This window comes from Schistocerca serialis, unplaced genomic scaffold (genome assembly GCF_023864345.2).
Source record: "Schistocerca serialis cubense isolate TAMUIC-IGC-003099 unplaced genomic scaffold, iqSchSeri2.2 HiC_scaffold_1400, whole genome shotgun sequence".
Lineage (NCBI taxonomy): Eukaryota > Metazoa > Arthropoda > Insecta > Orthoptera > Acrididae > Schistocerca > Schistocerca serialis.
The window spans coordinates 1,799,483-1,943,661 of NW_026047626.1; the positions used below are offsets into that span (position 1 = coordinate 1,799,483).

Consider the following 144,179-nt stretch of genomic DNA (forward strand, 5'->3'; position numbering starts at 1 on the left):
GACAGACGTCATTGGTACTGAAATGAGCCACCACCTGCAGCTGGCTGCACCCTGTACTCTCCATGGCATCCAGAAGCACCCTTTCCATATCTGGAATGACTCCCCTGGACTGCTCACTGGCTTTCTTCCCCTCCTTGGCAGCCATGTTCCTAGGGGGCCCTACTACACACCTAACATTGGAGCTCCCAACTACAAGCAAACCCACCCTCTGTGAATGCCCAGTCCATGTGGGCCAAGAAGCTTCATTTGGAACAGGGTGGATGACTGCATCCAGGTCAGAGACATCATCAGCCACTGAAGACACCTGAAACCTGTTCATCAAACAAACTGGGGAGGCACTACGATCGGGTCCCTTGGAAAGTTTTACGCTGCATGCAAGACGTTAGAATGATCTCCCACTCGACGACAGGTGAGGGGTCAATCTCAGTGCAAGCAGTACACGGGGCAGCCACAGCTGTGGACCGATCGGAGGACATGTGGGACGTGCTCGATGACCCTCGTGTCCCTGCATTTGATCCCCCATAGTAACGCACCTGGGCAGCAGCCTCAAGTTGTGTGATGTAAGCCAAAGCAAACTGGAGCTGTGAGTGAAGGGTCGCCAACTCAGCTCACATCTGTACACAACAATCACAGTTTCTATCCATTACTGCAGTCACTGCTGTTTGAAGCTGGTAAAAATATGTAAGACGCAATTGGTTTACTTGCATTATTAGTAGCAGGAACTAGTGGTGCTGCTCTCACTGACTAACTGAACCTATGACCCGCCACTTGACCATGAAATGCAAGTATTCTCACCTCCCACCTAACTGACATGGTACATGAAGCGGATCCTCATGCAATTTGGAATTCCTGTGTGATGGTCTAGATAGGTGTATGCGTATTACACATTATGACCCTCCTTAACTGTCGGCAGTCTGTGTCAGTCAACAGATGAGGTCGGCCTGTATGCTTTTGTGCTGTACACGTCCATTCACCTTTCCAGTTCATTATCACATCAGGAAGAGTGGACCTAGGGATGTATAGGAGTGTGGAAATCTCGTGTAAAGACGTATGACAAGTGACACCCCATCATCTGACTAAGTTCAAAGTCCATGACTTCCGTAGAGCACACCATTCTGATCTCTCACGATGTCTGATGACTACTGAGGTCACTGTTATGGACTACCTGGCAGCACAATGCACTTAATATGTAAAACGTATGTTCTGGGGGTGTAGGGATACTTTTGATCACATAGTGTACGTGTGGGATAGTCCAATGTTTAACCAGTATCTCAAAATATAAAGTTGTGAAATAAAATTTTGGTTGTTCACAGGCACATCTGCTGGTATTTTGTGTCAGGGTGTAAAAACATCTAGGATTATACACACCCATGTAAAAACTGTGAAACATGGAGAAAAAGAGGAGATAACAATTGCCACACATTAATCCCTATCGACTGAAGAGAAGACTGCTAAACACAGGGACATTGAGAAATGTCTATAAAATACATTAAAGAGAAACAGAGGTCCATAACTAAAAATTAAATGGGGTTTGCCATATCGCTATGATGGATAAAAAGTATAATGCAGTCGACAGCCTGCACCTCATTCACTAAGAAAAAAACGGCCAAAAACTGAGACAGCAAATCCAAGCAGGTACATGAACAGTTAAAAAAGGGCATTCCTCGGGAAATGGCAGACAGTAACAAGTTGGGCGCAAAGTGCACAAATTGGTGGGGAGCGCCACTTACGAAATGCTGATGGCTAAAAAGGCAGCACCCAATACACATCGAAATTAAAATTACCTGTGTGCAGCAGGGGGAAGGTCGAGAGGAGATTGTCCAAGCCGATGCTGAAAAACCTGGAGCTTATTCCCATGAAATGAGGACATGTGGCAATGCTGAAGTGACACCATCTCCTGCCAGACAGCAACACACAGATCACCAGAGGGAATGTAAGAACTAGTGGGCTGAGGTACAAGGACTGCAGCCTTGGCAGCAGCATCAGCAGCCACATTTCCTGTCAGACCAACACGACTAGGAACCCACAAACATCACAGTGGCTCCATCAGGAGTGAGCAAGTGACAGTTTTCCTGGACCCACTGCATTAAGGGATGGGCGGTGTACAGTGCACAGATGCTTTGAAGGTCACTGATAGTGAGCAGATGACAATTGAAAAGGCTGTGTCACCAGAAGTACTCCAGCATTGATACAGGGCGCGGAGCTTTGCTGTAGCTACTGAGCAGTGTGCTGGAAGCTGATACTGAAAAAAATCGCCAATGATGAAGGTATACCGACACCATTGTCAGTCTGAGAAACGTCAGTGTACGCAAAGGTACTATCATGATGTTCCATACGCATGTCATGCAACAATGGAATAGAGAAAGGCTGGAGTAGTGTCCCAAGGAAGCAAATAAAGGCCAAGGTGAACGTGGGCCACCACATGAATCCGAGATTGCCAAGGGTTCACGCCTACAAGGAAAGTTGCAGGTAGTGTGAAGTTAAGCTGCTGGAGCAAGAGCCGTAAGTGTAGATGCATGAACAAAGCACTGGTAGTGTAATTTCAAACATACAAGGGATCAGTACAAACAGAGGATGGTGGCGTACCATTGAGGATGTGTAGAACATTGAGGGATCGCATACAGTGGGCTGCAGGTGAGACATGGGAGGACCAAGGAACTTTCCTCCCGAGCAAGAGACCTAGGTATTTCAGTTTCCATGAAGAGAAGAGCAACAGGGCCAAGATCTAAAGACAGTGAAAGGAATCAACTGCATGCTAGAAATTCATACCAACTGTTCTGTCAGTGGAAGAGCGAAAGCCGTTGTCGATGCTCCAAGCGATAAGACGTCGAGACATTGCTGAAGATGATGTTACTCAATGAGAAAGGTCCTTGGATAACTGCAATGAATGGAAAAAACAACAAAAAGAGAGCTGGATGTACCAGCAGGGAGACAGGGCATTATAGGGTTAATGGCAATAGCAAAGAGGACGATGCTCAGGACAGAACCCTGAGGCACACCATTTTCCTAGATAAAGGTGTCCGACAAGGCAGAACCCACACATACCTTGAAAAGTCTCTTTTAAAAATTCCTCACGGAAATTGGGCATGTAACCATGGAAGCCCCACATGTAGAGACTGCAGACAAGTCCTCCAGCACACGATGTAGGCTTTCTCCAAATCGAGAGAGACAGCCACACCCTGGGGTTTGTGCAGAAAATCATTCATGACATTGGTGGGCAAAATGACAAGATGGTTAACTGCTGAATGGCACACTCGAAATCCATAGTGTGCAGTCATAAGCAAACTGCGAGAGACTAGCCACCATACCAGCTGGCCATGAATCGTATGTTCCATTACCTTGCAAACACAGCTCGTGAGGGAGGTGGGGTGGTAGCTAGAAGGAAGGTGATTGTCCTTAGCAGGCTTAGATATGGGTATGACTGGCTTCACATCAGTGCCTGGGAAACGTGCCCTCTGCCCAGGTGAGGTTGTACATACTAAGCAGAAAGTGCTTGCCTGCAAGACAAAGGAGCTAAAACATCTGAATGTGAACAGATCTGGCCCTGAGGTGGAGGATCGGGATGAAGTGAGAGCATGAACTAGCTCCTTCAAAGTATCAGCGTCATTGTAGAACACTCGATTTTGAGAAGGGTATTGTCCGAGCCTCCTCTGCTCGTTTCCGGTGGAGGAAAGGAGAGGGATAGTGGGAAAAGATCGAAATTTCCGCAAAATGGCTGCCCAAGGCATTAAGAGATCACAGTGGAGTCCACAACAGCATCATCTGCTACCGTCAGACTGGAAACCGGAGAATGGATCTAGGCACCAGAGAGCTGTCAGAGGTTGGCCCACATTACAGTGGGAGTGCAACTGTTAAAAGAACTTGTAAATGAAATCCAGCAAGCTTTTTTGCTGTCCTGAAAAACGACACTGTGCATGCATTGCTGTACAATGAATGCAATTTGCCTTCGTAGGATGATGGTTGAAAACGCAGATAGCACATCTACATGCTCCAGGACATGGCATGGTAAAGAGGAAGCGTGAGGAATGGAATGTTCTGCAGCAGTAAGGATAATGTTTGTGAGATATTCCACCTGGTCATCACAACTGGTGAAATCATCTTCATCAAAGGCCACCAGGGAGGAGTAAAGCCCCCAGTCAGCCTTAGTAATCTGTTATGTGGGTGTGCATGCAGGTGTGGTAGGAGTCAGCATATGGATAGCACACAGGAAATGGTCGCTCAAGTAGGTGTCGGAAGTAATGGACTGCTTGAGACCATGGGCAACCTGGGTGATGGAGAAGTATATGTCCAAATAGGACTAGGTGTGTATGGAGTGGGAAAGGAGTGTGGGTGCTCCTGTATTAAGATAGAAGTGGTTAAGTTGGTCAAGGTCAGCTAAGTGGGCACCTGTCTGACAGTTTGTGGGAGAAGCCCAAAAGGGATGGTTTGTGGTATAAAAGAGGGGGAGGGGGAAGGGACCAAACTGTGAGGTCATCAGTAAAGGATTTAGGCAAAGGAAAGAAGGAAAAGGAGGCATACACCAAAATGACTGGAGAAAGGCAGAACCAAAATAACAAGTCGGACAATCAACACTACTATGGAGGAAACAGGAAAATAAAACCACAGAGAGAAGCAAGAAACAGGTACAAGGGGTAAAAACGAGAGAAACAAGATGAGAAACATAGAAGTAGATATCCTCAGAGTAACAAAGCAGTTTAAATCACTTACTAAAGGCAAGGCCTCCGGTCAGATTCCTCTCAGATAATCCTTATGAAATAGCTCCATATTTAGCAATTGTATACAACCACTCACAAAGATGCGTACCTAAAGACTGGAAAACTGCTGAAGTCACTCGAACACCCAAAAAGGGAAGTAGGAGTAATCCGCTGAATTACAGGCCTATATCACTAACATCGATTTGCAGTAGGGTGTTGGAACATATTCTGTGTTCGGACATAATGAAGCACCTTGAAGAAAACTTTATTGACACACAGTCAGCACGGTTTCAGAAAATATCGTTCTTGTGAAACACAACTAGCTCTTGATACTCGTGAAGTAGTAAGTGCTATCGACAGGGGATGTCAAATAGATGCCATATTGTTAGATTTACAGAAGGCTTTCGACACTGTTCCTCACAAGCGTTTTCTAACCAAACTGTGTGCCTACAGAGTATCGCCTCAGTTGTGCGACTGGATTCATGATTTCCTATCAGGATGGTCACAGTTCGTAGTAATAGATGGAAAGTCATCGAGAAAACAGAACTAATATCCGGCGTTCCCCAAGGAAGTGTTACAGGCACTCCATTGTTCCTGATCCATGTTAATGACAGGAGACAATCTGAGTAGTTGGCTTAGATTGTTGGCAGATGATGCTGTCATTTACCGTCCTGTAAAGTCATCAGATGATCAAAACGACTTGCAAAATGATTTAGATAAGATATCTGTATGGTGCGAAAATTGGCAATTCACCCTGAATAAGGAAAAGTGTGAAGTTATTCACTTGAGTACTAAAAAAAACTAGCTAAATTTCGATTACGTGATAAGTCACACAGATCTGAAGGCTGTAAATTCAACTAAATACTTAGCGATTACAATTACAAATAACCTAAATTGGAACGATCACATAGATAATATTGTGGATAGAACAATCCAAAGACTGTGATTCATTGGCAAAACACTTAGAAGGTGCAACAGGTCTACTAAAGAGACGGCCTACACCACACTTGCCCGCTCCATTCTGGAGTACTGCTGTGTGGTGTGGGATCCGCGTCAGGTCGGACTGACGAATGACATCGAAAAAGTACAAAGAAGGCAGCTTGTTTTGTATTATTGCGAAATAGGGGAGATCGTGCCATAGACATGGTAGGTGAATTGGAGTGGCAATCATTAAAACAAAAGCGTTTTTCGTTGCGATGGGATCTTCTCATGAAGTTTCAATCACAAGTTTTCTCTTCCGATTTCGAAAACATTCTGTTGGCACCCACCTACATAGGGGGAAATGATCATGACGATAAAATAAAGCAAATCAGGGCCCGCACAGAAAAATTTAAGTTGTTCGTTTTTCCCGTATGCCGTTCTGGAGTGGAACGGTAGAGAGACAGCTTGAAGGTGGTTCATTGAACCCTCTTCCACGCACATAATTGTGAATAGCAGTTTAATCACGTAGACGTAGATAAGCCACAAATCAAGCCAGTGAATGCCAAAAGACGCCTTGCTTGGTGTAAGGAGCTTAAACATGGGACGATTGAACAGTGGAAAAACGTGTGGAGTGATTAATCATGGTTCCGGGCACACAATGTGGCTATCCGATGGCGGGGTGTGGGTACAGCAGATGCCCAGTGAAAGTCATCTGCCTGCATGTATAGTGCCAACAGTAAGATTCGGAGGTGGTGGTGTTACGTTGTGGTCATGTTTTTCATGGAGGGGGCTTGCACCCATTGTTTTGCGTGGCTCTATCACAGCACAGGTCTACATTTATATTCTAAGCACCTTCTTGCTTACCACTGTTGAAGAGCAATTCAGTAATGGCGATTTCATCTTTCTACATGATCGAGCACCTGTTCATGATGCATGGCCTGTGGCGGAGTGGTTACGCGACAATGACTTCCCTGTAACGGTCTGGCCTGCACAGAGTCCTGACCAGAATTCTACAGAAAACAATCGGGTTGAAACTTCCTGGCAGATTAAAACTGTGTGCTGGACCGGTAGGTAGGAGACGAGGTACTGGCAGAAGTAAAGCTGTGAGGACAGGACGTGAGTCGTGCTTGGGTAGCTCAGCTGGTAGAGCACTTGCCCGCGAAAGGCAAAGGTCCCGAGAACGAGTCTCGGTCCGGCACACAGTTTTAATCTGCCAGGAAGTTTCATTTCAGCTCACAATCCGGTGCAGAGTGGAAATCTCATTCTGGATACATTTGGGATGTTTTGGAACACAGACTTCGAACCAGGCGTCACCAACCGACATGGATACCTCTCCTCAGTCCAGCACTCCATGAAGAATGAGCTGCCATTCCCCAAGAACTCTCCCAACATCTGACTGAACATATGCCTGCGAGAGTGGAAGCTGTTACCATGGCTAAGGGTAGGTGAACACCATATTGAATTGCAGCATTACTGATGGAGGGCGCCATGAACTGGTAAGACATTTTCAGTCAGGTCTCTGGATACTTATGATCACATAGTGTATCTTTACTACTGTTCTGATGTCATGTAGCTGGAGTCACTGTAAAAGTCTTCATGTCTTAGGTAGTTCCTCACAAGCATGAGGTCATGTTAATATTGCAGCCCGCATTTTGTCACTACATGCGAAATGTGGGACCCAGCTACTGGAACAAATGGTGAGTTCCTACATTATGAAATACCTTAAAGAAAATGATCTACTGGCACATAATCAGCGGAGATTCAGAATATGTGTTTGTGAAACATGACTGGTATCGTATTCACATGTGATAAATGCTAGTGATAGCGTATCTCAAGTTGATACCATAATTAGAGATTTTCAGAAGGCTGTTAACCTCATTTGTCATAAGTGGCTTCCAGTCAAATTATGTGCCTTCAGAATGTCATACTCACGGCACTAGATTCCTGATTTTCTATCAGTAAGGTCGCAGTTCATAGGAACTGACAGGAAGTCTTCTAATGGGACTGAAGTAATTAGTTGGTTCCCCAAGGAAATGTTTTACGGCATCTTTCGTTCCTAATTTATGTAAATGATATAAGAGACAATCTGAGCAGCTGTCTTTGTTTACAGATCTTTATTTTCTAGTAAACTCATCAGATGAAGACAAATCCAAAATGATTTAGAGAAGATAACTATATGGTGGAAAAATAGCAACTTACGAAAACTATAAACTGTGGTCCCCAACATGAGAGTAAGGAGCTTGCACAGAAAGACAGTGTTCATATTTCCCCCACATCGTTTTTGAGAGTAGAAGAGGAGAGAGATATTCTGGAAGTGGTTCTGTGAGCTTTTGTCAAACACTTGTGCGAATTGCAGAGCTTTGTAGATGCAGTTTTAGATGTAGAAGCACTTATACTACTTGCTGCTGCACCATTGGTCAAGGAGTAGTTGTTAGCATGTCCATAATGCTGTCTCACGGTTCAAATTAACCAGTGTCCATTTGAGCTGCTCTTCATGGTATATGTTCAGTATCTCATGTCAGTCCTCTTTCATACAAGTGCTGAATGCTTCAGGTTTGTACTAGAATGGGTCGTAAGAGTTAGTAAGCCATCTCCTTTGAGGCGCATAGTGTTTTTCCTGTAGTCTACCACTGAACTGATGTCTGCCATTGGCTTTACCTATAGCTAAGCCTGTGTGATTGTTGGCTTCCAAATTCCTAAAAATTGCTACATTCAGATATTTGTATGAGTGGACCATTTCCAGCAGTGACTCAATGATACTGTAGTAGTGGGATCCTACATTTTTCGAGAAGTGTAAAATTTTACATTCTGAACACTTACTGCAAGTTACCCATCTTAGCACTACGCAATCCGATGAAGATGTGACTACTTCTGCAGAACTTTCCTTGTATAGATTGGCAAAATATAGACAATGTTCGGCTTGTAGTAGATGAGAACCCGCAAGCAACAAAGAAATTAGAAATTCCTACACTCGAGGTATGAATTAAAAAACGCCTTTAGTCATAATTTGTCATGTTTTATTCAGTGCACACCGCGTTTCGGATCCTGTGGTCCGTCTTCAGGTGTAATTCGTATTAATTCCATGTTTTATTTGTTCTCTTGAATGTGATGAAGTGCATATTCCTATGAAGAAAAGGTATGATGTTAGGTTACGAATTTCATAAGTCACACGCGGAAAATATATGCGAAATAGTGCTAAAGATGGTGTACACTTGCAAATAATCCAAGAAAATGGTTTTTAACGATTTTGTAACGGCATAAGTTGTTTCCTCCATCGTTTTCAAGCACATCATTTCATTTAAGAGAGACCTTCACAAACAGATGTTCGTAAACACTTCAGACTTTTTGTGCAAGGTGTGGTTAAAGATGCATTTTTCATAGTGCTAAAGATTTAATAATTAAACAATTGATACATGTAGGAACAACTTTTCAACAGATCTTTAAAATTACAGAAAAAGCTGTGGCTTGTGAAATCTCTTTGTTCATTTAATATTGATTATGGTTTTTTGATTTTGTGGAGGTGTATCTCCAGTTGTTCTAACAGATCCAGGGTCTTCCATTGGCTTCCTTATGTAATACTACCAAACGATTTTCTAGATTGTTGATGACATGGTTCGTTTCCAACTTACGTTGTGCAATGACTGATTTTTCAAAATGGTTGAGCCTGAAAGCATTTACATGTTCTAGAAAACCGGTTTTGTAGTTCCTGCTTGTTTTCCATACATAGTAGGCAGGACAACTAGGGCATAATACTTCATGCACTCCACTGTTGTATGTTTCAGTATCTGATTTTGTGTTATGGATGAGTAAGTTTCCTAATTTATTATTAGTTGAGAATGAAACTGTTACATTTCTGTCTTTTTAAAGGTCAGCTATTTTTGTGAGATGGGGTCCAGGTACATGAGACTGGCGAATATGTTCTCTTCTTTAATAGTGTTGTCATTTGTTGTCTTGCTTTTGTGTATTTGTCTGTTTAAATTGTCAATTGATTTGGTTGTGTAGCCATTGCTTAAGGCAATGCTCTTCATTGTATCCATCTCATTCTTGAGGGTGTTTCCTTCTAGAGCGAGGTAGTGTACTCTGTGTAGCATGGAACTAAATGCGGCTTGTTTGTGTGGTGGATGACATGATGAGCTGTCCAGTGTAATATCTGTGTATGTGTGTTTTCTGTGTATGCTAAAGTTATGTTTTTGTTGATGGTTGGTAATTTTAAGGTCTAGGAAATTTATGCTCTTGTTGTCCTCATGTTCTACTGTGAATTTTATGTGTTCGTGGAAAGAATTGAATACTGCTAGTAGTTCTTTGGACTCATTTTTTGTTCCATCAAATAGAAGCAAGGTATCATCAAAATATCTCCAGTAATACCTTACTTTACTTTTGAATTTATTGTTTTCATTAAAGAACTTACTTTCCAGATGATTGAGAAATATGTCTGCAAGAACAATTGACAGGGTACTGCCCATGGCAATACCTTCATTCTGTTGGTGAACTTTCCCATTGAATGTAAAGTAATTTTGAGACAATATTAGCTGCAACTTGTCCTTGAATTCTGATTTTTCTGCAGTTAACATTTCAAAAATTACGTCTATTGTTTCTTCAGTTGGTACATTTGTAAATAGGTTAGTTACATTAAAAGAGGCAAACCTGACACCTGCAGGAATATTTATCTCTTTAAGGAATTAGAAACTAAAATTAATGTTCTTAACTGAGTGTGATTTATCAAATGTATAGTACTGCTTAAGAATTTTGTTTAGTAATTGGGAGACTTTGAAAGCAGGTGCATTCCCAGAATTAACAGTAGACCTCAATGGAACTTGAGATTCAGGTTGAGGAGGAGGAAAGTAGTGTTTAATGTCATGTCAACAATGAGGTCTTTAGAGAAGGAACTCGAGCTCGGATTTGGGAAGGATTTGGAAGGAAATCGGCCATGCCGTTTCTAAGGAACCATCCCAGCAATATCCTGAAATTCATTAGGGAAATCACAGAAATCTAAATCAGGATGGCTGGAGATGTGTTAGAACTGTTGTCCTCCTGAATGTAAGTCGAGTGTGCTAACCACTGCACAACCCTGCTCGGTCTCTCAGGTTGACCTCTGTCTTTGGGTTGTGGGATTCATTAAAATTCATGTTTTTGCTTCTTTTTCTCTGAAGAAGAAATTACATTTATTAACCATTTTTCTGATTTTGTTTTGGAAATTTATAATTTGTTCTTGCTTGAGCTCTGTTACGTTATTTTGAGAAAAGAAAGTGCTTTAGAGATGTATTCATCGTTTTTTCGTAATTACTACAGAATTGCTTTCGTCAACTTTCAGAATCATGCCATTGTTGTTGAGTTTCATGATTATGCTGTTTAATAGCTTTCTCCCTTGATGCACTGCTTCATGGGTTTCATAAAGGTTACTTAAGCTTTCTGAATAATTGTATTTATGTTGTGTGCTAGGACAGTCTGTTCAGTGTTATTAAGATCAGCTAAATCAGCTGCTTTTTTAATGTCTGTGATGAGGTTTTATGGCTGTTAGTACTTAATCTTGGTTCTATGTGTTACTTTAGCGCTTTCCTGAGTAAATGTTGTTCTTTTTCACTAAATATGATAAGAGTTTGGTTAATGACACTTTTGTAAAATGTTTTGTTGGTTGGTTGGTTGGTTGGTTGTCCTGCTGCTGATGCAGCATCAGATCACCATTCGAGTGTGGATTCGATCCAAAAAGATCAGCATGAATACAGTTCTCCTTTCGATTCTTCCTAATCGCAGTAATTTTTCTAATCTTTGATGTAGAAATGTCATTAATTGTCCAATTGTAATTATTTTCAAAACCTCAGACATTATAATCTGAACAGTATCAACAGTATTTTTTATTCTAGTCCTATTACGCGGACTATACCACGAATGAAATAAACGAGCCTTTCAATGAGCAGAATAAAGGGTTGGTGTTAACTATAACATTTGGATTGCATTCAAAAAGTATTGATATAATCAATCAACCTTAAATAGAATAAGAAGCGAAATATTGCAGTCATTTTCGACCTCAAACATTGGTAAATAAAATACCCTTATTCTTATTAATTGAAGCCAAAAACAGGTGTATTACTGTTAATAGTATAATTGAACTCTAAAGTTTCAATTAAGGAGATGTAAAGCCAATATGAAAGCTGCTAACTTTTTATATTAGCAGTTAAACTCCGTTAACACTCCTAAAATTTATATAGTTTAAATTAAACATTACATTTTCACTGTAAAAATAATATTCATATTTGTAAATACCTAAAAGTAAAAATACTTCCTTAACATCTTTAGTGTCACTCTAATTGTAAGCTATTTAAGTATAAGAAAAATATCATTCTTAAAATTAACATTCAAAAAATAAAAGTTAAAAGATAAATCTTAAAGTTAGAATCGTATCAACCTTGGATATAACCAATCAACTAAATAAATAATCTATATAAACCTTGGCCAACAAATAACTTATCCCAGTCATATCAAATGATTTTGATGAATAACAACCCAACTTTAAAGGAACATATCTAACAAACTTAGTTGAAAGAAAAGGTATAAATCATATAGAACCAGCAAATCTAACAAAATAAAGCATACTTGCAGAAAATAAATTATGAGAACAATCAAACTTAGGAACAAGATAACCCAAATAAGCACCTAAAACAACTATAATCGTCAAAAACTTTAAATAATAAGGCAAAGCAGTCACATGAGGAATAGGGAAAATCAATCAAGATAAGACTACCACCAAAAACAGCAACAAATAATAAACGAATCATACCAAATGAAATATAATAACCCTCATCATCAAAAGAAAATCCAGAATAAAAATTATCCCCAGATATTGAATAATAAACGAAAGAATAAGCAGCTGTTAAACCAGTAGAAAAAATAAAAAACTTAAACAATTAATTCAACTTAAACAAACCATTTCAAGAATAAAGTCCTTTGAATAAAATCCTGCCAAAAGAGGTATACCGCACAGATACAAAGTAGAAACCTTAAAACAAACAGAAGTTAAAGGTATAAAATTAACAATTGAACCCATAAAATGACTATTTTGAGAATCCTTTAAATTATAAATTATTGAACTTGTACATATAAATAATAATGCCTTAAAAAAGCATGACCCAATAACTGAAAGAAATCTAACTCTGGATAACATATAGCCAAAATTCTTATTATTAAACTAAGTTGTCTTAAAGTAGAAAGAGCAATAATCTTCTTTAAATCAAATTCAAAATTAGCACCCAATCCAGCCATAAATATAGTTATACAAGCAATTAAAAGTAAAAACCAACAACAATTATAAGTATCTAATATTGGTCTAAAACGAATCAATAAACAAACTCCAGCAGTAACAAGAGTAGAACTAAAGCAGAAACAGAAGTAGGAGCAAACATAGCAGCAGGAAGTCAAGAAGAAAAAGGAATTCCAGCTCATTTGGTTATAGCTGCCAAAACAATAAATATAGTAATAACTTTTATTTCAAAACAATTAGAAATAAAATCATAATATAATTTCAACCACCAACATTTAATATTCAAGCAATAGAATTAAAATAGCAACATCACCAATACTATTAAAGAGAGCAGTTAATATACCAGCACTATAATATTTTACATTTTGATAATAAATAACTAAACAATTACAAACCAAACCTAAACCATCCCATCCTAAAAAACTAATTCTAATCAAATTAGGACTAATAATTAAAAACAGTATAGAAATAATAAATATTAAAACAATAATAATAATACGATTTATGTTTGCTTCTCCTGATATATAATCCTCCCTATAATAAATCACGTAAGTAGAAATACACATAACAAGACACAAATATAAGATATTCAATCCAAAATTAGAGTTATAACAACTGTAGAACCATTCAAATTAAAAAGCACTCATTCAACAAAAACTCTATAATCAATTATTAAATAATAAATACTTATAATAAAAATTATAGTTGCAGAAAAGAACAAAGAAAAAACTCAAAGAACAATTATAACATAAATTCAAGGCCCAAGATGAAAAACTTCATATCATTGATTCCACAAAACAATACTTTAAAATGATATACTTAAGCAATGTATACAAAGATATACTCACCCTTTAAAGAAAGAATATTCAAAGGCAATCAAAACAAAAGTAAAAGATATTCACGAAAATAACCAAGAGAACAAGTACAGAATAATTATTTCCATGCTGAGAATAAGAATATATATACAAAGTATAAACAGCTCCAAAAACGATAAAAAGATTAAAGCAAAAAATCTAAAAGAAGATAAAGACATAATTCCATTTAATAAAATAAGTTCACCTACCAAATTCAGTGATGGAGGATCAGCCATATTTGATCATCTTAAAAGGAATCACCATAATACCATTGTAGGTATTAAATTAATTAAACCCTTTTTAATTAATAATGTTCGTTTACCTAAATGTTCATAAATATTAGATAAACAAAATAATCCAGAAGAATATAAACCATGACCAACCATTACAGAAAGTGAGCCCATACAACCACATCAATTTATAGTTACCAATCCACCAACAACCATTCTTATGAGCAACAGACGAATATTCAGTTAAAGACCCCAAATCAACTTGACGAAAACAAATAAATCTAATAACTCCACCAGATAAACCGAAAGATAATAAAAAATAATTAAACCTTAAACCCAAAAAAGAAATAACCTTAATGAACCAAAAATATTGGCGTCTTAACTAAAGAAGCCAAAATTACAAATACATAAAATATAAAATCAACCCATAAAGGGAAATACAAAGTGTTAGAAAAATCATAAACCTTAAATAAAACCAACAACAAAGGTAATCTAGCAACCAAAGTATAAAAAATTAAACACCAGCCTGCAAACGCTCAGGCTGATAACCTCAACCTAAAATCAAAAGCAAAGTAGGAACTAATATAGCCTCAAAAAATATATAAAAACAAAGAAGATCCAACCTAGCAAATGAACAATAAAGCATAATTATTAAAATTAAAACCATAAAAGCGAAAAATTAGAATGAAGATAACTCAAATAAAGTGAATCTCTAGCAGTAATTATTAAAGAACAAATTCAAAAACTCAACAAAATTAAACTAAAAGAAAAATAATCGTACCAAAATAATATGTAATTATATTTAAATCAGGATATGAATACACTCACATAATAAAAACAAAACTTGACTGAAACATTAAAGAATTATTTAATAAACAAAGAGAGATCAAAAATAGTTACAAATAAATACTTTAACATGAAGATAACCCAAAAGAATTAAAAACATCATTATCATGAGACCGAATCATTGAAACCAAAATAGAAAGACCCAAAGCACATTCACAAACAGAAAAAACTAAAACAATAACAGGAAAGAAATAATCGTAATCAAATTCAATAATTAATATAAAGAAAGAAAGAACAATATACTCCAATCTCAAAAGAACCATTAATAAATGCTTACATTTAGAAGAAAAAACATAAACACCAGCAAAATATACCGACAAAGATGTAAAAACAGAGAATGTAAACATCAGTTTTAATAGTTTAAAAAAAAACACACCGGTCTTGTAAACCGGATACAAGTCTAGCCCCCACTTTTAAAACTTCAGCGGTAGAAAGCTTCCATTGTCGGTCCCCAAAACCGATATTTTAAATAAACCAACCCCTGAAGTGGTTAAAATAATAATTATAACACTATCAAACGTAGTAAATATTAATTTTATTAAATTAAGACATCCAATATCAATAATACTTTTCATTATCATTCAAACTTCCTTAATTGGATTAGTAACAGGAACAATAATGGAAAGCTATTGACTATCATATATTTTATTCTTAACATTTCTTGGTGATATATTAGGTCTATTTATTTATATTACAAAAATTGCATCAAACGAAATACTTCAACCTAAATCAGTTACCGTAATTATCACCCTAACAATATGTGTATTTATTATATCAATATTAATTATTCTACACATAACAATATTTATAGACTTCTTCAAAAATACTGAAACAATAAACATTGGTAATTCAAGCAATTATCAACAAATAACAATATCCTTAGAAAAATTATATAACAGACCAACATTCATTTTTGGTGCCTGTGTGTGATTTCAGTCAGCATATTATTTACAATTCTTTCTACATACTACTTAGCAGCTTTTAGTTCTAATGGTGTAGAGTATTAGGTAATTGTAAATACGTGTTACAAAAGCACTTAACAATATCTTCTTTCTTCTTATACTACGATTTTACTTCTGACTTCTTCCACATTATCTCACATTTCATTTTGGCAACCTGGGCTGCAACATACTTGTCTTTGATCTTCACTTTGACATAATTAGGACGAAATCCACATGGTAGACATTCTTTGGTGAACTTAATACTACCACTTGCTTTCATGAACTTTATTTTGTAATTAGTGTGTGAGTATACTGCTTTCAGTGCCTGGCTGGTCAAATTCAATTTCATCTTATTCATATTTTGCAGCTTCAAACGTGACTGTAGTCAACACACTCGAGGTATGAATTAAAAAAGCGCCCTCTGTCACAATGTTTCGTGTTTTTTCGGTACATTATGCATATCTGACAGTGTGGGGCCATCTTCAGGTGTAATTCGTCTTAATACCTGCTTTATTTATCCTCTTGCATGAGATCAAATGCATATTACTGTCATGAAAATGTTTCATGTTAAGATCCGAATTTTCGTAAGCAACACGCAAAAAATGTGCGAAATAGTGGAAAAGTTGAATAGTGTAAACCTATCCAAGTAATCCAAGAAAAGCGTTTTTAACACTTTAGCATTAGCGTAAGTTTTCTGCTCCATCGTTTCCAAGCATACCATTTGATTTATGAGGCACCTTTCCGAACACATGTTTGGGGACACTTCACAGATGTTTTGTGCATGGAGTGGTCAAAGGTGCGTTTTTCGTTGTGCTAAAGATATAATTATTAAACAATTGACGTATGCAGGAAATAACTTCAGAATTACAAAAGTGACTGTGGCTTGCGAAATCTGTTTGTTCATTTAACATCAACTCAGGTATTTGTTTTTCTGGAGGTGTATCTCCAGTTGTTGAAACAGATTTCGGGTCTTACCATTGGCTACATTATGCAGTACTACCAGATTGTTTTTCTGGATTGTTGATGACATGCTTCGTTTCCAACATATGTTGTGAAATGACTGATTTTTAGAGTGATTGAGCCTGAAAGCATTTACATGTTCCTGAGAAATGGTTTTGAAGTTTCTGCTTGTTTCCTAATTTATTATTAGTTGAGAATTAAACTGTTACATTTTTCTTTTTCACTTTTTGCACGTATTTTCTGCATCTGGCTTTGCAAATTCATATACTAATATCAAACCTTTTCATGACAAGAGTATGCACTTCATCCCTCTCAAGAGAACAAATAAAGCAAGTATTAAGACGAATTACACCTGAAGATGGACCCACACGGTCAGATATGCATAATGTACTGAATAAAACACGAAAAATTGTGACGGAAGTCGTTTTCTAATTCGTACCTCGTGCATGTTCAGTACAGTCACGTTTGAAGCTCCAAAATATGGATAAAATTAAATTGAATTTGCGCAGCTGGGCACTGCAAGCAGCGTACTCACACAGGAATTACAAGCTAGTGTTAAATTCACCAATGAATGTCCAGAGCTCAAGCAAGATCCAACTATAAAATTCCTAAACAAAGCAGAAAAATGGTTAATAAATGCAATTTCTCCTTCACATAAAAAGAAGCAAAAACTTGGATTTTAATGAATCCCACAGACCAAAGACTGAGCTCAACCTAAGACCCATAAATACCAAGTTACATTGAGGTCTACTGTTAATTCTGGGAATACACCTGCTTTCAAAGTCTCCCAGTTACTAAACAAAATTCTGAAGCAGTACTATACATTTGATAAATCACACTCAGTTAAGAACATTAATTTTAGTTTCTAATTCCTTAAAGAGGTAAATATTCCTGCAGGTGTCAGGTTTGCGTCTTTTGATGTAACTCACCTATTTACAAATGTACCAACTGTAAAAACAATAGACATAATTTTTGAAAACTTAATCACATTAAATAATTGTCCACTGCAGAAATATCAGAAGTCAAGGACATGTTGCAGCTAATATTGTCTCTCAATTACTTTACATTCAATGGGAAAGTTCACCAACTGAATGAAGGTCTTGCCATGGGCAGTACCCTATCAATTGTTCTTGCAGACATATTTCACAATCATCTGGAAAGTAAGTTCTTTAATGAAAACAAGAATGAGATGGATACAATAAAGAGCATTACCTCAAGCAATGGCTACACAACCAAATCAATTGACAATTTATACAGACAAATACACAAAAGCAAGACAACAAATGACAACACTATTAAAGAAGAGAATATATTCGCCAGTCCCCTGTACTTGGACCCCATCTCACAAAAATAGCTAACCTTTTTAAAAAAACGACAAATATAGCAGTTCAATTCTCAACTAATAATAAATTAGGAAACTTACTCATCCATAACATAAAATGAAATATGCATACAAACAACAAAAACAGTTGGGTGTACAAAGTATCGCGCCCCAGTTGCCCTGCCCACTACGTAAGGAAAACAAGCAGGAACTTGAAAACCCATTTTCAAGAACATGTATTTACATGCTTTAAAGTTCAACCACTTTGAACAAATCACTCATTGCACAACACATGTTGGAAACGAAACATGTCATTAACAATCTACTAAACAATTTGGTAGTATTACATAATGAAGCCATTGGTAAGACCCTAAATCTGTTAGAACAATTGGAGATACATCTCCACTGACTCAAAAAACCAGAGTCAGTATTAAATGAAAAAACAAATTTCGCAAGCTACAGTTACCCTTGTAATTTTAAATACCTGTTCTCAAGTTTTTTCCTGCGTATGTCAGTTTTTTCCTTCGTATGTCAATTGTTTAATACTTGTATCTTCAGCACTATGAAAAATGCACCTCGGACCACACCATGTGGAAAAACATCTGCAAAGTGTTTACAGACGTTGTTCGCAGAGGTGCCTCTTGAATAAAATAACATGCATGAAAACGATGGAGCAGAAAACTTACGGTGTTACTAAAGCGTTAAAAACGCTTTTCTTACATTATTTGGTAAGTTTAACTATCCATCTTTTCTAATATTTCGCACATATTTCTGCGTGTGGCTTTCGAAATTCTTAACCTAACATCACACCTTTCTATGACAGGAATATGCATTTAATTGCATTCTAGAAGACGAATAAAGCATGTATTAAGACGAAATACTCCTGGAGATGGACCCACAGGGACCGATATGCATCTTGTATGGAATAAAACACGACAAATTGTGACTAAAGGCGTTTTTTAAGTCATAACTCGAGTGTATTGAGTATGTGTTTGAAGCTGCAAAATATCGATAAAATTAAATTCCTAGCTTTTTGGTTGAAATATTAAATTATGGCACACTGATTTTTCTCTGGTGTGGTTCTTTCTTTCTTAACACAGCATAATATAAACATGAGAACGAAATGGGAACAGCTTCGTGTTGCTCTGGGATAAGAAAATGTTTGATACCCACAGCAAGTGTAGATTTAATATTAGAACAAACTGAATTTGTGAGTACTACCATTTTTCCTTCCACGTGGGGTAGAGTATGAGTTTGCTCCTAGAGTGACAGACAGAAAAATCAGTGAATTAAATCTTAAACAGCTTGTATGCTTATGCTTAGTTCAAGATTTAAAGCAATCAACCACACGATAATGAAGGCACACTATTCTGGATCAATAATTAGGAGGTTTCTTATTCAGCAGTTGAGTACTGGGTGAAAACGTCCTGTCTCATCAAGATTAATGTAAAATATTTATTATGTAACAAAAGAAACCTTTAATATGCTTATAAATTAGACCATTCATAAAAAAGTGGCTAAATCTATGCTAAAAGAACTTTTATCCACATGTTAAGCAGAGGAAGAACCGTATGTGGATGTGCATTTAAAATGTAATCAAAAAAATTGAGTATTGAAAATTTGTTCATTTGTCTTTACAAAAAACCCACATGTTTCCTGGAAGTCCTGCAGTCACTGGCAACTGGCATGGCAAGTCATGTGGAAATGCCAGCAGGTGGACTAGTTACACTTCATAATTGCCACCATGTGTCCGGAAAGAATTACCTCCATTGGTATAATGTATGGGAAACACCACGTGGATCCCCCCCAGGGGATCCACAACTCTTTTGTGGATATGTACGTGGCGAGCACGAGACCCCGAGCTAATGTGGCCCTGTTTCCTTCCTGGACTGTATACCTTCCTTTTCCACATCCCTCCCCATCCCCCATGTCCCTCACCACGCCTCTGCCTCTGCCTCTTCCCTTCCCCTTCTCCCCCTCTGGGAGTATGGATTGTTCCCATGTCTGAAGACGGACGCTCGTAACTGTAAGACAGTCTCTTTTCTTCACTTTCTATGCTGGAAAGTCTGTCTGTCCTTTGTCCTTCTTTTCTCCTTGCCTCTTCTCTTTACCCTCTTATCCGCTGTGGCGTTTGAGACTTCCTTTCCTTTCCTTTCCTTTCCTTTCCTTTCCTTTCCTTTCCTTTCCTTTCCTTTCCTTTCCTTTCCTTTCCTTTCCTTTCCTTTCCTTTCCTTTCCTTTCCTTTCCTTTCCTTTCCTTTCCTTTCCTTTCCGTTGTTCCTCCCTTCTCTTTTTCCTCTTTGTGCATATCTGAAGGCCGACCTAGGCATTCCCACGTGTAGCCGGTGACGGGGTAACGCGTAATTCCCCACCCCGGGTAGACAGGTAGGACACGTACGTACCCCTAGGTAACGGCCAGGCCCTGGGAGGGGTGATTACCCGAGCTCGTACCTTCCGAATTTGCCGATTGGTCCCTCCGTCCGTTTCTCGGGAGGTGTGACCTGAGGTGTGGACAATCACCTAAGGCGGGAAAGCCCACAGAGAGGGCCCCCACAAGGAAGGAGCGCGCCAACGGAGACGTTGGTAATCATGGGGGATACTTCCGCAATGGTTTCCGCTACGACTACAATTTTTGCTCACAAGCGAAAGTTAAATGAATCTCGGTCACAGACAATTCTTCCATCAGTGCCACAGTTCCTTGTTGTTTCTCGGTTGGACGGAGGTCACGACTTCTCCACAGTAAAGCTTTTCATCATTCAGAAAGGTGTCGACGCAGTTGCAGGTCCTGAAAGTCTTGTTCCTGATTACGAAATAGCACCTTGTAGTTAGAAGCAGTCAGTGCCCTCCTGGCACAAAAATTGCTGCGAACTTCTCTGTCCAGGTGGAAGCGCACTGCACACTAAATTCAGCTCCCTCCACGGATTGTCTGACAAGGAAATTCAAAACTACCTGTCTGACGAGGGTGTAACGGCTGTTCATGGAGTCTTGAAAAGGGTTGACGAGGACTAGGTTCCAACCCTTACTATCTTCTTGACATTTGACAGAGGTCAACTCCCATCGAACATTAAAGCGGTCTATGAGATAATTTCAGTTTTCCCTTACATCCCCAACCCTATGTATTGCTATCGGTGTCAGCGGTTCAATCATAGGAGCCAGTCGTGTTCCAATCTGACCAAATGCATTACATGTGGCAAGGCTGCCCATGAGGGTGCTTGTCCACCTCCATCCCCTCGTTGCATCAACTGTTTGGGTGACCACGCTGCTGCCTCTAGATTGCCCCATTTTCAAAGGTTAACGGTTTATTCAGGAAATCAGAGTGAAGGAAAAGGTGTCGACATCTGCTGTTCGTAAGTTATTCGCCAGTAAAAAGCCCACTGTGCCTCTCACAGATACATATAGCGTTGTCCTTGCATCTCCTCAGCCCAGTAAGGTGGCCTGAGCTCGCAGTTGGTGCACATCGACAGCGCAGGAACATACGTATATAGCTTCTTTTCTGTGTTTACTTCGTAGATTCTTACTTATATTTCGTGTGAGTTTCGTATAGGAGGCGTAATTTCGAGTTTTAGTTTCTGTAATCGTAAATTAAGGCAGATTGTAGCGCAGTTGTTAGGCATTTGTTTTGTAATGGGGCCCCTTAGGGATATGGCGGCTAAGGAGGGGAAGAAATCCAGTGTGCACTCCGTGTGCATTCCGGGTGGAGTCATTCCTGATGTGGAAAGGGTCCTTCCGGATGCCATGAAGAGCACAGGGTGCAGGCAGCTGCAGGTGGTGGCACATGTCGGCACTAATGACGTGTGGCGCATTGGATCTGAGGAAATTCTCTCTGGATTCCAGCGGCTATCTGATTTGGTGAAGGCTGCCAGTCTTGCTTAAGAGATGAAGGCAGAGCTCACCATCTGCAGCATCGTTGACAGAACCGACTGCGGACCTTTGGTGCAGAGCCGGGTGGAGGGTCTGAAACAGAGGCTCAGACGGTTTTGCGACCGTGTTGGCTGCAGACTCGTTGACTTGCGCCAGAGTGTGTTGGGGTTTCGGGTTCTGCTGAATAGGTCAGGAGTTCACTACACTCAGCTGGCAGCTACACGGGTAGCGGGGGCTGTGTGGCGTGGACTAGGTGGTTTTTTAGGTTAGAAGGCCTCGGGAAAGTACAGGGTGGGCTCCAATCTCAAAGGGTGCATGGCAAATACAGGACGTGCTTGGATCGAGGAACAGTCGGAATTGTAGTTGTAAATTGATGTAGTTGTAAATTGATGTAGTTGTAAATTGATGTAGTTGTAAATTGATGTAGTTGTAAATTGTTGTAGTTGTAAATTGTTGTAGTTGTAAATTGTTGTAGTTGTAAATTGTTGTAGTTGTAAATTGTTGTAGTTGTAAATTGTTGTAGTTGTAAATTGTTGTAGTTGTAAATTGTTGTAGTTGTAAATTGTTGTAGTTGTAAATTGTTGTAGTTGTAAATTGTTGTAGTTGTAAATTGTTGTAGTTGTGCTGGGAAAGTCCCTGAGCTTCAAGTGCTAATAGAAAGCACAGAAGCTGAAATCGTTGTAGGTACAGAAAGCTGGGTAAAGCCTGAAGTAAGTTCTGCAGAAATTTTTACAAAGTCTCAGATAGTGTTCAGGAAAGATAGATTAGGCAGAATTAGTGGTGGAGTGTTTGTGTCTGTCAGTAGTGGTTTATCTTGTAGTGATGTCAAAGTAGATACTCCGTGCGAATGGGTAGGGGTGGAGGTTATACTTAACAGCCGAACTACGTTAATAATTGGCTCCTTCTACCGACCCCCAGACTCCGATGATATAGTTGCTGAACAGTTCAGAGAAAATTTGAGTCTCGTAACAAATAAATACCCCACTCATACGGTTGTAGTTGGTGGGAACTTCAACCTTCCCTCTATATGTTGGCAAAAATACTTGTGCAAAACCGATGGTAGGCAGAAAACATCTTCCGAGATTGTCCTAAACGCTTTCTCCGAAAATTATTTCGAGCAGTTAGTCCACGAACCCACGCGAATTGTAAATGGTTGCGAAAACACACTTGACCTCTTCGCCACAAACAATCCAGAGCTAATAGAGAGCATCATGACTGATACAGGGATTAGTGATTACAAGGTCGTTGTAGGTAGGCTCAATACCGTTTCTTCCAAGTCCACCAGAAACAAACGCAAAATAATTTTATTTAAAAAAGCGGATAAAGTGTCACTGGAAGCGTTCCTAAGAGGCAATCTCCATTCCTTCCGAACTGACAATGCCAATGTAGACGAGATGTGGCTCAAATTCAAAGATACAGTAGCAACAGCAATTGAGAGATTGATACCTCATAAATTGATAAGAGATGGAACTGATCCCCAATGGTACACAAAACAGGTCAGAACGCTGTTGCAGAGGCAATGGAAAAAGCAATGGAAGTTCAGAAGAACGCGAAATCCTGAAGATTGGCTAAAATTTACAGACGAGCGAAATTTGGCACGGACTTCAATGCGAGATGCCTTTAATAGGTTCCACAGCGAAACATTGTCTCGAAATTAGGTTAAAAATCCGAAGAAATTCTGGTCGTATGTAAAGTACACAAGCGGCAAGACGCAGTCAATACCTTCGCTGTGCAGTGCCGATGGTACTGTTACCGACGACTGTGCCGCTAAAGCGGAGTTACTAAACGCAGTTTTCCGAAATTCCTTCACCAGGGAAGACGAATGTAATACTCCAGAATTTGAAACACGAACAGCTGCTAGCACGAGTTTCTTAGAAGTAGATACCTTAGTGGTTGTGAAGCAACTCAAATCGCTTGATACGGGCAAGTCTTCAGGTCTAGATTGTACACCGATTAGGTTCCTTTCAGATCACGCTGATAGAATAGCTCCCTACTTAGCAATCATATACAACCGCTTGCTCACTGATAAATCTGTACCTACAGATCGGAAAATTGCGCAGGTCGCACCAGTGTTTATGAAGGGTAGTATGAGTAATCCATCGAACTACAGACCTATATCATTGCGGTCGGTTTGCAGTAGGGTTTTGGAGCATATACTGTATTCAGACGTCATGAATCACCTCCAGGGGAACGATCTATTGATACGTAATCAGCATGGTTTCAGAAATCATCGTTTTTGTGCAACACAACTAGCTCTTTATTCGCACAAAGTAAAGGCCGATATCGACAGGGGATCTCAGGTTCATTCTGTACTTCTAGATTTCCGGAAAGCTTTTGACACCGTTCCTCACAAGCGACTTCTAATTAAGCTGCGGGCCTATGGGGTATCGTCTCAGTTGTGCGACTGGATTCGTGATTTCCTGTCAGGAAGGTCACAGTTCGTAGTAATAGACGGTATATCATTGAGTGAAACTGAAGTGATATCGGGTGTTCCCCAGGGAAGCGTCCTGGGACCTCTGCTGTTCCTGATCTATATAAATGACCTAGGTGACAAACTGATGAGTTTTCTTAGGTTGTTCGCAGCTGATGCTGTAGTCTACCGTCTAGTAAGGTCATCCGAAGACCAGTGTCAGATGCAAAGCGAGTTAGAAAAGATTGCTGTATGGTGTGGAAGTGGCAGTTGACGCTAAATAACAAGTGTGAGGTGATCCACACGAGTTCCAAAAGAAATCAATTATAATTCGATTACTCGATAAATAGTACAGTTCTCAAGGCTGTCAATTCAACTAAGTACCTGGGTGTTAAAATTACGAACAACTTCAGTTGGAAAGACCACATAGATAATGTTGTGGGGAAGGCGAGCCAAAGGTTGCGTTTGATTGGCAGGACACTTAGAAGACGCAACAAGTCCACTAAAGAGACAGCTTACACTAAACTCGTTCGTCCTCTGTTAGAATATTGCTGCACAGTGTGGGATCCTTACCAGGTGGGATTGACAGAGGACATCGAAAGGGTGCAAAAAAGGGCAGCTCGTTTTGTGTTATCACGTAATAAGGGAGAGAGTTTGGCAGATATGATAATCGAGTTGGGATGGAAGTCATTAAAGCAAAGACGTTTTTCGTCGCGGCGAGATCTATTTACGAAATTTCAGTCACCAACTTTCTCTTCCGAATGCGAAAATATTTTGTTGAGCCCAGCCTACATAGGTAGGAATGATCATCAAAATAAAAGAAGAGAAATCAGTGTTCGATCAGAGAGGTTTAGGTGTTCATTTTTCCCGCGCGCTGTTCGGGAGTGGAATGGTAGAGATATAGTATGATTGTGGTTCGATGAACCCTCTGCCAAGCACTTAAATGTGAATTTCAGAGTAATCATGTAGATGTAGATGCAGGCTTGTGATCTTACCTTTAGTACCACGATCGTCGGATCGGCCAGCGCCCTTCATCCTCTGCTGAATCGTGAGTCCCAAAATCAGATATCCGGCATTCAAAAAGGAGCCTACTCGTGAAGATTTTTTATGTACCCTGACTTCCCAACCATCGATTCCTCCCTCATCTCAACGTCCCGTTTCCAAGAAGGCTCATAAGAAACGTAGTTCCTCTCCTCCTCCGCCACAGCGTGTCTCATCTACAGCGCCACCTGGCGGTAACCGCCCTCGGCCATTTTCCGTGTCGCCAGAGCCGATCAACCGGCCGATCGCTGGTGGCAGGAGCTGCTCCCAAACAACCTATGGATCAGGATCTTCTGCCTTTGGCTGAATGCCGTTCCACGCCGTTGGCCACCGGCCCTAAGCAGTCGTTGAGTTGAGAGCCACCATGATAAGATGCTTCCCTTTTCTGTTCCCCCTATGTCCATTATCCATTGGCATATCCACGGCATTAGAGCCAATCTGGATGAATTGTCGATCCTCTTACGATCCTACTCGCCGGTCATCTTCTGTCTTCAGGAAACGAAGCTGCATCCCCATGATCACTTTTTTCCCCTCATTTCCAGTAAATCCGGTTCGGTCTCTCCTCTGTTGATGGCACTCCAGCACATGGAGGAATCAAGATTCTTCTCCATTATACTGTCCATTATCACCCAATCCCCTTAAACAGTTCCTTCCAAGCTGTTGCTGTCCGTCTTTCCCTTTCTGGATACTTCTTCTCTCTTTGTACCGATACATTCCATCGTCCACACCGATGGCAAGAGGTGATCGCCTTCATATCCTTGGTCAGCTCCCGCCCCCCACCCCCCTATTTGCTGGCTGGGGACTTCAATACCCACCGCCCGATTCGGAGATCTCCGCGTCCTTGTCCACAAGGCTCCCAATTGATTGATGTCTTCCACCAAGCGGATCTAGTTTGCCTCAACACTGGGGACCCTACGTTTTTGTCTGCCTCCACGACAAATGTCTCTCATTTGGACCTTTTGGGCGGTACTGTTCAGCTAGCTCAGCGCTTGGAATGGTTCACTCTTGCTTATACACACTCGAGTGACCATTTTCCATGTGTCCTTAAACTGCAGCCACAACTGCCATCTATGTGCCCGAGACGCTGGAAGTTTGCCCAAGCCGATTGGACACTTTTTTCGTCTCAGCAACATTCGATGACCGTCACTTTCCCAGCGTCAACGAACAGGTCACTCATATTACAGAAGTTATTCTTACAGCCACGTATCATTCAATACCTTGCACCTCCAATTTGCCCTCGGGCCTCCTAGTTCCTTGGTGGAACGAGTCATGCAGTGACGCTATACGTGAGCGGCGACGCGCTCTTAGCGTTTCCCGCCACCGTCCTACTTTGGCCAAGTGTATCCACTATAAGCAGTTACGTGCGCGATACCGTCCGCGATAGCAAGAAGGCAAGCTGGGACTTTTTTTACTCGCTCTTTTAACACCTTCACTACCTCCTCTGAAGTTTGGAGTTGAATTCGACGGTTGTCTGGCGCACCTAGTCTCTCCCTGATCTCTGAGCTCATTGTCGTGCATGATACCTTGGTGGACCTCGTCGCAATTTCTAACTCATTGGGTCAACACTTTCGAGCTCTTCAAATTACCCACGAGCCTTTCTCCAGAAGAAACGTGCAGCGGAAGTGCGACCTCTTGCTCTCTCCTCTCAAAATAGCGAAAGCTATAATACTGTTCTCTCTGTGCGGGAACTCCAACACACACACTCTTCTTCTCGCACCTCCGCCCAAGGACTGGATGGAATCCACATCCAAATGTTGCTATATTTATCATACCTTAGTCTGCGCTACCTCCTTCACCTTTATTATGGAATTTGGACCGACAGTACTTTTCCCAGAAGATGGCGGGAAGCTATCGTCGTTCCTGTTCCGAAACCTGGAAAGGATAAACATCTCCCATCTAACTATAGCCCCATTTCTTTAACAAGTAGTCTACGTGAGGTTTTGGAGCGTATGGTGAATTGCTGTTTAGTGTGTTGGCTCGAGTCCTGAAGCCTTTTAACACCTGCCCAATGCGGTTTCCGAAAGCATCGATCTGCAGTCGACCATCTTGTTGCTCTCTCCATTTACATCATGAACAATTTTCTCAGGAAACGCGGAACAGTAGCAATATGTTACGACCTGGAGAGCGTATATGATACCTCTTGGAGGATAGTCATACTCCGCACACTGTTCTGTTGGGGCTTTCGAGGTCGGCTGCCCCTTTTTATTCGTGAATTTATGGGAGAGCGCACATTTAAAATGCAGGTTAACACCTCTCCCTTACTTTCTCTCAAGAAAACGAGGTACCCCAGGGCTCTGTGCTAAATGTTGTGCTGTTTGCCATTGCCATAAATTCAATTATGGATTGTCTGCTTCCCGATGTCTCGGGCTCCCTCTTTGTGGACGATTTTGCGATTTACTACAGCTCTCAACGGACTAGCCTTCTTGAACGATGTCTTCAAGGATGTCTCGATGGTCTCCACTCTTGGAGCATCGAAACCGGCTTCCGCTTTTCTCCCAGTAAGACCGTTTGTGTCAATTTTTGGACTTGTGCAGAGTTCCTTCCACCTTCCCTACATCTAGGCCCTGTCAACCTTCTGCTCGCAGACGTCACTTAATTATTGGATCTTATGTTTGACAGAAAACTGTGCTGGTCCTCCCACGTTTACTATCTTTCAGCTCACTGTCTGCGATCCCTCAACACCATTCGTGTCCTGAACGGTACCTCCTGGGGAGTGGACTGAGTGGTCCTTCTCCGCTACTATCGCGCCTTAGTGCGCTCGAAATTGGTCTATGGAAGCATAGTTTACTACTCTGCACGGCAGTCTATTGTTCGGCATCTAGACTCTGTCCACCACCGTGGATTGCGTTTAGCATCTGGAGCTTTTTACAACAACCCTGTGGAAAGCCTTTATGCTGAGACTGCTGAACCTCCACTGTCCAATCGGCGCGCTGTCCTTCTGAGTCGCTATTCTAGCCATCTGTCTTGCATGCCTGCTAATCTGGCCTATGACCTTTTTTCGACGCCGCCCTGGATTTAGGATACGCAGGCCGCCCTTCCTCTCTACTACCACCAGGAGTCTGCTTCTGTCAACTACTACGTTCTCTTTCCTTCCACTTTCCTAAAACTTTCTTGACAACTTGGTGTACAGCAGTGCCTTGTTCCGCCCACAGACCTGCCTGCTCTGAGACCTTTGTCAGTTTCCCAAGGATGGTACACCTTCTCTCGTTTATCGTCGGGCATTTGCCGCTCTGTGTGCGCAAATGAAGGATGCCACATCTATTTACACTGATGGATCGAAAACATCATTTGGTGCTGGGATTGCCTATACTGTTGGCGACATGCCTAATCGATTTCGGCATCCCGACCAGTGTTCGGTTTTTACTGCGGAGGTTCACGCTGTTCTCCAGGCTGTCTAATACATCCATCGCCATCACCGTGTACAGTACATTATATGCTCAGATTCGCTCAGCTCTCTCCTCAGCTCTCTCCTCAGTCTTCAAGCTCTCTTCCCTGTCCACCCTCTGATCCACCAGATTTAGGACTGCCTCCACTTGGTGGGGGGGGGGGCATTTCTGTGGCGTTCCTCTGGATCTCAGGACATGTTCATATCCGTGGAAATGAGGCGGCCAATATAGCGACCAAGGCTGCAGTCTCTCTTCTTCAGCCTGCTGTTCGCATGGTTCCCTTCGCCGATCTACAGAGTGTTTTATGTCGTCGTGTTGCTCTTTTATGGCAAGCACATTGGTGTACACTTCCCAATAATAAATTGAGGGACGTGACAGCTCTTCCTTGTGCTTGAACCTCTTCCTCCCGAACTTGTCGTCAGGAGGAGATAATTTTAACTACACTCCGGACAGGGCACTGTCTTTTGACATAGACATCTTGTAAGTGGCGATCCTCCCCCGCTTTACCCACATTGCTCTCAGCTGTGGACAGTGAGACACCTTTTACTTGAGTGCCTCTATTTTACTCTGTTACGCGCCCGTCTACAGCTGTCGCCTGATACATCTTCCATTTTAGCAGATGACATGCCCTCAGCCGATCGCGTTCTCAAGTTCATTACCTGTAAAGAGAAATTATGTTGATTTAATACATTAGATTGTGTACAATGCACTACATGATTCTTCCTTTTGTTCTTCTCCCATCATGTGTTAGGTGATTTCACCTCTGCTGGTCAACATGTTCTTGCAATCCCTTCTGTTATCTTCACCTCTTTCTTGTCCCTTGTGGTTTGTAATCATGAATTAGTTTAGGAAGTTGCTTTCAGGCATTCTATCTACATGTTCCCACCATCTATTTCCATTTCGTGTGCATTGAATCAACTTGCAATTTATTCCTAATGTCTTCATGTCTGCAACTATGTTCCCTGCTCATATCCATATGATTCATAAAAATAGAAGAAAATGAAGAGAATCTTCAGAGGGCTGTCTATCATCTTGATTTGTTGGCTTCTGAATGTCACATGAAAATCTCCACTAAGAAAACAAGTGTTAAGGTAGTCAAGGGAAAAATCAAATATCAGATCAAAAATTGTTATAAATAATGTAATACTGGAACAGCTAACTCACTTTCAGTGTCATGGTTGTGGCATAAGATGAAATTCTTGCAATGATATTGAAAAGATCCTGAAATTTGAAACAATGTGTCTCCCAAGATAAAAGTGAAACCACACATGTGAGAAACAATCTGACTGTAAAGTGTATGTTTCTGTGTATGTTTATATATTTTGTGAGATAGGAATCGTACTTTTAAAACACACATCAGATCTGTATTGTTCTGATGCTTCATTTCTTAAAACACAATTGGCAGAACTTATCCTTTTTAGAATAAAGGATTATTACTGGAAAATCTGATTTAAGTAGGAAACAGAATCTGGTTATAAAAACATCTGTGTTTTAGAAAATAATTACAGTACATATTGATACAGTTGCAAGATAATAGTGAGGGGAAACAGAATGGCCACAGAGGTGTACTACATGCCACAGCAGTTTGTGTGAGAAATCGCACCTGTGTGTTTATGCAGGTCACAGTCTGCACCAACCACCACCTTTCCATGGCTGGCAGACATGAAAAAAATCCACGTTGATGGGAGTAGTGAGCCACTGGAGATAGTATGTTTACTGGAGAACATTGTCATAAATATAAATAAGTGGTGTAGGAAAATATGTTTTGTTCATTAATACTCTTTTCTTTTGGAAGTATAAATTTGCTGCTCTTCAAGCAATCGAGATACCCCTCTTTCCAGCTACGTAAAATCATCTTGTTGTTATTGTCAGTACTTCTGATTTTATGGTTGTTGACAAATGTGTATCTTGTGCAGTTTTATTTTGTGTAACACTGCTTTATGTTACATTTTTAGCACCAGTGACAAACTACACCTGGCTGAAACAAGAACAAATAATTTCATGTTTTAATGCCATTTGCAGTATAATTGTAAGAGTCAGCGTTATAGTGGTACTCAAATAATTTTTTGTATTGTTGCACGTCATTCTTCCATACACCAACCTAGATCTGGAGTTGACCTGCCATTTAATCCAAAACTGGCCGTTTTTAATGAAAATGTAGTAAACGAGATAATGTTTTTCATTGATTAAAACAGCAGTCGAGATTGCCATAACATTAGTTTATTGTTACCAGTTTCAGATTATGTTAAAGCCATCCTCAAATTTTTTGAACCGCTATGGCTGGTGCTGTGCATGGTCGTGGTATTGTGAAGAACTGATCAGTTACCAGCACCAGCCATAGGGGGCGTTAAGTCTGAAGATGGTTTTAACAAAAGCCGAAACAGATAACAATAAACAAATGTTAATGTGATATTGATAGTTGTTTGGATCAAAGTTAGCATCAGGTTGCTGCACTGCATAAGCAACGCTGTCTAAATTTATCATGTTTTTCATTCATTAGGCAAGTTATTCACAGAAACCTAACTGGTTGCACCATGTGTGGTGACTCCTGAGTGGGTCAATGCTAACTCATGTCAAAAGTGATTTCCTTTTGAATAATCCAAGGTGCAGACCCCTTGAGTAAGTTTGTGAGTTTTGAGAGGGTTATAAGCCAACCTAGCTTCAATCCGGCTAGCCAATATATGATGCTTTTAGTCACTATTTGGTAGAGCCCCCGAATCTTCACATTTATCTACAACTAGATATATATTTCTTCAGCCGACATACAGTGCATGATGGATGATACCTTAGGCCACCAATGATCATTAACATTGTGTCTCACTTGCAACTGGAATGATGGAGAATTGACTGGCTATATGCTTCCATAGGAGCCCTCATTTTTTTATACTGTCTTCTTAAGCCTTCTGAGATGTATGTTGGTGGCAATGTATCGTTGTACAGTCTGTTGCATAAGCAGGTTATCTGAATTTTCTCACTAGCAGTTTGTAAGAACACGTTCCTTCCACAGGAACCTAAAAATACTGCCCAGTTCCCTTCACACAGGTGCCACTTCCTGTGTATAGTGGACTCCTGACTTATTAAGCAGAACCCAGAAACCCACCACCCTATGGAGCAAGTCAAGGAATCTTCTGCGTACTTGGTTGCAGAACCATCTGGACCCTTGATTCGAGCCATCCACTGGCCTCTTTACCCAAGGACCACAGTTGGTTATGCATACGATGCTACAGATGGCGAGCTCTGCCTTCATCTCACAACCAAGACTTGGTCTTCACTACTTCAACTAGCCACTCAAAACCATAGAGAATCTCTTCCAATCCAATGCAAGACATCTTTTTAGTTCAAACATGAGCCACTACCAGCACTTGGCAGCACACTTTGTTTTTCGTGGTATCTCGAAGCATCAATTCCCCATCTACGATAATGCCTTCCAAAATTCTTCCTTATACGTGCACAGTGCACAATGGATTCCTTCCCCTCCACAGCAGCCATATCCCCTAATGTTGGAACTCCCAACTACCAGTAACCCCCCCCCCCCCCCCCCCCTGTGAATGCCCAGATGTTGTGGACCTAGAAGCTTGTTCTGGAAAAGAGGAATGTCTTCACCTGGCTCAGGAATTTCGTCAGCTACAAATAGCTCCCAGAACTTGTTTGTCATACTATCTGGGGTGGAACTCTGATCAGCCCCTCAGAAATTCTTTTGCTGGAGCTACTTATGATTCGATTGCAGGTGAGGGGTCAGCTCCAGTGCAGGCAGTTCCGAGGAGGGCCACAGTAGTTGACCAATCGGGAGATGTGTGGGACATAGTAGATGTCTAGCCTTCTATAGTGATGCCCATTGGCAACAGCCTGAAGCTGTGTGGCCGAAGCCAACACCACCTGGAGCTGTTTGCTAAGTCACCAACTAGGCTCAAATCTGAACAGAGCAGTCAGTCCCTATTCATACCAAAGATGGAAAAACTGTACACTGCCCAGTTATTAGGATGCTAGACTATGCCTGGTAAGTATTCAGACATGCAAGAAATTAGAAAGTAAACTGTATCCACAAAGATAACTGAAAATAAGTCGCTGCTGTTTGATGCTTGTAAATACAATTTGCAAACAAACGGTGTACTCACCTTATCTGCAGCAGCACATATGATAGGCACTCTGGTGGTCCAGCCAAACTGACCCAACCAAAACAAAGCATAAAACAAAAAAATGACATTATGATACAGGGATCAATAAAAGTGTCAGTCAGATACTCCACGCCACACTGTGGAATGAACAGTTCTCATGACACAATACGAACATTAGCCCTATCTGGGACATGGCCACATGGTCAGTTACAGCAGTCAACAACTCCATCCAGATAGGGTGCCTCCCTCTTCCAGATGCTGCATCAAGCTCACTTATGTTTTATAATTTCATTATCATATCCTTTAAACCGTTTAATGACATTGGTCCCCTCCGCAGACCTTACTGTGTCAGTGCAGCACTGTAATTCCTGCTCTTAACAGAAAACTGTTTCACTAACAGCCCATGGTCTCACTTGATAGCCACACTGTTCACTCATGTTATGGATTGTCAAATGGCAGCATGTATGTCATAGTGTCAGACAAACAGTGTACAGTGTCAAATTTTGCACTGGGGTGTCCAAAGTCGGAACTGGCTTTTTCCAGTGTCATCCAGTTCCCCCATTAATGCAGCTACCAAGTTTTGCTTTGGGGTACGATGATTGAATTCCATACTGAACCTGTGCAAGTAGCTGCTCTTTAATTACAAGCACCTGGTGCTGAGGTCCCATGTGTATAGCTCCCATATGCGTCGTGTCAAAATTAGTCTCCTAACTGTTGTGTCTCCTAACTGTTGTGTCTCCTGGACTGTTGTGTCTCCTGGACTGTTGTGTCTCCTGGACTGTTGTGTCTCCTGGGCTGTTGTGTCGGCGCCCCCGGGGCTGTTGTGTCGGCGCCCCCGGGGCTGTTGTGTCGGCGCCCCCGGGGCTGTTGTGTCGGTGCCCCCGGGGCTGTTGTGTCGGCGCCCCCGGGGCTGTTGTGTCGGCGCCCCCGGGGCTGTCATGTAGTTCTTCACATGCCACTGCTCTGAAGGGACTGGAACTGTGTGTGTGTGTGTGTGTGTGTGTGTGTGTGTGTGTGTGTGTGTGTGTGTGTGTGTGTGTGTGTGTTGAAGTGAGAGCAAGGAACGGGATATGGGTAGAGGATATGGACTAGCATAGGTTGAATCTAGAGGGTTTAGGGGGTGGGTAGTCTACTGATTGCAAGTACAACAAACATCCTTTCAGTGCACTTGGAGTGTAGTGTAACTCAGTGGAGATGTTGTGTTGTATTATTATAGGTGAATGGAAGGAAAAATGGAAAAAGAGTGAAGAGCATTTACATCCATGTCCTCATAAAAATCTATACTCAGGAATCTGCTGAATTTTATACGGCAGATAGTACTTCCTACTGTACCAGTAAGTAGGGCTTCTTCTATTCCATTCACAAACTGAGTGCAGGAAAATGGCCTTGAAATTGACTCTGTGCAGCCGGCCTGGGTGGCCGAGCGGTTCTAGGCGCCACAGTCCGGAACCGCGCGACCGCTACGGTCGCAGGTTCGAATCCTCCTTGGGCATGGATGTGTGTGATGCCCTTAGGTTAGTTAGGTTTAAGTAGTTCTAAGTTCTAGGGGAGTGATGACCTCAGAAGTTAAGTCCCATAGTGTTCAGAGCCATTTGACTTTGTGCATGCTGTAATTAGTCAAATCTTGTATTTACGTTCGCTGGGGAAGTGATACGTAATAGGATGTAGTACATTTCTAGGTTCATCACTTACAGCTGGTACTTATATCTCTGTAACTAGGCTTTCATAGGATAGTTGGCATCTATCTTAAAAACATCGATATGTCTCGTTTCTTAGCATCTGCATGACACTGTCACGTGGGTCAAACAAACTTGTGAACATTTGTGGTGCTCAGATGTGATAGTCATATGTGGTGCAGGTGCCACACACCTGAGTAGGCTTGCAGTATGAATTGTACAACTGTTTTATAAGCAATCTCCTTTGTGGACTAGTTGCATTTTACCAGTGAACCAAAGTGTGCTATATAAGTGCAGTTTTACATTTCTGAACAGACTGATGACCTCAGCAGTTTGGTCACTTTTCTGATCATTTACAGGAAGTTGACAATCTCTGCACCACTTTGAACTCTTATCCAGATGTGACTGACCATTCATGCAGCTTTTCCCGGTATAGGGTGACAAAATATAAACAGCATTACAAATGACCTGCAAGCAACAAATTCGTATTCCTTGCTTTTATACAATAATTAAATTGTGCCATCACTATCCAGTACAGGTGACTCTTCTTATGCCTTAACACTGCATAATATGAGCATGAGAGAACTACAGAGGAATGTATCTGATACCTTATGAGATAGGAAAATGCTGATTTTTTTTATATGCACAGGAATCTTGTGTGGATTTTTAACACAGTGAGACCATTAAATAATGTGAGAGGAAGAAACACTTGGTTATTTGAAAAAAATTAACACCACACTAATGAGGGGAAGAACAATGGGATGTGTTAGGAATGGCATAGGAAATATTTAATATTGGAAAACTTTTTCAGTTCTTACAAAAATCTCAAGTCATCTCCTGGAAGTGAGAAACTTCAGTCACTGGGCACTGGTTGCAGATTAACCAGATACTTTCTTCATAATTGTTTGCACCTCATGTATGCATTATCACCATTGGTATAATGAATGGAAACCACCATCTGCATCACTATTATCTGTAATAAAGATGGTCAGTTTTCATAGGAATAGCAGATAAGTCCCATATAAAAGTTGGAAAAGGAAAAATGAGAGAATACTATATAAATATTACGTGTGTGTAACACCATAAAAATAGTGATAATGTTACAAGAAATAACATCAAATCATGGTCTCATTCATATCCACTGTTGTAAGCAGTAGATTGCCAGTAATGACAATATTTCACAGAAAACTTTAAAAGGTATAGAGGATGCAATACGTGGACTGAACAGGTGTGGTGACAGAGCGAGAAATTGTGAGAACAGTATGGAAACCTGTAAATTATGGTGATAAGTTAAGGAATGCTGTGTTCATTTGTCTAATGACCACAGGTCTGCAAACTGAAGATAAAGGTGGTGATTCCCCATTCGATCTACCCCACTATGTCACAAGAAGCAACCAAACGGTGTCTCACAAAGTTATTACAACTTTCCACAATGTGTCTATGAAGAGCTCACTACCACAGTCTGCAGACATGCCTGGAGGCCATTTATTTTCCACAGAATGCGTCAAGACTTAATGGAAAGCTGATATTAGTTACTAATGACATTAACACAAGAAACACATACAGAGTCTCTGAAAATCTTTCCAGACTGTTCTACGCTGTTAGAGGGGAAATTGATTGTGTCATCCTTTATGGAAGTTGTAGCCTTCTTGTGGGAGGTGAAAATTCTTTCACCATGAGTGCTGCTTGCTTTTCAATTTAGGCAGACTATACGTCCCCAGCATTTATTGCCCAGTTCGCCTGTGTGAGTAGACAAAATAACTTCACTGTCATGTTTGTACAGTGGAGATATTTTCAGTTTGTTAAGGAAGTACTTTGTTGTGGTTGTTTGGTGAGGTATTTCGTAAAACGTATCTCAACAGAGGAGCTGTGAGTGTCCCCCACACTGAAGAGCCTGTCGGAATTGTAACACTCCATCAATATATATGTGATAATGTCAATTTCTTTGTCTTTTCTATACCTTTCTGGGATATTTTTCGTGGCATCAGGGATTTCAAAATGCACCTCTTCAGCTTTTGCTTACCAACATCTGAAGAGACCCAGAGTCTTAAACTGCATTTCTCTGCAACAGAGATTTGTAACCTGTTCTAGAACGTAAGTTATTTCAGCATAAGACAAGCAATGCATTACAACAGACTACTGTTCTAGATGGAATATGGTCAGTCCCATTCCATCAGACATACTCACGCCCATCTTGGAAGATATACTATGGATGTATGGTACATAGGTCCACTCAGTGCAGCCCATTTCACAACTGCAATAAGTTCTACTTACCCCTAAACGTAAAAGATTTACGCATCCTATCACTAACTCAATTAATAGTGAGAGACCTGCAGTACCTTTCTGATGACTTGTTAATTCACCAAGTGACAGCAACATAATTACACAGCTTTACAACATGCTTTCAATGGTAGACAGCAACAAGGTGACACATTTACCAATCCAGTCCCTTTGCCACCAACACTATCACATCTACAAACTAAGTACTTCTCGGCCCTAATTTCAGGCTTGTATTTTACACATTACCTCACATAATACATGCAGTGAGTATTGATTTAATAATCTGAAAATAACACCACCATATAGAGGGTTTTTTCCACCATTTACGAACTACAGGGATTGATGGATGAGGGGATACAATACAGAAGAGGTCCTATGTCCAGAAAGGCATGATTTCCCTGCTAGAGACCATTTATTAAATCACACATTGTTACATGTCAACTTGAGTCTCAAGTGATAGTGCTACTCGTAGTTCTTGGGTATATGAAGATCGTACTTCTTGTTTCGGACATTTACAAAAGAACAGATACCATCTTCAAGGCTCACTGGCCATTTGACCGTCTTCTTCTATGCGGATGCACCAAGAGTGCCTGAACTCTTACGGGGAATCGGCAAAAGCTGCGAGTAATGAGTATAATGGGCAGGGGCACTATGAGTATAGTGCGGGACAATAAGTTGGGAATGTGGGTCTCACAGTAGGCATGCCAGAGATAAGTAGATAAGTCCCTGCAGTTGCACTATCCTCCGTGTTCTCAGTGGCTCAAATGGATACAGCATCTGCCATGTATGCAGGAGATCCCAGGTTCGAGTCCCAGTTGGGGCACTTATTTTCAACTGTCCCCATTCATTTATATCAATGCCTGTATGCAGCTAGGGGTATTCATTTCATTGTAGTTCTCAGGCTCGCCACCTCTCCTGTCCAACTACATTAATGCACACAGAGTAAGCACACTCTCTCTTTTTCTTGCTATGGGCAAAGTGTGAGCTTCCCAAATTAAGGATAAGGGTCAGTAAGCACGATGAAGTACGCTATGTACTGACTTATTATGTGTAAAATTAGTGCAGTATAGCACAGTGTGAAATTATGGTGATATATGTTGGCAGAATAACTGCTATATTCATAAAAAAAGAAATATTGGGAGCCATGTCATAAGTACAGAAGGGTACAAGTAGTTTTAACTGAGATTTTCTCTCTTTCAGTGTCTTGAAGATAATTTGGTAAACTCTCGGCCAAATGATTTTATCAAGGAGGATCCTGAACTAAATTTGGAGGTGGGTGGAACTGAGAACACTGTAAGCACTCCCATCTCTGATTTATTGCATGTAGAGTGATAAAAATGTATTTGTGTAATTGATGTAAGAAATGCATTACTGTGGAACAGGCACAGATTGTGAGTTTTCTTGACCTAAGTGCAATGAATAACTTTACAGTACTCTTGTGATATTCCACTTGATGTGGATTAGCAACTGTTATTTGCTTATTGTTCTGAATAGAATCCAAACGGAATGTGTAACAATATGTTTAACCATACTATCTGTGACCCTTCTGGATGTTAAACAGTTCGTATGAGTTTAAACCATGAGAGTGTAGATCATTTGAAAAATATTCCTCTCTCCAGTAACGTATGATTAACGGATTGCAGAATACATTGGACATGGTTCATCTTTTCAGTGAATCATTGATATTTGTCAGTTTGAACTAGAAATTTTCAAAGTTGCCAAAGGTACGAAGTGTGATACTATTTTTATGTGACAGATCACCGTTGATAGATTGATCTCAGAATAGTTACAGTATGGCTACCTCAATGGTATATGTTGAATTACTCACAGATTTGTCAGTCACAGAAAAACTCTTGGACGTATGCAGATATATCCATGTATTACCTCACCATAGAAGTCATAGCAGATCCAAATAAATTATCTTCTTGGCACAACTTACAGCTTTGATAAGGTCTCCTTGTATGAAGCATAAAACTTAATCCAGTAAAATAAAATGTTGTATTAATTTTGTCCACCTTGCATAAGAGAAAGTGGATGGTTAGATTCATAAACTTCTCACAGGAATAAAACCTAACAAACATTTGGGAATGTAAGGTAGAGGACTGAAAAACGTACGCATAGTGCTTAGAGCCATTTGAACCATTTAAACTGAAAAACGTAAATCCGAAGACATACTATGCAAGACACTGTATGGTACATGGCGGTGGGTATGTTCCACCACTATTAGTCATTTCCTTTTCTTTTTGCTTGCAAGCAGTGTGAGGGAAAAGCAACTGTCTGTTGCCTCCATAAAAGCCCCAATTTCTCGTCTTCTTTTGTTGTCTGTAAATGACCCTCATGCACATTGATGCCTGTTGATTGTGCAAGCATACCACTCAAGGAAAAATGCTAGGGACAGCGGATAAGGTACACAGGGTGTTACAAAAAGGTACAGCCAAACTTTCAGGAAACATTCCTCACGCACAAATAACGAATAGATGTTATGTGAACATGTGTCCGGAAATGCTTAATTTCCATGTTTGAGCTCATTTTAGTTTCGTCAGTTATGGAGAGTGCTACGGGAGAACCAGTTGTTTCCATACCATGTACAGTGTGTGCATGCACTATCAGCAGCTAATTGGCCTCCACGGGTACAGTTCTCCGAATGGTTCATCCAACAATGTGTCAATCCTTATTTCAGTGCAAATGTTCTCTTTACGGATGAGGCTTCATTGCAACGTGATCAAATTGTAAATTTTCACAATCAACATGTGTGGGCTGGCGAGAATCCGCACGCAATTGTGCAATCACGTCATCAACACAGATTTTCTGTGAACGTTTGGGCAGGCATTGTTCATGATGTCTTGATTGGGCCCCATGTTCTTCTTCCTACGCTCAATGGAGCACATTATCATGATTTCATACGGGATACTCTACCTGTGCTGCTAGAACATGTGCCTTTACAAGTACGACACAACATGTGGTTCATGCACGATGGAGCTCCTGCACATTTCAGTCGAAGTGTTAGTACGCTTCTCAACAACAGATTTGGTGACTGATGGATTGGTAGAGGCGGACCAATTCCATGGCCTCCAGGCTCTCCTGACCTCAACCCTCTTGACTTTCATTTATGGGGGCATTTGAAGGGGGGTTAGTGTTGTTTAACATCCCGTCGACAACGAGGTCATTAGAGATGAAGCGCAAGCTCGGGTTAGGGAAGGATGGGGAAGGAAATCGGCCGTGCCCTTTCAAAGGAACCATCCTGGCATTTGCCTGAAACGATTTAGGAAAATCACGGAAAACCTAAATCAGGATGGCTGGAGATGGGATTGAACCGTCATCCTCCCGGATGCGAGTGGGGCATTTTAAAGCTCTTGTCTACGCAACCCCAGTACCAAATGTAGAGACTCTTCGTGCTCGTATTGTGGACGGCTGTGATACAATACGCCGTTCTCCAGGGCTACATCAACGTATCAGGAAGGGTGGGTGCATGTATCCTCGCTAACGGAGGACATTTTGAACATTTCCTGTAACAGAGTGTTAGAAGTCATGCTGGTACGTTCTGTTGCTGTGTGTTTCCATTCCATGATTAATGTGATTTGAAGAGAAGTAATAAAATGAGCTGTAACATGGAAAGTAAGCGTTTCCAGACACATGTCCACATAACATATTTTCTTTCTTTGTGTGTGTGAGGAATGTTTCCTGAAAGTTTGGCCGTACCTTTTTGTAACACCCTGTATAAAAAAGAGTGAACCTGGCATAACTGGTTCCTGCATCACTTTTTCTCTTCCCAAATTAAGCATTTGTTTGTTTGGCTTCATTCCATTGTATATGCATGGTGTAATAACAATTTTCTATGGGGCACAGGCATAGTAGTTTTTGCATATGGTATTCACTTTGGAGAATGTGTTCAATATTGAAATCAGTTCATTTAGCAGAAGTTTTCCTGTACTGTCACTGCTCTGATATTTTCCCACATTACATCAGTTCACAATAAGAGGTAGATCGACACCTTGGACTATTAACTTAGTTGTTGGCATTGTGCTTCACAAAATTTTCCATTAGTAAATGTGCCTCTGCATCATTTCCAAGTTGCTGCCTTCATGCTATTCTGTGGAAAATCAATCTGGAATGCATAAATTTTAGTTCCATTTTGTCCACTATCTTTAAAATCCACAGCACACCTGAAAAAAGTATTTGCCTATGTTTACAAGTTCACGATCCATGACTGTATACTGCCCAACAGCAACCTTACATAATTGATCTCCTCCCATTGTTATGACAAAACTCACTATTTATTGGTACACACCTAAACTCTGTCTTCTGGAATATTACCATCACTAAATCCTATTAAACGTTTTCTATTTCAGTATACACAAACAGGTGATTTCAAAATTAACAAAAGACATTAAATGAAAAAACAGTAAACATAGAAAAATAAAACTCAGTATGTGTCTGACAGTTATGGAGGATACACAAAGTGTGATGCATTATATTATAGGCAAATATTAGTATACAAATTAGACCAACAATGTTTTATTATGTTTCCTTACAATACACGCTGATCAACAGTTACATCAGCAGTGAGCCTCAAATGCCAGTTCCTTAAATTTTCTCAACATTGACTCTCGAAAAGATCATCATCGTCCCTCCAAGGATTCCTGTCTGAGTTGCTGAACCATACCCATAACATTTGTGTGCTAATCAAAGCTAATGGTAGCAAATCTAAAAGCATGCCACAGAATTGCTTCAGTGTCTGACTGGTGGGATGTCACATTGTCAAGCATGCGTATGTTCCAACAAAAAAAATTTGGAAAACAGGAGTTCAAAAGAGAATATATAAAAATCGTGAGATAAAGCTGGGAAAATGAGATCAAAATCACTACCACATAATTTAAACCTGCGAAGAAGCTACAAAAATGGAATTTTCTGAACTCCGCTTTGTGTGTGTGTTTCAGATAGACTCTGTTGTTATAGCCAATAAGGATATAAAAATACGCAGTGTAAGAACAAGAAAGGAATTTTTTAGACATTTCAACGTCTCCCGCATATAAAGATTAGATTTCAACCTGTCGGAAAATAAACACATATGAATAAATCAGTCATCATTAATCCATTAACACTCGTATTATGAGTAACAAATTTTTCAACAAATTATTGATACACCATAAATTGTAAGAAACTTGCAGACATACTGAAAACCATTATGAGATTATGCTAACCACAAAAGAGGAGAAAACACAGGTAGTGGAACATTGTCTATGATCACGGTCTAGTAGATGTGAGGGAACTAGCATTGAAAATTTTAAATAGTAACAAACCCTAGAAAATGGCAGGAATTCTTGAAAGTATAGAAAATAATGTTCAAGGCTATAAAAAAGAATGTAAACTGGTCACTCGAAACCTATATAAAAATAACAATTTTAGTCTATGACTTTCACTCAGTTCTTGACTGTGTGCCTCTGAAAGAACTAGATTTTGGAGGCGAAACAATTCAGATTAAAAATCATCAGTTGAGGAACTGAAGGAAATCAGTACTTTGGAAAATGACAAGTCATCAGCGGAAACAGAAACATATAGCAGAAGTATGCAGATACGGATACTGAACAACAGTAATCTGACACAAGCAACTGACAGAATTATGTTAAACATTTGTAAAATTGAAAAAAAATTACTGAAGAGTGGAAATGTGCATTAATTGTTCCTCTTCATAAAAATGACATAAAACCAATCTGAATAATTGCAGGGAATTTCACTGCATCCTGTTATGTCCAAAATTCTTCAAAAAGCCCTGTGAAGTCAACTGGATGAACTTGTAGGCCCATTAATAGTTGAGTATAAGGCACGATTTTGCAAAGGGTAATCGTGTAGAGAACAGATATGGGAACCAAAGTCAATTTTGCAAAGATGATGATGTGTAAATGCTGTGACAACTTATGACAAGTGTCAGAAAGGCTTATGATTTAATAGAAAAAAATCTTGATTCAGTACTTCAAAGGAATTCAAATTTGACAGGAAAACAGTGGCAGTTATCCAACAGACATTAATGGGTACAACTTCAAATGGTAAATTGATTGGAGAAATTTCAGAAGCATTTGAAATGCACAACAGTGTGCAGCCAGAGATCCACAATCCCCTCCAATTTAAAATAATTCTGAAAAAAGTTATGAAGACATAGGGAAGGAGATGAGGGAATCCAAATTGAAATTAAAAAAGAGCAGAGAACCAACATGAGGTGTATGGCTCTTATAGACACTAACAGTTCTAAGAAACTGTAGAGAAGCCAAACTTGTCCTGGAGAAGCTTCATAAAATGTCACAGAAAACTGGTCTACAAATCATCTGTGAGGAAACTCAGTAATTGACGGGAAGCCTGCAGATAATCTCTCCACTATAACTTGGTATGAGGAAGTGTCACAAGATATATACATTAAATATGCAGGAGAGATAATCCAATCAGCATTTATTTATTATGCTAGTCCGACGAGGGCCATCAGGTTCTGTTCTGCATTGGACCAGGGTTTCACACATACATCATAGTTACATAAGAAGCAACAGCTATAATATGACAAATAGTATTAAAATGATTTGAGTGTCCTAAGTGGCAATGTGAGTAAGTAATACTGACTACGAACTAATAAAGTTAATGATGACAGTACTAGTAGAATTACAGCTGCTGCCACTAATGGTGGTGGTGGTAACAGTAGTAATGACAACAATAATAGTGGCAGGTATAAAAAGGATTTATAAATGTACAAGATAGTTTTCAGATATAGTGAGTCCCGTGGAAAGGAAATTTAGGAAGCCTTCACCAGCTAAGAATTCTGGGAAAAGAGGAAGATGTGGGTGGAGCATCATTATATGCTCACATGTCAGTTCAAAGAGCAATTTAAAAGCAGCCAAACGTGGCTACTTCAGGACGTTTGTAGAGTACTCACATAGGTGACTTTCTGTTACAAAATCTTTAGTCTTTCAAAAGTGAGATCCTTCCCTATTGTCAAACGTAACTTCAGGAGTTTCTTGCTCAATAGCTTATCAACTGATGTGGAGTTGTCATAACAAAAAATCTATTTTAGTCAATGCAAAACTACTGCTGGAATAACTCTTTACTGTAGAAAATACTGTGATTCATGGTCAAACAAAAATGACTGACTGAGAAGCAGGAAAGAAAAATTCTCAGGAAAATATTTGGACCAGTTTTCTGTGAACGAATTTGGATAAAGAGGCCCTTTAGAGAGGTCTATAGATAGACAGAAACAATAATGGACACCTATAGATAAAAAGGGATAAAATTCTGTGGATGCATCACAGGATGACCGTCGACAGCCCCCCAAGGCAGATCTTTGAGGTAGCAAGCACTAGCAAAAGCAATTCAAAATGGATCATAGGTACAGAAGAAGTTGGACTCTCACAAGATAACATAATAAATAGAAAAAGAGTCTAGAAAGACCATGAAACATACTTAAATAGCAACACATGGAAAACAGAAATGGATATAAATATTTGGAAGACCACAAGAGGGACCACGGAGGACATACACTATGCGATCAAAAGTATCCAGACAGCTGCCTGAAAAATGGCATAAAAATTCGTGGCGCCCTCAATCAGTAATGCTGGTATTGAATATGGTGTTGGCCCATCCTTATTCATGGTGACAGGTTTCATTATCGCAAGCATATGTTCAATCAGGTTCTGGAATGTTTCTTGGGGAATGGCAACCCATTCTCAATAGGTGTTTGCATTGAGGAGAGTAATCGATGTCGGTCGGTGATGCCTGGCATGAAGTCAGCATTCCAAAACATCCCAAAGGTATTCTAAAGGATTCACATCATGTCTCTATGCAGGCCAGTCCATTACAGGTTTGTTATGGTCGTGTAGCCACTCCGCCACAGGCCATGCATTATGAACAGGTGTGTCCGATCGTGTTGAAAGCTGCAATTGCCATCCCCAAATTGCTCTTAAACAGTGGGAAGCAATGTAGGCCTGTGCTGTGATTACGCCATGCAAAACAAGGGATGCAAGCCCCCTCCATGAAAAACATTATGACACCATAACACCAGTACCACCTCCGAATTTTACTGTTGGCACTACACACACTGGCAGATGATGTTCACCAGGTATTTGCCATACACACACACACACCCATCAGGTTACCACATTGTATACCTTGATTCTTCACTCCACACAACGATTTTACACTGTTCAATCGTCCAATGTTTTCGCTCCTTACATCAGCTGTATGTGTCCCTTCACGTTTCCACTTCACTATCACATCAGAAACAGTGGACCCAGGTATGTTTAGGAGTGTGGAAATCTGGCATAGAGACATACAACACAAGTGATACCCAATCACCTGACCAAGTTCGAAGCGCATGGGTTCTGCGGAGTGCCCCATTCTGATCTCTCGATGTCTAATGACTACTGAGTTCGCTGATATGGAGTACCTGCCAGTAGGTAGCAGCACAATGCACCTAACATGAAAAACCTATGTTTTTGGGGGTGTTTGGATACTTTTGATCACATTGTGTATGTAAAGAAATTGGGAAGGATATAGGAGTAAGAAGAAAATTTTAAATTTAGACACTATATCTTATAAGTTAATGTGTGGGACGATGACAATGACGATGCAATCTGGAAACATCTCCCGTAATTATCAGTGTGAGGAGATTAGAGGTATCTGACTGTCAGTACCCTTATCTTTGTTATTACTCATTTTCAGTGCAGTTGCTATTTTTGAAAAAAATTAACTGATTTAGTTACCTTAATTCAACTTGCTGTTAGAGATGACTCAGTCTTTACTGTTAATGTGAAATAGTTTGTTTAATCTGACATGTTTCTCATTAGGTGATCATCTCTGGGTTTGATGACTGAATCTTTAGATTATCGTTGATCTTAATGTCTTCTGCTAGACTCGAGTAACACTTATTTTACTGCTATTGTAGTTGTCCACATGCTCATTGATTCTTCATATGTATTCATTGTATGTATGAAAGCACATTCAATCATTTGAAGAGGACACTGTCCTCATGTTAACCATGTTGTTTATTTCCTATTTATGATAATACACGAATCTTTGTCATTTATATGCCTATAAAATAACAGCACTTCATGTAATAATTTGTATAACTTTCATGTCATGCTGTACTCCATAATTTCCTCTGTGGATGAAACTGATGTGACATTTAACAACTTTGATGATGTTCCATGCAGTGAGCTATCTCAAGAGTATGGCATAATATTTAATGCTACAGTTGTGAAAAAAATACGTTCAATAGCAGTTCAGATAGAACTTTTTTCAGTTCTTTTCTTTACCTGTTTCATCAATAAAAATTGGCCGATTTTTTACATTTTTCTCTGGTACTTCACCTTACTGTATGTGCATGGCAGGTGAATGATGTTCCACGCTTTTATGTTTGAAGTATCAAGCAGGAAATTTGTTTTCAAATAAATCAGTGTCTCTATAATTATTTACAAAGCTAAAAGCAAAGTGCTGAAATGAAGTGTTAATTTTTACTTATAATTTTCTTCAATAACTGATACAGTTATGTTGTGTCTCTTTGATAATAATATTTCCAACTATTGTTTGGAACAATGAGATGTTAGTGGGTATTAATACAATTTTATATATTTACTGTTTCATCAGTTTTAAATCACCAGTAATTCTTTGTATTGTTTCAGGTGGCAGCCTCAATAAGAAATGCATCTGATAGTTTAAGGTACATTCCTTATTATTCACTGCAGAATTTTTTGAGCAGTATAAATTTTTAATTACTCCATGTGAAAGAAAAATAATAACCCCTAGCGACCAAAATACCAGAAGTTATTTTTAAAAAGTTCTTTTTTTTGGAGTTCTATTTTTTCTATATATTAACCATTTGCAGTATATACATAGAGTATATACAGACTACAGCAATATTATGCATATTATCAGAGAAAACACTACTATATCCACTATTCTATTATTGCAGAAGATTAAAAAGGAGCTTTACGATATTACGATGTACATCAGTACCATTTATAACATTGGTTTGCAATAACAACATAAACAGCAAAAATGAAAACTAAAGCCCTTACATTAAATACTGTGCTGTAACCTGAAAAATTATACACTCAAATGATGTTCCAAATCTAGTATATTGTGCTGTCACAGAGAGGAACAAAAATGCCTGAAAAGTTGCACTAGCAGATAATTTTCTAATGGCAAACATTCAACACATTGTGCTGCCACAGAAAGAAACAAAAACGCTTCCTAACTAGATGGCCAGCTGTAAGAACATCTGTATAACTAATGATGTGTTCAGATGTTGCAGCATAACTTTCTAAAGTGTCCAAGGCATTTAACACTTCATGGTGGGTAGGCAAAATGGTCTTGTCCTCCTGACATTCTTCTGATGTATTTTGCATTTCAGACAGGAATGTTTGTACACCAGGTTCAGGATTTTAAATGTCTTGCAAAATTTTCCATTGTCAGGTGACATGACATTGTCGTCACCATCTAAGTTGCCAACATAATGTCTCCAGGCATTGCTAAAACAGTTCTGTAAGTGTTATGAGGGAACTGATGGAACTGATCCCCAGCTTGTATTGCATCCAATGCTTCCATCTCGTTTTCAGCAATAAGGATAGCACAAATGGCTTGTGATACAATTTCTTCATAGCAGCAGTAATCCCTTGATTCAAAGGCAGAAGGCAACTTAACATATTTGGTAGTAAAAAGTGAACATTTACATTAGTTAATATTAAAACAAAAAAGCCATTTATCATTCACTGTCAATCCAAGCTTTCCAATAATGAGAGTAGATGCAAGGTAAAGCATTAATTTCATGTTCTTAAAACATATCAGTTTCTCAGATTTACTGATCACCCAAGATTGTTGTTCATCTATGTTGTATGAATTACAGTTAAGTACAAAAGTTAAAAACATTGTTTACTGCTGGCCCCACCATGCCACATGTCATCTTTTATTTTGTGGGTTTGACTTGGCAGAAGTTGTAAAGAAATTCTAATTTTGCCTGCATTGCTGGCGTAATATATAGCAAACTTTTTCTCTCACTTGGTCAGATTCATGCAACCAATGCTTGCCCTTTCTTCATCAACTTTATTCATTTCATTTTCAATCACTGATCATGAAATTAGGCTTTTATTTTGGAACTTACACAGTCAACAAGCAAAACACCTGATGTCTGTTTTGAATGTCAAAATTTTTTTCTGCAGTCTCATTTGTTGTTGATTGAACTATAGTTCCACTTAAAGATACATTATAAGTGCACATATAGCTTGAACCATTGCAAAAGTAAATGTTCAGCATCTTGATGCATAACACTGTGAAATCACTTTGACTTGCACCTGGAACCCAGTGCAGCAGAATTAAGAACTTTTCATTTAAATAGTGTGGATAATCTAAATTTTCTTAGTCTAAGCTTTCTGCCAGTTGTGCTGTTTTTCAATACACCATGTTCTGCTTCCTGCAGAATATTTAGTTTCGCTTGCTGACCTATGCTTTGTATTTCCTATTGCATGACAACCCTTTCACTACTTGGAACTCAATGTTACTACTACTGGCTCTATTTAAAGACTATAATAGCACATCTCACCATGGAATTGCACTTGTTGATGGAATCTAGTTTTCCACACTGTTGGTGTCACAATTGTTTTCCTTGTTGATGGCGATTGTTGAGCAATGATATGCGTATAAGTCAGCTGGAGAAACATTAGGAAAAGAGGAAAAACGTTGACAATTCAGGTTTGATGAAAAATGTAATGATGCAACAGACTAAAAAACAGTTTGGAATTCATGCTGACTGGAATTTGTTAACCATTAAAACATTGTATAATATCATGTAAATCACTGCCAGTACAGATATTTTGCTCGATTTAACAAAGTGTTCACCTTAAGTGAGTTCATGTTCAGCATGATTGATTGTTCATTATTATTGATAAGTAAAAATATTACAAAGAAGTAGGGTTAGTAACACATTCTATAAAACAGCTGGTTTGTGTATTGGTTCCCTAATAAAAACAGTGTACTTATTTTATTAAAAAGAAGCAAACTAATGTGCAGGTGAAGGGTCAGCAGCTGTATAGTGCTAACTATTCTAATTGAATATGGCATGGAAGTCATAGAAATTCAGTGTGATGAGTACAAGCTAATGTCCTACCATGTAGAATGAGTAAGAGGATAGGGTGAGTGGTTATATACCCAAAAACTGGAGTCAAGTTTAAGCCCCTTCAGATTAATGAATGTTGGGGTGAACAGCTCTTAGAATACTGTGTCAGCAAAGTGGATTGGGAAACATAAGCTTGTTGTATTGACAGTTTACAGGCCACCATCATGATCTTAAATTTCATAAAGCAGTTGTAGTCAGCTTTAGTAAGGCCATGAAGACTCAACTGGCGTGTCATCTTTTGTGACTTGAGAAGCTACTAACCAAGGATGCCTAGAATTACCAATGTCTGAATTTGGAGAAAAGTTACATAGTACAATTCCCCAAAAGGACTTAATGCACACATTGCAAACTTGGCTGATTTGGGAGCAAAACTGACGGTGATTTATCTGGCAATGACAGTAAAATGAATACTGATCAGTTGTGCTTAGATCATAGAAGGAAAGTACTGTCACCACAGAATTAGAGTGAAATTACAGGACAAATGTTATCAATTGTGTTAATAATTTTCCTAATATTCTTATTCTCCAAAAAACCATGATACTGAGTGGAGGTAAGAGCAAGGGAAGAATAACAACTTGGTCTTAAGTATCTTGTGCAAGGTAGAGAGAGCTCTACCTACTTCAGGAGGCAACAAACTATGATAGTGAAATATTCTGCTATACTGTCTGTAGTGCACTATCAGATCTTCCTTTGTGCTCAGTAAAGCTCTTTTTTCCTGGCACAAAATGTTCTCATCCCAAATTGTGGCTATGCTTTTTTGGTGTTTGAACTGTAGTAGCCACTTGACCTGTTGCATAGGAAGGCTGGACTCATGAGGTTGCAAAATCATTTTAGGAAATAATTCAATTCTGCATTTACTGTGTATATCCATGGTAAACATTTACCATTTTTCACCTAGTAAATGCTCACAGATGAGTGTGATGGCTATGTCTAGATCTACATCTGTTCCTTGCAAGCAATGTGAAGTATAAGATTAATATCCCTGGTTAGACCAATTTGATATGCATCACACACCCTTTAGCAATGTTCTGATGTGAGTCACACGTTACACAGCAACTAAGAAGGGCTGGTAGAAATGAGGCAACACATGCTTGAGGAAAATTATGAATAACTAAAATGGTAAGATGCAGTTAAGAGATTTAATATTAAACTGAAGTTCATAAGGGTTAACAGCATGTTACTGCTCATGTAATCAGTCTTGACATGATGCCATAAGTCCCAAATATCACAAGCTTTGTAGTGGGATTTCACTGTGTCATTTAAAGTACAAGAATTCCATGAGAAATATCAGAAAGCTGCATATGAATCAGGAACATAAGTGTCGCAACACTTCTACCAGCTTGAACCATGCTGTCCAGCAATAGACTAGGATATTTGCTGTGTCATTCACTTTTATGGGAAGGTTGTTCCAATGGAACATCTTGGTATATTCAGTGTTGTAACTTTCACTAGCAATGTCTTCAAGAACACATTTGACGATGGCTTGAGGGTTGTGGCAACTGATGGGGGTGTTACTTGATGTTCTACTCTATCCCAAAAGAACAAGATAGAAAATACTTGAAACCTAAACCACCACCATACTCACTGGAGAAAAGACATACAAGATAATAACTGTCCAAATAATGAGACTTGGCACTTTCAGAGCATCAGGTACAAATATCCTATTTCCCATGAATCACATGTGATGCAAACATTGATGGTTTTGTGATGAAACCACAAAGTTCCACAGTGGGGGTCCGGATGGGGGTTTGTCGGGGACGACCAGCTCGTCCCACACATCCCCTGATCGGACTACGACTGTGGTTGCCCGGGATACTGCCCGCATTGAGGCTGATCCCTCACCTGTGGTGGAGTGGGAGGTCGTTTCAAGGTGTGGCAGGGGGCGAAAGACATTCTGGAGGGCTGAACGGAAAGCCTCTCCAGTTTGTCTGACGAACCGGTTTCAGGCTCTGTCTCAGGCTGATACTGATCTTCGGCCTGACATGGCTGCTTGTCCTGTTCCAGAGGTTGCCCCTCAGTCTGCAAGATCCGGGCAGTTGCAGAGGGTGGGCTTACTGGTAGTTGGGAGCTCCAACGTCAGGCGCGTAATGGGGCCCCTTAGGGAAATGGCAGCAAGAGAGGGGAAGAAAACCAATGTGCACTCCGTGTGCATACCGGGGGGAGTCATTCCAGATGTGGAAAGGGTCCTTCCGGATGCCATGAAGGGTACAGGGTGCACCCATCTGCTGGTGGTCGCTCATGTCGGCACCAATGATGTGTGTCGCTATGGATCGGAGGAAATCCTCTCTGGCTTCCGACGGCTATCTGATTTGGTGAAGACTGCCAGTCTCGCTAGCGGGATGAAAGCAGAGCTCACCATCTGCAGCATCGTCGACAGGACTGACTGCGGACCTTTGGTACAGAGCCGAGTGGAGGGTCTGAATCAGAGGCTGAGACGGTTCTGCGACCATGTGGGCTGCAGATTCCTCGACTTGCGCCATAGGGTGGTGGGGTTTCGGGTTCCGCTGGATAGGTCAGGAGTCCACTACACGCAACAAGCGGCTACATGGGTAGCAGGGGTTGTGTGGCGTGGGCTGGGCGGTTTTTTAGGTTAGATGGCCTTGGGCAAGTACAGAAAGGGCAACAGCCTCAACGGGTGCGGGGCAAAGTCAGGACATGCGGGGACCAAGCAGCAATCGGTATTGTAATTGTCAACTGTCGAAGCTGCGTTGGTAAAGTACCGGAACTTCAAGCGCTGATAGAAAGCACCGAAGCTGAAATCGTTATAGGTACAGAAAGCTGGCTTAAGCCAAAGATAAATTCTGCCGAAATTTTTACAAAGGTACAGACGGTGTTTAGAAAGGGTAGATTGCATGCAACCGGTGGTGGAGTGTTCGTCGCTGTTAGTAGTAGTTTATCCTAAAGTGAAATAGAAGTGGATAGTTACTGTGAATTATTATGGGTGGAGGTTACACTAAACAACCGAACTAGGTTAATAATTGGCTCCTTTTACCGACCTCCCGACTCAGCAGCATTAGTGGCAGAACAACTGAGAGAAAATTTGGAGTACATTTCACATAAATTTTCTCAGCATGTTATAGTCTTAGGTGGAGATTTCAATTTACCAGATATAGACTGGGACACTCAGATGTTTAGGACGGGTGGTAGGGACAGAGCATCGAGTGACATTATACTGAGTGCACTATCCGAAAATTACCTCGAGCAATTAAACAGAGAACCGACTCGTGGAGATAACATCTTGGACCTACTGATAACAAACAGACCCGAACTTTTCGACTCTGTATGTACAGAACAGGGAATCAGTGATCATAAGGCCGTTGCAGCATCCCTGAATATGGAAGTTAATAGGAATATAAAAAAAGGGAGGAAGGTTTATCTGTTTAGCAAGAGTAATAGAAGGCAGATTTCAGACTACCTAACAGATCAAAACGAAAATTTCTGTTCCGACACTGACAATGTTGAGTGTTTATAGAGAAAGTTCAAGGCAATCGTAAAATGCGTTTTAGACAGATACGTGCCGAGTAAAACTGTGAGGGATGGGAAAAACCCACCGTGGTACAACAACAAAGTTAGGAAACTACTGCGAAAGCAAAGAGAGCTTCACTGCAAGTTTAAACGCAGCCAAAACCTCTCATACAAACAGAAGCTAAACGATGTCAAAGTTAGCGTAAGGAGGGCTATGCGTGAAGCGTTCATTGAATTCGAAAGTAAAATTCTATGTACCGACTTGACAGAAAATCCTAGGAAGTTCTGGTCTTACGTTAAATCAGTAAGTGGCTCGAAACAGCATATCCAGACACTACGGGATGATGATGGCATTGAAATAGAGGATGACACGCGTAAAGCTGAAATGCTAAACACCTTTTTCCAAAGCTGTTTCACAGAGGAAGACCGCACTGCAGTTCCTTCTCTAAATCCTCGCACAAACGAAAAAATGGCTGACATCGAAATAAGTGTCCAAGGAATAGAAAAGCAACTGGAATCTCTCAATAGAGGAAAGTCCACTGGACTTCACGGGATACCAATTCGATTCTACACAGAGTACGCGAAAGAACTTGCCCCCATTCTAACAGCCGTGTACCGCAAGTCTCTAGAGGAACGGAGGGTTCCAAATGATTGGAAAAGAGCACAGATAGTCCCAGTCTTCAAGAAGGGTCGTCGAGCAGATGCGCAAAACTATAGACCTATATCTCTGACGTCGATCTGTTGTAGAATTTTAGAACATGTTTTTTGCTCGCGTATCATGTCATTTCTGGAAACCCAGAATCTACTATGTAGGAATCAACATGGATTCCGGAAACAGCGATCGTGTGAGACCCAACTCGCCTTATTTGTTCATGAGACCCAGAAAATATTAGATACAGGCTCCCAGGTAGATGCTATTTTTCTTGACTTCCGGAAGGCGTTCGATACAGTTCCGCACTGTCGACTGATAAACAAAGTAAGAGCCTACGGAATATCAGACCAGCTGTGTGGCTGGATTGAAGAGTTTTTAGCAAACAGAACACAGCATGTTGTTATCAATGGAGAGACGTCTACAGACGTTAAAGTAACCTCTGGCGTGCCACAGGGGAGTGTTATGGGACCATTGCATTTCACAATATATATAAATGACTTAGTAGATAGTGTCGGAAGTTCCATGCGGCTTTTCGCGGATGATGCTGTAGTATACAGAGAAGTTGCAGCATTAGAAAATTGTAGCGAAATGCAGGAAGATCTGCAGCGGATAGGCACTTGGTGCAGGGAGTGGCAACTGACGCTTAACATAGACAAATGTAATGTATTGCGAATACATAGAAAGAAGGATCCTTTATTGTATGATTATATGATAGCGGAACAAACACTGGTAGCAGTTACGTCTGTAAAATATCTGGGAGTATGCGTGTGGAACGATTTGAAGTGGAATGATCATATAAAATTAATTGTTGGTAAGGCGGGTACCAGGTTGAGATTCATTGGGAGAGTGCTTAGAAAATGTAGTCCATCAACAAAGGAGGTGGCTTACAAAACACTCGTTCGACCTATACTTGAGTATTGCTCATCAGTGTGGGATCCGTACCAGGTCGGGTTGACGGAGGAGATAGAGAAGATCCAAAGAAGAGTGGCGTGTTTCGTCACCGGGTTATTTGGTAACCGTGATAGCGTTACGGAGATGTTTAATAAACTCAAGTGGCAGACTCTGCAAGAGAGGCGCTCTGCATCGCGGTGTAGCTTGCTCGCCAGGTTTCGAGAGGGTGCGTTTCTGGATGAGGTATCGAATATATTGCTTCCCCCTACTTATACCCCCCCGAGGAGATCACGAATGTAAAATTAGAGAGATTAGAGCGCGCACGGAGGCTTTCAGACAGTCGTTCTTCCCACGAACCATACGCGACTGGAACAGGAAAGGGAGGTAATGACAGTGGCACGTAAAGTGCCCTCCACCACACACCGTTAGGTGGCTTGCGGAGTATCAATGTAGATGTAGATGTAGATGTAGATGAAAACCTTCAAATTGTCATGTCCCTAATGCCTTGTAGTAATAACACAAAAGCTTATCATTGGTTTAATATCTATTATACTGCAATGGAACATTCATGTTTTGATACCACATGTGGAGTAAATGAAACTTTTTATTTGTAGAAGATCACTGTATTTCACATGAGTCACTTTGTAAATGTTTCAATACTCCCATGCTGTCAGGGCACAGTATCTGACTGGTTGCCAATGGGGGTAAGGACAGCTGGATGGGCAACCTGTATTATTTGCTGTGTGTGAGGGATAAGTGAGGACTGAGATCAGACACTAGCTGTATGAATTCTTAGGGCAGTTACTCAATGATAACAATAGATTTTGTTTTGATTTGCCAAGATCCTCTTTGCAAGAAGCATTGCTAATATTGTCCTAAAATTTTGCCAGCCATTTCATTTGTAGGCGATATTAATGTCAGTAATATGCAGGTGTAATGCCAGCATCTCCTGGTGGGTTGTGAGAAGAGTTATGTCTTCTTAATACAAGTGCTAGAATTTACTTCAACACAGTTATTTATTTTCTCACAACTAATCTCTAATCCTGCTTAATTATAATTGTAACCTACACACATAGGCATGTCAGAAGGTCACTGAGATGGGTACCACATGCAGCAAACAGACGATTGTTTTACTATCTGGTGATATTCAAAATTGCTTACATCTTGCCAGACTATGGTTATTGCAAGCTAGATTCACCACACTGTTGGTGCACTTGTCCTGTTGTGGAAATAAGTGTCAACCCACAGTATTCACCTCTTGCAAAGCTTGGTGATAGTTCCAATGTTGTCCATCTACAGTGAATATTTAGCCCAGAACAGCTGTCCACATCATTTCTTTTGTCAGCTGGCTCAACAAAAATATGAGTAATGACGAGGAGGATTTATTATTGTTGTGATAGCCCATGAAACTGCTGTATCAGTCAGGAACAAATCTAAAAACCAGAGTGGAGAAAAGGAGATAGCTCTGACAGGGTGGATGTAATGCCGCAAAAAACCTAGATATGACTTTTTATTTTCAAGTAATGCTACATAACAGCTGAACTAGTAGGAAAATTTCAGCTTTATGTGAGAAAGCAATCTTGCCTGTTCTACTGAACCCAGGGGAAAATGATACATTGCACAATAATTTCTGTAAGGTGGCCCTCACCAACTGTAAGCCAAATGACAAGAAAAATGCTATCAGCATGTGGCATACCTGGTCTGTAGAATACAAGAAACTACGCACTCACATCCAGTGTGGATTTTAAGGATATTGCTCCACCCTGAGGATGTGAATGGCTGGAATACACTGCCTTTCCCTAATCTGATAATATGTTGGAAATGTGTGTAATTGTGGCTGTGTCCTTGTATATGTGTACATAGGAGCGTTTGGGGAAAGTCAGTGCCTGCCATCTGTAAGCTTTGAAAGTGGGAGGTGTTTTCAGCCACTTTGATTATGGGCACACCAGGCATCTACTCTTATAATATGGCAGATGTGGAAGCAACTGTATAAGAAATATACCTACATAGGGCATACCCAAAAGGCGTGTTCTTTTTAAATTCAACATACAGTACTGTAGTCAGCGGGATATAATATTCTACATTAACTTAGTGTCTGATTTTAGACAGCCTTTTGTAGCCTTGAATTTAAACTCATGTTCTAACCTTACCACAACTATATGAGCTGCAGTATATCCAAGAAAACAGAGATTAACAATCTGCAGCACAACTGAGATCAAGATTATATTGTTCAGGGCTTTTAAGGCTAACCTCTATTTTGGACTCAAGATAGAATAATTTCTTAATATGTTTCTTTGCACAGCCTTCTACTGCAGCAAAATTTCAGTTTTTGATGAAAGCAAATTGTAATGTTTCACTGTCATTGGTTACTTGAAACCACATATCCATCAAAAAGCAAAACAGTCAAAAGCAGCAATCAGGATAGAATAATAGCACGGAAGTATGTGCATGCTCCTACACACCCACAGCCATATCCACACTCAAATGACCTCTTTGGGAAGCTCAAGGATGTCCAGTTCCATTGTGATGGAATGGGGTAGCTGCAGGTGGAATGATTGGACCCAGATATCACACGGGTAGAACATGCACCTACTGCCATCACTTGCTCGCAGAAGAATATGGTAGGATGGACTGTACATGATTTGTGCTGATGTCACCATTGATAGGGGTGTGTGATTCAGTTGAGGATGTTTTGGAACTCCAGGGGACCAGGAGTTGTGAAGATACTTTCGAATGGGAGGCTGTAACTGCATTGGCATCCTCCCTGACAGACAATGTCAATTAGAAAGGGCTACACATAAGCTGTGCTGCTAACAACAAACTCTAAAGTTGGAATAATTTGTGTGTGTCATTCACATTTGTTCATCAGTCTGGAAATTTACAGGTGTTGCCCTCCTGGTTGATGGCCATACTACCTAGCCAATAATAAATTTGATGTTTGTGGTAGTTGGGGATTCATTTGGAATCAAATAAAATGCCATGCTTCATTGCTTTGTGAAATAAATTTATCATGAGTGCTTTTAAGAATTTATACTCTAAGCTCAAAGTGTTCTCCAAAACAAAGAAAAATCCATTTGGAGAGAGTGATTTATTTTTATTAGAAAATCATTGATTTCTCTTTTCTTTTCCTTTATCTTTGGGTGGAAACTGTTATGTCAAAAACTGGAGGATATTATATCTAATAAAAGTAATAATTTGGTCTAATAGATTGTTGAACAGTATTTTAAAAATATTACAAGACTTTTAAATAACAGTACCCACTAAAAAATTAGGAAACCCAGTCAGCACTGAATGAGATTGGTCGTTATTGAATTTCCTGTGATCATTTGCCTTACAAAAATTCTATCGCTCTGGCAGAATGTCATGATAATTTTAAATCACTTACATGTACTGAATAAGTTATCTATGACACCCATACATTTTTATCTTTCGGTTTATAGTCCACGATTTTGTGGATGGTGAAATACTGTTTTTTGTATCGTGTAAATCAGCATTGCACTCCTCTTTTCTCCTTCCTCAGTTTCATTCAAAGTGCTGGTGACAGCTGTAACGTTTCGTATCAAGAAGCATTACATCAAGGACTAGTCAATGCCGATCTGGAGATAGATACAGAGATGTCAACAGATTTCAGTATGTCTCATAACTATACCAAGTTACGGACTTCACAAGAAGACAGCTTATGTGGCACGAGATTAAGTTGTAGCATCAGGAAAAAGGAATTCCATAAGTTTACCTGTAGTTTCTGCCTACAGAGCTTCCCTTCAAAATACAGACTCATAATGCATATCTTCATCCACATTGATGGTGTGCAGGCACCTGCATATGTGTGTAAGTCATGTGGTGAGGTATTGCCCACTGATGACAGCTTGAAAGAACATTTGAGAATGAGTGAGGGTGACCAAGCATTATTAGCTGCCAACAATGAGAAACTTGAATGCAGTGATGACCATGAAAACAACATCTCCTTAGAAAGTGTACAAGAAGAAATCGTGGAGCAGACTGAGAAGCAATCTTCATCCAAGGAAACCAGGAAAACTTTAAGGAAATCCTTTAGTGACATATGCAATACACATACTGTGACACAAGTTGCAGAGAAACTCAGATGTGATGACTCTGGAATTTTGTGTACAAGTGATCATGTTAATGTCCACACTGTGCTAAGTGCAAAGAGACATCACAAATGTGATGTTTGTGGTAAATTGTTTACTCGTTCGGGCAGTCTGAAGGTACATGAATTAATACACACGGGAAAGAGACCCCACGAATGCCGTGTTTGTGGGAAATCGTTTACTGAAAGGGGCAATCTCAAGAAACAAGAATTAATACACACTGGACAGAGACCACACAAATGCGATGTCTGTGGAAAATCATTTACTCAGTCGAGCCATCTCAAGACCCGGTACTTAATACACACAGGAAAGAGACCCCACGAATGTGGTGTTTGTGGAAAATCGTTCACTCTGTTGGGCCATCTAAAGATTCATGGCTTAATACACACAGGAAAGAGACCCCACGAATGCGATGTTTGTGGAAAATCGTTTACTCAGTCGGGCCATCTCAAGAAGCATTTCTTGACACACATTGGAAAGAGACCCTACAAATATAGTGTTTGTGGTAAATCGTTTCCTCAATGGGGCAATCTCAAGAAGCACGAATTAATACACACTGAACAGGGACCACACAAAGTCAATGTTGGTGGCAAATCATTTTCAGAACTGGGTCATTTAAAAACACAGAAATTAATACATGCAGGAATTAGCCCCTAGAAATACGATACTTGTGGCAAATATTCTTCTTACTCTGGTAATCTCATTAGTACACACTGATAAATGACCACACAAATATAGTATTTATGGCAAATTGTATAAAAACTTGAGTAACCTCAAGAAACAGCTATCACTATACACTGACAAAATAACGGCTACACAGATGTGATATTTGCTGGGAATCTTTTACTCCAGTCTATCATCTTTAGAAGCATGCAATAATACACATTACATATAGACCACTCAAAGTTTTGTTGAGGTCTGTAGACTCAAACATGTTCAAAGGAGACCACAAGTGTGTTATGAATATTGTTCGCATGTGCTACAGAAAGGTCACAAAAAATGACAAATCCGTTTTCACAGCTTCATGTTCAAAGAAGTTGCATACCAAATACCTGATATGATGCACACAATTGCAATTTTTTGTTGTAAATGCTCCATGCTATAACGATCTGTCTGCCAGAAATTGGTGCATCGAGAGATATGTTACTCGTTTGAGTAGAAGTCCTATGCAGTAATCAGGACTCCATATTCAAGAGAATTTACCAGTACGTTGCTAATTATTTGAAAGAAACTGCCATTTCAATATTCATGAAACTGTAGGCAGTACCCAGGCGACAGCATAAATGTGTTTATTACACATCCATCACTCAGGCTATTTTTCTCAACGATGGAGAAAGATACAAAAATATCATGATTATGCAAACGTGTTACTGAGGTATGCCGCCTTAATGGTAATGCTTTTTGTGTGATCAAAATTTGCACACATGTGAACTATCTGTGCTACTTCTACATTAGGAAATAACTGATGGTGGCAAGTATGCAGAGATCAGGCAAAATTTGTGATCATCTGCCTAGTAGCATTTTGATTCACCTTCAGTCTGCAATACAACAGTGCTTCTGTATGGTATGGACTCATTAGTTAGCTGTTAGTTTTCCACTAGTAAATTGGACTACATGTCTACACACGTCTCACACAGTTCCCATTAATTGCAGGCTATCAGTTTGTTGCTGTGTAGTTAGTGTGCAATAGCATCCCAAATTCGTTTCATAATGACCTAATAAGGTGGGAAAGACAACAATGTGAGCTATCATGATGCTCAAACCATTGCAGTGTGATTCTGACCTTGTGATTTGGACAGTTATCCTGCTGTAAGATGTTGTCACTCTCAGGAAATACATCAAGCATTAAGTGACACAGAGGTTGCAATAATATTCGTGTTCTCCACATCTGTCATGGTGGTTCCAATTATGACCAGCTGTTTCTTGGCGTCTCATATGAGTATCCCCCATAGCATGACATTGCCCCCATCTTTCTGCACCTGTTGTGTTGTGCATGTGTTGAACGACTGTTCATCTGGATGATGGCACATCTGGGCACAACCATTCACCTGGTCCACAAGAAATGTCACTTATCCCAACATGTTACACAACTTTATTGGTATGTAGTCCAATCTCAATTATCCCATTTGTATTACTATAGTAACTGACAATGTTGTTAGATCAACATGGGAATACGAAGTTGTTATATAACTTGGGGCCTCATGTTCAACAGTGTCTGCTGAATAGCTTGAAACTCTTGTGCCTGCTCAAGCATTTTCTCCTATCTCCACAGATTGCCATCAATCCTACTTTACAAAGCAGCTAGGTTCTGATCTCCTTGTTCTAGGTAATGCATGGTAATCTTTTGTCAACTTGTGGATATACCATCTTTCAACGATGTTCTATAGAGGCTAATGATAGAAGCATCTGAGCAGCCAACCAGATTCACTGTTTTTTAGATGCACTTACCCAGGCACCAGGCAAAGCCATCTGCTCTTTGGCAAAGTTATTTATGCCAGTTTTTTACACATACTGTAACTAGAATGATTACCCATTCATTGCTGGTTATATAGTTTCGTTACTATGTGACATAACCAAAATGCCACTGGGTAGCACACACTCCTCCTAGGGAAGTGGGTATAATGATTTGGATGAACAGTGTATCTTCACACAAAAGGATCTTTTGGTAAATTGTGTAGTAATTCAAATTTTCATGCTTTGTTAAATTTTATGCCAATACACTATTGTCAGTTTAAGTGCCATATTTCTTGTGAAAAATATTTTTATTAAAAATCCCTGTACGTAATTCTGATTAAATGAAGATTAATTTTATGCATCAAATCTTTTAATTATTTGTCTATTTTTAAATATCATGTAACTACTGTACAAACATCAGTGGCAAAACTGTCATTATGTAGTGTCAGATTATAATTCCAATTGTTTGTATAAACACAAGGACAGTTAAAAGAGCTGTGTGATTACTAGAATATGAATTTAATACAAATGCGTAATTTTTATTGTAATAAGTTCATTCATTAAATGTGCTTTCTTTCTAATTGCTTTGTTTTAATCTGATTTTTTGTTGTTGTCTTTTATCTGCTTTAAACATGATTTCATGGTGTGTATTTTCGATAATTTCTCTGAGTAAATCTGAGGTTTTCAGAAATCTTTACTAATGCTTTGTCTTATATTTCATAATGTTTGTTTTTGGTCAGTGTTTTCGATTTCTCACCAATTTCTTATTGGCGTAAGGTAGTTCGTTTATTAAGTTTTGTCATACTTTTAATAACTTGAGACTATTTTTATTAAGTGATAGGCATTTCTGAGGTTTGCGACACTTTCAGCTGTGTGGCTTTTTACTGTAATGAGAATGTATCTCTCATGATGGTTTTTGCAACATAATAGTGTGCTGCTATCTAGGCTGTAATACTGCAGTGACTTTTAAATATTGAGGGAATGCTGATCTATTTATAGTTTGTGGGCTCCCATCCTCATACACACTTCATTAGAAATTTTGGTTGTGACTTGGAAAGAAATTGCATGGATTTTAAATTGTGTCATTCTCCTTATAGTAATGTTGTTAAACTATTGTCTCCAGCTACTTAGTTGCATATTTCTACTTCAGTTCCTGTTGGTACTGTGCTTTTTGTGGTTGGTCTATTTTAATCAAAACAGAAAAATATTTTGTTCTCTCAGTAATGCTTGCTGAGACTAGCATCATTACTATTATTATTCAGGTAAGAACAGAGCCTTGAATTCATAAACTTACAAAACTATACTCACATGAAGCTTAAATTCTGGGTTGTAACTCTTCTATTTTAATAGTCTCATCACTGAAAATACGCTTGTGATGATTCTAAAGATTCTGAACAGAAATTAAGTAACCCACAGTGATTAAAATAGTTCAAGCGACAGAAGCAATGGGAAATATTGACAATAGTACTTTGTCAAAATATAGTGACATTAATTGTTGTAATGTGGTTTTTATATAATAAGACTGAAACAAATGTCATTATTAGTAACTGGTTATTATTGCCGTCATCATATGATATTCCTGACCACTTTTAGATGTTTTCTGCTGAAATATATGTGGAAAATTCCATAAAGGCTGTAATGAATGTCTTCACATTATCACCACTGCACTTCAAGCTAATATGGTGGCATTTTATAACCAAAAAGTTCTTAGGAATATCATTTAGACACGATAATTGTTGCCTTGCACTCCTGTCCAAAATGGATCTTTTTGAAACATGTATTGTTAGACATCTGTCGAAAGACTAATGATAGTGTTAACTTGAGTCAAAACTGAATCATAAATCAAGAAAGTATGATTTTAAATATTGTTGTGAACAGAATTGGAGTACTTTTTGTTTGAAATTACTTGAGTGAATGGAGTTTGTTGGAAGATGATACAGGTTTCGTTTAAAGCTAAAAAAGCTGCTTTTAACTAAAATATAAAATTGTGAAAATAGTTTGCAGATTCATGCTACTCATTAGGATTCTGTATTACATATTCCTGCTATTAAACTTTTTTATAGTTTATGTTTAATGTGGCTACGTTTACTAAGGGTAAGTTAACTAGTGTGCCACGTAGGACTGCAGGTGTAACTCACTCATACATTTATACCCATAAATTTATACAAGTTGGAGCTAGGCAGTTGCACATCGACATAGTTTCATATCTTTGGTTACAGGGCATGGCACATGCGATAGATCTATGCAATTCATACATTGTCTCATAAAGAACAGATTGAGATACACCAGTATCCCCCTGTGGATGTTCCATTAGCTAAGTCTGTTTGATTATACTCAGGTTAGTTGATTTTCAACAAATATTGCCGTAAAGCATGCTATGGGACATTTTTTAAGCATTTGCATTACTACAAATAATTATGATCTCTCCAGAGTTAAGGCCTCATCTAATAATGGGGTACACGAAAGGAGCCTTCCTGAAGATGGCAATATTTGATGAGAAATACAGAGATATGAATTGCAATCAGGTATACCCTGGGAAATGACAGAATAACCTGGCAGCCGATCCTTTCACACCAGAAGTATTAGACACATCAAATCAACAGTCGTTTTTGGGCCAGTGTTGACTATTACGTCCATGAATATTGAAGGAATACCTTCCTGCAAGCAACAACTCTTGCAAGACATGTGCCACACTAAGTACTGTGATATCTTGTATTGAAGAAATACATAGGTGCCCAGCAGAGATGTCCTTCTGTTTCCTGGAATGAAACTGGTTGCTGAAACACATGATGTACAGTATGGAAGCGCCATCCCTATAAGACCTGACCTTGAAGTCTGTAGTATTCGTCGGTCAGATAACAATAATGAAGTTATTACCGTTAAGTAACTGTAGAGTCACATCAGCATATTAACCTCCAGCAACAGATTTTTCCTTCACCCCACCTGAAAATTTTATTACAGGGAAAGATTCTATTCTGATACCTGATTTCAACAGTCACAGCCTTGCTTGGGGGTACACTCAAGTGGATCAAAATGGTGAGGCTGCCCTCATGTGGGCCGAAACTTTCCATCTCTTACTCCTTCATGACAGCAAACTACCTCATTCCTTCTACAGTGGACGCTGGCTATAATCCGTATCTGCTTTTCGTTAGTGAAAGTAATTTTAATACCGTCTGTAAGCCCATACCGAATACACAACGTCGACCTATTATGTGTCAAGGTCTCCCACAAGTAAGACCTCAAAAAATCCCTTTCAGTCTAAGGTACAACTTCAAAACGGCTGATTGGCAGAAATTTTCAAAATTATTAGATGATAAAATTTAACTATTGGTCGTGGTTAACATCGTTAATGCCTCCTCCTGAGCATCAATTCTAAGGGGATGCAGAATGAACTATATCAGGGGTATAACACATGAAACGACCACTCTTCTTAAAGAGTACTACAGGGAGTTGGAGGAAAATCCTTTCAGTGAAGCCACATCAAGCCTTGCACAGAATGCCCTCTCTTTCATATCTGAGGCTAAGAGAGAAGAATGGATACAATTAATGGTCGACTGTGACGTGAGTAAAAGTAGCGAATAGGCCAGGAGGCTATTACATCGCCTGAGTAATGATAATACTAAGGTCAACACGTATGTTAATATTAAACCAGATCAATTAAACCCACAAGTATAGAGAGGAAACAATTATTTAGGCAAACAGATCAAGAAAATAGTATCTTATCTCTATCTTTCTCTCTTGAAGAATTGAATTCAGTCCTGAATAAATGTAAATAGGGAAAAGCAGTAGGGCTGGATGACATTAGAGCTGAACAAATCAAGAATTTTGGTTCTGCTAAAATGCTTTGGTTACTGCAATTTATGGGCAACTGTATTCGAGACTGCAAGCTCGCTGAAGTATGGCGAAAAATCAAGAGTAATTGCCATACCGAAACATGGAAAGGATAGGAAAGATTCCAAAAATTATAGACCAACCTCTTTACTCTGTCACCTCCACAAAATACTGGAGAGGCTCATTCTTCAGAGAATGATTAGAAAGGTGGAGCATCATCTAATATCACATCAAGCAGCTTCAGAGAAGGGAAGAGCCACACATCTTGAATATTAAACTTAACACAACATATCGAAGATGGCTATGAGAAATGGCTCATTACAGGTGCTGTATTTATCCATCTATCCACAGCTTATGATATGATCAACCATCGGCTTCTTCTCAATAAAGTTTATGATATAACTAAAGACTTCACATGCATGTGCAATATTAGAAACCTTCTCCAGAATTACAGATTTATTTATTTCTTTATTTTTTTTGGGATATCGGGGTAAGAAAAGTAGGTGGAGAACTCAGAAAAATGGGCTGCCACAAGGCAGTGTGCTTGCACTGCTATTATTCAACATGTATACCAACGATCAACCTATCCCTGAAGGAACCCTAAGCTTTATTTATGCTGATGACTGCACTATCACTACTCAGGCTTACTGTTCTGAGTCTGTAGGAGATATGCTATCAAAATCTCTGGAAAAATTCACTGTTTACTATTATGGGAATTACTTGAAACCTTATTCTGCCAAGACTCAGATCTGCGCTTTCCACCTGAAGAATAAACATGCAAATAGATCGTTAAATATATCCTGGGGAGACATCGTACTCGAGCATAATCCTACTCGCAAAAATCCTAGAGTAATACTGGATTGCACGCTAACATATAAAAAGCGTTGACTAAACACCAAACAGAAAGTGGCATCCAGAAATAATAACACTGGGAAAATTGACAGGTACATCATGGGGTGCTAAACCATGCACTGTGCGCTAAGCAAGTTTGTCTGTGTTGTTCCACTGCTGAATATGCATGGTACAAGTCCAGTGAAGCCAGTAACGTAGTTGAGGCTCTAAATGAGCCTTGCCAGATTATCACGGGTTGCTTAAGACCTATTCCTGTGGACAAACTCCATTGCCTCACAGGTATAGCTCCTCCTGAAATGAGATGTTAGGTATCTGCGAAATATGAGAAAAGTAAGGCCACAACAAAGGAAGCCCAACCCCTATATGAGGCTGAAATCAAGAAAGAGCTTCTTGACAAGTATTGAGGCTCTCATTGAGAATCCACATGTGGCAAGGAACTTGCGATGGCGGGAGAAATGTCGGTATGTGGGAGAATGGATCGCTCCAAAGAAAGAAATCCCTCATGGATATTCGGAGAAGTGGTCAATATGGGGTCTCTCAGTAGATTATGATCAAACACAACGTGCAAGACCAGTCTGCAGACTTGGGGTTTCTCTCTAGACTCAGTTCTTTGCCAGTGTGGCGTTGAGCAGACTAACAGCCATTTCCCCCAGTGTACCTCATCACCAACCACCTGCACCATGCAAGACCTGTGGAGTGCTACACCAAATGCACATGACATGTCCAATTTTTGGTCTTCTTTCGTATATACACTCCTGGAAATGGAAAAAAGAACACATTGACACCGGTGTGTCAGACCCACCATACTTGCTCCGGACACTGCGGGAGGGCTGTACAAGCAATGATCACACGCACGGCACAGCGGACACACCAGGAACCGCGGTGTTGGCCGTCGAATGGCGCTAGCTGCGCAGCATTTGTGCACCGCCGCCGTCAGTGTCAGCCAGTTTGCCGTGGCATACGGAGCTCCATCGCAGTCTTTAACACTGGTAGCATGCCGCGACAGCGTGGACGTGAACCGTATGTGCAGTTGACGGACTTTGAGCGAGGGCGTATAGTGGGCATGCGGGAGGCCGGGTGGACGTACCGCCGAATTGCTCAACACGTGGGGCGTGAGGTCTCCACAGTACATCGATGTTGTCGCCAGTGGTCGGCGGAAGGTGCACGTGCCCGTCGACCTGGGACCGGACCGCAGCGACGCACGGATGCACGCCAACACCGTAGGATCCTACGCAATGCCGTAGGGGACCACACTGCCACTTCCCAGCAAATTAGGGACAGTGTTGCTCCAGGGCTATCGGCGAGGACCATTCGCAACCGTCTACATGAAGCTGGGCTACGGTCCCGCACACCGTTAGGCCGTCTTCCGCTCACGCCCCAACACCGTGCAGCCCGCCTCCAGTGGTGTCGCGACAGGCGTGAATGGAGACGTGTAGTCTTCAGCGATGAGAGTCGCTTCTGCCTTGGTGCCAATGATGGTCGTATGCGTGTTTGGCGCCGTGCAGGTGAGCGCCACAATCAGGACTGCATACGACCGAGGCACACAGGTCCAACATCCGGCATCATGGTGTGGGGAGCGATCTCCTACACTGGCCGTACACCACTGGTGATCGTCGAGGGGACACTGAATAGTGCACGGTACATCCAAACCGTCATCGAACCCATCGTTCTACCATTCCTAGACCGGCAAGGAAACTTGCTGTTCCAACAGGACAATGCACGTCCGCATGTATCCCGTGCCACCCAACGTGCTCTAGAAGGTGTAAGTCAACTACCCTGGCCAGCAAGATCTCCGGATCTGTCCCCCATTGAGCATGTTTGGGACTGGATGAAGCGTCGTCTCACGCGGTCTGCATGTCCAGCACGAACGCTGGTCCAACTGAGGCGCCAGGTGGAAATGGCATGGCAAGCCGTTTCACAGGACTACATCCAGCATCTCTACCATCGTCTCCATGGGAGAATAGCAGCCTGCATTGCTGCGAAAGGTGGATATACACTGTACTAGTGCCGACATTGTGCATGCTCTGTTGCCTGTGTCAATGTGCCTGTGGTTCTGTCAGTGTGATCATGTAATGTATCTGACCCCAGGAATGTGTCAATAAAGTTTCCCCTTCCTGGGACAATGAATTCACGGTGTTCTTATTTCAATTTCCAGGAGTGTATATTTTTGACACTTCTGTTCTTTTGACATGACAAATAAATAATCTAATAGTAGTAACTTCAAGAAAAAACTATCATTTGGTTTTACTGTCCAGTGAAAAAAAGATGTTTCATATGGTAGTGGAGGAGATATGACAAGATGGCTTTTGGTACAGTGGTATTAGCAACGAAATGAACCCAATACGGCCTCCTTTTTGTGGTTAACTAGATGGAATGCCACAATCATAGCATTAACTCTCATCATTATGCAGGTACGAAGATGCACAACCTACTTAATAGAAACACAACTTGATATTCCTTCTGATAAGAACAGAGACAGTCAGGATATGGTGGAAAATATTAGTACTCTGTGTATGAAAATTAGCAAACACTAAAAGGATGATGAATAGCAGCAGCTACAAGAGTTGTGCCTGTACAAAAAGAAAAACGAGTGAAATCCTAGCATGAAATAGTATCAGCATCATTTGTGGGAATATAGGAGCTGCTGCTGTGCAGAACACCAGGTGGATTGTGGGCAAGATAGAGTTGATGGTTGCGTGGTTGTGTGAGGGCCAATTAAGAGTCATAAATGTAGTCAGAGAAGTCTGCAGTTATTGCAGTGCTAGTTTCTTTTGGGCCATCCAGGAAAGATGAAGTTGCCAGTCTCGATAGAAACAGGGATGGGTCAGCTGCTCTGTAGCAGAATAAAACACAATTGAGGCTGTTGTAGATGGCACAAACCATGTTTGATTTAGCACAAGTAAATAAAAAAAGACAAGCATATCGGACTAAATCAACTCCTCAGTATCAGCATGTGCACCTAGCTATGATTGAGCACAGAAAGTGGAACCGCAACGACAAAGAAAAGACAAAAATAATTAATATCTAGGGATCCTTGTTGGGACTGGCACACAGAGTTGTACATTCTTAACCTTTCACCCTTTCGAATAGGCCATGGATGTAGGAGAAAGGACATTGTTAGGGGCGAAAAATTACAGGGCAACAGTGTTTGTTCAGATCTGAGTTTGGTTTATATTACAGTAACAAAATTAAAAAAATGTGTCCATAATAAAAGGTTTGCCGGCCATTAGATGACCCAGCGTAGTTGTTGTGGTATTCCAGATCTGGCAGAACTGTTGAAGTGACATACTTAGGAAAAGAAAATATTTGAAAGACTGGGACAGTCGTAATGGAAGAAGTCTTCAGAAATAGTGTAGTAGCAGTAGTAGTAGTAGTAGTAGTAGTAGTAGTAACAATAACATAAATAAAAAGGCTGTGTTGATACTGACGATAAATGTAGTATGTTGTTATTGTTGTTGTGGTCTTCAGTCCTGAGACTGGTTTGATGCACTCTATCCTGTGCAAGCTTCTTCATCTCCCAGTACTTACTGCAACCTACATCCTTCTGAATCTGCTTAGTGTATTCATCTCTTGGTCTCCCCCTACGATTTTTACCCTCCACACTGCCCTCCAATGCTAAATTTGTGATCCCTTGATGCCTCAAAACATGTCCTACCAACCGATCCCTTCTTCTAGTCAAGTTGTGCCACAAACTTCTCTTCTCCCCAATCCTATTCAATACCTCCTCATTAGTTATGTGATCTACCCACCTTATCTTCAGCATTCTTCTGTAGCACCACATTTCGAAAGCTTCTATTCTCTTCTTGTCCAAACTGGTTATCGTTCATGTTTCACTTCTATACATGGCTACACTCCATACGAATACTTTCAGAAACGACTTCCTGACACTTAAATCTATACTCGATGTTAACAAATTTCTCTTCTTCAGAAACGATTTCCTTGCCATTGCCAGTCTACATTTTATATCCTCTCTACTTCGACCATCATCAGTTATTTTACTCCCTAAATAGCAAAACTCCTTTACTACTTTGAGTGTCTCATTTCCTAATCTAATCCCCTCAGCATCACCCGATTTAATTTGACTACATTCCATTATCCTCGTTTTGCTTTTGTTGTTGTTCATCTTATACCCTCCTTTCAAGACACTGTCCATTCCGTTCAACTGCTCCTCCAAGTCCTTTGCTGTCTCTGACAGAATTACAATGTCATCGGCGAACCTCAAAGTTTTAACTTCTTCCCCATGAATTTTAATACCTACTCCGAATTTTTCTTTTGTTTCCTTTACTGCTTGCTCAATATACAGATTGAATAACATCGGGGAGAGGCTAGAACACTGTCTAATTCCTTCCCAACCACTGCTTCCCTTTCATGCCCCTCGACTCTTATAACTGCCATCTGGTTTCTGTACAAATTGTAAATAGCCTTTCGCTCCCTGTATTTTACCCCTGCCACCTTTAGAATTTGAAAGAGAGTATTCCAGTTAACGTTGTCAAAAGCTTTCTCTAAGTCTACAAATGGTAGAAACGTAGGTATGCCTTTTCTTAATCTTTCTTCTAAGATAAGTAGTAAGGTTAGTATTGCCTCACATGTTCCAACATTTCTACGGAATCCAAACTGATCTCCCCTGAGGTCCGCTTCTACCAGTTTTTCCATTCGTCTGTAAAGAATTCGCGTTAGTATTTTGCAGCTGTGACTTATTAAACTGATAGTTGGGTAATTTTCACATCTGTCAACACCTGCTTTCTTTGGGATTGGAATTATTATATTCTTCTTGAAGTCTGTGGGTATTTCGCCTGTCTCATACATCTTGCTCACCAGATGGTAGAGTTTTGTCATGACTGGCTCTCCCAAGGCCATCAGTAGTTCTAATGGAACGTTGTCTACTCCCGGGGCCTTGTTTCGACTCAGGTCTTTCAGTGCTCTGTCAAACTCTTCACGCAGTATATCTCCCATTTCGTCTTCATGTACATCCTCTTCCATTTCCATAATATTATCCTCAAGTACATCGCCCTTGTATAGACCCTCTATATACTTCTTCCACCTTTCTGCCTTCCCTTCTTTGCTTAGAACTGGGTTGCCATCTGAGCATATTCATACAAGTGGTTCTCTTCTCTCCAAAGGTCTCTTTAATTTTCCTGTAGGCAGTATCTATCTTACCCCTGGTGAGACAAGCCTCTATATCCTTACATTTGTCCTCTAGCCATCCCTGCTTAGCCATTTTGCACTCCTGTCGATCTGATTTTTGAGACGTTTGTATTCCTTTTTGCCTGCTTCATTTACTGCATTTTTATAGTTTCTCCCTTCATCAATTAAATTCAATATTTCTTCTGTTACCCAAGGATTTCTATTAGCCCTCGTCTTTTTACCTACTTGATCGTCTGCTTCCTTCACTACTTCATCCCTCAGAGCTACCCATTCTTCTTCTACTGTATTTCTTTCCCCCATTCCTGTCAATTGTTCCCTTATGCTCTCCCTGAAACTCTCTACAACCTCTGGTTCTTTCAGTTTATCCAGGTCCCATCTCCTTAAATTCCCACCTTTTTGCAGTTTCTTCAGTTTCAATCTGCAGTTCATAAACAATAGATTGTGGTCAGAATCCACATCTGCCCCTGGAAAATTCTTACAATTTAAAACCTGGTTCCTAAATCTCTGTCTTACCATTATATAATCTATCTGATACCTTTTAGTATCTCCAGGATTCTTCCAAGTATACAACCTTCTTTTATGATTCTTGAACCAAGTGTTAGCTATGATTAAGTTATGCTCTGTGCAAAATTCTACAAGGCGGCTTCCTCTTTCATTAGTTCCCCCCAATCCATATTCACCTACTATGTTTCCTTCTCTCCCTTCTCCTACTGACGAATTCCAGTCACCCATGACTATTAAATTTTCGTCTCCCTTGACTACCTGAATAATTTCTTTTATCTCGTCATACATTTCATCAATTTCTTCATCATCTGCAGAGCTAGTTGGCATATAAACTTGTACTACTGTAGTAGGCATGGGCTTTGTGTCTATCTTGGCCACAATGATGCGTTCACTATGCTGTTTGTAGTAGCTAACCCGCACTCCTATTTTTTTACTCATTATTAAACCTACTCCTGCATTACCCCTATTTGATTTTGTATTTATAACACTGTAATCACCTGACCAAAAGTCTTGTTCCTCCTGCCATCGAACTTCACTAATTCCCACTATATCTAACTTTAACCTATCCGTTTCCCTTTTTAAATTTTCTAACCTACCTGCCCGATTGAGGGATCTGACTTTCCACGCTCCGACCCGTAAAATGCCAGTTTTCTTTCTCCTGATAACGACGTCCTCTTGAGTAGTCCCCGCCCGGAGATCCGAATGGGGGACTATTTTACCTCCGGAATATTTTACCCAAGAGGACGCCATCATCATTTAATCATACAGTAAAGCTGCATGTCCTCGGGAAAAATTACGGCTGTAGTTTCCCCTTGCTTTCAGCCGTTCGCAGTACCAGCACAGCAAGGCCGTTTTGGTTGGTTGTTTAGTGTGCTAGAATCTGCTTTCGTGTGTAGTGTCAACATGAACTCTGTCGAATATGTTTTAAGTTCCAACAGAAAAGGAAATTAGTAGAAAAAGTTGGCATCGAAGTAATTAGGGCTTCCCAGATCACCGCCATTGCCTGAGAAAGTGATGAAATCAAATAAGCGTGACTACAAGCGAACAAAGGAGTGTGTAATAAACGTAAGTTGTGTGGGTGTAATGTAACAATGTCTGATTTACAGCCTGCCAGTTAATCATTAGCTAATGCATGTGATACGGATCTTGTACATTTGTCCGAAAAAATTAAAAAACATGCAGACTGCCATTTGCACAAAAATGCGAAACGGAGAGTAACCCAAACTTGCACATTATTTCGTTGTTGCCTTAAACTGTATTTAATTATGTACAAAATAACAAAATCGACGAAAAACAATTCTTTTTTCAGGCAAGTTTTGCGTATTATTGCTATTATTATTATTACTACTGTTCTTATTGTTGGCAGAGGCTGCAGTTGTGTAACTATGTTGATTATACAGAAGCTTCTATTAATTTCATACTCTCACTATATATCTGAGTCGATAAATTTGTGAACACACAGAACGTATGATCATGAGCCACTACTGGCAACACTGGTGGGAAACAGTCTTTCATTCAAAAAACCTCACTGAACTATAAAGCTGAAAATATGTGATTATTTTCAATTGTTGTGTGAGATACTTTGACACAAGAATGGGAAAAGATCTCTCAGAATGGAACATAATGAGTTTAATTTCAGAGGAATGGAGTACTGCATTCACAAAAGATTCTCAGAGTGACCGGTGCAGTTGGTGCTGAGACATTAGTACGTATTTCTGAAATAGAATAACTGTTCAGGTATACTGAGTCCACCTTGCATACCACATAAATGAAAGTAACAACAAATGGAAAATGTGATACCCTGCAGGAAAACATCGATATTCCTCTGACAAGCAAACTTGTTACAGAGAACTTCTACACGCCTAAGATGGATGGTAGAGCATTGGTGTAGATGTACATGTAGACGAAGAATTGTCATCCTTCGAGACTGCTCCCAGATAAATGGCAGATTTCAGAAAGGAATAGACTGCAAGGCAAAGTGGACACGTCCTATTCACTCCCAAAGAGTACCTGATGAAAGAAATACAACAAATCTGGAGACTATTACGGATAGCCAGAAAGAAGACAAACTACATTTCCGACACTACAGAGAATTCAAAAATATGTGACAGATACTACCAATATTGGCGTAAACATATTAGGCTTCGAGTGTTATAAAAGAATTTGAGCTTAGACAAAATTAAATTTTTTACCAACAAACACAGAGCAAAGCAGTAGAGGAGGAACAAATAAATTGAAACAGAAAAAATTTATGTTTTGCACTGAAACATAATTAACTCTTTATTCAGGTGAAGAGGCAAATGCTTTCGACAGATCTCAAATTGATTCCATATTTCTAGATATCCTGAAAATTTTTGATACCATTTCTCAGAAGACACTTGTAATCATACTGCGTGCCTATGGAGTGTTGCCTCAGCTATGCGAATGGATTCATGATTTTCTGTCAGAAAGATCATAGCATGTAGTAATTAAGGGAAAATCATCGAGTCAAACAAAAGTGATTTTTCCCTAGGAAGTGCTATAGGCCCTGTACCGTTCTTAATCTACATAAATTGTTTAGAGGATAATCTGGGCGGCCCTCTTAATCGTTGCACATGATGCTGTTGTTTATAGTGGAGTAAAGTCAACAGAAGATCAAAACCAAGTGGAAAATGATTGCCGGCCGCGGTGGCCATGCGGTTCTAGGCGATGCAGTCCGGAACCGCGCGACTGCTACGGTCGCAGGTTCGAATCCTGCCTCGGGCATGGATGTGTGAGATATCCTTAGGTTAGTTAGGTTTAAGTAGTTCTAAGTTCTAGGGGACTGATGACCTGAAATGTTAAGTCCCATAGTGCTCAGAGCTATTTGAACCATTTGAAAATGATTGAGACAAAATATCTGCATGATGCGAAAAGTGTGAGGTCCTCCTCATGAGTACGAAAAGAAATCCATTAAATTTTGGTTACATGATACATTACTCAAATCTAGGAACTGTCAATTCAACTAAATACCTAAGAATTAGAATTATGAACAACTTCAATTGGAATGATGACATAGATAATGTTGAAGGAAAGGCAAACTAAAGACCGCATTTTATTGGCAGAAGACTTTGAAGATGCAACGGATCTGCTAAACAGACTGCCTACACTACATTTCTCCGACCTCTTTTAGAGAGTGTATGTGCACTACGGGATCCTTATCCGGCAGGAATGACGGAGGACGTCGAGGAACACCAAAGAATGGCAGCTCGTTTTGTAGTACGCGAAATGGTGGAGAGACAGTCATGTATATCATAAGCGAGTTGGTATGACAGTTATTAAAATGAAGGCGCTTTTCTTTGTAGCGAGATCATTTGACGAAATGTCAAACACTGATATTCTCCCATGAATGTGAAAATATTTTACTGTCGCCAACGTACAGAGGTGGAAATGATAATCGGAAAAATAAGAGAAATCAGAGAACATATAGAAATATTTTACTACGCACTGTTAGAGGCCAGAATGCTATAGAAATAGTCTGAAGGTGGTTCGAATAACCGTCGGCCAGACAATTAACTTTGACTTGCAGAGTAATCATGCAGACGTTGATGTATTTCTTCCATGTCCATTGTAATAACCAGAAAAATATACAAAATAATCTTTCTCCCTACAAGGGCATGGATTACTCCCATTCAATTCTTTTTTAATTGCAACCCAAGAAATAAGTGTTTTGGAAGCCATGCCCGATGTCTTTTAGTTGTTATTTACCGCTGTTTCACAGGAACGTTTTGTAATAACTAAAAACATCATTCATCATCTACATATACATCTATATCAATATCAGCAAACCACTGTGAAGTGCATGGCAAAGGGTGCGACCTATTATACCAGTTATCAGTGTTTCTTCACGTTCCATTCACATATGGAGCGTGTGAAGAATGATTGATTGAACACCTGTGTGAATGCTGTGACTGTTCTAATCCTGTTCTCATGATCCCTATGTGAGCAATACTTGGGGAACTCATCCGAAATTTCAATGTAGAATCGGACAGGGATTGCATTGGGGCCTAGAGCTTTGTGCAATTTTAACGAATTTTAGCGAAATCAGTTCTTTCTCAACGCCACTGACACTAAAAATTATTTCACTCATCTTTCATTTGCACAAGGGTTAAATTGGGGCAGTTCTCCTAGCTTTTCTTTGAAAAGGAACATTTGGAAACGGGGTTAAGCATTTCAGCTTTTGCTTTTGCTTTGAGTTCCTGTCTCATTCGCTAGGGACTGGACACTAATTTCGGTGCCACAAACAGCCTTAATTACAACCAGAATCTCGTTGGGTTTCGTACAAGATCATTTGACAATATTCTGCAAAGGTAATCACTGAGGACATTGTCCTCTTGATAAGAAAATGTGTTTCATTCAACATCTCTTTATCTATAGTGCTGTTCCTTGTTATACACCTGTTATGCACTAGTTTCCGTTTCTTTAGAAGTTTCGTTACAGAGACTGTATACCATTGATGATCCCTCCCATTACGAACTGTTGTACTGCGTACATATCTGTCCACTGTATGGTGAACCACTCCATTAACTTGAGGTATAGTTCCCCTACATGCTCCCGCCCTGTGCTGGAAGTTTCAAGTTCCCCATGGAGATATGACACTACCGATTTTTTTTATCTAGTTTACTGAACACATGTATCTTTTTGCTTGTTTTAGTTGTCCTTTGTACTTTGGTAATCATTCTTGCCACAATCTCATCGTGATCACTGATACCAGTTTGGATGTAGACATCCTCAAAGAGGTCAGGTCTGTTTGTTCCCATTAGATACAATATATTTCCATCATGAGTGGGGTTCTGAACTATATGTTGTAGGTAGTTTCCAGAGAAGATATTTAGTACTGTTTCACAGGATGAATTATCATGCCCACCACTAACAAACCTATAATTTCCCAATTGATTCTTGAATGACTGAAGTCTCCATCAGTGATTACATTATGACTGGGTAACTTACGTAGAAGTGAACTGAGGTTTTCTCAGAAGTTTCCGGTTACATCAGCAGATGAGTTTGGTAGGCAGTAGAGGGTCCAATTACCTTTTCATGTCAACCACTGATACTGAATCTTGCCCAGTCAGTCTCTCATCCAGCTTCAATTTCTGATACTGAGTCTTGCCCAATCAGTCTCTCATCCAGCTTCAGTTTCTATCTCAGTGGATTTCAGTTTTTGAGTACTGTGACAAAAACATTGCTTACATTTCCCGTTAGCCTCTCCTTACGATGTACACTTAAATTTTCCCCAAAAACCTCATTGCTATCAATTTCAGGTTTCAAATGGCTTTCTGTATTATGGAGGCTTCATTGCTTTTCAGTAGTGCTTCGAATTCTGGCACTTAGTTGCGAATGCTTGAGCAGTTAACCACTAGGATTTTAATACTCTCACCTGTGGGAGGCATTTGTTTCGATCTTACACAGATACTACTTCTGGATTTACTGCAACTCTTGTTCCCAGGATTGCATGGAAGGTCGCCTAGTCTAAAAAACTTTCGTTTGCTCCCACTTACAGTCAGCTACCTGGATAGCAGCCTCTGATGTGTAGTGCACACCTGACCCATCTAGAGGCACCCTACAGTTCTCCACACAATGGCATAATTCCAGGAAGTAGCAATCTAGCTTGTCACAGAACTTTTGAAGTCTCTGGTTCAGTGCTTCCAGTCAGTGCAGAACCAATGATCCACAATCAGTTCTGGAGATAATGCTGCAAATTGTGAGCTCTGCTGAAACTCTGTGCACAAGGCTGGTCTTCTCAGTTGTCTCTATCAGTTTCTGAAATGATCCCAGTAAGACCTCAGAGCCCAGACAACAGGCTTAATTTATTCCAACATGTGCAACAATCTGCAGTTGTTTTCACCTCATTCCCTCAATGGCTGTTGGAATAACGTCTTCAAGATGTTGAATGAGGCCTCCAGATATACACACTGGGTGCACCTCATGCCCTTTCCTGTCCCTTGCTGCCATTTCCCTCAGGGGTACCACCACCATTCCCTGTACAACTGAACTTCCAACAGTTCAAAGCCCTCTCCTTTTTGCGTTTACCTCCTACTGACACTGGACAAAAAAGGTTTCCCGAAAACAGGTAAAGTGAGTCCCACTAGCTTAGTTTCAGTTTCAATTTCAGTGAAAGACAGCACCTCGAAATTGATATTTAGGGTATCAGTACAACACCCTGAGTTCTCCATGGTCCCTGTTGACACTGTGGAGGATGCCTGGATCTACCACTGAAACGCCACTCACAGTCTAGTGCACGAGTAATGAGAGATTCTGTACTCTCTGCAGAGGAGACAGGGTCCAAAGAAGAGGACAGTTCTTTAGTCACCATTGATACTGGCACCACAGATATATGACTCTCGGGAACTCTTCATCACACTTATATGCAGCGTCTGACAGTCCTTTGACAGTTGTCAAGGAGATTTCCAGCTGCCTACAAAAGTCAACCAGCTCATCCCATGACTGAGAATAGCATTCACTGCGGGGCTGAATTTTGGCTGGCGCAATGTACTGCAGGACAGTGAACAAATAATTTCAAAATAACCCTGCTGATTATCTTTTATGTCCATTGAGCTAAAAAGCTACTAATTCCCATAAGAACTGAAGCAAACATAGAGAACGATATTTCTATCAGGACAAGAGAGTAAAATTTTTAGGGTTAGTTATAGCTACTAGGAAACTTTGAAATGGAGTTAATTTATGATAAATGTAGGTAATATGTACGTTCTTTAATGGAAAACTATATGTCTGCTACAGTACCTAAATCACAAATTTTGATTGACAACAAGTTAGATTATGCACAGGACAAGCAGCTTCTGAAAATTCTCAAAAATGCACGTTTATTTGCGTCGATACACCGTGAAATTTGCGGTGATCTACTCTTTGGCAGTACCTGTGAATGACAAACACTGATATTCTACTAAATAAGTTATCCGAAAACGCTTGCAAAAATATAGTTCTGTAAGCGACTGAAATTTCTCACATGTAACGTATTTCTCAATTAAGTAAGGTATTTCTCAATTAGAAAAAGATTGTTTTCAAAAGGATAGGCCTACTGTTCTACAAAAATTTATGAGAGCAAAATTGAGTTAAAGCCTACAGTTAACAATAACAGTATGCATTGATTGTGACACTCGCGAATATTCGAATTTCACAATAGACCACAATACAAACGGATATTGATACAATCAATAAAACATTACGCGGAACTGACGTGATCAGTAAAGTATGCGAATCTAGAATTTCAACTCGGCTCTTCAGTCTCACACAAAGGAAAATTCCGAAGTCGACTTTTATATATAAATAAAGGTGGTATCTGCACGAGTTTTTAAGTTAGCTGTTTCTGAGCCAACTTCTTCCCTGGCGTGCTGAAGAAGAACACTGCAGCATGTGTTAATCAGTCGAAATATACAAAAATATGCAGCACCAACAAAGCACATCTTCTGCTTCTTCCAGCTAGCTAGATATCTGCAAGTACAACATGAGTTAGATTTTCAAGACCAGCACAGAAGAGAAAACCTCTAGTGTGTGTGTATGTGTGTGTGTGTGTGTGTGTGTGCGCGCCTGAGCGTGTGCATGTGTGTGTGTGAGTAAGTGTGTGTAATTGTACATAAATACGAACAAAAATATATGAAGCAATTTTCATTAAATAATTTGAAGTTAGGCATCACTGACTTGTGTAAGATAGCAGTGCAAGATATGCTTTTATCTCATGATCATGAAATTCATTATACTCAACGTCTGTAACATAATTCGTCAAGATTTTAGAAACTTTTATTATTCTCATCAGTGTCATCATCGTCATAAAACTCTTATGACAACATAAATTTGTAAGAAAGCTTGAAAATATCGTCAAAATATGTATCAACATAAAACTTTCAGTGCACATCCCATTCCTCCCAATCCACAATACTCGCTGTAAGAGTGACAAGAAACAGTGCGTAAATTATATATTTTCTACTCAGTCATGCTGCTGATTATCAGGTGCGCAATACTACTTTAGAATTTGCCCACTTACTGTCAAATGCATTTAGCCTCAAAGTAATTGAGCCGTGGCGCCGCCTTATGCCTTACATTAAACCTTGGTTGCTATTCTGTGATTAGTCTCCTGCAGTTATCATGATCATGCTGTTATCCTCTCTCTCTGCAAGTGGCAGCAGCAGCGTGTATCGATATTCGCACCCTTGTAGTATCTTTGGCCTCGTGCTTATACTTTCCGGCTGTGCGATGCTGGCAGTTGGTTGGTTGCCGTGGGGCAGCGAGGAAGTCTCTGTGGTGCGTGTCTCGCCGTGCCTGCTGGCGGAGTCCACATGCAGTCAGAGTGTGAGGGGCTGTTCCCATTGATACAGTCTGTGGTTCAGCAATCGCGGGCACAAAAGTTGAGACTTTACTTAAACTACCAGCCAGTCCCAACTGTTCACATTGTGTCTCACGTAAGCGAGCATTAGTGTTTGAGTTACAGGCAAACCTTTGGAAACTTCTGAGCGCCGTTTGATGTGCTGTCTTTTCTTATTTGTCCTTGTTGTTTGTTTATGTATGGCTTCTAGCCAATTTTAAATTAAAGTTGTTTTGCCCTTAAGGAGTGAGATTGTTTGGGCCTTCTGCCTAATTTAGAGAAATGTTTTAAGATGAGGCCTTCTGCATTTTAAAATCAAATTCCTGTTTTTGAATCTTATGTTATTGACCTTCAGCCGATTTTAAATTAAAGTTGTTAGGCCCTTAAGGCATGAGATTGTTTGGGCCTTCAACCTAATTTAGAGAAATGTTTTAAGATGAGGCCTTCTGCCTTTTAAAATTCGAATTCTTGTTTTTGAGTCTTAAGTGGTTAGCCTTCAGCCAGTTTTATATTAAAGTTATTTTGCCCTTGAGGAGTGAGATTGAATGGCGCATTTAGCCGGGAATTAAGTTCTAAAAATTAATGTTTTGCTTGCTCTGTTTTTAATGTTTCCTTTACTCTTGTAGTGTTTGTAAAATGAGTAAAGTAGTGTGTTCGAGTGCAACTGACAGCCACTCATTTTGGTCGCTTTCCACAAGTTAAACTATCTGTCCTGTCCTGCGGGTGTCTCAGGGGAACTCAGTAATATCGAATGAGGTTGAAAAACATAGAATTATAAATTGCAAATAATCAAGTGTGATGTCAGGAAGAGTAAAAATTGAAGAAACGTCCCACATAACTCAAACACTACATGGTCATTAGACACACTGCCATAAAGGTCGACTCACACATGAGAGAATAGAACAGCAAAAGCATTTCACATTGTATTTCAAGATGGCATTCACACAGAGTGTGAATGGCATGGAACACTATAGCAATGTCAAAGCTCTTTGGGAAGAAAGTATTGACATTGATGCAGGGTGGAGGGGGGAGGAGACGACGATGATGATGAAGATGCTGTTGTCATCTAATACCACAAGTCAATCTACATTCACAATGCTTCACTCATGTTACAGTACTGGATTTCGTACATCTGCGTCTTCCTAGTTCTTGTTTTATTATTATACTTTGCTTTCTTGGCACATTGCAGAGTTTCTATGGCAAGTTGGTTTTTTTATTGAATGTTCTTCCATAAGACTGGCTAGATATCTGAATGCACAATATGTGGTAGGTTTTTCAGTAGCAGCACAGATGAATAAAATCAACACAGAGTGCGTGTGTGCGTGCGTGTGTGTGTGTGTGTGTGTGTGTGTGTGTGTGTGTGTGTGTGTGGGTGGGTGGGTGGGTGTGTGTTGAAAAGACTCTACATAGTATTCCAGTTTTGTTAGACATGTTTCTACATTTATAATTTCTTTAGCAAATGTTAGTGTCGATGGTCAGATGTGTCTAGGCCACACTTTTCCTAGTGATTCAGTTCCCAGTAATTTAACGTGCATTCGTTGTAAAGAACATCCTTATGAATTTAGCTTTGGCTATTAAGAAGCTTATGTCAGTTCATGGCTAATAACGTTACCAATAACGTGTGTCTCTTTGGAGCAGAGGAGATTCTCTCTGGTTTCGGGCAGCTAGTGGAAATGGTAAAGACTGCCAGTCTTGCTTGCGGGATTGAGGTGGAGATCACCATTTGCAGCATCGTTGACAGAACCAACTGTGGTCCGTTGGCGCAGAGCCGAGTTCAGGGCCTGAATCAGAGGCTCAGGCGGTTCCGTGACCGTGTAGATTGCAGATTCCTTGACTTGCACCATCGGGTGTTGGGTTTCCAGTTTCCGCTTAATGGGTCAAAAGTCCACTACATACAGGAAGCGGCTACGCGGGTAGCGGGGGCTGTGTGGAAGAGTCTGGGCGGTTTTTTAGGTTAGAAGGTTTCAGGGAACCATAGAAAGGGCGTCTGTCGAAAAGGGGATGGGTAAAACACAGTAAGTTAGTTGTAGAAACGATCGGTATTGTAGTTGTAAATGGTCGTAGCTGTGACGGAAAAGAACCAGAGCTCCAAGCCCTAATAGAAAGCACTGAAGCTGAAATAGTTATAGATAGAGGTTCAAATGGTTCAAATGGCTCTGAGCACTATGCGACTCAACTTCTGAGGTCATCAGTTGCCTAGAACTTAGAACTAATTAAACCTAACTAACTGAAGGACATCACACACATCCATGCCCGAGGCAGGATTCGAACCTGCGACCGTAGCGGTCACGCGGTTCCAGACTGAAGCGCCTTTAACCGCACGGCCACACCGGCCGGCTATAGATAGAGGAAGCTAGCTAAAGGCAGAAATAAGTTCAGCAGCAATTTTTCAAACGATCTAAAAGTGTTCAGAGAAGATAGATTAAATACAGTTGTTGGGGAATATTTATTGCTGTCAGAAGTAGTTTACCTTGTAGTGAAATTGAAGTAGATAGTTCCTGCGAAATAGTATGGGTAAAGGTTACACTTGACAATCGGACAAAACTATTAACTGGATCATTTTACCGAGACCCCAACTCAGAAGATATAGCTGCTAAATAGTTCAAAGGACACTAAGTCTCGTTTCAAACAGGTCCTCTACTCATACAGTTATAGTCGGTGGTAACTTCAATCTACCCTCGATATGCTGGAAAAATTATACATTTAAAGCTGGTGGTAGGCATAAAGCGTCATCCGAAATTGCGCTGAATGCTTTCTCAGAAAATAATTTGAAACAATTAGTTGATGAGCCTACTCGAAGCGTAAATGCTTGCAAAAGGATACTTCACCTCTTGTTGTTGTTGTTGTGGTCTTCAGTCCTGAGACTGGTTTGATGCAGCTCTCCATGCTACTCTATCCTGTGCAAGCTTTTTCATCTCCCAGTACCTACTGCAACCTACATCCTTCTGAATCTGCTTAGTGTATTCATCTCTTGGTCTCCCTCTACGATTTTTACTCTCCACGCTGCCCTCCAATACTAAATTGGTGATCCCTTGATGCCTCAGAACATGTCCTACCAACCGATCCCTTCTTCTGGTCAAGTTGTGCCACAAACTTCTCTTCTCCCCAATCCTATTCAATACTTCCTCATTAGTTATGTGATCTACCCATTTAATCTTCAGCATTCTTCTGTAGCACCACATTTCGAAAGCTTCTATTCTCTTCTTGTCCAAACTATTTATCGTCCATGTTTCACTTCCATACATGGCTACACTCCATACGAATACTTTCAGAAATGACTTCCTGACACTTAAATCAATACTGGATGTTAACAAATTTCTCTTCTTCAGAAACGCTTTCCTTGCCATTGCCAGCCTACATTTTACATTCTCTCTACTTCGACCATCATCAGTTATTTTGCTCCCCAAATAGCAAAACTCCTTTACTACTTTAAGTGCCTCATTTCCTAATCTAATTCCCTCAGCATCACCCGACTTAATTAGATTACACTCCATTATCCTTGTTTTGCTTTTGTTGATGTTCATCTTATATCCTCCTTTCAAGACACTGTCCATTCCATTCAACTGATCTTCCAAGTCCTTTGCTGTCTCTGACAGAATCACAATGTCATCGGCGAACCTCAAAGTTTTTATTTCTTCTCCATGAATTTTAATACCTACTCCTAGTTTTTCTTTTGTTTCCTTTACTGCTTGCTCAATATACAGATTGAACAACATCGGGGAGAGGCTACAACCCTGTCTTACTCCCTTCCCAACCACTGCTTCCCTTTCATGTCCCTCGACTCTTATAACTGCCATCTGGTTTCTGTACAAATTGTAAATAGCCTTTCGCTCCCTGTATTTTACCCCTGCCACCTTTAGAATTTGAAAGAGAGTATTCCAGTCAACATTGTCAAAAGCTTTCTCTAAGTCTACAAATGCTAGAAACGTAGGTTTGCCTTTCCTTAATCTTTCTTCTAAGATAAGTCGTAAGGTCAGTATTGCCTCACGTGTTCCAGTGTTTCTACGGAATCCAAACTGATCTTCCCCGAGGTTGGCTTCTACTAGTTTTTCCATTCGTCTGTAAAGAATTCGTGTTAGTATTTTGCAGCTGTGACTTATTAAGCTGATAGTTCAGTAATTTTCACATCTGTCAACACGTGCTTTCTTTGGGATTGGAATTATTATATTCTTCTTGAAGTCTGAGAGTATTTCGCCTGTTTCATACATCTTTCTCACCAGATGGTAGAGTTTTGTCAGGACTGGCTCTCCCAAGGCCGTCAGTAGTTCCAATGGAATATTGTCTACTCCGGGGGCCTTGTTTCGACTCAGATCTTTCAGTGCTATGTCAAACTCTTCACGCAGTATCATATCTCCCATTTCATCTTCATCTATATCCTCTTCCATTTCCATAATATTGTCCTCAAGTACATCGCCCTTGTATAGACCCACTATATACTCCTTCCACCTTTCTGCTTTCCCTTCTTTGCTTAGAACTGGGTTTCCATCTGAGCTCTTGATATTCATACAAGTCGTTCTCTTATCTCCAAAGGTCTCTTTAATTTTCCTGTAGGCGGTATCTATCTTACCCCTAGTGAGATAGGCCTCTACATCCTTACATTTGTCCTCTAGCCATCCCTGCTTAGCCATTTTGCACTTCCTGTCAATCTCATTTTTGAGACGTTTGTATTCCTTTTTGCCTGTTTCACTTACTGCATTTTTATATTTTCTCCTTTCATCAATTAAATTCAGTATTTCTTCTGTTACCCAAGGATTTCTACTAGCCCTCGTCTTTTTACCTACTTGATCGTCTGCTTCCTTCACTACTTCATCCCTCAAAGCTACCCATTCTTCTTCTACTGTATTTATTTCCCCCATTCCTGTCAATTGCTCCCTTGTGCTCTCCCTGAATCTCTGTACAACCTCTGGTTCTTTTAGTTTATCCAGGTCCCATCTCCTTAAATTCCCAGCTTTTTGCAGTTTCTTCAGTTTTAATCTACAGGCCATAACCAATAGATTGTGGTCAGAGTCCACATCTGTCCCTGGAAATGTCTTACAATTTAAAACCTGGTTCCTAAATCTCTGTCTTACCATTATATAATGTATCTGATACCTTTTAGTATCTCCAGGGTTCTTCCATGTATACAACCTTCTTTCATGATTCTTAAACCAAGTGTTAGTTATGATTATGTTGTGCTCTGTGCAAAATTCTACAAGGCGGCTTCCTCTTTCATTTCTGTCCCCCAATCCATATTCACCTACTATGTTTCCTTCTCTCCCTTTTCCTACACTCGAATTCCAGTCACCCATGACTATTAAATTTTCGTCTCCCTTCACAATCTGAATAATTTCTTTTATTTCATCATACATTTCTTCAATTTCTTCGTCATCTGCATAGCTAGTTGGCATATAAACTTGTACTACTGTAGTAGGTGTGGGCTTCGTATCTATCTTGGCCACAATAATGCATTCACTATGCTGTTTGTAGTAGCTTACCCGCATTCCTATTTTCCTATTCATTATTAAACCTACTCCTGCATTACCCCTATTTGATTTTGTGTTTATAACCCTGTAGTCACCTGACCAGAATTCTTGTTCCTCCTGCCACCGAACTTCACTAATTCCCACTATATCTAACTTCAACCTATCCAGTTCCCTTTTTAAATTTTCTAACCTACCTGCCCGATTAAAGGATCTGACATTCCACGCTCCGATCCGTAGAACGCCAGTTTTCTTTCTCCTGATAACGGCATCCTCTTGAGTAGTCCCCGCCCGGAGACCCGAATGGGGGACTATTTTACCTCCGGAATATTTTACCCAAGAGGACGCCATCATCATGTAATCATACAGTAAAGCTGCATGCCCTCGGAAAAAATTATGGCTGTAGTTTCCCCTTGCTTTCAGCCATTCGCAGTACCAGCACAGCAAGGCCGTTTTGGTTATTGTTACAAGGCCAGATCTGTCAATCATCCAGACTGTTGCCCTTGCAACTACTGAAAAGGCTGCTGCCCCTCTTCAGGAACCACACGTTTGTCTGGCCTCTCAACAGATACCCCTCCGTTGTGGTTGCACCTACGGTACGGCTATCTATATCGCTGAGGCACGCAAGCCTCCCCACCAACGGCAAGGTCCATGGTTCATCGGGGGGACCTCTTAGCAACAAATAATCCTGGACAAATAGTGAATATCGTGATGAATACAGCGATTAGTGAACACAAGACAGTTGCTGCTAGGCTGAATGCTGTAACATGTACAACCATCAAAAAGAAAAGCAAAATACGAGTATATCTGTTTAAAAAATCGGATAAAAATGCTCTGAACGCCGTTTCAGGAGACAGTCTCCACTCCTTCCGATCTGATCGTGTAAGCATGGGATAGTTGTGGAATGATTTCAAAGAGATAGTTTCAACAGCAATTTAGAGATATATACCATATAAATTAATAAGTGATGGTACTGATCCCCCATGGTACACAAAACTGGTCATATCGCTACTGCCGAAGCAGCATAAATACACTCCTAATTCAAAAGAACGCAAAATCCCCAAGACTGGTAAAGTTTGACAGAAGTTCGAAATATAGTGTGAACTTCAGCGCGAGATGCTTTTAATAATTTCCACAACGAAACTCTGTCGCATAATATGGCAAAAAACTCAAAGAGATTCTGGTCATACATAAATCACACCAGTGGCAAGACGCAATCAATATCTTCCCTGCGCGATAACAACGGTGAAGTCACTGATGACAATGGCCGTAAAGCAGAGTTACTAAACACAGTTTCTGAAACTCCTTCACCAAAGAACACAAAGTGAATATTCCTGAATTCCAATCAATAAAAACTGCCAAGATGAGAAACATAGAATCATCAGTGTCGCAAAGCAGCTTAAATCACTTAATAAAGGCAAGGGTCCAGATTGTACACCAGTCAGGTTCCTCTCAGAGGATGCGTGTTGATTCAATAGGTCCATATTCAGCAATTATATACAACCACTCGCTGACGGAAAGATCTATACCTAAAGACTGGAAAATTGCTCAAGTCACACCAGTACCCAAAAAGGGAAGTTGGAGTAATCCGCTGAATTACAGGCTCATAGCACTAACGTCGATTTGCAATAGGGTTTTGGAACGTATACTGTATTCAAACCTCGAAGAAAACGATTTATTGACACACAGCATGGATTCAGAATATATCGTTCTTGCAAAACACAACTGCCTCTATACTCATGAAGTAATGAGTGCTATCGACAGGGGATGTCAGATTGATTCCATATTTTTAGATTTCCAGAAGGCTTGCGACACCACTTCTCACAAGTGTCTTCTAACCAAACTGCATGCCTATGGAATATCGCCTTATTTGTGCTACTGGATTCGTGATTTCCTGTCAGAAAGGTCACAGTTCATAGTAATAGATGGAAAGTCATCGAGTAAAACAGAAGTAATATCCAGCGTTCCTCAATGGTGTGTTACAGGCCCTCCGTTGTTCCTGATCTACACTCCTGGAAATTGAAATAAGAACACCGTGACTTCATTGTCCCAGGAAGGGGAAACTTTATTGACACATTCCTGGGGTCAGATACATCACATGATCACACTGACAGAACCACAGGCACATAGACACAGGCAACAGAGCATGCACAATGTCGGCACTAGTACAGTGTATATCCACCTTTCGCAGCAATGCAGGCTGCTATTCTCCCATGGAGACGATCGTAGAGATGCTGGATGTAGTCCTGTGGAACGGCTTGCCATGCCATTTCCACCTGGCACCTCAGTTGGACCAGCGTTCGTGCTGAACGTGCAGACCGCGTGAGACGACGCTTCATCCAGTCCGAAACATGCTCAATGGGGGACAGATCCGGAGATCTTGCTCGCCAGGGTAGTTGACTTACACCTTCTAGAGCACGTTGGGTGGCACGGGATACATGCGGACGTGCATTGTCCTGTTGGAACAGCAAGTTCCCTTGCCGATCTAGGAATGGTAGAACGATGGGTTCGATGACGGTTTGGATGTACCGTGCACTATTCAGTGTCCCCTCAACGATCACCAGTGGTGTACGGCCAGTGTAGGAGATCGCTCCCCACATCATGATGCTGGGTGTTGGCCCTGTGTGCCTCGGTCGTATGCAGTCCTGATTGTGGCGCTCACCTGCACAGCGCCAAAAACGCATACGACCGTCATTGGCACCAAGGCAGAAGCGACTCTCATCGCTGAAGACGACACGTCTCCATTCGTCCCTCCATTCACGCCTGTCGCGACACCACTGGAGGCGGGCTGCACGATGTTGGGGCGTGAGCGGAAGACGGCCTAACGGTGTGCGGGACCGTAGCCCAGCTTCATGGAGACGGTTTCGAATGGTCCTCGCCGATACCCCAGGAGCAACAGTGTCCCTAATTTGCTGGGAAGTGGCGGTGCGATCCCCTACGGCACTGCGTAGGATCCTACGGTCTTGGCGTGCATCCGTGCGTCGCTGCGGTCCGGTCCCAGGTCGACGGGCACGTGCACCTTCCGCCGACCACTGGCGACAACATCGATGTACTGTGGAGACCTCACGCCCCACGTGTTGAGCAATTCGGCGGTACGTCCACCCGGCCTCCCGCATGCCCACTATATGCCCTCGCTCAAAGTCCGTCAACTGCACATACGGTTCACGTCCACGCTGTCGCGGCATGATACCAGTGTTAAAGACTGCGATGGAGCTCCGTATGCCACGGCAAACTGGCTGACACTGACGGCGGCGGTGCACAAATGCTGCGCAGCTAGCGCCATTCGACGGCCAACACCGCGGTTCCTGGTGTGTCCGCTGTGCCGTGCGTGTGATCATTGCTTGTACAGCCCTCTCGCAGTGTCCGGAGCAAGTATGGTGGGTCTGACAATGTGTTCTTTTTTCCATTTCCAGGAGTGCTTATTAACGATATAGGAGCAACACTCTGAATTTATAGATAATTGCAATAGTGATTACGAACTAGTAGAACCAAAGTATAAAAGATTGTTTCTTAAATATATTATAGGTCAAATAACGGGTTCTGCCCGCAGTAAACTTATCGTTAGAGATTACACTGAAACATGGTCAGAAGTGAGGGAGATTCTCACGGAGAATTATGCAAACATTATGACATTAGATTTATATACGTGCAAAATCTTTAATAGCCAGCAAACGAGGGATGAAAGTGTGGTGCAATGGGGAGCCCGAGTAGATTCTCTGCAGTTTCATTTCAGAGAAGCCATGAGGAAGGCAATGATGGCAGACGAAATTCCAGGCAGTTGCGCATTGATAGGAGAATTAGGGAGAGCTGTATTTATACAGGGACTATTTAGTGAAAGGATAAAGACGATAGTGCGAGCACAGGGAGAGAGACGCACTTTGTCAGAAGCAATTGATTTAGCATCGACGGAAGAGAGTGCAATCCTCTCTGAAAAAGAAAAATATCGGCAGGTATGATATCCAAAGCAAATTAAGAAGATGGGGTGCCACAACTGCGGGAAAATAGGGCATTTAGCGAGAGAAAGGAAAAGCAGAGTACAAATAAGTTCAGCCAGAACAAGGGAGCTCAATCCAAACTCATGAGAACTAAGCTACCCATAAAGGAAATAGATGTTGACCGGCTGTGAGGAAATGGTGCTCACGGAAAATGTCCTCTGCCAATAAGGTGTGTAAAATGTAACCTAGTAGGACATTCCCTCCTTGTAATAGAGCAAAACCTGTTACGTCTTTCACATGCCGTCGCACATGACACTATGCTAGTGAATGTAGTGAGAGTCGTTGGACCAACATACATCAACTAGAGAGGAAACGGACCACAAACGTAATGCAGCAGTTCCATTACGTTGTGGTGACAGGAATAGTACGTAGAGCAGACTGCATTAGTAAAAATGATTACTTACAATAGAGAGCAAGATAGGGCTGTTAGTGGACAGCGGAGCACACGTAACTATAATTAAAGCTGAGGTTTTAAAGCAGAAAATAGTAGACACCAGAAAGGCAGTGACAATAAGGAGTATCGCAAATGAGGAAATTAGAACTGAAGGACAGGTTAGAATACAGCTGCAGACGAAAAGGGGTAAAGGATATTACCACGAATTCCAAGTTGTAAGGGCACAAATGTATTTGCCATTCGAAGGGTTACTAAGAAGGGGTTTACTAGAAAAGCACAGAGTAATGTTAGCTTATGTACGCAGAAGCTTTAAGTTTTGAGTTTAATGGTTAGTGTTGAAGGAAGCCACAGAAGACGCACTGTTGTCGAAGCCATCTCGAGTAGTAAACAGAGAACGGGCCAGTTACGCTGCAGTTACCAAACACGGACGATCGGGAGCGTCACCGTTAGCAGATAAGCAAGGTATGCAAGGCGAAGGCCACGAGGACCGGATAGACACATATCGAGAGACATAGAGGGAATTTCACAGATAAAGAGAGAGTGCCATGCGTTGAAAGTGAGTGTAAATACGGAAATTAAGAAATATGAAGAGGAAAGAAGAGAAAACGATAAAATAAGGAAGGAAAACCGTTATTTAAAAGCTAAAGTGTATTTCGTGGAGAGTGAATTAGAAGCTGCCAAAAAGCAGATAGAAAAACTGAGAAGGGAAATAGCTCATCCCAGGAAATCAGTTGAAGGTCAGATAATTAAAATGAAGAATAGTACCGAGAAGCCAGAAGAACATACACTCCTGGAAATTGAAATAAGAACACCATGAATTCATTGTCCCAGGAAGGGGAAACTTTATTGACACATTCCTGGGGTCAGATACATCACATGATCACACTGACAGAACCACAGGCACACAGACACAGGCAACAGAGCATGCACAATGTCGGCACTAGTACAGTGTATATCCACCTTTCGCAGCAATGCAGGCTGCTGTTCTCCCATGGAGACGATCGTAGAGATGCTGGATGTAGTCCTGTGGAACGGCTTGCCATGCCATTTCCACCTGGCGCCTCAGTTGGACCAGCGTTCGTGCTGGACGTGCAGACCGCGTGAGACGACGCTTCATCCAGTCCCAAACATGCTCAATGGGGGACAGATCCGGAGATCTTGCTGGCCAGGGTAGTTCACTTACACCTTCTAGAGCACGTTGGGTGGCACGGGATACATGCGGACGTGCATTGTCCTGTTGGAACAGCAAGTTCCCTTGCCGGTCTAGGAATGGTAGAACGATGGGTTCGATGACGGTTTGGATGTACCGTGCACTATTCAGTGTCCCCTCGATGATCACACAGTGGTGTACGGCCAGTGTAGGAGATCGCTCCCCACACCATGATGCCGGGTGTTGGCCCTGTGTGCCTCAGTCGTATGCAGTCCTGATTGTGGCGCTCACCTGCACGGCGCCAAACACGCATACGACCATCATTGGCACCAAGGCAGAAGCGACTCTCATCGCTGAAGACAACACGTCTCCATTCGTCCCTCCATTCACGCCTGTCGCGACACCACTGGAGGCGGGCTGCACGATGTTGGGGCGTGAGCGGAAGACGGCCTAACGGTGTGCGGGACCGTAGCCCAGCTTCATGGAGACGGTTGCGAATGGTCCTCGCCGATACCCCAGGAGCAACAGTGTCCCTAATTTGCTGGGAAGTGGCGGTGCGGTCCCCTACGGCACTGCGTAGGATCCTACAGTCTTGGCGTGCATCCGTGCGTCGCTGTGGTCCGGTCCCAGGTCGACGGGCACGTGCACCTTCCGCCGACCACTGGCGACAACATCGATGTACTGTGGAGACCTCACGCCCCACGTGTTGAGAAATTCGGCGGTACGTCCACCCGGCCTCCCGCATGCCCACTATATGCCCTCGCTCAAAGTCCGTCAACTGCACATACGGTTCACGTCCACGCTGTCGCGGCATGATACCAGTGTTAAAGACTGCGATGGAGCTCCGTATGCCACGGCAAACTGGCTGACACTGACGGCGGCGATGCACAAATGCTGCGCAGCTAGCGCCATTCGACGGCCAACACCGCGGTTCCTGGTGTGTCCGCTGTGCCGTGCGTGTGATCATTGCTTGTACAGCCCTCTCGCAGTGTCCGGAGCAAGTATGGTGGGTCTGACACACCGGTGTCAATGTGTTCTTTTTTCCATTTCCAGGAGTGTAGGTTCACAAGAGAGATACTGCTACTTAAGGCCAGTAAGGGTCAATCAGTGAAATGTAGCTAGCAGGGCAACCAGAAAAAGATTTTAAGTATGATTAATATAACGAGCAGAGGCTAGCATCGCGCAAAATTACTATCGATTCCAGGGAGGAAAGATTCGTATGAGTATCGAAAGTGAACAGCACAGAAGTGATAATTCCGAAACAGGGACGTGATTACCTCCGAGGCAATAGTAACAGTCCAAGGAGGGACTTGTATTACTAGTATATTAAATACTCGTGAAAAAAGGTACAATTAGACATGCCAGACGTGTTAGCAGAAGAATCTCCGCCACCAAGTAGTTATAAAATTAGACAAGTATCCACAAGAATGAAGAGCGTAAATACGTCAAGGGTCCTCATGTAAAGAGAAAACAGGCGAACAAAACATTTAAATAGTTGGGAAGTACAGGCTTTCGAGAGGATATGTGCCACATATAATGTTATATTTCATTTACTTGGAAATGTATTGACTCATACTACAGTAGTGAAACATAGTATACCGTTAATACCATAAGCAAAAGGAGTGATAATAGATCAAAGGCCGTATAGAATACCCCAGGCGTAGCAAGAATCGCAACAAAAGAAGTACAAGGGATGTTAGCTGATGGCATAATATCCCATAGTACTAGCCCATGGAATTTCCCCATATTGATATTACCAAACAAACTAAATGCCATTGGTCGGCAAAATGGCGAATAGTACCGGATTATAGGATGTTAAACGACATTCCATTAAACATAGTTTATCCCCTTCCCAGGATAGATGAGATATTGGACATCCTGGGAAAAACGAAGTATTTTTCCATGCTAGATTTAGCGAAAGGGTATTATCAAGTGTTGATAGACGAAAAGGACCGAGAGAAAACAGTTTTTAGCACTCCCACAGGACATTATAAGTACAATAAAATGATCATGGGACTAAAAACCGCGCCGTCGACATTCCAGAGACTAATGAATACGGTACTCAGTGGAGTACAAGGCAACAGGGTTTTTATTTATCTCGATGATCTTGTGAAAGTGGGTGCAACGTTACAGGAACATAATGCACACCTGGAAAAAGTATTCTAACGGCTAAGACAAGGAAACTTGAAATTACAAGTAGATAAATATGAGTTTCTAAGAAAAGAGGTAACTTTTCTGGGCCATGTCCTAACTGCATCAGGACTACAGCCAGATCTTGCAAAGATAGAGACCATCAAAAAGTACCCACCGCCAAAGACAATAAAGCAATTGAAATCATATCTGGGGCTTTATAAGGAATTTTAGCAAAATGGCCAAACCCCTACGTGATTTATTGAAGAAGTGAATTCCGTATGAGTGGGGATAGAGCCAAGAAGAGGCATTCCAGAAGTTGAAGGAAAAACTGATTAGTCCACCGATATTGCAATACCCGGATTTTGAAAAAGAATTTATAGTAAACAAGGACACCAGCAATCACGCGGTCAGAGTTTATCTAATCCAGGGACAAATGGGAAAGGATTTAGCCATAGAATTCATATCATGAACATTAAATAACGTGGAACAAGATTATAGTACGGTGGAACGAGAATTACTCACCGTTGTATGGGCTGTGAAATATTTTAGGCCATATGTATTTGGTGTGAAGTTTAAAATCGTGACCGACCACAAGACACTTGTGTAATTAGGAAGTATATCAGATCCATGATCGAGATTAATGAAGTTTCTGTTGAAGGTAGAAGAATACGACTATCAAATAGTGTACTGAAAGACACATTATCACGGATTACGAGTATGCAAGAAGGAAAAACAGAGGCAGTGCCGAAGACGGAAGACGAAGCACCGGAAGAAACAGAAACTGTGACCAGGGAGGTGCAAGAGGAACAAAAAGGCATAGAAGAGGCAGAGCAAGAAGCGGCGCCACCGATGGACTCAGAGATTGCATTGAGTCAGGAAGAGAAAATGGATATTTTAAAGCAGATGCACGAGTCACCAATAGGGGGACATAAAGAAATGGGGAGGACATATGAGCGAGTAAAGCAGTACTGCAGTTGGCCTGGAATGAAGACAAATATCGAAAAATTTATACGTTCTTGCGAGAGTTGCCAAAAGAATAAGATAACACAGACGAAGACAAAACAGCCATTGAAGATAAAGCCAACGCCAGAGTTTATTTTTAGGAATTGTGCCGTTGACATAGTACGTCCTATGACGCTATCGAATGCAGGAAACAGATACATCCTGATGTTCCAAGATTCTCCGACTAAATTTGTTATAGCAGAACCAATAGAAGGGCAAGATGCGGATACAGTTGCAAGAAAACTAGTAGAAGGTCTAATCTGAAATTCGGAATACCAACATCACTGCTAAGCGGTATGGGAAGTAAATTTGTAAGAGAGACTATGAAGCGGGTGTACAAATTATTAAAGATTGAGAAAATACAGACAACCAGCTTCCATCCACAAATGAATGGGGCTCTGGAGTGCACACATCATACACTAACGGAAATGTTAAGAAATTTAATAGCAAAGGATCAGACCGATTGGGATAATTAGATACCGTTTGCAACTTTCGAATTCAACACGACGCCACACAGTACAACAGGTTATACGCCTTTTGAATTATTTTTTGCGAGAAAACGCAATATTCTGGGAATATTACAGAAGAAGCCAGAAAACGTAATATATAATTACAATGATTATGTGACAGAAAGAAGGCAAAGGATGCAGATATTACATCAAGAGGCTAGGGCTAACACGCAGAAACGCAAAGAACAAAGTAAATAACAATATGACAGACACAGAATCCGAAAGTGTAAGAAGAGGGCTTTCGAGGAACCTAGATAGTCAATTGAGAGGATCATTCACTGTTGTAGATGTAAAGGGACCAAATGTAGTAATAAGGATAAAAGGACAGAAGTACGTAATGTTGTTGTTGTTGTTGTTGTTGTGGTCTTCAGTCCTGAGACTGGTTTGATGCAGCTCTCCATGCTACTCTATCCTGTGCAAGCTTTTTCATCTCCCAGTACCTACTGCAACCTACATCCTTCTGAATCAGCTTAGTGTATTCATCTCTTGGTCTCCCCCTACGATTTTTACCCTCCACGCTGCCCTCCAATACTAAATTGGTGATCCCTTGATAACTCAGAACATGTCCTACCAACCGATCCCTTCTTCTGGTCAAGTTGTGCCACAAACTTCTCTTCTCCCCAATCCTATTCAATACTTCCTCATTAGTTATGTGATCTACCCATTTAATCTTCAGCATTCTTCTGTAGCACCACATTTCGAAAGCTTCTATTCTCTTCTTGTCAAAACTGTTTAGCGTCCATGTTTCACTTCCATACATGGCTACACTCCATACGAATACTTTCAGAAATGACTTCCTGACACTTAAATCAATATTGGATGTTAACAAATTTCTCTTCTTCAGAAACGCTTTCCTTGCCATTGCCAGCCTACATTTTATATCCTCTCTACTTCGAGCATCATCAGTTATTTTGCTCCCCAAATAGCAAAACTCCTTTACTACTTTAAGTGCCTCATTTCCTAATCTAATTCCCTCAGCATCACCTAACTTAATTAGACTACATTCCATTATCCTTGTTTTGCTTTTGTTTATGCTCATCTTATATCCTCCTTTCAAGACACTGTCCATTCCATTCAACTGCTCTTCCAAGTCCTTTGCTGTCTCTGACAGAATTACGATGTCATCGGCGAACCTCAAAGTTTTTATTTTTTCTCCGTGAATTTTAATACCTACTTCTAGTTTTTCTTTTGTTTCCTTTACTGCTTGCTCAATATACAGATTGAACAACATCGGGGAGAGGCTACAACCCTGTCTTACTCCCTTCCCAACCACTGCTTCCCTTTCATGTCCCTCGACTCTTATAACTGCCATCTGGTTTCTGTACAAATTGTAAATAGCCTTTCGCTCCCTGTATTTTACCCCTGCCACCTTTAGAATTTGAAAGAGAGTATTCCAGTCAACATTGTCAAAAGCTTTCTCTAAGTCTACAAATGCTAGAAACGTAGGTTTGCCTTTCCTTAATCTTTCTTCTAAGATAAGTCGTAAGGTCAGTATTGCCTCACGTGTTCCAGTGTTTCTACGGAATCCAAACAGATCTTCCCCGAGGTTGGCTTCTACTAGTTTTTCCATTCGTCTGTAAAGAATTCGTGTTAGTATTTTGCAGCTGTGACTTATTAAGCTGATAGTTCGGTAATTTTCACATCTGTCAACACGTGCTTTCTTTGGGATTGGAATTATTATATTCTTCTTGAAGTCTGAGGGTATTTCGCCTGTTTCATACATCTTGCTCACCAGATGGTACAGTTTTGTCAGGACTGGCTCTCCTACGGCCGTCAGTAGTTCCAATGGAATATTGTCTACTCCGGGAGCCTTGTTATGACTCAGGTCTTTCAGTGCTCTGTCAAACTCTTCACGCAGTATCGTATTTCCCATTTCATCTTCATCTACATCCTCTTCCATTTCCATAATATTGTCCTCAAGTACATCGCCCTTGTATAGACCCTCTATATACTCCTTCCACCTTTCTGCTTTCCCTTCTTTGCTTAGAACTGGGTTTCCATCTGAGCTCTTGATATTCATACAAGTCGTTCTCTTATCTCCAAAGGTCTCTTTAATTTTCCTGTAGGCGGTATCTATCTTACCCCTAGTGAGATAGGCCTCTACATCCTTACATTTGTCCTCTAGCCATCCCTGTTAGCCATTTTGCACTTCCTGTCGATCTCATTTTTGAGACGTTTGTATTCCTTTTTGCCTGTTTCACTTACTGCATTCTTATATTTTCTCCTTTCATCAATTAAATTCAATATTTCTTCTGTTACCCAAGGATTTCTACTAGCCCTCGTCTTTTTACCTACTTGATCCTCTGCTGCCTTCACTACTTCATCCCTCAAAGCTACCCATTCTTCTTCTACTGTATTTATTTCCCCCATTCCTGTCAATTGCTCCCTTATGCTCTCCCTGAATCTCTGTACAACCTCTGGTACTTTTAGTTTATCCAGGTCCCATCTCCTTAAATTCCCAGCTTTTTGCAGTTTCTTCAGTTTTAATGTACAGGTCATAACCAATAGATTGTGGTCAGAGTCCACATCTGCCCCTGGAAATGTCTTACAATTTAAAACCTGGTTCCTAAATCTCTGTCTTACCATTATATAATGTATCTGATACCTTTTAGTATCTCCAGGGTTCTTCCATGTATACAACCTTCTTTCATGATTCTTAAACCAAGTGTTAGTTATGATTATGTTGTGCTCTGTGCAAAATTCTACCAGGCGGCTTCCTCTTTCATTTCTGTCCCCCAATCCATATTCACCTACTTTGTTTCCTTCTCTCCCTTTTCCTACACTCGAATTCCAGTCACCCATGACTATTATATTTTCGTCTCCCTTCACAATCTGAATAATTTCTTTTATTTCATCATACATTTCTTCAATTTCTTCGTCATCTGCAGAGCTAGTTGGCATATAAACTTGTACTACTGTAGTAGGTGTGGGCTTCGTATCTATCTTGGCCACAATAATGCGTTCACTATGCTTTTTGTAGTAGCTTACCCGCATTCCTGTTTTCCTATTCATTATTAAACCTACTCCTGCATTACCCCTATTTGATTTTGTGTTTATAACCCTGTAGTCACCTGACCAGAAGTCTTGTTCCTTCTGCCACCGAACTTCACTAATTCCCACTATATCTAACTTCAACCTATCAATTTCCCTTTTTAAATTTTCTAACCTACCTGCCCGATTAAGGGATCTGACATTCCACGCTCAGATCCGTAGAACGCCAGTTTTCTTTCTCCTGATAACGATATCCTCTTGAGTAGTCCCTGCCCAGAGATCCGAATGGGGGACTATTTTACCTCCGGAATATTTTACCCAAGAGGACGCCATCATCATTTAATCATACAGTAAAGCTGCATGCCCTCAGGAGAAATTACAGCTGTAGTTTCCCCTTGCTTTCAGCCGTTCGCAGTACCTTACAAGGCCAGATCAGTCAATCATCCAGACTGTTGCCCTTGCAACTACTGAGAAGGCTGCTGCCCCTCTTCAGGAACCACACGTTTGTCTGACCTCTCAACAGATACCCCTCCGTTGTGGTTGCACCTACGGTACGGCTATCTGTATCGCTGAGGCACGCAAGCCTCCCCACCAACGGCAAGGTCCATGGTTCATGGGGGGGAAGTACGTAATAGTGCATCCAAATAGACTAAAAGAGTTCTTTTAATTACACATTATGGCAGCAAAGATTGGAGAGTAATAATAATTGGAAGCTTTTCAGTGGCCAGTGTAACAGAAAACAAGATACTTCCACAGGAGGTGCAGGTGCAGAGAATCCAGTCAGCACCTGGTACATATAACGATAATCAAGGAATTGTACAGCTACACAGCACAACGTGGCGAATAGCAAGTTATTTTAATTTGCAGGCATGGCACAATAAGTTTGAAAGCACAAATCAGGTATCCAAAAGGACAGTGGCAAATTGCATAAGAGAAATAAAGAAGGCGAAACTAAGTACCGTAGAATGTGAGAATGCGAACCAAACCATCAGCTGGCATAGCGGGAAAATAATGGAAGCGAGGACATTAATAAATCAACTAGCCCGACACCAGCAAGGACGTGCGAAATGAGGCAATTTGAATTTTATAGGGGAAACAAGTAAAGTGTTAGTCAGTACATTATACGAGGAAGATGCGTAATTTTTTGAAGTAAAGATAGATGTTCTGGAAGAAAAGCAGCGAGAATTGTTAAGGCTGTCAAAGGAACAAGTAACGATCGTAAGGATATCATCAGCGGGGTTCAATCAGAATATAATTGCGGTAACTAAAAAATGAGGAAATTATAGAAAATGGAATAGATAAATTGAGCAAACATGTTGAGGAATTAGAAAATAGTACGGATAAGAAAATACCGCTAACATTGATCTTAGTAGCAGTCACGGAACAGTTAGTTCAGCTAACGATGATATTTAATGAGTTAGAAACAGAATATGATCTGTTCATATTGGCAGTTGTAAATGCACGCAAAAAATTATTGGAGCTGCACTTAATAAATCCTATTCCAGTGGTAAAGTATTTGGGGATAATTAAGAATGAATTGAGAGATAAAAAGTTTCTGATTGAACTCACTGAAGACTATGGGTATCAGCTATTACTTGTAATAGACTTAGTTGTATTTTTAGCCAGCAGTACAATAAGTAATGTATTAAATGTACCATCAGTGGATAGAATGAGTACTCTTTAAATAAAATATGGTCTTTACATGCAGACTACGATAGTAATATGAGGTAATTTACATATATCACCCCAGAGAAAGAGTTTCTCATAATTGATTATGGAAAGAGGCAATACACACAAATGGCCGGAGACAAACTTGTGTGTGAAACGATAACCATGAAGCACCAAAAATGTAAACATAATTTTGTATTAATTTCGACGTATGACCATGAGAGGTATGAAGCCGGAATGCTTCAGTTAGTGCAATATTGAAAGATTGCAAACTGAAATATATTATATTGAACGAAAGTATCTGGATGCAGATATGGGGAAACAAATGGTTATTCATAGTCCCAAAAGATGAAGGATCGACTGTACTATCTAATGACTTGCCACCCTCCGATCTCATAATAAGAGAAACAGGAAAATTGAGTTTTAAGAGTGAATGCAAGGGATATGGTGCTCCAATAATGTTACAATCAGAGAGGATAATTCTTACCAATAATACTGTAAAAGATATAGTCCCACCCTTAAATATAGATATTGATTGTTGTACACTGGAAGATGAGAAGCAGAAGGTGTCAGAAATACTAGTGATGTTTCTACTGGAGCATATAGTACCTCATTTAGATGAATTAAAAGCAGCAGGACATAAGATACGTGACCTGCAAAACGAAATATAATATCAACAGTGGACCACCTTCTGAGGCTGGTCAATGAGTACATATTCCATGTGGGGATACACGTGGTCTGTAACAATACTGTTAATTATTTCTATTTGTTGTATATTGCAAATGTTGTCGAAAATGTGGACGAAGCATGTGTGAAATAAGTAGAGGTTGTTGTGCGAAAATCTGTGTAACAAACAATGTTGTAAGCAGGAGCCAAAAAGGGAAATAGTGAGGTATAAGCACACACAGGCCTCCGAACCTATGAGGCAGAAGACGAACTAAACACTGTAAGTTTCTCAACCACTCCAGTTAACAGAGCATGGAGAGAGAAAAATAAATCACCAAACATGTCCATAGCATCAAGAGCAACCACCCCCATGGTTGGATCGCCAAGAATATGCAGAGATAAAAGATAGATAAACTTGTAAATTGTAGTAATAAAAGGTATTGTGTAAGGAAATGTCCACTGAAAGAGTATTAAGAAAAATGTGTAAAAAGAAAAATTTAGTTGATATGTATTTAAAAAGAAATGGTAATTGCTGTATTACGTATAAAGGAAAGTGATGAATGGAAAAGAGAATTCAATATTAAATGTTGTAAAATTATGTGTGAGTGAATTTTCATGTGTCCAATCAATGTTAATGAACGCCATGTATTTTGATGAAAAGATATTCTGAGAACGTATAAAGCTAATAAACAAAAGAGAAATGTTCCACTGGTACTGAAACAGAGGTTTCAGAAATTTTATAGCCTCTCAGAACAGAGCTTATAAAATTTCCCCTGGGGGAGGGAGGTGTTGCGAATCTCAATCAGCGGCGATTATAAATTAAATGTATTATGACTTATTCAGCTGGAAAAGCAGCTAGACTCACGCTCCAGGAAGCATTGCAACAGTATTTGTAGGTAATGCTGACCAGCGCTGATGAAGTGGCGCCAAGAGACAGATGACGTTACGTGACTAAATGACTGCTGTGGTCAGACTCAAAACAGGGATCCAAGTATCTTTCAAACATCACATGATGATGGAAATACACCAAGTAAGTGGTCAGCCTCTCTGCAGTAGATATAATATGTTCTAGAAGCTTTCTGTGACACACAAAAGCTGTATAAATAGGGCTCAGGAGGACCCTGTAGTCAGTCGAGATCTGCTGAGTATAACGACACAAGCTCAGTGTCATTCTACGACAGACGTGGTAACTTTGTACGAATCGCAAGCCTCAGCTCCGTAGCATTCAGGGAGATCGATTCCAGATAAAAGGGTTCAACTGATAAAATTATTGCAAGGCATTGCCAGAACTGCTTTTCAGTTGTCAAGCTATAGGAATTTTATGAATTCTGCCCTGAATAAGTAACCACTCCTTACCGAGTTATGTATCGTTCTCTTTAGCAATAGCTTACTCCTTCAAGAGGTTGGAGTTGCAGAAGCTGCCTGCACCTCCTTCCACTCTTTGAGAAGAGTGTCGATCTAACTCCCTCTCTGGACATGACAAATCTTAGTAGCTGTCTCAGATTGTTTGCAGATGATGCTGTCATTTTCCAGCTTGTAAAGTCATCAGATGACCAAAGCGAATTGCAAAATGTTTTAGATAAGATATCTGTGTGGTGAGAAAAGTGGCAATTGACCCTGAATAAAGAAAAGTGTGGAGTTATGCACATGGCTACTAAAAGAAATCCACTAAATTTAGATTAAGCGATAAGTCACACAAATCTGAAGGCTGTCATTTCAACCAAATACTTAGGGATTACAATTATAAATAACCTAAATTGGAACGATCACATAGATAATATTGTGGGTAGACAGCGATTCATTGGCAGAACACTTAGAAGATGCAACAGGTTTACTAAAGAGACTGCTTACACCACGCTTGTCCACCCTATTCTGGAGTATTGCTGTGTGGTGTGGGATCCACATCAGGTGGGACTGACGGATGACATAAAAAAAGTACAAATAAGAGCGGCTCGTTTTGTGTTATCGCGAAATAGGGGAGATAGTGCCAAAGATGTGATACATGAATTAGAGTGGCAATCATTAAAACAAAGGCATTTTTCGTTCTGACGGGATCTTCTCACGAAATTTCAATAATCAGTTTTCTCCTCCGATTCCGAAAACATTCTGTTGGCACCCACCTACATAGGGAGAAATATTCATCACGATAAAATAAGAGAAATCAGGGCATGCACAGAAAAATTTAAGGGCTCGTTGTTCCCGTGAGCCGTTCGAGAGTGGAACGGTAAAGAGACAAGTTGCATGTGATTCATTGAACCCTCTTCCAGGCACTTTATTGTGAGTAGCAGAGTAATCACGTAGATTTAGATGTAGAGATAATTGCTATGTTCTTTATTCTGACACTGTATTCAGATTTTTTGAATTATGGAGGACATAACTTGACTTTCGTCATTCAGTACTGTGACAAGCAAAGTGATATCATGTTGATGTTCCATCTAGTGTGAAGATGTTACCATTTAACCATTGCATTGCCAGCCACTATTTACCATTCTATTGATGTGTAGTGTTAATCAATCTAAGCTGTCAATTTCTGTTTCTGGAGATTGAGTAGTATTGTTGCTATATATAATATTTTCAAGAATAAGGAATTTTGCATGCCTCTCAGCTTTTAGTTTACTTGATATTTTACATGTTCTAACAAGCTACTTTACAATTACCAGACGATTACACTATACATTGAATTACCACTTATTTTGTTAATTTTCCACACATTTTATACTTCACTGCTCTTGGAAATCTTCTACTCTTCAAAAACAGTTATTTCGAGTTTGTTTTAGAAACTCCTTTTAGAAACTGTTGTCCAATCTTATAAGTATAGAGAAAATCGTAGAGGGCAGAGCAGTCTGTAAGGCCCCCTTGTTAGCTAAATTGCAGCATCTTCACATACCATAATAAACACCCATTATAAAATATAAATCTGACGAATAGTGCACCAAGTGAGGTGGGTCTGTTGTTAGCGCACTGGATTCAGATCTGGGAGGACAACAGTTAAAACTGGCCTCTGACCATCCTGATTTAAGTTTTCCATGATTTCCCTAAATCACCTCAGACAAGTGCGAGGGTGGTTCCTGTGAAAGAGGACAGCTGACTTTCTTCCCCATCCTTTCCTAATCACAAGGGACTGAGAACCTCATTGTTTGGTCCTGTCTCCTAAATCAATCAACCAACCATCAAATAATGCAGCCCTCTAGCAATGTTTTCGAATGCACAGGAGACAGCACTTGAAAGGAAATACAAGTGAGACATACAATAAAGCAATATTTCTGTGCAAATCTGCTCTTCACCATCACCTGCAACAAACAATGGCATCTACTAGATGGGAATTTCTCCTGCATACCCAGTTCCCAATAGGCTAAACACAAGCAGCATAACATTTATTCTTTTTGGATTCCAGTGCCATAGATACAAACAGCTATGACACAGGGAGCATTCTCTGAAGCAAAAGCTGTGGTGGTGGCGAAAGCACATGGAAAACTGTGTGGCAATTGTTAGCTGTGCCACTTATATCACGGTGGCATCAGAAAGCAATGTGGAGCTGGCTGCAGTGCCATCATGTGCAGTGGCAACTGACCAGTAACAAACTTTTAACCTGAAGCCTTATTTACAGTGGCGCAAATGCGAGCAGAATAAGTGAACGAGCATTTGCAGACAACTAAACAGTGTTTTCTACCATTTGTTTACGCATCTTCTAACGACTGTCTGTTATATTGATAATAGTGAACTAAAAAAACGCCTTTACATAGCAATCGAAATGCAAAAACGATTATTTTTGCAAAAATTAAGGTAATTTAATAGTAGTGGTGACAGAAAGTAAAATAGTATTACTACCATCTTCTTGGCAATAATGTCCAGTGGTTTAAATGCTTGATATCATTTTTCAGTAATCAGATACATATCAAGACTGAAACACCATTTATATGTTACACTTGTGAATTTATAACAACGTTTTTCTTTCATGGCATTGATAGATAATTTTTTAGGGTCAGAGACAAAATTTTGCTTATCTTGTAATTCAATAGTAGAACAATTACACATGACTGAGTCATTCAAGGTAACTAACTGATTACCAGCATGCAGAAATGTCAAAATTGCATCCCTAAAGGTACTGCTATGCATATATATATATATATATATATATATATATATATATATATATATATATATATATATATATATATACATGGGGCACAAAATGTCATATTGAGCTATGCATGAAATTCTGTGAGGGTGATGACATTGATAGCCTCTGATCAAAACTGAATCTACCAATGGCAGTTTCTGTATATATACATATGGTACCACTTGTGATCTTATTTGTGCAGTTATTGGTTTTTGCTGGGAGCTAGGTTTATTAGCATACTTTTTAGTTGTTACTATTAATTTATCTTCTATAAATATAATATGGATAACTGACTATGTATACACCAGACATTTACTCATACAGATATTTATTACATCCAGTAGACATAAAAATAAATAAAATCATATATTTTATGATGCAGAAATAATTTAAAAGGGAAGAAATAATAGATGAGTACTAATTTTATTTACAATATTAACAAATACATTAATAATTTATATCATTGTAAATACTTATATATATATATATATATATATATATATATATATATATATATATATATATATATATATTCAACCCTTTCATTGAGAAGACTGTATTAGAGACTCAGATTCCCTGCTTTTTCTCATTAGCGTCAGTAAATTATGTATAATACTGTTAGGACACATTGATATAATGTTTTATTCAACAAATCCGTTATTTACTTAGTTATTTTATTACAGTAAAGAACAATAGGTAAGACAACTACAAGAGGACTAACTGCTACACCTGTGTATTACATTTCGCCACATGATGCTAAAAATTATAGCGTAAGTGTTACAGCAGCAGCAAAAAACAATATGTGCCATGTGACTTTGCATCGGTACATTAAAAAGAAAGAGAAGTGTGATGGTAGCACACTGATACGTCATGTCAGAAACAGAAGCATAAAAAAAAGTGTTCTCTGACGAAGAAGAAAAAATAATGGCTGAATATGTGATTATTGCACTGGCAATATTTTACAGACTTTGTCCTACGGATATCCATAAATTAGCTCACGAATTGGCAGTAAGAATAACATACAAACTCCATCGACTTGGGTAGATAATAAAACTGCTGTTCCTGACTGGTTTTCAGCATGTATGAAGAATCCACAGTTGTCTCTTCCGTCGCCTCAAGTCACAAGTCTCGCTCGAGCTACGTGTTTTAATCCAACAACTTGGCTAATGTGATGGAGAGATACAAGTTCGAGCCCATGGACATCTGGAATATGGATCAGGCAGGTATCACAACTGTCCAGAAGCCAAACAGGATTGTCGCTAAACATGCAATAATGCTGATAGGTGCCATCACTTTGGCTGAAAGGAGCACCCTCGTCACAGTTGCTATTGCTATCAGTGCTCAGGGAAGCAGAACTACCCCTCTTTTTGTACTCCCTCGCTTAAGGTATCATGACTATTTGGTTTGAGATGGTCCTATTGGTTGCACTAGAGCAGAAAATGCAAGTGGTAGGATGCACGATGAAGAATTCTTGCTGTTCCTGCACCACTTTGCAAAATTTGCTAAACCAAATCCTGAGCTCAAATATGCTCAAATGCTTCTTCACAATTACGAATCTCATGTATCCATAGAGGCCTGAATGTTTGCTAAAGCAAAGGGATAGTTATGTTGTTATCCCCGCCGCACTATACGCACAGGATGCAGCCTCCAGACCGTTCAGTTTATGATCATTTAAAAAGATGGTAAATGCTTTTGCCGAGAGCTGGATCAGAAAGCATCCAGGAAAGACCATGTAAATTTTCTACATCCCTTCAATTGTAAGGGAAGCGCGCCCACTTGCTGTAACTCCAAAAACAATTGCAGGAGGCTTTCATTGCACAGGCATAGTACCATTGAATTGGAGTGTGCTCAGTGAAACCGATTTTGCGCCGCCTGCTGTCTCTGATCGCCCAGCGCCACAAGCTTCTGAACATGAACAGCAAACGATGTCCACAGGGCGATTAGCGACTATCAGCGGACCATATGAAGCTGTGAGCATATCTAATACCGATCCAACATCAAAACATGAGGAAACACTTCCAGGTGTCATAGCCTGCGACGTGGAGCCTAGTGGTTTACTGTTATCTCCTTCAGTTCACCTAGCCTTTTCACCTGAAGCTTTTCTTCAGTTCCCAAAAGCAGGTCCGAGGGAAAACACAAGAAAAGGGACGAACAGGGTAAAGTCAGCAATTTTGATCGATACTCCAGAGAATTTGATTTTAGAGGAAGAATTAAGAGCCCATTCACAGACGTATGAAGCGATCGCGACAGCAAAATAAACCTAAGGAAACATCATTGGAAGATGAAGATAGCTAGTGCCTTGTTTGTCACGAATCTTACTGCCACAGTCATCCAAAGAGAAGAGGATTCGGTGTTTGGTATGTAAGGCTTGGTCTCATGTTGCTTGTACCAAAGCAGAAGATATGTATGTGTATCAGAACGGCAAATCTGAACAGAACTTATGATATGCATTAATCTTCTATTTAATTGACTCATGAACATTTAATCATAATGCCTGGATTTATTCAGTATTGTTAACACTTACTGTAGTTAATTTGAAAATTGCAAATATAACTGAAGTTTTATATTTCCCGCCGTTTATTGGTGTTTTTTTTACATCTTTTGTAATGGAAATTTACTTTAAGCTACTCTATAAATCATTTATTTGGCAAAATGAAGTTTTACATACTATGTTACTTTTGTAGCTTACTAGTGTTACTAATGTCCACAGTAAGAGGGACAAAAGTAGCACATACATTGATCCTTTAAAATTAATTTCACAAAACAAAGTGTACATAATTTTGGGAAAACTAAATGCAGTCGTGTTAGAAAAGCCCCACAGAACATGTACAGTAGTCCGTTTTGTTTCATACATTTACAGGGAACTAATAAAAAATGCAATATGCAAAATATAAGTTTTGTCCCCTGTCTCCCCTATACAAATTCATAAAATTGTGTCACATATGGACAGCTCAGTAAAAGATATAAGGATGATCATCAACAAATTCTGAAAATAACAAAGAACACATTCATTTACTATTATAATTCATTTTAGATTACTACAGGTGTGTTAAAAGTGGCAGAGACAATTCACACTGCTAGAAAGGGAAAAATTTTACAGAAAAGTAAGCTTTATAAAGATGCCTGAGGAGTTGCTCTATGGTAAGAAAAAAGAGCGAAAATTAGAAGGTAATGAACTGCTTCAACTAGAAAATAGGTGAATACTTAAAATTGGTTCCACAGTAGTCTCATAAGTTTGCTTCTACATTATTTTATCCAAAAGCCAAGTTTCACAAAGGCTTACCTTCCTAATATTATTCCAATTGCAACATCATACATTTTATTTTATCCATTTTCTAGTTTTGAACTGAGTTTTATATGGTTTTTATCTCTAAAATGTCAGGCAGTTTTTGCAAAACCGTAATCAGATGTAACTTATCTGTAGTCCGCTATAAGATTAATTTATTCTACACTTCAGGCCTATAGCAATCATAACGTCCTAATCCCAGTCACATACCATTATTTCAAATCTATTAACTAAGATTCATATACTGCAACACCACCAGACTCACAAATTACATATTGCAAGATTGTCTTAGCAATGACAGACAAAATATTACAAGTGATAGCACAAAATCAACTTATACTCTGTCCAAAACATACACGAAGTTGACACAATGAACAACATCATTGTCATCATCTCCATCAAAATGACGATCACAAATCATTACTTCAAATCTAGCCACCATATAAACATATAGCACATAATATATCCCCATAACTTCACAAAACTTTAAGACCCTCAAGATAATACTAAAGTTACAAAGCTGTTCTGTTCATATCTTCCATACAACATTCATGACGACGTAGCACTTACACCAAACTACCATATCAAGTCTTCTTCAAGATTCTCACATAAGTAGCAACATAACAATTTTTCTTTGAAGATGTGGTGAAAAGTAAGTACTTTTCACAAATTAACACTTATCTCTAATTGCCACAGGGATAATAAACAGAGTTAACACAATTTGCAAAACTGTAGCTCAAAGAGATCCATAATCAGGTTTCCTCATTAATGAGCCAGATGTCACTTCAGTATCCTGGTTTATAGCTGACTACACCCACAATATTATGCTAAGACAGCAATAAGTGTGAAATACCATCTTTCAGCAAACAATTCAACAGAAAATCAATTTCAAGACAAATGGACAATAGTTCCCTAACCAAGGTTAGTATGTGCTCACATTTTCATCTATTTATTCAAACTGTTTCAGAAACAAGTAAGGTGCTCTATACCTGCAAGTTATTCACAACAAATAAAAAATCATTCTGAAAATGCAAAATTTCCCCAAATCCACTTGCACTTCTTTAAAATAGTATGAATCTTATATTTCATCAACCTTTTTTTGAATATGGTAATCATTGCGTCTTAGGCATCCTTGACTTCAGAAAAAAACCAAAATATAGAGAGATATAAAAATTATTACTTTATGCAGCAGTATTTTCAGACATATATAATAAGAACACTCCCTTTCCAAAAATATCAGTTTATTTCTCTTTACGCAAACACGACATATGAATGATTTTCTCCCTGTGTAAGATTACATTATAATTTTAACTATTATTAATCTCTAGTAAGGATGATTCCTAACTATGAGAGACTGAGGTAGAAGATTACATTTAAAGCTCAACATAAGAACAGGAGAAAAGGTGCAGCAGGGAAGGGTGAAAACTTCAGAAGTAATGCTGCTTTGTTTGGGGCCATACATTTACCACACTCATGTCATGATAACAGTTTCATGACTCGGTGAGAACATGATCATTAATATTCAGACACAGCATCACTTGCCACTATAGCTTCTAGTTTAATCTCTGTTAGGACTCCAAAATTGAAAGTGAGTTTTAACTGTTCCAAATCAAAATCTTAGCAACATATTGCAGAGAAATAAACTTTAACTTCCTTTTGATTGTACCCTTTGTAAACTTGCACGTGAATGTAACATAGTCTTTCACAAATTTCTCTGTGACATAGTTTTCAACATTTTCAAACTACTGTCACAGTAAATACTGTGGAAAGCGCTATAATGAGCCAATACTTTGTTAACATGTGAGCGAATGTACACAAAAATATTTTCGTCTTTCGTTCTACAGATATTTTTAAAAAAGAAATGTAACGCTGCAAGTTCCTAACATTTGTTTTGGAAAATCTTCTTTGTTAAATTCTGCAAATTCCACATAATATTTTGGTATTTTGGACAAGAAGTTGAAATTGATGAAAATGTGTTTCAGGCATCATACTACAACTCAAAATTTCGTCTTGTTCTACAGAAATACTATTTATTACTTCAACTGAATTTTCTCCTCCAAAAATAAAACAGTTGTCACTGCCATTGCTATTAATGTTCCTAACTATTACATTATTGAATCTGATTTTTGATACACTCATTCAAATCTAACATTTTCTCGCAATATATTTCAGTTTACTTTCTATTTTGCTGAGTCTTTGATTGATTTTCTTCCTATGCACTCACAATTTATCAGTGTTTTCTGCTAACTTCAACTGCAGCTGTCCATTGACCTCTAGTAAGCAAGGTGGCGCATCTCTTAGCACACTGGACACATGTTTGGGAGGAAGTCAGTTCAGATCTCCATGGATCCACCAAGATTTAAGTTTTCCTTGATTTCTGTAAATCGCTGCAGGCAAATGCTGGGGTGATTTCTTTGAAAGGGCATGGCCAGTTTCCCTCCTCAACCTTGAAAAATTTGAATGTCTGCTATATTACTAACAACCTCAACGTCGATGGACATGAAACACTAGTCTTCCTTCCTTACATCCTTAATTGCTTTCTTTAAGTTTTGCATCTGATTTTTGAACTATTTGAATGTTGTTTTCTTAAAGTTTTGAATGTAATTGTTCGCCAGCATCGTGCATTAATCTTGCTTCCATCTTTTCCAACTGAAGTATTAATGTTCTCATTATTTCTTCAAAAACTTGAGTTTTTACCTCGATTTTGCACATCTGTCCCCATCCCACTGTTACTGAGAGTATCTTTCCATCACAGATTTCGTCGTTAGTGTTTCCTTTTATTTCCCATAGATAAAATAACAACAAATAAAGTATTTGATAACACTGAGCTATTTAAGAAATATTGTTGGCTGCACTTATCTCCACGTGCTACAGTTCAATTCAGCAACTGTTTCCGTCAGTGTGCTCTGTTCTCAATTTCTCTAGAAATTTGTATGATCAAAAGTCCCTCATTATTCTGCATTTGTCATCCACCGTTCTTTATACATTTTGGACACTGTTTCACTGCTGAAAAACATTTCAGTCTGTGGTTTTATATCCTTGCTTAAAGCAGTTTAATAGTATCAGTAAGAGAACATAAAGTAATTATATTACTAATCTTCCATGAGAGAATGTAAAGTAATTGTGGTACTCGTCTTCTACCTGGCAAGAGAGTCTATAGCCTCCAATAGTGCATTGCAGTTTTCCTATAGGCAGGTCTGGGTTGTAGATCGAGACTGAAACGCCAATTATGTGGTGCACTTATTTCAACTTGTTTTATTTTATAAGTGCATTGACAGATCGGTTTCTGCAATTACAGAGAAGATATCACACATCTTGTATTTAGCACAGAACAGTTACACCATGATTAACTCATTTCAGGTAACTAACTAGTTACCAGCATGTCATTATTTCACGATCATAGATCCAAAGTCGTTTCTGTGGCAGAGATGTACAGATGTAACAAAAATGTATGGCACAAAGTGCAGGACACATTTCTCCCACATAGAAGAAGAAATTATGTTATATGAACATGGGTCAGGAAACGCTGTGTTTCCATATTATAACTCTTTTTCTCCAACTCCATAATCATGGAATACACACGAGAACAGATCATTAGAATCATGGGGGAAAATGAGCTCTTGGTGATATCTGGTTGCATTTTATATCATGTGTTCTGTTTCACATGTCCCTGTTGCCATGCTGCGTACGTCATTGCTTGTTTACAGGTAACAATTGTTTCAGAGATCAGTACAAACGTTGCAAACGCACTGTTTGCTACTTAAGCACGGACTTGGTTCATGCATCAGCAGTGTACCCAAATGCCCCATTTGATGTATGCACTAGATGATGGCAGTGGCGCTAGTGCTCAACTTTTGTACTGGGACGGATTTTCACGATGAAGGTGCCCCAACAGACAACGTTTGAAGCCATTGGTCGTCACCTTAGGGAACATGGGTCATTTAAGCCTGATACTCACGAGTGGTGGAGGGGGCTAGAAGGATGAGGACACTGCTACTGGTGGTGTCAATTCTTCATGCAGTTGAAAACGACCCTTGAGTTAGTAGAAGTGTATAGCTGCAACACCGAATGTTGGTCACATGTCTGTCTGGCGAGTGTTGCACTAGGACCAGCTGAATCCATACCATTTACAGTGTGTACAGACAGTATCACCAGCTAATTTCCCTGCAGAGGGTACCGTTCTGGAAATGGTTTATTCATCAAAGAGTCAACCCTAATTGTAGTGCAACAGTGCTGTTCACAGTTGAGTCGTATATTCAGCTAGATCACATTGTACATTTTCACAGTCAGCATGTATGGCAAATGTCATCCTCATGCAACTGTAAGATCAAGTCATCAACAAAGATTTTTTTCTCGATGTTGCGCCAGCATTGTTGGTTACTGTTTGGGAGGACCTCATTTGCTTTCACCCAGGCTCAACAGGAAAAAGTTATCATAATTTTGTAGAAAATCTTCTGTCAGATCTGTTAGTATATGTGCCTTTAGCTGTGTGACAAAACATATAATGCATGCATGATGGAGCACTTCCTCACTTTAGTGTTACTGGCTGCTGGCTTCTAAATAACAGATTTGGTGACGGATGGTTAGGTAGTAACATGGCATCCATGCTCTCCAGACCTAAACCCGCTGAATTTTTGTTTGTGGGGGCATTTGAATGAGAGCTCTTAGCTCTTGTGAGTGGAACCTTCAGTACAATATACTCAAAGTCTCCATGCCTGTATTATGGAAGGCTGTGAAACCAGACGCAATACGCAATGGATTCATCAGTGCATCTAAGATACACTACAATGAGGGCTTCGTGCACGTTTTAATACCCATGAAGGGCATATTGAACATCTCCTGTGAGAAAGAGTAGCGTGCAGTATGCCAGTGTGTTCAGTTCTTGTGTGTTTCTCATGATTAATCAGGTGGAGAAAGTGAGTTGTAACATGGAAACAAAGCGTTTCCAGACCCACGTTCATATAACATAATTTCTTCATCTACATGTGAGGAATGCGTCCTGCAATATCTGGCATGCATTACTGTTACACCAAGTATATTTAAGTGTTTACAACGCAAATATTTACTGTGTTCTTTTAATACTGACAACAAAAATAGGACTGCTGTGTTAATTTGCCGCATTTAAATTATTTCTACCTCACACAATATAATATTTGACTTATTTTTATGTAAACAGGATGACTAACTCTCTCAGGTATTCATATTTTAGCATTTATAACATACTGAATGTTCTTGTTTTATTTAAATAGGATAAATAAAAAGTAACAACTGAAAATTTCGTTAATAAAAAAATCTCCCCAGCAAAAACCGAGAACCACTTAAATACAAATAAAAGTGGTATTTAAGGCAAAAATAGGGAAATTGACACCATTAGATTTAATTTATATCACAAACTACCACCCACCACGGGTCGCTACACTGAAGAAAGCAGCATCAAACACAAGAGAAGCAGCACAGTATACCAAACCAAGAGGTGCTGCATTATTGTGGTTTGAGCACTAATAACCTCCACACAGATTTCACTAAACACAGAACTAGTTATAACCATGACAGAAAACTCTGATATTGTGAGAGGAATATTTTATAGGGCGAGTGTGCTGATTTTGATGAATCAAACAACCTTCACTGGAATTATTCCAAAACTTAGTACTTATACTGATGTGCAAGACTTATGGACGAAACACACTTTAGCATGATATGTTACAGCCGAGTAACATGGCTTGAGGGAAGATGAACCTCACAGAGGGAAAACTACTACAGTATGGTACAGAAAGGAACCGAAAGAAATACAGAATGAAATGAACAGAAATAACACTTTTATTCATAGAAAGTGATTACATTGATGTCACCACGATTAATGGTGACCCCTGGACAACACTAAAGATGAAACATCATTCCCTAATAGAGTGTTTGATCACCTCAGATGGCAGTGGATGCTCTGCAATGTGCTAATATGCTGGCCAAAATGTTGGTAAGGAGTTGCTGGTATCACACATACAGGTTTCTTGTTATTGACATATCAAGAAGACCGAATGATGGTAGGAACAGACAAAATTTTTAGGAGTTTCTTTATATGCAGCTATGAAAATAGTGATGAGTGTGCCTTGTGGTGATAAGGGGATTAACCTGCTTGACGAGCCCTGTTTGGAACATGACATTGTATGCGCAAAACATAAAGACCTCCCACTACATCACGCTGCAGATCAAATTTTAGCTGGTAAAGGCAAAGCATTATGTTCAAGAAAGGATACTGGTATAGGACAGCGCATTGCAGCATTTGTAATTGGTAAAACAATGCATGGAAATGTGAAGTTGTGTCTAAGTGTAGATTTCAGGCAAGCTATGAACGCTGCACGTCATGCACTGAAGAAGAAGACAACGACGAAGAAACAAGAAGGGATGTTTAAAAAACTGTATCCTGACAGCATTGTATGCAACCCTGAAGGATAAAGGACCGGTTAAAGCACTCAGAGTCTCACTGACCCCCAAGATATCAGGTTGAATTATCCCCTTCCTATTTTCTGCCCTCCCAGGTCTCTCAGCGATGGGTTCACTGGCTGGTGGTGCTGTAGCTATTGCCAGAACAATGAAGCGGCAAGAGGAAGCAAGAAGACGTAAACACATGAGGGAAGCAGCACCCATCAAAAAACGACTATACCTAAAACCATACAAGGAAGGTCTGGGTCCCTTTACAGATAAAAAGCCCCTAACTATCCTGCCGGATGGACCACTTACAAATACAGCAAATACAGATCTGCTCAAGTTTCGTAGGAAAAAATTCAACATTCCAAGATTGCGAGGTGTTTTTATGCGGTATACATTATTAAAGACTATGTGGAAATCTGGAGAATGTAGAATTGTGAATTTAGTTGTTGCTTGGGGGTTAGAACGCCATTGAATGGCATATGTTAAGAAAAATACAAATAACGTCAACTGTTTCGACTCATTTGGAGACCTGCAACCACCAGAAAAGTTACAGCCATATTTCACCGACAGAACACATGTGTTCTACAATTTTCATCGCTACAAAGACTTTAATACCTACTTATGCGAGTATCTGTACACCATGTTCTTCCTAACATTTACATAGAAGTATATATATATATATATATATATATATATATATATATATATATATATATATGGGCATAAGGTATGAAACCAAATTGCTCAACACACAGTGTGCCTCTTCACATCAGAACAGCAAGGTGATAATACAAGCAGACTACGAGTTTCTTAAATCGATGGGTCTGAAGCCATGCAATGACATCTTTCAGTATAACTAGCCCGATGGAATATGACGAGTGTATTTTACGCTAGGATTACTTCTTGCAGAAACCTTATGCATCAACCACGTTGCCGGCCGAAGTGGCCGTGCGGTTAAAGGCGCTGCAGTCTGGAACCGCAAGACCGCTACGGTCGCAGGTTCGAATCCTGCCTCGGGCATGGATGTTTGTGATGTCCTTAGGTTAGTTAGGTTTAACTAGTTCTAAGTTCTAGGGGACTAATGACCTCAGCAGTTGAGTCCCATAGTGCTCAGAGCCATTTAAACCATCAACCACGTTTAAACAAGAGCATTGAAATCAGGACTCTCTTCCAACACAAAGACACTTTAACCCTCCCATGCAAGAGTTTCGTATATCTTTTGATGGATCGTTACGAAAATGGGAGGTACTGCTACAGTGGCATCGAACCTTATGCGTAATGCTTTAGCGTTCTTGTTTCCCGAGATATGATAAGAACTTAATGAGGTCGAGATTTATTGTACACGCAATCTAGGTGTAACAACTCTTAAAACGTATGTATCTGGTTCTCCTTCGGATATGAACGATTTAGAAAATGCTGGATCGCTCATTGACGAACCAATGGATAGAACAATGGATGAGTACAAGAGATATACTGCATGTATACCTTTAAAACTGCTTATGAGATACTTTGAGGACATGTGGTGAATTGTTATGAATGCTAAACAGGTACTTATTGTGTTATGGAGTGCAACACATAACAATTCATTCACTCAAGGAGCTCAAGAGGAGAACGAGATCACCATATGGAAAATACCATACATCATAGTATCAGATAAGCAGTGTTTGAAGCTTTTACAAGTTCTGAATGCTGGTGTATTTCTACTGTGATCTTTCTGTTCATAGGAGGTTTTGATTACCCAATGCTACCGACTGCAAGCAGACAAACATGGTCTATTAAAACTTCCGCTTATCTGAAGATTCCCAGGTTCATCATACTTGCGTTTCAGACCAATAAAAGAGGAAATATAGCAAATGATTCACCAAATTTGATAACTGCAAGTTAACTAATGCCAGAGACATCCTGAACTCCAAATTCTACCTGTATGATAATTTACACCTGAAAGGGGATGAAAATGTATACAGTCTAGCATATGACATGCATGCAAGGTTCTATGTTTCATAATATGAAGAGGAAGAATGTCTATTCATTCCTCAGAAATTCAAGGAGCTGGCGCCAATCATTGTAATAGATTGCTCAAAACAGAATAATATAAATAAATCTGGATCTAAAGGTGTACAATTTGAATTTGAATCTGTGGCAAATATCCCAGAACACACTGCAGTGTATGCTTTTGTTATACATGACCTTGTGGTCAACTACTGCCCGCTCACCTGCGTTGTGTAGCAAGCTGTACAAATGAACATGTGCTGCGCCATACACAGAGCATTCCACAATGGGATTTCAAGGTGTGAACATCATTGCAAATGCTCAGGGTTTCTATGACGATGATGAAGATGTTTCATTCGTAGCATACACAAGAAGATGCAGCTATAAAAAAGACATTCTCAGCAAACATTGTATCACCAAGGTCTTTCTAAGATGTGAAGTGTGATAATACACAAAGGAGTGCAAGTGATTAACATATTTCTACTTTGGAATTCACTGGCATGATCCTGGAGTACCATATAAAGATATAGTGACGTCACTTCTATTATTCAACCACACAGATACCATCATCTATGTGAAGAGGAAAGAGAAGATCACATGGATACGTCGAATATTCAAGTTTGCTGCTATTCAAGACCTGAAAGTCTACAGGTGTCCTGCTCTCCGTCGACTCAAGACACAGAAGAAAATGTGTGAAAAATAGTGTTGTGTCTGCGTATGAAAATGTAAAATATCTGTTTTTTGTGAAAAATTTTCATCTCAAAGTCTGCATATGATTTCTCTTAACCCCTTTTTCCACTTTGATAGTATACAGTTTTACTCAGATACTATGTCTATAGTTTTCTTCATGCATAGGAGATATAATTTTAGACATGTTTGCTGTATGTATGTGGAAGCAGACACAGTTACGTGCCACCTGCACCCATAACCCAGTATGTACAGCACAACAGGCATATCCCATGCAACCATTCTATACATTTTGTTATCTTACATGTTAAACTTCACCTTCATCTTCAGAACTAATGTAATTTGTGTCCTGCATGTCTTTTATATATACAACGAAATAGGGGATAGTTTTTTTTTAAATAACAATGAAGATATATATAGTAACGAATTTTTCATTTGTTCAGTTCACACACAAACAATTTGATTTTTGAGAGACAGTTCAGTTCTTGAGATACAGTTCAGTTCTTGAGGTATAGGTCATTTCTGGAGGTACAGTTCAGTTCTTGAGACACAGTTTGGCTCTGATACTTCAGTGCAGAGAGACTTTTAACTTACATGCTAGTACTAATAACTAGGAAAAAAACCCTCCCAGCAACAACAGTTTTTGAGAATATTTCTACAATTTGCCAGTAGCAATGGATGTGAATATTCACAATTTCCCAGATATATAAATCTATGGTAAAAACTAACACAGGGGAACTTTTTCACTGCAACTAAATTCCACAGTCCCATAGCAGATGTTTTACAAAAATTGTGATGGACTGTGAGCTATATATACTTAACAACTATCCATTCTTGGACAGTTACTGGCAGGCAAAACTTAAAAACTATTCTATTTGCGTGATGCATTACACATAGAGTTTATATAAATAAATATTTAGGTGGAACCTTCCAATGTGTGATACGCATACATTTTTGATTACAGATATAAAAACTCCGCAATTGGCAATACATTCACCTCATCTTTCATAAGGCCAATAATCTTCTTTTTCTGTGGAACAATACCATAAGGATTGTGGGCTTTGTATGAGAATATGCCGTATTCGTTACCATGGCACCTAATTACCTCATCCGGATCACAGTTCTTCATCCAATAGATGAAGCTACCTGTATCTATATAAAGTAACTTTGGATCTGCGAAATAAGTTTTCCCTAACTCATAATGAAAGTGGAACATGAGGAATATGGATAAGTCCAGTACACACATCTGCATGTAAATAATTTTCATAAGCTCCACTGCAGTCTTCCCCATCTTCACAGCAGAAAAGCTCTCATTGAATATGGCAACCCACTTAAAATTCGGTTCCGCAATGCGTTCTCTTACGGCATAACGCCCATCCAATTAAGTTTCAATCAAAATTTCACGACGATCTCTCAAATTCTCCATTGTTTTGCCAAAAATTGAATTATTCATTAATTTATAAAAGTCCTTCTTAAGGGCACACATCATGGAAGCTCTCTGTCTTGTATTCAAATGAATATACTCTTTCAGCCAGGTAGAATGCTTGAAGGAGGTAGCCTGAGTGATTCTAACCAGCTCCATCCCCAAGCTTAGACACTGCTGGAATTGTAATAGTAAATAATATATTTCTCCTCATTTCCCAGTGTTGTCATCAGTTTTGGGGTGGAGCATCCTCGCAGAGTTAGCTGCTCTGGACACAGTGGCAAAGCAGATTGTGCATCATTCAGACTAATAGGGTATGTGAGTTCTGCCTCCACCCCGTATCCTACATCAGCAGCAGCTGCCATACTGCCCTTGATTTTTCCAACTAATCCTCTGCATTTGTCTGGACACCTATTGCAACTCGCCAATTGGCAGTGATCGCTGCATGGCATGCCTGCATAAGATTTTACATCCAGGTACATGATGTAATTCGATTCAAAGGATGCATTGAACCTGTCATCCATCTGTGAGCTATTTTCCTTGGTGTGCCTTTGGACACATTAGCAAACTCCCCCATGAATCTCTCACTCAAAGAAAAGAAACATGTTGGAACCAGTCAATAATTTGATGCTGCGCTTCGTTTCCTGATGCACTGCGACCCAATACAACCCAGGTGCCATCTGACAAAGGGAGGGATACAGAGAATGTGTGGTCATGCATAGACTATGAAGTTTCTCGAAAACATCTGCAACCAAGCTCACGTCCTGTATCCGGGTAAATCTGTGTATACTGTCCTAAAGTGGAGATGCTGAATTCCCATCAGATATTCATGGTATGTTCATAATCTGCATCCATTATGGCACCGACTGTTACATTGCTGGAGAACGCACTTAAGATATGTAGCCTGGTTTCGTTGAATTTTGCCCTGATATCCAGATAATTGTGTGGGAAAACCCCCTTCCTAGCCACAGGTTGAAACTTTTCCTCATAGGGAAAAGCAGCTCTAGTGATATGCATATCCTCCTGAGGTTGAGTTTTAACAAGTTTCTGGAGTGGTCTCTGCATAAAACGAAGCGATTCAAGGAAGCAGGGTGTGAGTCTTGCCATCATTCGTTTGGAGAATGAAATATAGTTCTCGACACTCTCAGGCAGGACACCGAACTAATTTTTCTCCCAGCCATTTCAGCCAAGTACTCAACAAGAAAGTGAGTGCATACCCGCTTAAATTATGGTATGTGCCTTGGTCACTGGTACTTCAAATTCCTCATCTTGTGAGCTCCGCCACGGAACTTCCCTGTAAGATGACAGTGGTCCCTATGAGGAGTTTCTGTTTTTCTACCTAACGGCAGCCCACAAACTTGACAGTCAACCATGTTATTGTACAAATCTTCATTTTCCTTAGATTTCGTCATGGGAACATTGTCATGGTAAAGCTTATCAAACTCCTATGAAAGTTTTAAGAATCATAAAAGAAGGTTGTATACCTGGAAGAATCCTGGAGATACTAAAAGGTATCAGATAGATTATATAATGGTAAGACAGAGATTTAGGAACCAGGTTTTAAACTGTAAGACATTTCCAGGGGCAGATGTTGATTCTGACCACAATCTATTGGTTATAAACTGCAGATTGAAACTGAAGGAACTGCAAAAAGGTGGGAATTTAAGGAGATGGGACCTGGATAAACTGAAAGAACCAGAGGTTGTAGAGAGTTTCAGGGAGAGCATAAGGGAACAATTGACAGGAATGGGGGAAAGAAATACAGTAGAAGAAGAATGGGTAGCTCTGAGGGATGAAGTAGTGAAGGCAGCAGAGGATCAAGTAGGATGTAAAAGACGAGGGCTAATAGAAATCCTTGGGTAACAGAAGAAATATTGAATTTAATTGATGAAAGGAGAAAATATAAAAATGCAGTAAATGAAGCAGGCAAAAAGGAATACAAACGTCTCAAAAATGATATCGACAGGAAGTGCAAAATGGCTAAGCAGGGATGGCTAGAGGACAAATGTAAGGATGTAGAGGCTTATCTCACTGGGGGTAAGATAGATACTGCCTATAGGAAAATTAAAGAGACCTTTGGAGAGAAGAGAACCACTTGTATGAATATCAAGAGCTCAGATGGCAACCCAGTTCCAAGCAAAGAAGGGAAGGCAGAAAGGTGGAAGGAGTATATAGAGGGTTTATACAAGGGCGATGTACTTGAGGACAGTATTATGGAAATGGAAGAGGATGTAGATGAAGATGAAATGGGAGATAAGATACTGCATGAAGAGTTTGACAGAGCACTGAAAGACCTGAGTCGAAACAAGGCCCCGGGAGTGGATAACATTCCATTAGAACTACTGATGGCCTCGGGAGAGCCAGTCATGACAAAACTCTACCATCTGGTGAGCACGATGTATGAGACAGGCGAAATACCCTCAGACTTCAAGAAGAATATAATAATTCCAATCCCAAAGAAAGCAGGTGTTGACAGATGTGAAAATTACCGAACTATCAGTTTAATAAGTCACAGCTGCAAAATACTAACGCGAATTCTTTACAGACGAATGGAAAAACTGGTAGAAGCCCACCTCGGGGTAGATCAGTTTGGATTCCGTAGAAATGTTGGAACACGTGAGGCAATACTGACCTTACGACTTATCTTAGAAGAAAGATTAAGAAAAGGCAAACCTACGTTTCTAGCATTTGTAGACTTAGAGAAAGCTTTTGACAATGTTAACTGGAATACTCTCTTTCAAATTCTGAAGGTGGCAGGGGTAAAATACAGGGAGCGAAAGTCTATTGACAATTTGTACAGAAACCAGATGGCAGTTATAAGAGTCGAGGGACATGAAAGGGAAGCAGTGGTTGGGAAGGGAGTAAGACAGGGTTGTAGCCTCTCCCCGATGTTATTCAATCTGTATATTCGGCAAGCAGTAAAGGAAACAAAAGAAAAATTCGGAGTAGGTATTAAAATTCATGGAGAAGAAGTAAAAACTTTGAGGTTCGCCGATGAAATTGTGATTCTGTCAGAGACGGCAAAGGACTTGGAAGAGCAGTTGAATGGAATGGACAGTGTCTTGAAAGGAGGATATAAGATGAACATCAACAAAAGCAAAACGAGGATAATGGAATGTAGTCAAATTAAGTCGGGTGATGCTGAGGGAATTAGATTAGGAAATGAGACACTTAAAGTAGTAAAGGAGTTTTGCTATTTAGGGAATAAAATAACTGAGGATGGTCGAAGTAGAGAGGATATAAAATGTAGACTGGCAATGGCAAGGAAAGCGTTTCTCAAGAAGAGAAATTTGTTAACATCGAGTATAGATTTAAGTGTCAGGAAGTCGTTTCTGAAAGTATTTGTATGGAGTGTAGCCATGTATGGAAGTGAAACATTGACGATAACTAGTTTGGACAAGAAGAGAATAGAAGCTTTCGAAATGTGGTGCTACAGAAGAATGCTGAAGTTAAGGTGGGTAGATCACGTAACTAATGAGGAGGTATTGAATAGGATTGGGGAGAAGAGAAGTTTGTGGCACAACTTGACTAGAAGAAGGGATCGGTTGGTAGGACATGTTTTGAGGCATCCAGGGATCACAAATTTAGCATTGGAGGGCAGCGTGGAGGGTAAAAATCGTAGAGGGAGACCAAGAGATGAATACACTAAGCAGATTCAGAAGGGTGTAGGTTGCAGTAGGTACTGGGAGATGAAGAAGCTTGCACAGGATAGAGTAGCATGGAGAGCTGCATCAAACCAGTCTCAGGACTGAAGACCACAACAACAATGAAAGTTTTTCTAACTCAGTGAGAAGCCAACTGCAGGATTGTCCCTGACATACGATTTCTGGTGGTTTAGACTTGAAACATAGGACCATACCATTTGAAACACAGAACATATGATACATGTTTTTCTGTAAATGCAGTATCTGAGGCTGGAGGGTCACTTGCACAGCGTGTCACAGGAGCAAGGAGGCATTCAAAGTTGGGATATATCACAAACAGACATCACTCCTGATGGTTGGCATTCCTGTTTTCCTCAGTAAGCACAGTAACACCAACAGGGTCCTTGGAAGCACAATCTACAAGATGCTTGCTAAATACTCGCTTCTCGAAAAGGCATTGAGGCACCTTATGCAAATATGTTTTGTACCCCTATTTTCTTTACCCTTATTTTTACTCATCTGGAGACGAAAAAATGGGACATGTCTTTGATCCAAACAAAATGATAATTGCGTTTCTCCTTAGTTTTCTCATCATAGAATAAGACCATGTTTACATGCATCCTAAAAGTGGTTCAAATGGCTCTAAACACTATGGGACTTAACATCTGAGGTCACCAGTTCCCTAGACTTAGAACTACTTAAACCTTACTAACCTAAGGACATCACACACATCCATGCCCGAGGCTGGGTTCGCACCTGCGACAGTAGCAGCAGCGCCGTTCCGCACTGAATCACCTACTACCGCTCGGCCACAGCGGTCAGCGGTCGGCACATGCACCTTAGAATCAGTGGCAAATTGTGATAATTGGAGGAGGCTGATGGCTATACACCTGCTCATCTGACATGCATTTCTCCAAGCCATAAACATGAACCGATATTCCAGTATTCTGAGCCTCAAATTTAGGTGTGTTCTCGATCTTAATGGGGAACTCGATAACATCAAAGTTAGGCCCTCCAGGGATAGTATTTTTACGCAAATGGTATCTATCTGTACACTACAGACCTTTTGTATAATTTCTTTTGCAAGCCAGGATTGACCATTCAAAACCAGGCTTTTTCATTTTTGACATTAATGCATGCCTTCTTATTTGCTATATCTTTAGGTAACTCAGTACAGCTAGACTCTCCTTTAACTCTATCATAGACATGTATATGGAAGTCCTGTGGCTGAGTGTTTTAGCTGACCCCATAACTTCCATCCTGAAAAACTGGGCCAGTATAGCTCACAACGGGGTCTCACGAAATCACTCAGTGATTGATATGCTCGGCGTTATCACAGCATTATCCTCCCAAAGATAATGAAGACTTGTGCCTTCAACTCCAGAGGCAACATTGGCGGGTGGGGGGTTGCGACAGTTTGATCCATTTCATGGTAGGATACTGCAGATCTGCAGATCATTAACACCCTTAAGGAACTCCGTTTCCACGACGGTAAGGCACGCTCCTAGAAATCCGACAAGGCTGCGGCGCCCTCCTGCCGAATTCTCGATGCTAGTGAAGGAGATTCGCACCTCAATGGTGTCCGCAATCACCGAGTATTCTAATCGTGGTATGGTGTTACTACTCTGATTTTCTTCAGTAAAAGAACATTGCTACTACTAATAGTATAAGTAGGTGATGACGGTGTCCACCACATTGCCAAAAGTGGTTACAGCAAGGTGTTCAGGGGTATGTGCCAAGCCACACACACCTTTCGTTGACGCTGATTTTGGAGAGGGTAAGATGATGGAGTAGGAAGTGTTGCTACTGGGTCAGGCCAGTGAGAGCAGCCTGGTTGTGGTGATGGCTCTCGCTGCTGTTGATGTTCTTGTTGCAGGCCTGACCCGCTAGCCTGACAGGTGGAAGGCCGTTGCTCTTGCTGATTTCCTATCCAGGAACTCCAGAGCAAAGGTGGCGCTGGGGCTACACCGAGAGCGGGCTGAGCGATGGCCGCAGCTGCGGCAGCTTCCCGCACCACGACTATACAGTAAACCACACCGTTATGCAGGGTGGCTTGTGTGCTGGGTTTGACTGGTCATATCCGTGAGGCTTGTGTACTTATTAAATGAACCTGTAACGAAATGCACCGCTCTTATTTCTATCTCCTCCATTTCCTCTATCAGTCCTGTCTGGTATGGATCCCAGATCGACGAGCAATACTAAAGTATTTGTCGAAAGCGTGAGCTACTTCCTTTGCTGATGGGCTAGATTTTCTGGGCTTTCTTCCGATGAATCTCAGTCTGGCATCTGCCTTACTCGCGATTAATCTGTGGTCGTTTCAATCCAACTCGCTCTGTATGCATGCTCCTGGATATTTTATGGAGGTAGCAATTATGTGGTCGTAAAGTGAAGGGCCTTTCTGTCTATGTAATGAGGAATACACTTACATTCAAAACTGCATTCGGTTGTAGCTTTTGCCGTATTTCCAATGTCTCAACAAATAGTATAATTATAGCAAATTGACAATTGTTAACAGAAAACTAGCTACGAGTGAGTACTTTAACACAGCATTCAGATAAATGATAAATATACTATAGGACAGACAGTTCGTTTGCTAAGTGATCTAAAAGACAACTGCCTTGCATTAGACATGTAACATTGCAAAATTGAAAATATAAAATAAGTAATCTGAGTTCCAACAAATAATGTTTCTTCTCAAGAAAGTCAGTTGTATTTCCGTAGTTTACACAGGACATCAACTACAATAAACTAATTTTAATTCTATATTTTTATGAAAATGAACGACGTCGGGTCTATAAGCCCACTGTTATGCGAACAAGGGTTAACTACTGCTGTCTGGCACTGACCATCAGGAAGTCATAACGTTTCTGTGTCAACCATAAACGACACCGTGTCCTAGATTCTGGCTGCAACAATGCGGAAGGAAGTTGAAGTGGAAGCAGGCACGTGGTTGAGGGTTGCTACAGCTGGATTTGGCATTTTCCTAACCGAGGACGCTGGAAACAGCTGATGATGTCGTACATACGACACGGTCTATGGCTGTGACCCATAGCATTACACTTCTTTCCCCATAGGAAGAAGTGGCCCTCGATATTCCTGTCTGTGAACCAACTGCAACATAAGCTCTGGCCTATTCACTGTAATATAATAACTTGCTAAAAACCAAACTAAACTAAACTCCGCCCGAAAAGGCCCCTATGGGGGGGGGGGGGGGGGGGGAGGGGGAGATGGTCAGCACACTGCTCTCCTGGGCATATGTCAGTTTTCTAGATGGGAGCCGCTACTTCTCAGTCAAGTAGCTCCTCAATTTGCCTCACGAGGGCTGAGTGCACCCTGCTTGCCAACAGCGCTCGGCAGACAAGACAGTCACCCATCCATGTGCTAGCCCAGCCCAATAGCGCTTAACTTTGGTGACCTGAAAGAAACTGGTGTTACCACTGCAGCAAGGCCGTTGGAAATAACTACTACCCATGAATAATGACTATAAAGTAGAATACACTTACCTTGCTGTAAATTCTTCTTTAACCTATGGGGGACCAAACTGACCTCTGTGAATTGACTGGTATGTTCACTACCATACTGTTGGCGATACTGGCCAGAATAAACTTCATAGCGTGTGTGTGCTGTCATATCGCACCTTAGCAAATCAGGACAGTTTACCTATCCACTGTAAAACTGCCTTGGTTGCATTCTCTAGACGTCATGACTGGAGAATCTATCAAAAAAATACACAAGCTATAATTATATCCACTCTTTTAGTGATTCCGATTTACCCAGTGGCCCCACTTACCCAGTGGCCTCACTTCACCTTTGCTTAAGAAAGGTAATGCAGAAGTCATAGGAAAGTACTGGCCCATTTCCCTGCTGTCACCATTCTCAAAAATAATAGAAGCAAGTATGAAATACAGACTAATGAAGTACCTGAATAAATACAATCTTTTATGCGAATCACAGTTTGGTTTCCAAAGTGGCAAAAATACAGAGTCAGCCATAGTAGAATTCACAAACTGATACTCTTGACAAAGATGAGTGTGTCACAGGCATACTTTTCGATCTTACTAAGGCCTTTGATACAGTCGACCACAAGGTCCTATTAAATAAATTAAAAGCATTAGGAATAAGATGGGTACCTAAGGACTGGTTTCGACCATACCTGGCAGATAGGGTACAAAGAGCAGAGATAATGCATACTTCAAATAGGTCTAAATATCTAGTAAAACACTTATCAGAACGAAAACACATTAATATAGGGGTTCCGCAAGGTAGTGTATTAGGACTAACAGTGACTTTTCCCAGTAGTGTTACTCCTGGCGAAAAAATTCTCTTTGCTGATGACAACAATATCATTGTCACTGAGTAAACAAGAAAACTCCTTGCAGAGAAAGCAAATGAATCCCTCAAGGAAGTTTACAATTGCTCAAAAAGCAATAAAGTGACATTGAACATAAAGAAAACTAATGCCATGAATTTCAGTTTGAAGAGGGAAAATGAGAATGTTAAATTGAACTTACATGGCATCTCTATAGACTGTGTAAAAAATTCAAAATTTCTAGGAATAAATATTGATTCTCAGTTGAAGTGGGGTGAACAAATCAAGGTACTTGCAAGCAGGATGTCATCAGCATGTTATACCCTTAGAATCCTATCATCAGTGTGTAACATGCAGTGTCATTTAGTTACATATTATTCATATGTACACTCAATTCTTAGCTATGGCATTCTTTTGTAGGGGAACAAATGCACAAAATATGAACACAGTTTTCAAACTCCAGAAAAGAGCCATAAGTATCATAACTAAAAGTGGTAGTAAAGCCCATTGTAAAGATCTGTTCAAAACGCTGGGGATTTTAACTGCTTCGTGTGAATACATTTACCAGTCAGTTGTTCACATCAAAAATAACATTGGTAATTACTGCACAAACAGTTCTGTTCAAAAAATGGCTCTGGACACTATGGGACTTAACATCTACGGTCATCAGTCACTCAGAACTTAGAACTACTTAAACCTAACTAACCTACAGACATCACACAACACCCAGTCATCACGAGGTAGAGAAAATTCCTGACCCCGCCGGGAATCGAACCCGGGAACCCGGCCGCGTGAAACGAGAACGCTACCGCACAACCACGAACTATGGACAACAGTTCTCTCCATGACCATGGAACAAGAGCTAGACTCACCTTACATTTGCCAAGAAAAAATAAACATAAAACTCAAAACAGCATCTTCTACCAAGGAATGACACTGTACAATAAATTACCAAAATACATAAAAGAAATTGCAAAAATACACTTATTTAAAAGGGTAGCTAAAAAGTACCTGTTATGCAATACATTTTATGTGTTGAATGACTACTTCTATAAAACAAAGTAGGGGTTTGGTAAAGAAAAATGTTAGACAAATAAATAATAATAGTGATTATAAAACATCCAACATTCCATGTAACACAATTGCACTACGCTTTTTTCCTTCTTTTTTCTTTTTCTAGAAAAAATCGTACCCTCAAGATATACACTGCACAGTAGTAACACCTCTTCCTTCTGAGCTCAACATCTCACTCATTATAGAAGGATGCTGACTCAGTTTTTCTGGCTAGCAAATGGAAAGTTGTGGTACAGAAAACGGCCCAGAGATCACCTGTGTGTGTGTGTGTGTGTGTGTGTGTGTGTGTGTGTGTGTGTGTGTGTGTGTAGTGAGTGAAGTGTTATGAAACAATGTGTGTATTGTGTGTGCAGTGACTGATAGTGAGATATGAGTGAACAGTGAGCCATTACATTATTTAATAAGTTGTTTGTAAAAAAAGTATTGTATACCAGGAATAAATCTAATGATTGTCCCTAACTAGATGTCTGTAAATGTATGTGTATACGAATTAGCTTATTTTAAATGTCACTAAACTCTTAAATACTGTGACATGTCCTATATCCTTGTAAAAAGAGATCTAGGGATGAGTAAAGCTACTACTACTAACACTACTAACAGCTCTCCATTATTAATGGCCTAGCTACAGGTCCCACATATGGTTCACCTATGTTGCCCAGTAATACTTTTGCTTTGTTGGCTAATTTTGATGGGTCAGCCAGAGATCCATTATCGCGAACATTGTTCCTCGAGGGACATAGAGCGGTTGAACCCTTTTGCGACTGCTAGGGCCGAATTCCTGCTGAGAAGGCCAATGTATGCATGCCTGTAACCTATAAGAAATTCCTTAATATCTGACCAATGCGTTTCTAGCTACAAGGTTTTAAGGTGACCAGCCCCCAAAACTCGGACATCTTCTGTTCCTCGATGCAGCGGCAGTTCCTGAGAAACTGCACGTATTTTGTTGCACTCCTCGCGTTTTGCAACACCTGATACGCGAGTTGTGTACAATAATTCGTCCCATTTCAGATTATATATGTTTGTATCATGAGACTTTGTAGATTAGGAACTCAAATTACTGTTACTTGGCTGGGCATGTCGTTTTCTTTTTGGCATGGTCACGAGAGTTGTTGAGAAACTGCAAGTACTTTGTTACAGTGTTTGTTTTCTGAAATATCTGATAGTTCAGTTCCACAGGATAATTATGCCATTCAGGTTACACAGGGTGATTGTTTTCACCGTACACAAACTCTAGGGATTGATGGATGAGAGGATATGGAACAAAAGAGTTCTAATAAACTTATGTCCGGAAATGCAGGGCTTCCATGTTAGAGACCATTTATTCCATTACGTTGCTACAGAGACTGCGGCTCACTATGCGCCGTACCATGCAGCCACAGTTCCAGTGTGCGTGGTTTTCTCTTTGAGAGTGGTACTGCTGGGATTTTCTCTGCCTCGTGATGACTGGGTGTTGTGTGATGTCCTTACGTTAGTTAGGTTTAAGTAGTTCTAAGTTCTAGGGGACTGATGACCGTAGATGTTAAGTCCTATAGTGCTCAGAGCCAAATTGAGTGGTACTGTTTTCCATATGTCTTGTCCTAGTGCCCCCTCCTGCCATGGTAATTGTTGTCAGAAAAATGTCAAGCCAACGATTTTCTGTCATCCTCATATTATGCATACTTCTTTGTTGTTTATGTGCCTCAAAATATATAAATGTGTCGAAGTATATATATATATATATATATATATATATATATATATATATATATATATATATAAAGCGTCAAAACAACTACTAACCTATAGAAATCGTTTTATATAAGCAGCACATTTATTGTAGCAGGAAAAAGAAAGGAATCAGCAGAAAAATTCACAGAAAATGTGAATATGTTCCTCTTTGCAAGACTCTGACAGAAAAGTGGGCAACAAGCTACCTCAATTCTTATTTCATCTTACTAACGAAAAATTGTGGCATACAAACACATTCACACTTTTTTGTGCCGAAAGAGAGTATCAGAGAAAGGAGAGAAATACAAAGGGAGACAATGTAAGTGAGAGTGGAGATAATGGCAGTGGAATATACTGCATGTCAGTGGGAGAGAAAGAAGACAGTGGCAGACAGACGAATATAGGCAGTGGCTGTGTGAGAGAGATGCTGTGTACGAAGGCTTTACTGTGAGATAGATTGGATAAAATTATTTAAAATGTTTTGTGTTAAAACAGCATGAATAAGTTCACTTGCCAAAATTCTTGTTGAAGTAGACGGAAAGAAGATTGGGGCAGCTGGTTTCGCACTTGCCTGTCAGAGTATTTTACAGACGAATATATTCCTCTTTTTGTGTTCTGACAAAAACATTTTTCCACTGATAGAAAAGGTGTGAGTGTAAAAGTATTCAAGACAATAAACCATTTTAAAAAAATGATATCCTATGCCCATGAATTTTAAGCCATCTGCAGTTACCGAATTTGGGAAAACGTTATAACAAGGAATAATAGAAAAGTCACAAAGTGAATATTGTAATCAACTATTAGTGTTTAGAAAACCCAATGAGGGATTCAGTTAATTTCAGATGTAAAGATTTCGGATACAAAGACTATAAATCAAAACAATGGAAATGAATAAGGACAAGTCCCTTCCTACAGAAGAATTAGTGGCCTATTTAAATGATGTGATATATATCAGTAGTATAGATCTTACTACCAGTTATTGGTAAGTGCCTCCATCCTTAGTCACAACCATACCCAGCTTTTATTTTCAAAGGACGATCTCATCAATTTAGTGTTACCCTTTGGTTTAAATGTGCCAGTACCAGTGTTCATGTGAGCCTTAAATTTGGGATTAGGCTATAAATTAGTGCAAGGTATTATTCTGTATATTGGTGATTTGCTTATTATGTCTGAAATATCGTCAATTAATACAGCTTTATTGAAAGAGGTATTTGATAATTTTAAACAAGTACACGTTGCAATGAACCTATGTAAATCTCTCTTTAGCATAAACTTTTTGTATACATAATAGATTCTAGAGAAATCTGAGGTAATGCCCAGAAGGTGGAGGCAATTGCTTAATGCCCATACCTAGGGAGCAAAAAGCAAATAGTTAATATCTCACGAGATTTCTATGAATGAATCAAATCAATAATCCTCTATTATGCAGTTTTTGATACAGAGATCTTACTAGCAATGGAGTGACAAGGACAGGAAAATTTTTGCCCAAATCAGGGAGAACCTTGCACTGGACAAAATTGTTACACTATAGCAATCTGGACGAAATATTGAGGGTTTCAACTAATGCTTAGGATTATGAATTAGCACATGAAGCCTTCCTGGAAGATTTAAGCAATGCACAGAATAACATCTGTAGCATAGCTTTTGCCACTCAAATACTAAATGAAGGTGACCTTAATTGTTCAATGACTGAGAAAGAGGCACTTGCAGTTACCTAGAACTTTAAATTATTTAAGGATCTTCAAGCTGGCAATAAAGCTGTAGTGAATACTGATCACTAAACTCTTACCTTCTTAAGGAATAGTGAACTAATTCACAATATACAGGGTTATTACAAATGATTGAAGCGATTTCACAGCTCTACAATAACTTTATTATTTGAGATATTTTCACAATGCTTTGCACACACATACAAAAGCTCAAAAAGTTTTTTTAGGCATTCACAAATGTTCGATATGTGCCCCTTTAGTGATTCGGCAGACATCAAGCCGATAATCAAGTTCCTCCCACACTCGGCGCAGTATGTCCCCATCAATGAGTTCGAAAGCATCGTTGATGCGAGCTCGCAGTTCTGGCACGTTTCTTGGTAGAGGAAGTTTAAACACTGAATCTTTCACATAACCACACAGAAAGAAATCGCATGGGGTTAAGTCGGGAGAGCGTGGAGGCCATGACATGAATTGCTGATCATGATCTCCACCACGAGCGATCCATCGGTTTTCCAATCTCCTGTTTAAGAAATGCCGAACATCATGATGGAAGTGCTGTGGAGCACCATCCTGTTGAAAGATGAAGTCGGCGCTGTCGGTCTCCAGTTGTGGCATGAGCCAATTTTCCAGCATGTCCAGATACACGTGTCCTGTAACGTTTTTTTCGCAGAAGAAAAAGGGGCCGTAAACTTTAAACCGTGAGATTGCACAAAACACGTTAACTTTTGGTGAATTGCGAATTTGCTACACGAATGCGTGAGGATTCTCTACCGCCCAGATTCGCACATTGTGTCTGTTCACTTCACCATTAAGAAAAAATGTTGCTTCATCACTGAAAACAAGTTTCGCACTGAACGCATCCTCTTCCATGAGCTGTTGCAACCGCGCGGAAAATTCAAAGCGTTTCACTTTGTCATCGGGTGTCAGGGCTTGTAGCAATTGGAAACGGTAAGGCTTCTGCTTTAGCCTTTTCCGTAAGATTTTCCAAACCGTCGGCTGTGGTACGTTTAGCTCCCTGCTTGCTTTATTCGTCGACTTCCACTGGCTACGTGTTCATCCGTTTCTTCGCTCACTGCAGGCCGACCCGTTGATTTCCCCTTACAGAGACATCCAGAAGTTTTAAACTGCGCATACCATCGCCGAATGGAGTTAGCAGTTGGTGGATTTTTGTTGAACTTCGTCCTGAAGTGTCGTTGCACTGCTATGACTGACTGATGTGTGTGCATTTCAAGCACGACATACGCTTTCTCGGCTCCTGTCGCCATTTTGTCTCACTGCGCTCTCGAGCGCTCTGGCAGCAGAAACCTGAAGTGCGGCTTCAGCCGAACAAAACTTTATGAATTTTTCTACGTATCTGTAGTGTGTCGTGACCATATGTCAATGAATGGGGCTACAGTGAATTTATGAAATCGCTTCAATCATTTGTAATAGCCCTGTATTAATTAGATTAATAGAATTATACAGGAAGTTCAATAGAAATTCAATTTTGAAATGAAATATACTACAGGTATTAAGAATATTATGACTATCACATTACACAGATAACTATCGGTTTTAAGGAAGCCCAGAGCTTGCTTGTGCCAAGCACAAAGTTTAGAATATATTATATAAAGTGAGGTGACAATAACAGAGGTGTCAGGAAACTAGCTAAAATGATCATCAAGGAACAGATGACAAATCCTGTGTTGAATGAAGTTTAAATCTGTACCAGAAATCAGTTTAGCAAATTATAAGAAGAGTAATTGGTTACTCTACAAAGGAATATTATACTGGCCTTGCTGTTAGAAGATCCAGGAAACTAAACTGCATAGCAAATATATAAAGCCTGAAATGTGCTGGAGTATTGAGAAGTGTGGCAGACAAAATTACCCTGAAATACCTAAGAATCCTCCCAATCACCCGACTATCAGTGTCACAGACAAATGTAGAGGCATCTTTTGTATTTTTTTGGTTGTATACTGTTTGTTAATTTTAGCTGGGAAAGGGGTTTACTGTTTTGCAAATTTTTTACTTGCTAGATGACAGAGAAGCAAGACAAGGACATTGGATTTAATAAATTTCCAATATCGGGAATACATATTCTGCTCCCATCCAAGACTGTGCTATGTACATAGGTAGCTAATATGTGGAGGATAACGCCACTGCTGAGGAAAAGTACAGCTGGATCCAGTTTTGAGTTATTCCAGAAGAGCTGGTGTTAGGAGAGTAGGAACATTTACTATTTAAGAATGGTTGGGGAATTGCTAAGAGTCAGTAAATCTGAGAGTGAATGATATGAAGATCTGTATATCAATATGCAGTCACATAAATAGTATAAATCGTTCATGTGGTTATAGACCTGTAATGTCCTAGATGTAGTGGAAAAGATTACTAGATGAAGAGAGATGGATGGTTCGTAATAACTAATTTATTAAGTACTGGGGGAGTGTTGTGGGGGAGCAAACTCCGAAATAATACTTCTATGAGAGCAATTTGCCAATGCCAGTGATGCTATTTTGTTAGCAAGTATTGGTGTTAATCCAATAAGGTGTGCTGTTCTTTTAGGATTTCTGATTAAAGCATACACATACACAATCGCATAGAGTTACGAATAAATTAGTAAGCCCTATGTAACTTGACATACACACACCTGTGTACACACCTGATATTGGTATTTGAATGCAAGGCATTGTGTTTTCTAGAATGTATATCCAATGAGTACCTTCAGTTAGTTCCTTCAGAATACAGTTTTGTGATTAAGTTTGAAGGGAGTAGTTGAAATAGAAGATTCATTTTCTTTGTAACACAAAGATTTGTTATTCTTAATGCCAATAAGCGGATCTCACTGATTTCCAAATACATCACCTACAGAAACTAATAATAGTATGCCCTATTTACTGCTAAGGATGTATAATTGAAAGAAAGGTTATATTTTGATTGCAATTCTTGCAGACAAACCGTTTAGTTGAAGAATATTGTAAATCTCAAAAATATCTTTTAACTTGAAGAGAGAACATACATATGTCAGCACTGCAGATAGTGTATTGGGATTTGTACATAACACACTTAACATGAGCACATAACCTGTGAAGCGCTGTTAAATGTTTACAGAACAACTAGAATTCCATTTCTATGATAATGTGTTACATAATGGGGCTATGCAAACTGCTCGTTTAGTGCGCATTATTCTTCAAAGCTGTATAGAACCAAAATTAGAATTATTATTACAATTAGAAAATAAAGGAAACATAATGAATACCAATACAGCATGAATTTCCTTGACATTTACAGGGAAATTAGAAACTGTCGTAATCATCAAAATGTTCACAAACATAGATCAAATGTGACGTATTATCTTGTGCATGATGTTCATGGGACTCCAAATGGGACATCTTCGTTTGTTCATATTCTGTAATGAAGCTAAAGCTCTGAGCAATTAGTAACAAGATGGAAACCATTGAGCATATACTGTGCAGTTAACTACAACAAGTTTTGTTAAGGAATAGTATTTTTCTGTGTATGTAAACCGTTTCATGAGATTAGGATCATATTAGTGTTTAAATATTCCCATTAATCAATAAACAAACAAAAATGGACATTTTAAGAGCATACTTAGCGGAGATATGTTAATTAAATTCAGTTTCAACAGACGAAGATTTCAGCTCCATAACACCCTCAAAACTGGAGTACGCTCGGCTTTGAGGGACGATATGTAGTGTTTCAGTGTATTAGCCGAAACATCGACGTCTTTTCCTGCCCGAACGACGCAGGTAAGTAGCAATTAGTTGTTGGAACGTATATTCTTAGGTGGTCATCAGTGTATTAAAGAAATGTGCTTCTTTCTGTTTTGAAATGTGCAGCACTCGAGTTCGTGACAGCATGGCCCTCTCACATGCCGCTGTGCAGGTCACCAAAAAGAGTCAGCCGACACCGGCGAATGAAAGATTTTCACGATCGTGTTGTGAAGAACGTTAATGTCTGTCATTACGCTGGGGTGGAAAGGTCATGGGACAGCGATATGCACGTATACAGGCGGCAGTAGTATTGCATACACAAGGCCTCAAAGTGCAGTGGATTGGCGGAGCTATAATTCGTACTCTGGAAAGTTCCATTATGATTATGGCTGCACGACAGGAATTGACAGTCCTTCAACCTGAAATAGTAGTTGGAGCTGGGAAATGCCATTTCGGAAATGGTTGGGAAATTCAGTATTCTGAGAACCACAGTGTCAAGAGTGTGCCGAGGAAACCAAATTTCAGGCATTACCTCTTAGCACGTACAGTGCATCGGCTCACGACCTTTACTTAGCGACCGAGAGCAGCTGCGTTTGCGTAGAGTCGTTAGTGCCAACAGACAAGCAACAATGCGTGATATAACCACAGAAATCAATGTGGGACGTATGACGAACGTATCCACAAGGACAATGCGGCGAAATTTGGCGCTCATGGGCTTTGGCAGCAGGCGACTGGCCCTAGTGGCTTTGCTAACAGTACGATATCGTCTGCAGTTCCTCTTCTGGGTGCGTGGCCAAATGGGTTGGACCCATGACGACTGGTCAGATGAGTCCCGAATTCAGCTGGTAAGACCTGATGGTAGGGTCCGAGTGTGGCGCGGACCTCACGAAGCCATAAACCCAAGTTGGCAACAGGACACTGTGCAAGCTGGTGGTTGCTGCATAGTGATGTGTCCAGTGTTTACATGGAGTGTATAGGGTCCTGGTTGTGTTCTGGCGCTTGGAGATCTTTTGCAGCCGTTCATGGACTTCACGTCCACAGACAACGATGGAGTTTTTATGGATTGAAATGTGCGGATATGGCCAGGCCACAGTTATTTGAAATTGGTTTGAAGACAATCCTGCACAATTCGAGCGATGATTTAGTCACCCAGTTCGCCTGATACGAATCCTGTTGACATTTATGGGATGTAATCGAGAGGTCAGTATGTGCACAAAATCTTGCACTGGCAACACCTTCGCAATTATGGGCAGCTACAGAGCCAGCATGGCTCTGTATCTCTACTGGGGACTTGGAACGACTCGTTGAGTACATGCCACATTGAGGTGCTACGTTATGCTGGGAAGAAGAAAGTTCGACACGACATTAGGAGGTATGCCATGATGTTTGTCACCTCAATGTCTATGGAAACGAAATAATTTCTTAAATGAAACAAGTAAAATATCCTTGTTATGTGTGAGTTTTTAATAAGTTATCGTCACGTTTTTGCTGAGTTCTTATGAAGTTATTTTATGTGTAGTGAAAATATTTTCATAAATAAATCACGAAGAAAAAGAAGTATTAAATGAATGAAAAAAAATAATTTTGAGCTGAATTTTTATCAATCCAGAAACCTCCTGTAGGCCCACCCGGTTAGCAGCGCTGTCTCACTCGCTGCTTTTTGATCGGGAAGGCGGTTTTCCACATATCTCGGCGAATGCGGGCTGTTTCCCCTAATTCCGCCTCAGTTACACTGTGTCCCGGTGATTGCTGCACAAACACTGTTTCCACGTACGCATACATCATAATTATTCTGCCATGTAAACATTTAGGGCTACACTCGTCTGGTATGAGACGTTCCCGGGGAGGGAGGGCGGGGGAGGAACGGGGGAGTCGGGGGAGGGGGCTCCCCAGAACCACATAAAAACCCCGGGTTCGGTGTGGGGCGGCGGAGTGGTGGGTGGACGGTTGTGGCCTGTTGTGGGGTTGTGAACCACAAAGGGCTACAGCAGGACGAAGCCTCTCCATCGTTTCTAGGTTCCCGGTTTAATACAATATCGCCTGCTGTACAATCAATGAGCGTCGTGTACTCTACTAATATGCTGTGGTTGCGAAGAAAGCAGATACTTTGAAAGTGATGTGCTACCCGTTAGGAAAAGTGTTAAGAAAATAATTGGAAAGAGTATTTTTTGCTTCTAAAGACTTTAGTCGACTGTAGATATTCCGACGAGATTTTGTCCAACTGTAAAGACCATTTGAAGTCTCTATTTTTAAAGGCACAGAGAAATCTTGCAATTCTCCTCTGAATAGTATAGCGAGTGTGCGCCAAGATAGAAGTTAATTGAAATATAAAAGTTCCAGTTATAAGAAACATCGAGTGAAGGGGGAAGATTGGTACTGTGAAGCTGGTAGTGGTGCTACTGCCGACACTGCGTGTATGTGACATATTATCATAATGAACTCATCCACTGCAACTGAAGAATATTTTACCACAGAATTTTGTAGCGAAACTGCAGTTTCTAACACCTTGACCTTTATGAATTCTTTGACCGACCTTCAACCGGATTCCATAGACTCTGAGGGCAGTAGCACACGAACAGTCGACGTTCCCACGCACCAGCTAATGACAATCTGTCTCTTTGCCGAAGTCGCCTATAGGTACGTCAGTGAGTTTCCCCACTTGCGACCCTTACCGTATCTACACTGAAGGGCCAAAGCAACCGGTACGCGTGCCTCATATCGTGTAGGCCTCCTAGGAGCACGCAGAAGTGGCGCAACACGACATGGCATGGACTCGACTAATGTCTGAAGTAGTGCTGGAGGGAACTGACACCATGAACCTGCAGCGCTGTCCATAAATCCGAAAGAGTACGAGGGGGTGGAGAGCTCCTCTGAACAGCACGTTCCAAGGCATCGCAGATATGATCCATAATGTTCATGTGTGGGGAGTTTGGTGGCCAGCGGTAGTGTTTAAACTCAAAAGAGTGTTCCTCTAGCCACTGTGCAGCAATTCCGGAAATGTGGGGTATCGCCTTGCCCTGATGGAATTGCTAAGTCCGTCGGAATGCACAATGGACATGAATGGATGCAGGTGATCGGACCAGACGCTTATGTGTCACCTGTCAGAGTCGTATCTACAGACACTAGCGGTCCCATATCGCTCCAACTGCACACGCCCCACACCATTACAGAGACTCGACCAGCTTCAACGGTCCCTTGCTGGCATGCAGGGTCCATGGATTCATGAGGTTGTCTCCATAAATGTACATGTCCATCCGCTCAATATAATTTGAAACGAAATTCGTCCTACCAGGCAACATGTTTGCAGTCATTAACAGTCCAATGTCGGTCTTGATGGGCCCATACGAGGCGAAAAGCTTGGTGTGATGCAGTCATCAAGGGTACACAAGTGTGCCTTCGGCTCTGAAAATCATATCGATGATGTTTCGTTGGATAGTTCACACGGTGACCCTTATTGGTGGCCCAGCATTGAAATCTGCAGGAATCTGTGGAAGAGTTGCTCTTCTGTCAAGCTGAACGATTCTCTTCAGTCGCCATTGATCCCCTTCTTACAGGACGATTTTCCGTCCGCAATGATGTAGGAGATTTGATGTTTTACCGGATTCGTGATATTCACGGTACACTCGTGAATTGGTCGTACGGGAAAATCCCCACATCAGCGCTACCTCGAAGATGCTGTGTCCCACAGCTTGTGCGCCGACCATAAAAACCCGCTGAAAGTCACTAAAATCTTGATAACGCGCCATTGTAGCAGCAGTAACCGATCTAACAACTGCGCGAGACACTTTTGTCATATACAGGCGTTGCAGACCGCAGCGCTGTATTCGGCCTGTTTACGTATCTGTGTATTTGAATACGAATGCCTATACCAGTTTGTTTGGCGCTTCAGTGTAGAAAGATTGCCCGTTCTCCTCTACTCCGTTTGTACGCGCTCCTCAGCGAGTGACGTTCTCACAGCGTCTTCTGGTAGCATTGAATCCCGCGCTGGCCGTTGTCGTGATGTTTCGGCTCAGCGGTGTGTTATCCACATGGTATGTTCAGCATCAATCATTTCAATCCACAAATATATTTTTACAATAATTGCAGTTACGTACAAACTCTCTCAGTTAGCAATTCAACACTAAAAGCCAGGTACGGCGAATCTTTTTTTTTTTTTTTGTGGGAACAGTAAACGTGAGTTTCTGGACATCACCCACAAGTCTTTTAGTTGAACTAACTGTTGTACTGTTCTCATAAAATGCATGTGGCAGACGTACGCAGAAAACGAAAGAATAATTTTTTGTCACGTCTGTGTGTTGGCAGCTGGCCGCTCTGAAAATAAGAAGGAAAACGGCTGCGGTCAAGGCGAGAGGCGCCGCACTTCCTGTGGTTTCACTCAACCGGCGGAGAGACTTCCTGTGCGCTCTTCGCTGTACTGGGACTGTTCTGCGTGCGACGCGCGCTGCGTGTGTCGCCACCTCAGTCAGCCTCGACAGCCGACGACGCGTCCAGCGGGCGTAGCTGCGTCGCCGCTGGCTCTGCTGGCATCAAACGGGGCCTCCGTGCTGGACTGCGTCTGCAGCCACGTCGGCCGCGGTGAGGGAGAGGTGTTTTCCTGCAGCTGTCAGCGCAGGGTAAGTACTTCCTCGTACATCACAGAGTCAAACGGCGCTATACACCGCGTCGTTTCGAACTTGTGAGAGGCCGCTGGGCTTTTGCATACTGCTACGAGGCAAGACTAAACGTCGCCAGCCTCACAGTGAAGGACCATGTTCATTAGGGGGAAACTACACTTAATGTCAACATTTAGACGAATGGAATTTGTTCTCCATTTTGCGAATCAGAAGATAACACAAAATTCGATTTGGCAAGGCTTTAAATTAATGATCTTCAGTTGTTTACTGGATTTAAAACGTTTTCCAGGTGTAAGCGAATAACACGAAGTCAATCGCTGCGAAATGTGATAGACAGGATGCAGGATCCAACTACTCGCCAGATCCTACATCACCGATGCAAGTTCCTGAAAAGGATGTGATGTAAGTGCCCTTTATGTATTTCTATAATTTTTACATAATTATGAACGTTGTAGTCATTACAGAAGGGATCAATAGCCTAACAATACCGCCACTGAAAAGGGTTATAACTGCTTAAAGGATAACAATACTTCTAGAGAATCTATAATAAACTTCAAATTATTTGTGTCTTTGAGCAAGTGCACTGAATTGGAAGCCTGAGCATACGCAGTGATCTGTGGCCGAAAAGTTTCTTATCATGAGTGAAAATGACGCATGCTACACAGAAACTAAAGGCATCTGAGCACCAGCTGAAAAATTGAAACTAGATTACGCCGATTACTTGCATAAAATGAGCTGTTTTGGAACATTACTAGTTCACACAATTTTCGTGTTTTTTTTTTTTTTTTTTTTTGAGTCACCAATCTTCTGATTGATTTGATGTAGCCGCCACAAATTTCTTTCCTTGCCAACCACTTCATCTCACAGTAGCACTTACAATCTACATCCCCAATTATTTGCTGGATGTATTCCAATCTCTGTCTTCATCTGCAATTTTTGCCTTCTACAGTTCCCTGTAGCACCACGGACGTTGTTTCCTCATGTCTTAATAGATGTCCTATCATCCTGTACCTTCTCCTTGTCAGCTGTTTTCCACATATTCGCCGCGCGGGGTAGTCACGTTTAGCGCGGCTTCCCCCATCGGAGGTTCGAGTGCTCTCTCGGGCATGGCTGTGTGTGTTGTCCTTAGCGTAAGTTAATTTAAGTCAGATTAAGCAGTATGTAAGCCTAGGGACCGATTACCTCAGTGGTTTGGTTCCATAGGAACTTACCACAAAATTTCCAATAAAAGTCCCACATATTCCTTTCTTCTCCGATTCTGCACACAACTTCCCATTCCTTACGTTATCACTCCACCTAATTTTCAACATTCATCTGTAGCACCACATCTCAAACGCTTCGATTCTCTTCTGTCCTGGTTTTCCAAAACACCTTGCTTCACATCCATACAATACTGTGCTCCAAACGTATTCTCAGATATTTCTTCCTCAAATCAAGATCTGTATTTGATAGTAGTAGCTTTCTCTTGGCCAGGAATGCTCTTGATGCCGCTGCTACTCAGCTTTTTATGTTCTCGTTGCTCCATCGGTCATTGGTTATTCGATTTACAACACAATTAATATGTTCGTATCACAATGACCAAGACAAGTACACAACGGTGTGCACATAAGAAGTTAATGAGGATCCTCAGTGTTGCTTCCCAGCGTCTGGTTACTGTAACACAGAAGCAACCTTTGGCAGCATATTATGATGAGAGAATTGTCGTTGCAGGAAGTGAGATCCCAGTGAGCTGTTTTGGCAGACAGGGAGACCCACACTCACGTAAGAGGACCTGGCCCTCTGCGAAGTTTTTCTAACGGGATGTCCACACATGAGAATGGCCAGCTCACCATCTTCATTTCGCCAGTCAAATCACTTGACTACAACTTTCAGAGCCGTTCCACAACGCTCTCTGTTCTCATTCCAGAGGGTACCCAAACCCGCCAACAAATTTCCATTCTGAATGCACCCTTCATCACTATCTGCAATGAGGTCCTCTGGCATCTGCAACCACCATGTTCACCTGTGTCGTCCATTCGCCCCTTGTCTTCGTCAAGCGCCTTTTGCTACTGTGCACATATCTGTGTGTCTGTAGCTGGGCAAAACCTGGGCTCGGAAAGCATCCGCCTCACCTAATCTTCCGGGGTGGCCGAGCGGTTCTAGGCGCTACAGTCTGGAACCGCGCGACCGCTACAGCGCAGGTTCGAATCCTGCCTCGGGCATGGATGACTGTTATGTCCTTAGGATAGTCAGGTTTAAGTAGTTCTAAGTTCTAGGGGACTGATGACCTCAGATTTTAAGTCCAATAGTGCTCAGAGCCATTTGAACCTCACCTAGTCAGAACAGTGGCGCCCAACTGCCCTCCTGCAGCAGCAATTCGAGTCCACCGCCGGAGGTTGGGGACGAGTTTCACCACCTCTCCACCTCAGCACAGCTCGACGTCCCATCTGGCTAATAGCTTACGACCTATGCCTGTTTCTGTATATGGATAGCTCGTCCAAGTGGTCGTGTTCTGTGCGAACCGATTCAGTGACAGTAGTGAGTACTCAAACTGTCTGTCTAACATCTACGACTGTCTCGCAGCCGCGCGGGGTAGCCGTGCTGTCTCGGGCGCCTTGCCACGGTTTGCTCGGCTACTCCCGTCGGAGGTTCGAGTCCTCTCTCGGGCCTGAGCGTGTGTGTTGTCCTTACCCTAAGTTAGTTTAAGTTATATTAAGCATTGTGTAAGCCTAGGGACGGATGACCTTAGCAGTTTGGTCCCATAGGAACTTACCACAAATTTCAAATTACTGTCTCGTATTTGTTGCGTACCGTGTTTAAAATCGAGGTACTTTGAATACAATGATCGCCTTAATTCCAGCGAGATTCTCAAAAATATTGGTCATGAGGAACTCGAGTAGCACTTTATACACAAGGCATTCTGAGAGCTAATGTTCAAGGCAATCAAGTGGAGGATTTATTAACTCGTGAAGAACATATATCATACAAAATATTATTAAAAGGTGTACTAATACATGTGGTACCACGACTCAAGACGGATACAGAATCATACAACATGTGCAGAAGTAACCGAAGGGAAGTGTGCTGTAACCATTACAGATCATATTGTATGTTAATTGCCTGCTATACAATGCTAATAATAATCTCATAAATTTCTCAGGTGACGAAATTGTACCTTGAAAAGCTCCACATATACCCACTCACAAATTTACATGATTTCGAACTCATACAGACATTGGCAGCTTTCTTTAAAGGTTCATAAATACGAAACTTTGCACCCCTCCCCCCCCCCCTATTGGAATCAGTGAAATTGTACAAACAGTTTGTGGAGACAGGAAATGGAAGAATCAGATACGGTCAATCGTAGTTAAAGCAGGTGGTAGACGACAGGTTATCAGTAGAACACTAGCGAAATTCAGTCAGTCTGGCTTCCAAAATGCTCGTGGGGCCCATTCTAGAATATTACTGTGGGCACCACAGCAGACAGCACGACGAGAGGATTTTGGGAGTGTACAGAGAGATACGAAGGGTGTCAGGCTAGTCTGTGTTTTGCGAAAGTGTCACAGGAGTGCTGTAGAGCCTAAAGTGGTTGGGGCTTGGAGATAGGGGTCAGCTTTTTCAACAACGAATATGAAGTATGGAATCTGGGACTATACTACAGCCACCCACGCATTGCTGTGCTTGGGACCATGAAGACAGGATTAGATAAATTACACAGAGTAATTTGAGGTGACACTCTTTCCGAGAACCTGATGCAAATGATTCTACAATATAAAGTACCTAGTACCAAGAACGTCACAGTGGTTGCTAAATTATGAATACAGAGACACACTTCTGGCCATTACAACTGTTTTATGAATGTGTGATGTCTGAAGCAGCAGACATCATGCAGAATCCGCAGTTGGGATGAATATAATGTAAATTGAAGGTGGAGTCAGGTGAAAGGAAATGCAAGAACAGACAATAGGGATACAGATAACTGATTTGTCGCGACGGGCTATGAATCCACGACATCTGCGTTCGATCTCTAGAGGGAATCTAAAATCAGTGAGTGTGGAGGACATGTGTGAGACTGCAAGTAGGTGGCGCCTGGGCCGCCCGGGAAGCACGCCGGGGATAGTCCGCGCGTTGGCAACAAACGATCTGCCTGGGTGGCGCAGTGGTTAATGCAACCGTCTAGTAAGCAGAAGATCCCTGGTTCGAGTCCTTGTTCGCCTGGTCCGACACACATTTTGACTCTTCGCCGCTCATTCCGTATAAAGTCCAGATGCAGCTGATGTTATTAGTTTCTTTCCCTTCCTTTCCTTTCTCCCACCTGCACCTTCAATTTACGTAACATTACCACTGTAACACAAGCCCAGACACGATGGACAACATGAGGCCTTGAATTATTTGCTCGAAAGATAATGTTAACAAGCTCTTAAAAACAGTGGGCAGCCACCGAACTAGACAAATCGGAAATATGGGCGGCTGCTGTCCACCTTACCGACTATGGGCTACGTACAAAATAGCACCCCATACAATGCTGCCAGCTGCTGCCCATGCATGGGAACGACAAATGCAGCGTGGCTGCCTATGCTCTTCTTGGAGCCTCAACACATTGACACATCCATCGCGATGCTGCAATGAGAATGGCGACTATCCTGAATAGACGATAGTGTGAGATGCCCTGTTTTCGGGTATCTAAGAAAATCTAAGGATATGGTTGGTTAAAAATCAGCTGAAATTTTCCAAAAAATACGGATTTATGTCCGACATAACATATTTTGGTTATATACATCCGTTTATAGCAAAACTCAACAGATAAGATTTAATAATTTATATCAAAGAAGTTTTTCATTTGGGGGTGTGTACTTAAAGGATGAGCAATTTCAAATTCTCGGTCTCTTAATTTCATAAGGAAAATTCTAAATTCCATACCTATAGAAATATCGTTTTATTACAAAAAGTTATATTGAGATATTCCAGTTCGATTACAATAATGATACTCTTATAACTACATTTATAGTTTCCACATTTGTACATCTTCCATCCAGGTTTCTGAGTCCCAGTACACAGCTCATGTACCCAACGGAAACATTCTAAACATCTTACCCAATCTTCCCCTGATTTATCTTTATGGTATGAGACAGAATAATAGAGGCAGTCCTCATGTGCGCTGTCTTTGTCGTCTGTCAAGAGGAGGGAAACAGAATCCTTAGCAAATGATAACTCATATGTCCATTTTATTTCCTCCCCCCCCCCCAACTCGTTATAGGCACCTTGGTGTTGTTCTGGCTGACCTTTTGGGTGCCTTAGTGTTTTTACCTTTTACAATATTGTCCTACTTCTTCTAAAATTGCTGTGTTGCATTCTAGCTTGTCTTGAGTTGACGACTCTTCCTAAAGCACATTTTCCGTCTACCCTAGAGCCCAGTTTCTCTTCCAAGTTTCCTGACTTTACGTAATCTAAAAGCCTAAATTTTGCCACCTGAAACACTTTAGACGCTTTTAAGAAACCCAGTTCATTGCCTTCCTCATATCCTCATCTGTCCAGCCATCTCCTGAAAAGAAATAAAAAGCGAAATCTAGAAAGAGGCACATTTGTTAGATGGTCGAAATTGTCACCATAACAGTATCCGAAATCAGGCACCCTTACCTCTTGACAAACATGGTTGACCTATCGAAACATTTAATGAATTACTGCATTCGAAAGCTACTCACAGGTTTCGATAATATATCACCAATAAATAAGACTAAAAAATCAACTTACCATGCGATTGCGTTGCTTACATTAAAAAACTAAACTAAACTCTGCCCGAATAGGCCATGGAGACCCAACGGTACCGACCGGCCGCCGTGTCGTCCTGAGCCCACAGGCATCACTGGATGCGGATATGGAGGGGCATGTGGTCAGTACACCGCTCTCTCAGCCATATATCAGTTTAAAAGACCGTAGCCGCAACTTCTCGATCAAGTAGCTCCTTTAGTTACCAGGGCTGAGTCTGCCCGGCTTGCCAACAGCACTTGGCAGATCGGATGGTCACCTGTCCAAATGCTAGCCCAGCCTGACGGCACTTTTCGATGATCCGATGGGAGCCGGTGTTACCACCACGGCAAGGCTGTTGGCCGTTTCTTACACTGTTTCTACAAAATATTACATTCAAACGTAAGATATTAAGAAAAAAATTAGTTACAAGCACAGAACGTGGCTGATATGCTTGGCAGTTAGCAGGATAGTAAAATGGTGGCAGTGCATGGATTTCATCTAGTTTCCGCTTTGAGAGCACTGTCCAAAGCCAAAATAGCCAATCACCTGGTATTGGGCCACCATCAGAAAACAGGGCACCCTAGCCTATGGTGGTTACCCCAGTTTACAGCT

The 144,179-nt window shown here is 40.5% G+C and overlaps 1 protein-coding gene and 1 long non-coding RNA gene across 2 annotated transcripts in view; both read left to right on the plus strand.

Annotated features, from left to right (window-relative positions):
- Window positions 1-38,009: 38,009 nt before the first annotated feature.
- LOC126442685 (zinc finger protein 256-like) lies at window positions 38,010-104,839 on the plus strand. The gene is made up of 4 exons (XM_050090738.1): window positions 38,010-38,062; window positions 46,447-46,484; window positions 57,464-58,342; window positions 104,692-104,839. The coding sequence occupies exons 3-4, from the start codon at window positions 57,558-57,560 to the stop codon at window positions 104,837-104,839; spliced, it is 933 nt and encodes a 310-aa protein (XP_049946695.1). The 5' UTR covers window positions 38,010-38,062; window positions 46,447-46,484; window positions 57,464-57,557.
- A 32,881-nt stretch (window positions 104,840-137,720) lies between these two features.
- Window positions 137,721-144,179, plus strand: part of LOC126442679 (uncharacterized) — a 16,328-nt gene continuing 9,869 nt past the window's right edge. Inside the window, exons 1-2 of the long non-coding RNA XR_007581599.1 lie at window positions 137,721-137,840; window positions 138,130-138,242. This is a non-coding gene — a long non-coding RNA (uncharacterized LOC126442679). The remainder of the gene's footprint in view (window positions 137,841-138,129; window positions 138,243-144,179) is intronic.

What these genes read in the sequence shown, in the direction of transcription:
- LOC126442685 (XM_050090738.1), top strand. Translation starts at nt 57,558, where the DNA reads ATGTCAACAGATTTCAGTATGTCTCATAACTATACCAAGTTACGGACT. An exon ending in TCGAGCCATCTCAAGACCCG is followed by an intron (nt 58,343 to 104,691) that starts GTACTTAATACA and finishes TGGTTGCACTAG; the next exon opens with AGCAGAAAATGCAAGTGGTA.